The 144,179-nt window shown below is 38.5% G+C and overlaps 1 pseudogene; it reads right to left on the bottom strand.

Moving 5' to 3' along the window:
- Positions 1 to 81,106: 81,106 nt before the first annotated feature.
- LOC103118191 (ubiquitin carboxyl-terminal hydrolase isozyme L1-like) lies at positions 81,107 to 82,347 on the bottom strand (annotated as a pseudogene).
- Positions 82,348 to 144,179: the final 61,832 nt, after the last annotated feature.

A 144,179-nucleotide genomic window follows, 5' to 3' on the forward strand; every position in this document is an offset into this window, starting at 1 on the left:
GTAAGATTCTTTCCCCAGATAGAAGGAAAATTGGATAAATTTACCTTCTTAAAGGAAATTAAAGTAAAAAACAGTTCTATAAAGTAGGAGATAACAAAAAAGATGGCAAAGAAATAAAATAGAATGAAAGGGAAGTTGGAATGAAAGAAATTAAGGGTGTGATGACACTGATGATCTTAAAATTGCATTGGAAGCAGAAAAGAGAGCAGCAATGTAAGAATGTCTAAACGGAGGAAAATTTAAGAATAACACATAATTCAAAGGCTCTGATTGAATAGATTATAATAAAATTACCCATAATAATGGAAATTCTCCATGCAGATAGTAGTCCTACTTTTCTATAAAAGAGAAAACAAATGCAATAGCTCAAAAAATAACAAGTTAAATAAAACTACTACAGAATTGACTGAGTACCTTAAACTATCAATTCATAAATTGGACTATTTAAAGAAAAAAATGACCACCAACTAATACTCAAAGCTATTTTAGTGAATTTACTGACCTCTAAGAATAAGGAGAGGCTCATTCAAATATCTATATGAAGAGGTCACAGATGAATGAAAACACTAGTCTGAGTTTACATTGCCAATAAAAGAAGCTATTAGATAGAAATGAAACAATGTTTATGTAACATCATACACAAGGCCTCCATACAGTTCTGTCAGTGTAAAGAAAACAGGGAGAATATCAAATATGTAAATTTAGGAGTAGATCATTTATATATAGCATATATAAATTTATATACAATATATAAAATAAGGAATAGATACTTAACTATCAGTCTACCTAGGTAAATAGTGCTATGAAAAGTAACATCAACATACCAAACATACCCATCCAAAAAGATATTTGTATACCTGTGTTCATAGCAGCACAATTTGTGATAGTCAAAACCTGGAAGCAACCCAGGTGTCCAACAACAGATGGATGGCTGAGCAAGCTGGGGACTATATACACAACGGAATACTACTCAGCTCTTAAAAATAGCTATTTCACCTCTTTCACCCCACCCTGGATAAAATTTGAAGAAATCATGTTAAGTGAGATAAGTCAGAAACAAGAAGAATGAATATGAGATGATCTCACTCATTGACAGAAGTGTAAAAACAAGATCAGAAGGGAAAACACTAAGCAGATCTTGGACTAGAGTTGGTGTATTGCACCAAAAAGACGCTGGGGTGGGTGGGAGGGTTCAGGTCCTAGAACGTGACGGCAGAGGAGGACATAGTGGGGGTTGTATTGTTATATGGAAATCTGGGAAATGTGGGAGACCAAGTGGTAGCATAGCAGATTAAGTGCACATGGCACAAAGCACAAGGATGGGTGTAAGGATCCCGGTTCGAGACCCTGGCTCCCTACCTGCAAGGGGGTTGCTTCACAAGCAGTGAAGCAGTGATGCAGGTCTGCGGGTGTCTATCTTTCTCTCTCCCTCTCTGTCTTCCCTTCCTCTCTCTATTTCTCTCTGTCCTATCCAACAACAACAACAGCAATGGCAATAATAACAGGGGCAACAAAATGGAAAAAAATGTTCTCCAAGAGCAGCGGATTCGTAGCGAAGGCACTGAGCCCCAGAAATAACCCTGGAGGCAATAAAATAAATAAAATAAAAAAGAAACCTGGGAAATGCTATTCATGTACAAACTATTGTATTTACTGTTGACTGTAAACCATTAATCCCTCAATAAACAAATAAATAGATAATGTCAACATAAGCTTCATGAAAGTTAAGCTTCCTATATATTTGAATAGAGAATTAAAAGTAAGTAGCTATGGGAATTATAAGCTATATACAGATAACAAAGTATATATAATATATATATAATATATATATTATATATACTTTATTAGGAAGAAAAGCTTCATATGATAAAATAGTATAAAGGTATGAAGGTTATGTTTTGGAAATGTTTGATTAACAGAATTTCCTGTTGCAGAGCTTCCGTATTCTTGTATTTATTATTTACCACTGGGCAACAAGTCAATACATATTCAGCAACTGAAAAACTACACCTTTATTATCTCATACTTCCAGCAGGTAACAGCTATATCCTTTACTCAGCACCTTAACAGCACTACTAAAGTGTCTCAGGCTGCACACTAATCCTAAAGGCTGATGGGAAAGAATATTCTTCCATGTTCACTTGAGTTGTTCACAGGATTTTTTCCTTTGCAATATTTCAGCTGAGACCAGATACCCAGAAATGTCTACAGACAACCTGAAGTTCTTTGTCAAAAGGATTTCCTAACTTATCCACTCACTTCTTTAAACCATTAGGAAGATATTTCAGAAGTTTATTGCAGATGTTAGCAAGGGATAGTCTTCCATAATAAATCCCATATAATATAGCATACCATGGGCAGGAAGTCTATCATTATAGCTAAGTCTGCCCGTTTGAAGACTATCACAAGCCCCATCAACACTGATAGAGGAGACACAATGGCATCAACCTTAGGAAGCAAAGATCCAATAAGACTGTTCAGAATTTGTAATCTTACCATCTGCTTAGATTTCAAGATGTCTACAAAAGACCTTCCCAAGATGTGTTACAGTGGGAGAGGGATTATTTCAAAGTAAATTGAATGAAGAACTGTAGGTTCAAGAAAAACTTTTACCATTCCCTTAACTACCTGAGAAGATGAAAATTGAAATAACCGCAGTTTGGAGTTGTTTCCACAAATGACCTTACTAGCAGAGAAATCTATTTGGCAAGTCAAACATTTAATTATGTCATGGCAAGTGAGACCTTACTCACCCAATCTCCTTGAAGCCCCAAGACCTAATTCTACTACTTAGCTCCGGATAAAAGGCCCAGTTTTGGGGTCCTAGTCAGGGAGTCCTGGGATTCCCACACAGACATGACAGGCCTAGGCCTCTAAAAGATCTCTCCACTGCCACTGATCATCTCCATCAGGAACAACATACTGGACTCTTTTGTGGGCCCCTATTGCACCTTGCCTTCAATGTGGATCAACAGTAGGGACTGCCCCATTCTCCAGAGGAAGGCTGGGCAACATACTCTACCACTCAAGGAAGATGAGTCCTGAAATGAGTGCAGCCTAGAATGTTCCTAGCCATGACCACAGAATATGAGCTCAGATCTACAGGGAATCAGAGGTTACACAGGCTTCTGTGCTGAATATGGGCTCCAACTCAGATTGATGGGGTTTACAGTTAATGGCATTTATATACTTCCCCATATTTGGGAGCTATTCTCTTCCATGATCCAGCTTGCTATTCCTTTTCCCAACTCTGACACAATTTCCCCAGACAATACCTTTAGTCCACCTTTATGTTAGCAGTCAGGCTCAGGCAAAGACTAGTAAAGTCATGGGCCCCTTGGAACATACCTAAAGTAGACCTATTAGCTTTTTCCAAAATGGAGAACCCAAATATCATCTGTTATATTCTTGCCTTTAGGTTCCTAATTATTTAACAATTCGTTCTTCTCTGTTAGTGTTTTCTCAGCCACCAAGTTGCAGATGATACCGTGACGCCAACCTGACTTCCCTGGACAGATGACCTCACCAATGTGACCTAGAGCCCTGCCCCACTAGGAAGGTGAGACAGGCTAAGAGGATGAATTGACCTGCCAATTCCCATGTCAAGTGGAGAAGAAATTACAGAAGCCAGACCTTCCACCTTCTGCACCCCATAATGATCCTGAGCCCATGCTCCCAGAGGGACAAAGAATAGGAATGCTTTCAAGGAAGGGGATGGGATACAGAGTTCTGGTGGTAGGAATTGTGTGGAATTGGACCCCTTCTATCCTATGGTTTTGTCAACACTTCCATTTTATAATTTTTTTTAAAAGCCCTGGTTTTGCTCCTATTCATGTCATCCAACTCACATACATTATTACAGCAGTTATGCAGCAGAAAATTCTGTTAATCAAATATTTCCATATCTATAATAATTAGTTTTGTTCTTTTTTCCCCCCAGCTAATCTGTATGATGTTAATTTGATTGCTCAGTCAGTCTGAGAAAAACCCAGAGAGATTTGGGGGAATTTTCTTATTGCTCCAGTCGTGATATTATGTATGGGTTCTTGTCAATGAAGTAAATAAATGTAACACACATTAAATCCCACATTTTTTTTTACTAAAAATATTAAAACCCCTGAAAATACACTTAGGAAAATGCTGGCTAAGTCATAGAGGAGATAAAATAAACACCTTATGTATTTGAATTCCTGGGTGGTTTCAACAGACTTCCTAGTTTCTTCCATAATGAAGACCTCAAATTTCATCTGTTATACTCTCACCTTTAGGTTCCTGATTATTAAACAACTTGCTCTGCTTTATATCTTAATGCTTTTCAGCCACTAAATTTCAGATGCTACCATGACACCAACTTAACTTCCCTGGGCAGACAACTTCACCAATGTGTCTTGGAACCCCACTTCCCAGAGCCCTGCCCAACTAGGGAAAGATAGAAACAGTCTGGGGTATGGATCAATCTGCCAATGCCCATGTCCATAGGAGAAGTAATTACAGAAGCTAGACCTCCCACCTTCTGCACCCCATAAAGACCTTTGGTCCATACTCCCAGAGGGATAAAGAATAGTGAAGCTTCTAAGTGTGGTGTGTGGGTGTGGTGGGGGGGGATATGGAACTCTGGTGGTGGTGGGAATTTTATCCCTCCTATCTCACAATCTTGTCAGTCATTATTAAATCACTAATAGGAAAAAAAAAAGAAAAAAATTCCTCTAATCACACAGAAACTTTATTTATATTACTTTATTAAAGACCAATTTATACAAGTCCAGTGTACAATAAGCATTTTGTATTTTGTTTCTCCAGATGCTCTGTGGAATCATTACATCACACCACCTTTCACTGAGTTATTTCCAGCCCTTTTATGCTATAATTACATTAGGAATAAAAAAAAATATCTGAGTTTCATTCGTTTCACCATTGTGTCATACATTTTCATGAAGAAAATTTCATTATGAATTAGTGACCCTCGTATATTAAGAAATATCCCTTTTTCCTAGAGCTTCTGCTCACAGTTTTCCTTGGACATCCTAAGCCAGAAGAGGAAGCAGGGATAACACTATTCTCTACTTTCGTAGAAACTTTGATTCCTGTCTTACCTCTTCTCTAAAGAATCATGCACAGAAATAGAGGCCACTAGTTCTCCTTAAATTTTTTTTATTATCTTTATTTATTTATTGGATAGAGATGGCCAGAAATCAAGAGGAAAGGGGATGACAGAGAAGGAGAGAGACAAAGAGATACCTGTAGCACTACTTTACCAATCACAAACCTTTCCCCTTGCAGGTAAGGGGTTGGGGGCTCAAACATGGGTTCTTGTACCTTATAACAAGTGCATTCAGTCAGGTACACCACCACCTGGCCCTACCTCTAGTTCTCTGACTCAACCTATTAAACAGACCCATTCAGAGAATTTAAATATTATTTTGGTCTCAGCTAACTCTCTGCAAACCCCCCCACCCACCCCATTTCTCCATTCTGTCACTTTTGACACATTCAGCAATATTTTTAATGATTTATTTATTCATTGTTGAGGAAGTTTTCTGGTGCCAAATCTCCTGATATTTGTTATTAGAAATCCTACTGATTGGTACCTTTGCCTCTTTGCTTGCTAAATATATGTTTGTTGTTTGTCTGCTGGGTACAATCCTTTGGACTAAAAATACCATGAGGCCTTTCAGGCTCTGTCCCATTATTATAAAACTCTACACTAGGGCAAAGTCTAGATGTGCCAGAGACTTTACTAGCCCACAGGCAGTATAGCGGCTATGCACACATGCAGTTACCCATAACTCTGATGTCTGGTTGCTGCCCTGACGGCCTGGAGATTGTGTATGGGATAATCGGAATATACGCAATATCTTATGGAATCGAAGGAATGTACCTGACATAATGACATGCAGACAATAGCAATTTTAAACACTGCTACCTATATATCTGATGTTTTTCTCCCCCATTAAGGAAATGTGTTCTGACCTTTTGATACTGACATTTAACCACCTGTTATTTGTGCTTTGACATTTACCCCTGATGTGTTTTACTTAAAAAACAACTTTGATCTTCCTTGTTCCTTTGTGATGTAATACATCAATGTGTCAATAAACACTCTAGAAGAAGCTTGGGACAACAGCAGCTAACACTTGGCACTTACCCAGCTCAGATGTGTCCCTCCAGATTTCTTCAGATCATTGGAGTATGACTTAAGTGACTTTCTCTCAGTCCTGAGATGTGTCTATTCTCAGGGTTCTGGCAACTGGAAAAGGCTTTCCTCCCACGTATTAGCCATATCTGGTGCCCATTAATATGAAAAAGGAGAAAAAAAGAGGCTCTGAGCATGATTTTGACACATAAGTTGCCAGAGATTGAACAAAGGGGTCTGTTATATATGTTCCTGATGGAGATGATTAGTGACAATGGAGAGAGGGATCTTTTAGAGGTCTAGGCCCATCATGTCTGTGTGGGATTCCCAGGATTCTTTGACTTGGGCTCTGGATGATGGGGTGACCTGGTAGTGACCAGAAAAGCTAGCAGGAACATAGGTTGGTCTCTTCCCCTTATCCAGCTTTTGTAGTACTTACTTTGTCTGACAAGGTTAGCGTTGGAGTAATTGAGGGAAGTAAAATAGGAAATAGGTAAGGAAAGTATCTACATGTAAGTAGAAACTTTTTGCTTAAGTACTTCATGTTGTCTTTCCTTATTCTTTATCCCTCTGGGAATGTGGACCAAAGATCTCTAAGGGGTGCAGAAGGTGGTAGGTCTGGCTTCTTTAACTACTTCTCCATTGGAAAAGGATGTTGGCAGGTCAGTAAATACCTCCAGCCTGTTTCTATAGCCTATTACATTTATGAAACTAAAAACCCTCTAACATTTATTGAGATAAAACATATAAGGCTTATCTCTGTATAAAGATATAGACATCTATCCCTTTCCATTATGATTTAATTTTATTTAAAAAAATGTTTCAATTCTTATAGAATTTTAGTATTTCTTCAGTATTCTTAAAGAGTAACTGAAATAGCTTACTTGGATATTGTGCTATGTTTCCATATGTATGATCCAGGTTCATGTTTAGCCCAAACAGCATAGGAGGAAGCTGATGTGCTATTCTCTCTCTCTCCCTCTCTCTCTCTCTCTCTCTCTCTTTCTTTCTTGCATGCATGTGTGCTCTTGCTCTCACTCTTGCTCTCTACTTACCTCTGCCTTTATTTTTAAAGGAAAAAAGAATGATAAATGCCTCATGGTTTGGATTCTATGAATCACTAGGAGTTTTGAGACATGCTGGCTCTGAGATTGTACTGCATGTTGAACATTTGAATGATCAGAGAGCTATATCACCTCTTAGGGTGACTGCCTTGACAGACATGCAGCCCTGGTACTGTCTACAGCATACCACATAGGAATGTCATAGCCCTGGGGGAGCTTTGGTGCTGAGGTGTCTCTCTTTGGTCTTTCTTTCTCTGTCTCTCTAAAAATGTCCAATGCTGTGAAATCATATAGGAACAAAAAGGAAGAAAAGGGAATTAGTAGGAGCTGGGGCTATGGAGCAGCAGCAGCTGGGTTTCTCTCCTCTTCTCTCCCGGGCAGCTAGGATTACCAAAGGAGACCACCTGGAACTGCAATAGGACGGGACTAGAACAACTTCAGGAACCCACCAAATCACCAGTGAGTGCAAACATGTGTAGCTCATGGACAGAGAGGAACCTAGGGAGAAACTAAGTGGCTGGTAACAGTCTGGCAGTTTAACAGTTGAGACACCACTTCCAGTCTGTTTCACCAACAAGGGGACTGCTGAAGGGAGGAGAGGACTCCCCTGAAATTCACCAAATGCAACTTTGAGTCTCCATTGCTACTGCCCTCAGAATCTGGAGCAGCGGCAGAGAGGCCCTGTGCTGACACTAGGGGACAGAGAACTAATGAGGAAACTCAGGAGAAAATCTATAAGAAATAACATCTCTACTTTAAAAAAGTCTTCCAGAAGATTTAAGACACTGGAATACTCCCTACCAGCTTCTATGAAGCCAACATCACTTTGATACCCAAAGCAGACAGGGACACAACCAAAAAAGAAAACTACAGACCAATATCTCTGATGAACATATATGCTAAAATATTGAACAAAATTCTAGCCAACCGGATACAGCAGTATATTAAAAAGATTGTCCTTCATGACCAAGTGGGGTTTATCCGAGGAATGCAAGGTTTGTCTAATATATGTAAATCAATCAACGTGATCCATCACATCAACAAAAGCAAGACCAAAACCCACATGTCATAACAATAGATGCAGAGAAAGCCTTTGACAAAATCCAACATTCCTTTATGATCAAAACACTACAGAAAATGGGAATAAATGGAAAATTCCTGAAGATAGTAGAGTCTATATATAGCAAATTTACAGCCAACATCATACTCAACTGGAAGCATTTCCCCTCAAATCAGGTACTAGGCAGGGCTTCCCACTATCACATTACTATTCAACATTGTTGTTGCGGCGGTCTGGTGTCGGGCTGCACCGCGGAGAAGAGAGCGGACGTCCAGAGCAAAGGGGTACACAAATCTTTATAATAGGATGGGGGGGGAGGTTCGGTTCAGACCACGTGGAGCCAGCTGGCAATGGCCGACCACGGGGGGGGGGGGGGGGGGAGCAGGGAGCGAGACCTCAGAGAGGGAGAGCCGAGAGCCCAGAGAGAGAGAGGGGAGGGGTGAGGGGGCTTTTTATTGGGCGACAACCAGGGGTGACGTGTAGGGCCAGGATTGGTTGAAAGGGGGCACTCTAGGATTTAGCGGGGCATAGAAAAACCTGGGGGCGGAGCCAGGATTGGTTGAAAGGGGGCACTCTAGGATTTAGCGGGGCATAGAAAAACCTGGGGGTGGAGACTGCATCAGAATAAGTCCTCAGCAACAAACATAGTGTTGGAAGTTACTGCCATAGCAATTAGGCAAGTGCAAGGAATTAAAGGGATACAGATTGGAAGAGAAGAGGTCAAAATCTCCCTATTTGTAGTTGACATGATATTATACATAGAAAAACCTCAGGAATCCAGCAAGAAGCTTTTGGAAATCATCAGGCAATACAGTAATGTGTCAGCCTACAAAATTAACATTCAAAAGTCAGTGGCATTCCTCTATGCAAACACTGTTAGAAGAAGTTGAAATTCAGAAATCAATTTCTTTTACTATAGCAACAAAAACAGTAAAACATATAGGAATCAACCTAACCAAAGAATTGAAAGACTGGTATACTGAAAATTATGAGTCACTACTCAAGGAAATTGAAAACGACACAAAGAAGTGTAAAGATGCCAGGCTAGAGTGGGGGTGCCTCTTCCCCGGGTGTGTGCTCTCTAGGTTGGAGAGAACTCTACCGGAGCCAGCCTGGGTTGCTACTCACTCAGCTATGCAAGAGAGAGTCTTGAACTCGTGGCAGAGTGGTAATGCAATGTCTTTATTGATCAGAGACACAACACTTTTCTAGGATAGAACCAGAAGTGGCAAGTCGGAAGCGGAAATGGATAGGAAAGGGGGGTGGAGAAAGGCAAAAGCAGACTGGGAAGGTAGAAAATTCCTTAGAAACTGTTGCAAGGGTTTTAACTGGTGGGATTAATGTTACCCTGCAGGCAGGGAGGGTCTCAAGGTAGAAAGAAGATAGATCAAAGGATTGGAATAGGTGGAGATCTTTCAGGCAAAATAATAATTATGTAAATAGAACATAGTCTCAGGAATGCAGGGTGGAGCAGGGGAAGCTGGCTTAATGCCCGTCAGAAAGATATTCCATGTTCATGGGTTGGAAGAATTAACATCATCAAAATGAATATACTACCCAGAGCCATATACAAATTTAATGCTATCCCCATCGAGATCCCAAACACATTTTTTAGGAGAATAGAACAAATGCTACGAATGTTTATCTGCAACCAGAAAAGACCTAGAGTTGCCAAAACAATGTTGAGAAGAAAGAACAGAACTGGAGGCATCACACTCCCAGATCTCAAATTGTATTACAGAACCATTGTCATCAAAACTGCTTGGTATTGGAACATGAATAGACACACTGACCAGTGGAATAGAATTGAGATCCCAGAAGTAAGCTCCCACACCTATGGACATCTAATCTTTGACAAAGGTTCCCAGACTATTAAATGGGGAAAGCAGAGTCTCTTCAACAAATGGTGTTGGAAAAAATGGGTTGAAACATGCAGAAGAATGAAACTGAACCACTGTATTTCACCAAATACAAAAGTAAATTCCAAATGGATCAAGGGCTTGAATGTTAGACCAGAAACTACCGGATACTTAGAAGAATATATTGGCAAAACTCTTTTCCACATAAATTTTAAAGACATCTTCAATTCTTCTTCTAGTGTTTGCCCTTCTTCCATAGCCAGTCAACAGCGTCAGGTTGAGCCTGATGTAAAGTTTCGAGACCTCCTTTGAATCTGGAGAGGTGGCAGTCGTTGACTATGTGGGTCATAGTCTGTCTGTAGCCGCAGGGGCAGTTTGGGTTGTCTCTGGCTCCCCAGCGATGGAACATAGCGGCGCACCGGCCATGGCCTGTTCGATAGCGATTGAGGAGGGCCCAATGAAATGAATCCAATTACAAAGAAAACTAAGGCAAGCATAAACCTGTGGGACTACATCAAATTAAAAAGCTTCTGCACAGCAAAAGAAACCACTATCCAAACAAAGAGACCCCTCACAGAGCGGGAGAAGATCTTTACATGCCATACATCAGATAAGAGGCTAATAACCACAATATATAAAGAGCTTGCCAAACTCAACAACAAGAAAACAACCCCATCCAAAAATGGGGGGAGGCCATGGACAGAATATTCACCACAGAAGAGATCCAAAAGGCCAAGAAACACATGAAAAAATTCTCCAGTCTTTGATCATCAGAGAAATGCAAATAAAGATAACAATGAGATACACTTCACTCCTGTGAGAATGTCATACATCAGAAAATGTAACAGCAACAAATTCTGGAGAGGTTGTGGGGTCAAAGGAACCCTCCTGCACTGCTGGTGGGAATGTCCATTGGTCCAACCTCTGTGGAGAACTCTCAGAAGGCTAGAAATGGACCTATCCTATGATCCTGCAATTCCTCTCTTGGGGATATAGCCTAAGGAACTCAACACATCCATCTAAAAAGATCTGTGTACACATGTGTTCTTATCAGCACAATTTGTAATAGCCAAAACCTGGAAGCAGCCAGGTGTCCAACAACAGAAGAGTGGCTGAGCAAGTTGTGGTATATATACAAAATAGAATACTACTCAGCTATAAAAAATGTTTTCACCATTTTCAGCCGATCTTAGATGGACCTTGAAAAATTCATGTTAAATGAAATGTTCAGAAACAGAAGGATGAATATGGGATGATCTCACTCTCAGGCAGAAGTTTAAAAACAAGATCAGAAGAGAAAACACAAGTAGAACCTGAACTGGAATTGGCATATTGCACAAAAGTAAAAGACTCTGGGTAGGGGGAGGGGGAAAATACAGGTCCAAGAAGGATGACAGGGGACCTAGTGGGGGTTGTATTGTTATATGTAAAACTGAGAAATGTTATGCATGTACAAACTATTGTATTTATTGTTGAATGTAAAACATCAATTCCCCAATAAAGAAAATTAAAAAAAAGAAAAGGGAATTATTCAAAATATTCATCTAGTCTTATTAATCTTCTCAAGATTTGGGAAATGCAGGCAGGAAACTAATTTGAGCCTCTAGATTCACACAGACGTGCAGCACGTGGCTCAGTCTATTCAGAGGTTGCATTAATATTTTGAATTAATGGTTTATTATTTTTTCCCAAGGAAATTTTTTTTTTCTATCTTGATTTTGTCATAGAAACACATTGACATTCAAGTCACAACTGAATAACAGCAGAGCATCTGGGCATGGTTTTCAGGAGTTGTATCATTGAGCGAGATTGAGTTGTAATCATGATGGATATGTGAATTATCAATTTAAGGTTTGTAATATTTATAACAAAATACTGAAGATAGACATTGCAACAGTAATTAACCTTTGGACAATTTTCAGGTAAGTTTAGCATGCTTCTGTATCAGAGTCTAAAATGTTTTTTTAATATTTTTAATTTATCTTTATTAATTGAATAGAGACAGTCAGAAATCAAGAAGGTAGGGAGCTCTAAAGAGGGAGAGAGACAGAGAAACACCTGCTTCACCACTCATACAGCTTTCCCCCTTCAGGTGGGGGCCTGAGACTGGGGACCTGGGTCCTTACTCATGATAACATGTGCCATTAGCCATGTGCAACAACACCTGACCCCTTAATTTTTTTTTAATTGAATCTGGTGTAAAATAAAAAACTGACATCCATATCCAGGGGAGAATCAATTACAGAAGCCAGACCCTCCCACCTTCTGCACCCCATAAAGATCTTTGGTCCACACTCCCAGAGAGACATAGAATAGAGAATCTTCCAATGGAGAGGATGGGACATGGAACTCTGATTATGTGAACTGTATTGAATTGTAACTCTACTACCTTACAATCTTGTTAATAATTGTTAAATCACGAATAAAATAAATTACTGAAATAAAACTGAAATATTTACTTTCAATTTCTCCTAATGTCAAAAGTTTTTTTTTTAATGTTTTTCCTTATTGGGGGAATTAATATTTTATAGTCAACAGTAACATACAGTAGTTTGTACATGTATAACATTTCTCAGTTTTCCACATAACAATTTAACTCCCTCTAGGTCCTTCTCTGTCTTCATGAACCTCTCCTCCCTCCTCCCCCAATAATCTTACTTTGGTGCAATACATCATACCCAGGACAAGTTCTGCTTTGTGTTTTCTTATTGTTCAACTTCTTCATTTTTATTATTAGTGATTACATAATGATTGAAAAGACTGTGGGATAAAAGGGTACAATTCCACCTCAAGGATATCTTTGATGAATCAAACCCAATTGCAAGGAAGACCAAAGCAGAAACAAACCAATGGGACTACATCAAATTGAAAAGCTTCTGCACATCCAAAGAAACTATTAAACAAACAGAGAGACCCCTCACAGAATGGGAGAAGATCTTCACATGCCAGACATCAGACAAGAAACTAATCACCAAAATATATAAAGAGCTCAGCAAACTTAGCCGCAAAAAAGCAAATGACCCCATCCAAAAATGGGCAGAGGAAATGAACAAAACATTCACCACAGAGGAGATCCAAAAGGCTAACAAACATATGAAAAACTGCTCTAGGTCACTGATTGTCAGAGAAATGCAAATTAAGACAACACTAAGATACCACCTCACTCCTGTAAGAATGGCATACATCAAAAAGGACAGCAGCAACAAATGCTGGAGAGGATGTGGGGACAGAGGAACCCTTTTACATTGCTGGTGGGAATGTAAATTGGTACAGCCTCTGTGGAGAGCAGTCTGGAAAACTCTCAGAAGGCTAGACATGGACCTTCCATATGACCCAATAATTCCTCTCCTGGGGTTATACCCCAAGGACTCCATAACACCCAACCAAAAAGAGGTGTGTACTCCTATGTTCATAGCAGCACAATTCATAATAGCTAAAACCTGGAAGCAACCCAGGTGCCCAACAACAGATGAATGGCTGAGAAAGCTGTGGTATATATACACAATGGAATACTATGCAGCTATCAAGAACAATGAACTCACCTTCTCTGACCCATCTTGGACAGAGCTAGAAGGAATTATGTTAAGTGGACTAAGTCAGAAAGTTAAAGATGAGTATGGGATGATCCCACTCATCAACAGAAGCTGACTTAGAAGATCTGAAAGGGAAACTAAAAGCAGGACCTGATCAAATTGTAAGTAGGGCACCAAAGTAAAAACCCAGTGGTGAGGGGTAGACATGTAGCTTCCTGGGCCAGTGGGGGGTGGGAATGGGCGGGAGGGATGGGTCACGGTCCTTTGGTGATGGGAATGGTGTTTATGTACACTCCTAGCAAAATGTAGACATATAAATCAGTAGTTAATTAATATGAGAGGGGGAAATCAATTGTATGTCTCAAAGGTTCTCAAAAGACAAACTGAATCTTTTTAATAGATAGGCAACGTATTTGATATGCGGACTCTCTCAAAAGCCTAGACCAAGTAGATTAGAAGCTTCCAATAGCACAGCTATATACAAGATACTGGGTACTGTACAGCAAACCATAACAAAAGGACTTTTCAAAGTTAACCCAATTAACAAATGATGTGATGATAATATTAGCTATTGATTGTCTTTTTGAAGCCTGGGACAGCAGGAACCTCACATCTTCACTATGGAGCCCCTACTTCCCCCAGTCCTGGCACCCATGGATAGGGCTCACTTTCCCGTATGCTTCTCCCAATCCATACCAAATAATATTGCATCCGCCGATCACAACCTAACCAAAGCAACGATTGCCATCTCAACATGCTTCACCTCAGAGTGTATCCAGAGACTTCACGTGTGGAATGACAACCCTTCAGCTTCATTACTCGGGTGAGACCTTTCCTTTTATAGTACACTCTAATTTCATCTCAGGTAGTTCACTTTCTAACAAAGTCCCATAACCTAGACATACACCAGTTTCTGTGAGAAAGAGCGTATGCGCACACGTATCCATAAACTACTGCAAAATATATACCTGAAAGCAGGATTACACTAGAGTTTGCAGTGAGTACCTCCCCAACACTTCCTCTCCACTATTCCAATCTTGGGATCCATGTTTGCTCAACAAATTGTTTGGCTTTGTATGTTAACTCTCTTTTCAATCACCAGGTTCCAGATGCCACCAGGATGCTGGCTAGGCTTCCCTGGATTGAAGACCCCACCAATGTGTCCTGGAGCTCAGCTTCCCCAGAGACACACCTTACTAGGGAAAGAGAGAGGCAGACTGGGAGTATGGACCGACCAGTCAACGCCCATGTTCAGCGGGGAAGCAATTGCGGAAGCCAGACCCTCTACCTTCTGCAACCCTCAATGACCCTGGGTCCATGCTCCCAGAGGGCTAGAGAATGGGAAGGCTATCATGGGAGAGGGTGGGTTATGGGGATTGGGTGGTGGGAATTGTGTGGAGTTGTACCCCTCCTACCTTATGCTTTTGTTCACTAATCCTTTCTTAAATTAAAAATTTAAATAAAAAAAAAAAAAGGGTACAATTCATCCCCTCCATTGGAAGCTTCCCTATGTGTTATCCGTCTACGAGTATGGACCAAAATATGTATGGGGTGCAGAAAGTGGGAGGTGTGTCTTCTGTAATTTCTTCTCCACTGGACATGGACACTGATAGACTGATCCACACCCCCAGCCTGTTTCTATCTTCCCTTAGTGAGACAGATTTCTGAGAAGGTGGGGTTCCAGGACACATTGGTAAGTAAGGTTGCCTGCCCAGAGAAGTCAGGATGGCATCATGTTAGCACCTGCAACTTGGTGGACAAAAGGCTGTAAGACTGAAGCAGGTGAGTACCAATTATACCCAAGGTAGTTTTTTATTATTTATTTATTTTTATATTACAGAATTATATGTGAACATGGGCTTGATTCCATATCACTCCCACCACCAGAGTTCTGAATCTTCAGTCTCACCACTGTAATCCACCACAGTTTCCCTAAGGTTGTAGACATGGGCCAACCATCATCTCTTACAACTATTTGACCACATTTATACATAACTGCTCCTTTTGTTCTGATTCAATCCACTCTTCCCCTCCAAAGCCCTCATGACAACATAACTACCTCCATATGTCGCTTTCCTTTTCCTTCTCTCTGGATGCTTATGGAGCTGGAGTTCAGAGCCCTCTTATCTTTATCCTATCACTTCTCCGCCACTGGGAGTATGGATCAGGGTAGTTTTTGGAGAGCAGAGGTAGGTTTTGAGACATGATTTTGTTATCTCTCAAGTTATGCTAACAACCTCACCAGCCCTTTCCTCTTGATTAATTGATCCTTTGAGTGGCAAGCACTAAAGTTTATTTCAGTAATATTGTTTTAAATTGTCTAAGTATATTCTATCTATTGTTCTTTTAGTCTTTCCTTTTTTTCACCACTCTTGTCACCAAAGGTCTACCTATATAGGCAACCACTATTTCTCCCACAGTTTTGGAAATAGGTTGACATTTTGTTTTTTACACATTCATATACTCAATTGTCTATATTCCACATAAAACTGAGACCATCCTATAGTTGTCCTTCACCTCCTTACTCGCTTCACTGAGCATAATCTTCTCCATTTCCATCTACTTTATCCCAGAGGATGCCACATAATCTTTTTGTTTTTCTGCATAATACTATGTTGAGTATATGCTCTTTAACTTTTTAATCCAGTCATCTTTCAAAGAGCAAGTTTTTGCTGTTGTGAATAAATCTGCTATAAACATGGGGGTACATATGTCCCTTCGAGTCAGTGTTAATATATGTTTTATTTATGTGACCTGCATTTTTTAAAAACATATTTTAATTTTCTTTATTGGATAAAGATAGCCAGAAATTGAAAGGAAAGGGGAGGTAGAGGGGAAGAGAGACAGAGAAACAACTGCAGCACTGCTTCACCACTTTTGAAGATTTCTCCCTGCAAGTAGGGACTGGGGACTTGAACCCAGGTCCTTGTGCACTGTAACATGTGCACACAACCTTTTGTGACACCACTTGGCACACCAGAGTCTATGCCTAGTAATGGAATTGCTGGGTCATATGGTATTTCCATTTGCATTTGCTTAAGGATTCTCCATACTGCTCTCCATAGGGGTTGTACCAGTTGAGTATATTCTATATAGTGTTATGATACAAGGTTATGGAAACAGGCAACCTAGGTTCTGGTCGATTGCCTATCTTTTCCTATCTTCTATTATTTATTTTTGTTTATGTTTACCATTTATTTATTTACTTCAGACACAGAAACAGAGAGAGAAAGAGAGAGAGAGGGGGAGAGAACAAAATAGAACACAGCTTCAAAGCTTTTTTCAGTGCCATCAAGGCCAGGCTCAAATCACATATGGCAAGCAGCACACTGTCCAAGTGAACTATTTTAGCTTGCATTCTCTCTTAATGTAGTCTAAAACATGTTATTTAACTGCTTTACTTGATCTTCTCCTCAAATATAAACTAAGAGCATGAAATCACGTAAGATAATTTAGCAAGATTAATACATTTTTTAGTAGAGGGGAAGTACTGTCAGCATTTATTATTTAGTCTGTAATTATGCAAATTTCACAGATACATTCCACAATGATAATCATAGTTCATTTTAATATTATTTGACACGATCCTTTAAACTTGGCAAAATAAAAATCCTTGGCAAAATAAATCATCTGTACTTATTGCACACTTTTAAAATACGTTCATATTTTCTTTTCTGCCTGCTGTGTTAAATGTACTTACTATTGTCACTTGACAATTACATCATTGGGAGGGTGGGGGCATAGAACTTTGGTAGTAAATGCAGTGTAGAATTATACCTAGGAATATTATAATATTGTGAGTTATTATTAAACCACTAATTAAAAAAGAAATACCAAAGCAACTGCCTAGTTACTCTATAGAGACATACCATTCAGAGCTGAATAACTTAAATTCAATTCTATTCTTGAGAAACAAAATTTTAATAATTATTGAAATTTTTCATGAACTTTATTAATTTGCTGATATAAGTGTAATTTCACTGAGAAAAGGAAAAGTTGGTGTGGTGTATTGACATCATTCATGGGGACATGTAAAATTATACACAAGTAACAATACCAGTCTTATAAAATAAGGAAAAGCCATATTGGCATAAAATTAGTTTGTATTACAATTGTACTTCAGATAACACAGTTATTTATCTAATAATGAAAAAGGAGAGGGTAGAGAAAAGCAAAGCATCTCTCTGTCAAATGCAATACTACTGATTAAACACACCAGCTCACAATTAAGAGTTCAATGCATTATCCACTAAACCACTTCATAGGCTGCCATACTTCAATTTTTATTATTTTTTTTTCTGGAGAGATAATGTCAACATCTGGACACACAATTTGGTACAGAACACCCTAGCCCTAACCCTAATCCTAAACCCAACTCCAACCCCAATCCTAACCCTAATCCTAAACCTAACGCATTTGTCTTGGGATAGTAGGCATTACATGTTCTATTCTTTTTGGCCACATTGATGGACTCTGGAGGAGATACTCAGCATAAGGTTAGCAATTATTTTTTGTTTGTTTGTTTTTAAGAAGACACTATCTAGCACCATAACACCTTGAATTTAGCCGATCTTGTCTGAGATCAGAATCTATTACTTATATGGACATGAGAAAAACTAGAAACTTTGAGTAAATGGACTCATACACCAGCCTTGTTTCACCATGATATGCCAATATCAGAGTCCTAGAGAGAAAGCCTAAATTCCCTCTTTTCAATATACCTTTAAGTATATATGAGCTTGATGATGATTGCTATGTGTTTTCCCACATTTGTCTATCACTAATATGTCGAGGTTATAGTAGGTAATCACTCAGCATTAGGTCATTTAATCTCCTTAATAGTCTCATGAGGCCTGTGTTTAATATACATGAGGAAACCGATTTAGTGAGAAAAAAAATAATGTCATTAGCAAGTAAACAATGAAAACAGTGCAAAGCCACAGCCTACTTCTTTAACAATAGACTGATACAGCCTTTTTCCACAAATGCTTATTTAAATGGGCTTTAAGTGGCACTTAAGAGAATGGGAAGACACAACTGAATGCTTGTGCATATTTTCAGAAGTTCTGAATTCTCACCAAAAATCATCCATTTTAAAGAATTTTTCATGTAGATAATTAAAAGCAGGTTTGCAGGTGTCTCTCCCCCCTCTGTTTTCCCCTCCTCTCTCGATTTCTCTGTCCTAGCCAACAACAATGGCAGCAATAACAACAATAATAATAACCACAACAATGACGGACAACAAAAGGAAAAAAAATTAGCCTCCAGGAGCAGTGGATTTGTAGTGCAGGCACTGGGCCTAAGCAATAAAAAAAATAAAAATAAGCAAAAAAATAAGCAAAAATAAGCAAAAAAATAAGCAAAAAAAAAATAAATAAAAAAAGAAAGAAAATACATTCCTTACCTATACTTTTATTTTTCTATCATTTGTTTATAAGCCTGAAAAACTTAAGGGAGTAGATTTTATTTAATATATTCATACTTTATACTCAGAGATATTATACCAAATAATAACCATGAAATAAATACGATAAATCTGAAGATAAAGTTTAGATGAATGAAGGATATTTAGACAGACATATACAAAAATACCCTTCATGAAGGAGTACATTGAAAATTGCAGCAACACATCTGAAGCTGAAAAATAACCAAAAAAGTGCTATCTTGTAAGACATGATAGTCCATATGCTAACTACAGTTTGAATAGCTTGCATGAGTTATTTAAAAATACATGCAATTAGCTACAAAGTTAATGCATCTCTTAAGGCCAGTAGAAAGCTAAAATTAAAGCGTAGAGCTGTTTCTTTAGCACACTGGAACTTGACTACAAAGAACTCAAGAGAAAACAATACCCTTTAGCTTTTGGTCATTGACATCACATAACTTTTAGAAAAAAACTACTTATGATAGATGCAAATGATATCTAGTCAGTGGGATACTATTTGTAGGTACATATGCATCATTCCAACTTCAAGTATTATTCCTAATAATTGATCCATTTAGACAAGAAAATTATAAGCTTCCCTGAATAGTATTATAAGGTAAGAGAAGAAGAAAATTAAGGGTCTTAATGTATTTTCTCATCCAGCAGTAGACAAGCAATTAGAAAACTGAAAAAACAAGTCAAGAGACAGTTACATATTTATCTATCAGAGTCCTTTCAATGTTGCATACACGTTATGCATCTAGTTTAAAAAAGAATTAAATTGAGAGTCAGGTGGTAGCGCAGTGGGTTAAGCACATGTGGCGCGAAGCACAAGGACCCCCATAAGGATCCCGGTTTGAGCCCCCAGCTCCCCACCAGTACAATAGTTGCTTCACAGGTGGTGAAGCAGGTCTGCAGGTGTCTTTCTCTCCCTCTCTCTGTCTTCCCCTCCTCTCTCCATTTCTTTCTGTCCTACCTAACAATGACAACATCAATAACAACAACAATAACTACAACAATAATAAAAAATAACAAGGGCAGCAAAAAGGGAAATAAACACAAAAAATAAAATTAAAATATAAGATAAATTTAACAAAATCCAGCTACACTTATTTTAATAAGAAAAGCCTATCACACAATTATAATTTTTTAATTGATGATATTCTTTTTCTTAATTACTTTTATTTATTGGATAGAGACAGCCTGAAATTGAGAAGGCAGAGAAAGATAAAGAGGAAGAGAGAAGAAAGAGAGGCACCTGTAGACACATGCTTTACCATTCGCTAAGCTTTCCCCTTGCAGATAGGGCCGGGAGGCATGAGCCTGGGTCCTTGAGAATTGGAACATGTGTACTCAACCAGGTACACCACCACTCAGCTCCTACATACACAACTTTTATATCTAAACTTCAAGGCACAATAATGAGATTACTCTATCCTACTGGGAAAGAAATCACTATACAGTTATTACAATCTTAGTTAATCACATTGGACTCTTGAAAAAAAACACATGAAACTACTTCATTTACCTCAAGATTACTGGCTCAATATTCTAAATACACAAGAACTCAAATATTCAATATTTTATGCTGATCATTCTTCTTTACTTGCGGTCTATTTAGTGTATAAGTAAACAACTGTTGTTTCTAAACTTTAAAGAAAAAACCACTGAAATAGAAAAATAATTGAACAATAAATAATAATATGCCCTCAGTTAGTACGTTTGTTGGTTGTAGAAAGAAATGATAGATCAGCAAAAGCCATTCTTTACATTTTCCTCTCTTGCATCATGTCTGGCTTAAGTTAACTGATTTATTATCAAAATTAAGCAAAGAAGTATAGTCAAAAGATTCTCAGTACAGATAAAATCTTTTAGTATTGCATTAACACAATTCAAAACAGTAAAGAAAAATCCTTTATTTAAAAGGAAAAAACACACAAAACTAATAAACTATATCATAATAGCCTAGTTAAAGTACTAATGGATTCAGTGGAGAGATTAAAAATAAATTATGGGGGAGGGCAGTATGTGGTGCAACCGATCAAATGTACAGAGTACTAAGTGCAAGGATCCGCTCAAGGAACAGAGTCAAACCTTGCCCTATCACCTCCCCATCCCACCTACAGTGGGGGAGGAGAACTCTTCACAAGTGGTGAAGCAGATCTGCAGTTGTCTCTCTTTCTCTCTACCTTTTTCTCACTCAATTTCTCTGTCATATACAATAAAATGGAAAAAATGGACACCAGGAGCAGTGTATTTGTAGTGCTGGCACTCAGCCTTAGTGATAAACTTGAAGGCAAAAAATTAAATTAATAAAACTAAATTTAAAAAAGAACAAAATTTGCATTCCTCCCTTTCTCTACATCCTAGAGTTAAGTTATTATATAGCATGAGTGATTTTGTAGTCCAGTGGTTCTCAGAAAGGAGCTGGTAAGGGCTCTAGGGAATATTAACACTGGTAGTATAACTCAAAATCCTGTATAGTTAGGGTTGTATGTTAACAAATTGGTTGAAACTTACTAAATACACATATGACTTAATGATGAAGAATCCTATCCATTTTGAATCATCTTACCCAGTTTTCAGAGAACCCTTCTTAATAGACACTGGAGGGATGTTAATTACCTGCCCCACTTAAATAGTCTATTGTTTTTATTTTAATTTATTAGTGATTTAATATTGATTTATGAAATTATAAGATAATAGGGATATAATTCTGTACAATATCCATCACCAGAGTTCTGTGTGTCAATTACCTCTATTGGAGTTCTGTCAAGGTCACAGATATGGGTTAACTATTATTTCAGATACGGGTTAACTATTATATTTAACTATTATTATAAGTGGTATGTGTGTGAATAAATATGCCATTTTTTCTTTTTTACACTTTAAGTTAAAACATTTTTATTTATTTATTGGATACAAACAGCTAGAAATTGAGAGGGTAGAGGGAGAGAGAGAAAGAGAGATACCTGTAGCCCTGCTTCACCACTTGCAAAGCTTTTCCCCTGCAGGTGGGGACCAGGGACTTGAATCAGGTCCTTGAATATTGTAACATATGTGCTCAACCAGGTGAGCCACCCACCCAACTCCCAATTTTTATATGTTCCCTTCTTCTCTTCTTTTCTAAGTTACAACTAAACATATTACCACCTTTCAATGTCCTTCTTTTGTTCTTCTCTCTTTCTAGTTCTTGATGGAGTTGGAGGTTAAAGCCCTCTCTGGTCATCTTCCTATAACATTTCTCCCCCTCTGAAAATATGAACCAAAAATTTTATGGGGTGCAGAAGATGGGAGTTCTGGCTTCTGTAATTGCTTCTCTACTGGACATGGACATTGGCATGCGGATTCATACCCCCAGCCTGTTTCTATCTTTCCCTAGTGGGCTAGGGTTCTGGAGAGACGTGTGGTTCCAGGATACATTGGTGAGGCTTAAAGTCTGCTATTTATGGCCCAAGATGATAATACTGTTTGGATAATAAGTTTTATGTTTGCTTTCTTTAATTTTATTAAGCCAGAGCCTAAACTAGTCCATATACAGTAGGCAGTGCCTAATAGAAGCTTGCTAGGAACTCTATGTTGAAAAAAAAGTGTAGGGAGAGAAGTCAACTTTACATTCAGATCAGCCTCAGAGTAATCATCTTGATTAGTAAAGACTGGATCAATTCTATTTTGCTCAGATTTTTCAAAAGTTAGTGACTTGTCCTATCAGTTCCTTAGAAAAAGTAAAATTTGTAAGACTAAGTCACATGAAGTGGCCTGAGGAGAGTGCATAATGGTCATGCAAAAGGCTTTTAAGTCTGAGGCTCCATGGTCTCTTCTGGTTCAGTTTCCGGCACCAACATAAACCAGAACTGAGCAATGCTCTGATCTGTCTCTCTTCATCTATATCTTTTTCTTTGTACTTTTCGTTCAAGATAAAGTAATAAATGAATAAATAAATATAGTACAAAAACTACATCACAGAAAAAAAAAACTCAGAAAACTAACTCTCTCTGCCTTTACATGAGTCCCAAATGAGAGCACGACAAGTAGCACTACCATGTAGGGATCTGCAGGTTGTGTGTGGAACTACTTGGACAACAGAGCAAATGATACCCTTAGAGTTACGTAGTCCAATTATAAGTAGCATCTCCATAACACTGCTTACTTAATTAATGTTCTTCAGAAAACAAATTGCCATTAAGTTGCTCATCAACCTCTGCAATTTTTTGTTACTTATCAACAGAAACCATTAGATTTCTTCTTTCCAATATATTTTGCGAGTCTAATAATAATTCCCCTCCCCTAGACACCAGTAAGAATGATATTTATCATCTACTAGGTAAAAGGGATTAATCTATGAGCATTATCATAACTAACTCTATCTTTGTGGTAGTTATGATTATCATTTAGTCAATAAGAACATGGAGGCACATATTCAATTTAGGGGAATGAGAAAGGTACATGGTACATGTTGGCAGTAAGTAAGGAGATAACTATGATAGTCTAGAGTGAACTGAACATTTTATATTGATTCAATACTGGCACTACTTTAAAGGGTGACCAATTGTTACTTCAGTCTTTTTCACAAGCTGCAATTTAAACTCATTAAGTAGTTCCTCATTTTAAGTGCATTGATCCCAGCCAAACTTGGAGAATTATTAAACTTAAGAAAAAGATGATTGGGGGTTGGGCAGTAGCACATCAAGTTAAGTGCATGTGGCACAAAGCGCAAGGACCCCGCATAAGGATCCTGGTGCGAGCCCCAGGTCCCCACCTGCTGGCGAGTCGCTTCACAGGTGATGGAGCAAGTCTGCAGATGTATATCTTTCTCTCCCCCTCTCTGCCTTCCCCTCCTCTCTTGACTTCTCTCTGTCCTATCCAACGACGAATGACATCAACATCAACAGCAACAATAATAACCACAACAAGGCTATAGCAACAAGGGAAACAAAAGGGGGGAAAAAAGGCCTCTAGAAGCAGTGGATTCATGGTGCAGACACTGAGCCCCAGCAATAACCCTGGAGGCAAAAAAAAAAAAAGAAAAGAAAAGAAAAGAAAAGGATGATTAATATCTATGGCATTGACAAATAATGCCAAAAAGAACAAATAGATTTTTAAATCAAAATGACATGTCCATTGGCTAAGGGAAACAACATTACTTGTTGAATCATCATAAATAGGAAATGAAGAGTGTAACTATTACAAAGTGTTCTTTGGCAGAAAGTAATACATCATTGTTCGCTTCACTTTTTTCTTGATTACAAATGTGATTGATTATATATATATTTATTTATATGTGTATATATATATATATATGTAAGCCAAAAAAAAAGGAAAAAGCTGTTTGATCTATCCTCACACTTGACAATAATGTGTACCCAGACTTTCAAAAGATAAACATTTCATTTGACAATTGATATTTTCTTCTCACACACTGGCTACTTTCTTGACCACAAATTTTTTTTTAAGTTTAATTATCTTTATTTATAGAGACAGTCAGAAATTGAAAGGGAAGTGGGTTATAGAGAGGGAGAGAGACAGAAAAACACCTGCCATACTGTGAAGCTTCTCCCTGTAGGTGGAGAGCAGGGGCTGAAACCTGGGTTCTTGTGTACTGTAACATGTGCACTCAACCAGGTGCACCACCATCTGGCCCCACCACATATGTCTTGACTTTTAAAGAGGACACAAACATATAGGGAAAAGAACAGCATTAAAAATACTGAGAGCCAGGGAGATACCTTAGCATATTAGTTCACACTTGCATGTTTGAGGCCCTTTCAAACCCTGAGCAGAATAGCTTGGAGATGGTTCAACACATAGAACATGCAACTTAAAAGTGTGAAGTTCTTAGTTCAATCCCCAGCACCTCATATACCTGAGTAATGCTCTAACTTCCCCTTCTCTTTATCTGATGTGATCTCTCAGTCTCTCTCCCTCTCTCTCTCTCTCTCTCTCCCTCTTCCTCTCCCTCTCCTTCTCCCTCTCCCTCTTCCACTCCTTCTCCCTCTGCTTCTCCCTCTCTTTCTCTGCCTCTCTCTCTCTGTCTCTCATCTCTCTCTCTAATGTAGTAAGTAAAAGAAGTATTTCACAAAATAGCCTTACTTAGCAGTACTCTGTTATATCTCCCTCTTTACCTACACTCATTTCTTAAAATAAGCTTTAAAAACAGAAAAATATTGAAATGGCAAAAGTGTTATTGAAAGATAACTATCAATGGATATTTTCTGGATACACAAGATACAGGAGATAATAAAAAGAAAACATCAGCAGAGTAAAACATTTCCTAGAAAAAAACTTAAAAGTTCTCTTTGTGAAAAGAAAAAATAGTTACACTGAATAAACCATGGAAGACATATTTTAAAACTCATTAGAGTTGCTTGCCTTAGGGAAGTTTCCATGTACAAATCAAATTGGATGTCAAGATGGGTACTATAATTAAAATTATAGAATCCTTGCAGACACCTATTAGGGGAGATGAGAGATTGTATCTATGTGTCAACAACTGTATTGTAAAACATTTATCCTCTAACACAGTTGAAAAAAAAAATACATGGTTTTTACTTTGGTGCCCTACTTACAATGTGGTGAGGGGTAGACATGCAGCTGCCTGGGACAGTGGGGAGTGGGAGTGGGTGGGAGGGATGGGTCACAGTCTTTTGGTGGTGGGAATGGTGTTTATGTACACTCCTAGCAAAATGTAGACATATAAATCACTAGTTAATTAATATGAGAGGGGGAAAATCAATTGTATGTCTCAAAGTTTTTCAAAACACAAACTGAATCTTTTTAATATATAGGCTGTGTATTTGATACGCGGACTCTCTCAAAAGCCTAGACCAAGTAGATTAGAAGCATCCAATAGCATAGCTATATACAAGATACTGGATACTGTACAGCAAACCATAACAAAAGGACTTTTCAAAGTTAACCCAATTACCAAATAATGTGATGATAACATTAACTATCGATTGTCTTTTTGAACCCTAAGACAGCAGGAACCTCACATCTCCACTATAGAGCCCCTACTTCCCCCAGTCCTCGAACCCTTGGATAGGGCCCACTTTCCCGTATGCATCTCCCAATCTATACCAAATAATATTGCATCTGCCGATCACAACCTAACCAACGCAACGATTGTCACCTCAACATGCTTCACCTCAGACTGTGTCCAGAGACTTCACATGTGGAATGACAACCCTTCAGCTTCATTACTTGGGTGAGACCTTTCCTTTCATAGTACACTCTAATTTCATCTCAGGTGGTTCACTTTCTAACAAAGTCCCATAACCTAGATATACACCAGTTTCTGTGAGAGAGAGCATATCTTCACACGTATCCATAAACTACTGCAAAATATATACCTGAAAGCAGAACTACACTAGAGTTTGCAGTGAGTACCTCCCTAACACTTCCTCTCCACTATTCCAAGCTTTGGGTCCATGATTGCTCAACAATTTGTTTGGCTTTGTATGTTAACTCTTTTTTCAATCACCAGGTTCCAGATGCCACCAGGATGCTGGCTAGGCTTCCCTGGATTGAAGACCCCACCAATGTGTCCTGGAGCTCAGCTTCCCCAGAGACACACCTTACTAGGGAAAGAGAGAGGCAGACTGGGAGTATGGACCGACCAGTCAACGCCCACGTTCAGCGGGGAAGCAATTACAGAAGCCAGACCTTCTACCTTCTGCACCCCTCAATGACCCTGGGTCCATGCTCCCAGAGAGATAGAGAATGGAAAAGCTATCAGGGGAGGGGGTGGGTTATGGAAATTGGGTGGTGGGAATTGTGTGGAGTTGTACCCCTCCTACCCTATGGTTTTGTTAATTAATCCTTTCTTAAATAAAAATAAATAAATAAATAAAATACATAAGTTCAGGAAACATAGCTATGTAAGTAAGGTTTTGGCATATACTCCTTGGAATTCAGCCTTAATTCATATAAAAATTGAGATCATTAGGAGGTCTGTAGTCTCTGAAGAACATATGAAAGTGCATCATACACTCTACATTTACTATAATAAGCAAAAATGTACAACTCAACAATCAAGTCCTAACATTAAATTTGCTACTCTAAATGTAGCATGAAATTAGAAAATTTGGAATAAAGTATGATCTTTACCCTTGAAGAGTTCAAAACCTGAGGGTAAAATAAAGACACAGAATGTTATTTAACCCTGTTGGCTCTACAAGTTTGACAGCATTTGAGCATCTCATCCAAACTAAGCTATTTCAGTGTCTAGTTCCACACTGTACCCATCACTAGATTTCTGGGCCCCTCACATTCCTAAAAATAACCAACATAATCCTCACAGAGTCTTAGAAACAGTTTTCAGTTTAATTATTTTCTTTATTAGGGCACTAGTGGATTACAGTAGGGTACACTTTATCATCTTCCTGTGATAGGTGTCTGCAAAACACTCTCATCCTCAACTTTGGTCTTTTCAACCACCATCCCCCACAAGCCTCCCCAGCCTTCTCCTTTCCCTGACTTCCCCAGAGTCCTTTAGCACAATACATCAAACCCACTCCACACTTTACTTTGTGTTTTCCACTTCTGTTTTTTAAGTTCCAGCTCTGAGTGAGACCATTTAATACTCATCCATCTCTTTCAGGCTAATCTCACTTAACCATAATTCCTTCAAATCCCATCTAATTACTTTTTTAAATTCATGAGTTACAACCCTCTATATTCCATGATGTACAAAGTATTCTAGTCCCCACACATGATAAAGGTTAAAGATTCAGAGATCATGACTTTCCAGACACCTGAGGTCTGTGCTAGTTCCTGTTATATTCTTTTCCAACAATTCTCCATGGATTAGATAAGACTAGTTTCCATCATCTCACCTTTATCCATTCAGTCTAGAGACTATGACTTGTAATGCAGCAACTGAGTCTGTACTTTGCCTGTAGTGAAGGCTCTTCTCCCAAGACTTTCTGGAAACACAGTTTAAAGAAACTTCTTTGTAAAAATCAAATTAGAAGCCAAGCCATGCACCTGGAAGAATGCAATTACGCTCACACATCAGGCAAGCTATCTATAGGATTCAATAAACTGCGTCATAATTTTGATGTAAAAAGCTGTAGATGATGAGGAACATGAACCTGCACCATCTGGTGTCGACTTTTCTTCCAGCCATATGAAAACTCTTCTCTGATACCCAGGAACTACAAGTGCTATGTCTAATGCTATTTTCAGCCACCTGGCGTCCAGGATTAAAAGGGGGGAAATACTTTACAATTCTCAATTGACCACTGACACTTGTAAAATCAAGGTTAGGAGATTGGGAGAAGCTCTTTAGTTTAAATTATATCAATTATAGCTAAAGGTTTGCTGAAAGGAAACCTGACTAAGGGGTCAAAAGACCTAGAATCTGACTGTGAATACAGACTGACTAGTTGTGCAGTCAGTGTTCTGATATGTGAATGGAAGTGCATTCTCAATAGAGAGAAAGCAAAAGAGGCCAATGAGGCCAAGTAGAAGAAAAGAGACATGCAATGCTTGTTTGTTCATTAGTAGTATGTTGAATAATCACAACTACCCAGGACTCTGGTGATATTTAGTACCAGGATGCATTTGCTTCTGAAACCCACCATGATAAACTTTCCTAAAATATGGTCATTCGGTTAAAAACTCTAGCAACATTCTGAAATTTTCCTCCTTTTGTCACTGAAATGGCTTTTGTCACCTGTCACCAAAGGTACATAAAATAATGCATTGAAGAGATGAAGGAGAATAGAGAAAGGTTTGATTGTAAGATGTAAACTCAGTGGCAATAAAGAGCTTTCAGGAAACATAATTCAGCACTAACTTCAGTGGAAAATTTAAAAAAGAAAAGGCAAAAAATTCAATGGATGAGAAAGGAAAACACATTGATGAATAAGGCTCTCTCCATTAGCCAATATCTTTAATGCAATGCTGAATATAATCAATTAGAGTTTGTTCTCTAGGGTTGCATTGTCCCATATTTCAGCTACTAGCCACATAGAGATATTTACATTTAAACTTATGAAATAAAATTGGAGGTTTTCAAATCTGGTTGAGTACACATGCTACAATGCATAAGGACCCAGGTTCAGGCCTCCAATCCCCATCTGCAGGGGGAAAGTGCCACAAGTGGTGAAGTAGTACTGCAGTTGTCTCTCTGTCTCTGTCCCTCTCTATCTCCCCTACTTTCTCAATTTCTTTTTGTCTGTACCCAAATAGATAAATGAAGAAAATATTTTATTTAAAAAAATCGAAATTGAGCTTCTCTGTTGCTCTAGTCACATTTCAATGACTTAATAGTGATAAGTGGCCACAGGCTTTAGTTCTGTACGATACAGAGAACATTTTTATGATCATAGAAATCTCTGCTGGGCGGTTCTTTTCTAGGAGATACAAAATTATGAATGCTTTGAGGCTGTTTCTTACTTTAATTATATAAGTGATAACATTAGTTTACAGAATTATAAAATAACAGAGTTATAATTCCTCCACCATTCCCCGTTCCCTGTTCCTAACACCAGAGTTCTGTATCCCTATTTCCTCCACTGGAAGCTATAGTAGTTCTCCCAAGGTCACAGATATGATTTGACTATTATTTCTATAACTATCTGTCTACATTTATATATGTTTTCCATTTTTTATGGTCCCATCTCTTCCTCCCCTGGTCATACCTATACCTATTAGTATTTCCAAATATCCTTGTTTTTTTCCCGCTTCTCTCTCTGGGTGCTGATGGAATTGGAGTTCAGAGCCCTCTAGTCATCTTCCCACTATCATTTCTCCCCTGCTGGGAGTATGGACCAACATTCTTTTATTCCCCTAGAGTTATTACTGGGGTTCAGTATCTGCACTACAAATCCACTGCTCCTACAGTCATTTTTTATAGGACAGATAGAAATCAAGAGAGGAAGGGAAAACAGAGGGAGAGAGAAAGATAGACACCTGCAGATCTGCTTCAACGCTTGTGAAGCAAGCCCCCTGCAGGTGGGGAGCCAGGAGCTCAAATCAGGTTCCTTGTACAGGTCCCTATGCTTCATGTTATATACACTTAACCCTGTGTACCATCTCCCGGCCTCCAAAGACCAAAATTCTTTATGGGGTGCAGAAGGTGGGAGTTCCAGCTTCTGTAATTACTTCTTAGGTGGACCATAGCAGTTCAATGGATACACCCAAGGATTTTTTTTTTAAGTAGGAAAATAAGACTAACATATATAAAGAGAGACATCAGTGCAGATTAGTGGACTATATTCCCAAATTCAGAAAGTAATTCGAGTTCAAAGAAAGAAGCAGAGTTATCCATGAGACAAAATCAGAAAGGATTAAAACTAACTTACACTCTATGATCCACTGGCAATAGTGGATAGGTCTTTGACCCAAGAAAAGAGCAATACCCACCCACTGTGAAGTGGGCTTGTGATACCCCATTGGAAAAAATATATATATATATCTTAGTTTAACATTTAATAGGGTCAGAGAGATAGGGAATATGTTTTGGCATGCGTTCAGCTCATATTCCTGCCTCAGCTCTACATGGGAGTAGCTTTAGTGCTTGAAGAACAAACAGTGCCATGGTTCATTTTGTTTTGTTTTGTTTTTCTTCTTCTCTGAATCTCCATCTCTTTGAGTAAAAATACAGTCTGGTGAAATTTTACATGTACCAGGCTCTGAGCCCCCTCCAAAGAAATTAGTAACAAGTTTTTTAAAGAAAATAAGCAGTAAAAACTGCAGAAGCATGTCCTATGTTCTGTTAATATATCAAGATAGATTATTCTCTTTGCAGCTTCACAAATACATCTGTATTTCTTTAACTATTTCAGTACATGATGACAATAATCCTGGCATATGACTCCTCTTGGCCTCAGGCTTTTGACAGTGTTGCTCACAAGAAAAATTAATTTGTGCCTGGGAAGTGCACACCAGATTGAGAACATAAGTTACTATGTACAAGAACTTGGATTTAAGACCCCAGTTCTCACTTGCAGGAGAGAAGTTCGTGTGTGTGTGTTTGTGTGTGTATGCATGTATTGCATTTAATTCAGCATATATCTATATAAAAACAAAAATTAAACAAGTTTTTCTAACTCTCATGAATTCAGTGTCTTGCATTTGAAGAGTTCATTTTTCCCTTGGGACTTCATGCAGGACTCTAAAGGCTTAGTCTATCATCTGTTACTTCACTGCTAATTCCAGGGCTTTAAATTTTTAGATGAAATAATTTAGACCTGGGTAAGAATTGCTGGTATAACATCTTGAGATGTTAAGGGCTCAAGGGTCATTAAACATTAACACTTTGGATTTGTTTCTGCTTTGGTATTTAGTGATATTAAATAGCCCATGTAGAGATCGTTGCCTAATCTAGTCTATACAAAGCCAGTTTATCCCATAAATAAAAAGCCAAACTTAATTGTGAGCAATTTTATTTATAAATTTAGAACAAATGTGAGTGCCTGAAGATAACTGACTTTAGGATTATTTCCTGAGACAATTTTAGCACCTGGTGGTTCTGACTCTTTGACCTTGGACAAGTTTACCTTCTAAGTAGCTTGCTGAGTTAATGTCAGACTGCCAAGTAGGACTGTTAATGGAGTGTGTAATCTGGTGCATTTATAGTTTTAGCCCACCTGCACGTTAGCTATCAGGCTCAGACAAAATTTACTGAAGACATGGGCTCCTTAGAACACACCAAAAATAGACTTCCTAGCTTCTTCCCATACAAAGACCCCTAATTTCATATGCTTTATTACTACCTTTGGGTTTCTATTTATTAAACAATTTGTCCTGCTTTATATCTTACCACCTTTCAGCCACCAAGTTGCAGGTGCTACCATGATTCCATCCTGACCTCCCTGGGAAGACAGCCTCACAAATGTGTTCTAAAACCTCACCTCTCCAGAGCCCTACCCTACTAGGGAAAGAAAGAAACAGGCTAGAGGTATGGATCCATCTGCCAACCTCCCTGTCCAGTGGAGAAGCAGTTACAGAAGCCAGAACTCCACCTTCTGCACCCCATAAGGGATTTTGGTCCATACTCCCAGAGGGATAAAGAGTAGGGAAGCTTCCAATGGAGGGGATGGGACATGGAAATCTGGCGGTGGGAACTGCATAGAATTATACTCCTGTTATCTTACAATTTTATTAATCATTATTAAGTTAATAATAAAAATCCTTTAAAAGATGAATCTATATTCTTACCTGGAAGACACAGAAATATCACTAACTATCATGATGGAGAGAAATATGTTGTTTACATAATGAAAATTCATGGTTATAAATTGTTATGTGAATCCCCTAATAAGCCTATAATAGTTAAATGCATAAATTTTCCATACATAAGCATCAAACTAAAGTAGAATGCAAAGTGGGATAAGGCAGTGGATAGTATTGCTTTAAAACGTATTGTGTTCTAAGCACTTTCCTATGACAAAGTTATACATATTCTTGTCTTCCTCAAAATCTCCCTAGGGATCATCCAAGACTGATATCACTTAAGGGTGAGGCAAGGGAGGACCAATAAAGATGTATAACTTGCCCTATCTGAGAAGTATGAAGGCAGGCAATGAGAATAACTGAATACAGATTTAGCAGACTCTAAAGATTAATCAGTATATAACATTCCAGACTAGGAAATAGACTCAAGGATCATGGAAGAGATGGTCCAGTAATAAGGAACAATTATACTTAACATGAACTAAGGTGTTTCTTCTAGTTTTTGCATAGTGACTCCCTTATTCTAGATTATTACTTTCCATTTCCTCATACCAGATTAACAAAAGCTATTTCTCCTCATCTTTGTTATTGTTTTAAAATTATTTCAAACCATCTCTATCTCATGCAACCTCCACTCCAGTTTGGATAAAATGAGTACCTTCCTTGCCACCTCTGACATGTGCGAACACCTGTCTTGACACTTACTGTAGAGAATTGCAGTTCAGTTATTTTTCTAAGTTCCAGCCTTCTTCAACAGATACAGAAAACCTGAGTGTAAGAGCACAAGGAGAGGGGAGTTCAATCCTCCAGTCCCCACCTGCAGGGTGGCAGCTTTGTAAATGGTGAAGCAGTGCTGCAGATCTGTCTGTCTGTCTGTCTGTCTCCCACTTCCTCTCGATTTCTGGCTGTCTCTATCCAATAAATAAATAAATAAAGATAATTAAAAAATTAAAGAAGAAAATGTCAATATATCCCTCAAACTAACTTAGTACAATGCACAAAATAAATACTTGACATGAATTGACTTGAACCAATTCAGTAATCTGACCTTGCGTTTGTTTTTTAAAAAATATTTATTTATTTATGCTCTTTTGTTGCCCTTGCTTTTTTTTTGTAGTTATTATTGTTGTCGTCATTGTTGGATAAGACAGAGAGAAATAGCGGAGGGGAAGACGGTGGGGAGGGGTAAGAGAAAGATAGACACCTGCAGACCTGCTTCACCACTTGTGAAGCAACTCCCCTGCTGGTAGGGAGGCGGGGGTTCAGCTGGGTCCTTAAGCTGGTCCTTGCGCTTTGTGCCACCTGCGCTTAACCCACTGTGCTACCGCCCAACTCTCTGACATTGCATTTCCTTACTTTATAGTTTACATTAAAGGCATGTTATAGTTATAAAGTAGAAAGTGCTATTATTAATTTAAAGAAATAAAAATTGACATAATACTCTAGTTTTCTGACTAGATGAACTTGTTAGGGTTAAATACTACTGAATTTGACTGCTGGTTAATTATTTAGGACTATATTGTAATTACCAATCAAGAGAACAGAAACACTATTTTAAATGATTGATTAAGAATTACATATATATATATTTGGAATTACATATATATGGAGTCAGGCCATAGCACAGTGTGTTAAGCACACGTGGCGCAAAGCAGAAGGACCCGCCTAAGGATCTGGGTTTGAGGTCCCTGCTCACCACCTGCAGGGGAGTCACTTCATAAGCGGTGAAGCAGGTCTGTAGGTGTCTATCTTTCTTTTTCCCTCTCTGTCTTCCCCTCCTCTCTCTATTTCTCTCTGTCCTAGCCAACAACATCAATAGCACCAACAATAATAACTACAACAACAATAAAAAGACAGGGGCAACAAAAGGGAAAATAAATATATTAAAAATATTTAAAAGAATTATACGTTTTTCATATTTGCAAATTACCAAATATATTATCAAGATGTTTTACTTTTCAGGGAAAAGCATCCTACAAGAATCTACTCATCTGAGAATTTCATTTGTGGGATTAAATGAATTTTAAATTACATAGTGAGTAATAAAGTCATGTACATAATAACACCAGCTCAGATCTGAACATCATTTTCATGCACTTAAGAAAAAAGCTTTCTCTGTAACTGTAGCTTCTTTAAAACAATTTATTTATAATTTTACAACAAAGTGTAACTTTAACTTTAGTATTTTAAAAATACAGTATAATTAATATAAAAATTACAGAGTACATTAGTATGTCTTTTGAGAAGGAGGCAAGATATATGGAGATATAAACCCTATTGTATTCCTTCTCCTTCTAGAGTTTGCCCTTCTTCCATAGCCAGTTAACAGCGTCAGGTTGAGCCTGATGTAAAGTTTCGAGACCTCCTTTGAATCTGAAGAGGTGGCAGTTGTTGACTATGTGGGTCATAGTCTGTCTTGATGGAAGAAAACTAAAAAAAAATACCCTTACCTACAGGCAGGCAATTCAAAGTATAGAACATGAAATTTTATGGGGACAGGTACACCTGGTTGAGAGCACATGTTACAATGTGCACAAGGAACCAGGTTCAAGCCCTTGGTCCCAAGTTGCAGGGGAAAATCTTTACACGTGGTGAGGCAGGTCAGCAGGTGTTTCTCTGTCTCTCTCCCTCTCTATCTCACCCTACCCTCTCAATTTCTGGCTATCTTCATCCAATGAATAAAGATAATAATAATTAAAAAAAACGGATCATAAAAAATATAGCCACAGGCCCTTTGGAATATAACTAAAATATGCCTACTAGCTATCTACAAAATGGAGTACCCCCCAATTCTTCATCTGCACTATTCCAGCCTTTAAGTTCATGATGGATCAACAATCTGTTTGGCTTTGTATGTTCACTCTCTTTTCAGCCACCAGGTTCCAGATGCTAGCATGATGCTGACCAGACTTCCCTGGATAAACAACCCCACCAATGTGTCCTGGAGTTTCACTTCCCCAGAGTCCCACCCTACTAGGGAAAGAGAGAGGCAGGCTGGGAGTATGGATTGACCTGTCAATGCCCATGTTCAGTGGGGAAGCAATTACAGAAGCCAGACCTTGCACCTTCTGCATCACACAATGACCTTGGGTCCATACTCCCAGAGGGATAAAGAATAGGAAAATATCAGGGGAGGGGATGGGATACAGAATTCTGGTGGTGGGAGTTGTATGGAGTACTCCTCTTATCCTATGGTTTGGTCAATGTTTCCTTTTTATAAATAAATAAAAAAATATAACATGAAACCTTTACAAAGTAAGCAGTCAAATGTATTTCCTGGCTGGCTAAAATTTAAATATAAAAATAGCCAAATATGTCAGAATTAAAATATAAATAGTAATCATAGATTTAGCCTTCACCTGTTTGGGAGCATTTATCTATTCTTGTTGATATTAGTATTTTAGCAGACTCTTTAAACTTTATCTTACATAGATATTCATAAAATGTGATCTTTGAACTCCAGTGTTTAGACTGGATGTTTATAAGATGATAATGGCTATGTATTTAATTTCTAATACTAGTCACTTTTCTGCTGTCACTATTTAATGAAGGTCCACTGCCCAGCTGTTGGTATGCTTCTAATTCTGCTTCTAAAAACCCCTTCTGTTTCATTGGTTTAATCTCCCCTGCTTAACACTGTATTCTATTTACATAACCACTGTTAACGCAGCACTGCCCTGCCTACAGAGCATTGGTTTAATCCCCACTGGTTCATGATGTCTTTTTGCTCCACCCCCTCTCATAGTACACCCTGATTTGCACCAGTCACTTTTCACTCCACCCTCTCTACATCACATCCTGTTTACACCCTACTTGGCAAGTATATATATAAGGACAGGATTGTGATTATAGTTGAGGTTAGTTTAGCTTAGCTTGGCTTAGATTGTGCTGCGTTCTGCATGAATAAAGAGATACTGCGTATAGCTCAGCCATGAGTGCCTGGTTGTCTGTCTACCGCTCGTGAAGCTAGCCTGGCACCCAGCTACCAACCTTCTGCTACATATAAGAGTATGAACAAAGACATTAAAAAAAAAACAGCTGATTAACAAAAATTAGCAGCAGTCAGCACTCTGCCCTATAGGAAAACAGAACTCAAATCAAAATTTATATTGACTTGTATGATCAATTAGATGAAAGTGTATGTGAGTTTAATTCTGTACTTGCTCCAAAATTTAGTATTTAATTGCTTCTATCAGCTAGAAAAACACTAATCAGATGTCTGGGAGGCATGGCCATGAAATAACAGAGATCAAATTGTCTCTCCTCCCAAAACACCAAATAAATACAACAAGAGACACAACTGAAGTCATAATCTCCAGTTTAGGGTTCTTTAGCCTCAGGTGAGTGCCCATGTGCAGTTGGGGCAAAAAGGGGTGTGGGTTGAGGAACAGTGAAGTCAAGTCAGAGCTCCAGGCAGCACCATGCTGAGTTGTGCCATTTTGGTGATTTCACTTTAAGCCCAGCAAGCAATGAAGGCTGTTCCAAGTGTGGAAATAAAAAGAATGGGGCATGAAACCTCTCAATCTTTAACTTGGGGGTATTTAGCCTTCTGAATTTAATGCAAGGACACAACATAAAACAAGAGTATTTGTGACCACAAGCTAGCACAAAGCAACCACCCCTGCCACCCCACCCATCTGCCAGGGATCATACAAACAAGAGAAGCCTAGAGCTCACAATAACACCACCTGTTGGCCATCAATAACCAGCACACAGTAGCAGCATCTGTGTCTCTCTACTCTCCCAGACATAAGTCAATCCAGGCAAGTGTGATTAGTGGATTGAATGGTACTGAGAGAGGGAACTCTTAACATACCATATATATAATGGTTAAAATAAGAAGAAACACTGGAGAAATGGACGAGGACAAATGCCCAGATTAAAAAAAACCAAAGGGGAGGGGTCAGGCAGTAAGGCAGAGGGTTAAATGTGCATGGACTAAAGCACAGGGACCAGTGAAAGGATCCCTGTTTGAGCATGGGCTCCCCACCTGCATGGGAGTTGCTTCACAGGCAGTGAAGCAGGTCTGCAGGTGTCTCTCTTTCTCCCTCTCTGTCTTTCCCTCCTCTCTCCATTTCTCTCTGTCCTATCCAACAATGACAACATCAACAACAATTATAACTACAACAATAAAACAACAAGGGCAACCAAAGAGAAAAGAACAAGATTTTGAGAACAAGATCCAAACACTAATTGAGCTATTTTTCATGGGAGTGAGGAAAGAGTTTGAAAATAATATCATCAGAAATGGGGAAACAGCAAATGAGATTCCAAAATAAAACTATCTTGAGGTAATTAGAGAGCTGATTATTAACATCTATGCACCCAAACATCTACTGAATGGTCTATAGCAATAAATTAGCAGCAATCCAGTAATAGTAGGGGATTTCAACACCCCTTGGATGTTAGAGCAGAAACTTTCAAATATCAGAGGAAAATATTGGCAGAACTCTTTTCCATGTAAAGTTTAAAGGCACCTTCAATGAAACAAATCCAATTAAAAAAAAAGGTGAACAAAAACCACAAAGCAGAACATGGACTGGATCTGACACCAAAGTAAAGGACTCTAGGATAGGAGGGTAGGCAGAAGTTGAAAAACAAGTAAAGAAGGGAAATCTCTAAGCAGAACTTGGACTGGAGTTGGTGTATTGCACCAAAGTAAAAGACTCTGGGGTGCGGGGAGAGGGTTCAGGTCCTGGAACATGATGGCAGAGGAAGACCTAGTGAGGGTTGTATTGTTGTGTGGAAATGTTATGCATGTACAAACTATTGTATTTTACTGTTGACTGTGAACATTAACCCCCCCCAATAAATAAACTAAAAAAAAGGAAAGCTCTAACCACATAGATGAGTTCATGTGTGTCTTTGTACATGCAATATACATCATATTTGAACAATACACAAAATAAATACCATATATAATCTTATCTTCAGGATCTCTAGCTAACCTCCAAAATTCTTAGGGAATATCTTTCAGATGTCTAGTCCATATTTTCCTCTCTTCAACTATAGGAATTTATCCTATTTTTAAGAAATATATTTTCTTATTTTACAGCTCCCAAATATGGGAAAGGCATATAAATATTGTTGGCTGTAGACCCCATCGATTTGATCTGATCCAGGACCCATATTCAGCTTAGGAGCTTAAATGTGACCTTTGCATCCCTGTAGATCTGAGCTCACATTCTTTGGTCATGAGTAGAAATGTTCCAAACTACCCCAATATCAGGACCCATCTTTTTCAGGTGGAACATAGAGTATGTTGTCCAGTCTCCCTTCTGAGGACGGAACCGTTGTTGATCCATGTTGAGGGCACAGTCCTATGGGGGCCCACAAAGGGATCTATTGTGTTGTTCCTGATAAAGATGACCGGAAACAATGGAGAGAGGGATTTATTTGAAGTCTTCGCCCATCATATCTGTTTGGGGATCTCAGGACTCCCCGAGTAGGGCCCCAGCTGATGGGGTGGCCTGATAGTGATTACAGGGTCATTGTTAAAGTACAGCAGTCTCTTGCCCTTATTCAGCTTTTGTAGTCCTTACTTTGATAGGGTTAGCTTTGGAGTGAGTGAAGGGAAGTGTAATAGGAAGTAAGTGAGGAAGGTATCTAAGTCTAAGTAGACACTATTGCATTAGTTACTTTATGGTGCCTTTTTAGGTCTTTCTACTTGCTTGCTGCATATATTGACTCACTGCAGACTACTGTGCACTTTTGCTTTCAGGTATATTTTGCCCTAATTTATGGATACATATGAACATATGCCCTATCTCATGGGACCTGGCCTATATCTAGGACTACTAACTATCTACAAAATGGAGGCCCCCCAACTCTTCATATGAGCTTTTCTACCCTTTAGGTTCATGATTAGTCAACAATTTGCTTGACTTTATATGTTAAATCCTTTTTCAGCCACCAGGTTTCAGATGCTAACATGATGCCAACTGGACTTCCCTGGGCAGACAACCCCACCAATGTGTACTGAAGCCCTGCTTCCCCAGAACCCCACCCCATTGGGGAATGAGAGAGACAGACTGGGAGTATGGATCAACCTGTCAATGCCTATGTTCAGTGGGGAAGCAATTACAGAAGCCAGACCTTCCACCTTCTGCACCCCATAATGACCCAGGGTTCATACTCCCAGAGGGTAAAGAATAGGAAAGCTATCAGGGGAGGGGATGGGATATGGACTTCTGGTGGTAGGAAGTATGTAGAGTTGTATCCCTCTTATCTTATGGTTTTTGTCAGTTTTTCATTTTTATAAAAAATTTAAAAAATATATATATAATAAGTTTATGAAACTGACAAGTCAGCCAGAGTGCCTGCAGCTTAGTGCACAAGGAGGAACATAGCCTACATCAAGGTTAAAGAGGTAAGTCAGGGACAGTTAATATCTTTAATGTCATCAATTTAGTCCAATACAAGTGAGGCCCAGGCCTAAGACAAGTTCAGATTCCTAAGACTGATAGAGTACTGTACTCTAGCTTGCACTCAGTGTTCTTGGATGCAGGATAAGACTTAATATGTTTCTAATAGTGGAACAGAATTGTTCATTTTACTATACATATCAAATATCTATTATGCCCTCTCTAAAATCAATTTATTTTAAATTTTTTATTATCTTTATTCATTTATTGGATAGAGACAGTCAAAAACTGAGAAGGAAGGGGGAGATAGATAATTTTTATTAGATAGGACAGAGAGAAATTGAGAGAGGATGGGGAGATAGACAGAGGGAGAGAACAACAGACACCTGCAGATAATAAAAAATAAATAAATATGAAAAATATGAAAAAACAAAAGAGAAAACACTAAGCAGAACTTGGACTGGAGGTGGTGTATTGCACCAAAGTCAAAGAACATGATGACAGAGGAGGACCTAATAGGGATTGTATTGTTATGTGGAAAGCTGGTAAATGTTACATGCATGTACAAACTATTGCATTTTACTGTCGATTGTCAACCATTAATCCAATAAAGAAACTTTATTAAAAAAGTGTGTCTCATCTCAGTTAGATATTGTTCATAATTGTTAATTTTAATCAAGGCTTGATTGTAACAAAGCTTTCACTCTTGATGAGGAAATAGCAAATATATCTCAGGGATCTTTTTCTTAAGTAAACATGTAGCTGGCTGAATTGAGTTATACTCAACCTGCTGATACCTTTATGCAAAACTTGCAGCAAAGCATCATAATCTAATTTGATTTTTTTTAATTTTAAGGATGTAATCAATCCCTTCAGTCTGATATATGCCAAGATGTCATTTTGAGTAGTGTGATTTTAGCTACTCCTAGCCTGCTTAATTCTTAGAAAGGGATGGCCAGAATATATCTTTAGTGAGGAAATCTGACAGAAGTCATAAGGCTGTCATAGCTAAGGCAGCTTTATTTAAAGGAGAGCCTATCACCTTCTGACAACATTTTAATTTTATTATTTCAGTGCCCTGCCAGGCCAGGTTTCTGGAAAATTTGGTAGATAAGCAGTGGGTTTTTAGCAGAATGAAATATATATATATTAATAAAAATAAGAAAACATGCCAGAAAACCTGATTTTGAAGACAGGCTCTGTTTATTTCAGATTGTGCACATGGGAACCAAATATTATGTTAGTTTCAAAATTTAAGGCCTCAAACCTGGAGGGACTAATAATACTTCACATCTTAATAAGCTACAGAAACTTCATAATTCCCCAAAAGGTAAATTTGAACACAAAGATTAATGTATAATTTTCTGGGAAATCTTGAATTTATAAAAAAGTAGCTCAAGGAGCTATTAACAGAATATTTAAATAGACTGATTCTCACAGATAACAGATTTTTAGACATGATCCCCAACCACATATCAAAGGACTCAGGCTTAACAGAGAATATTTACCAAATTAACAATGAGTCAATAAATTGTGATATTATTTAGATTGCTTCAAAGATAGTAAAAGATGAAAAAGTTTCAAAATATTTTTGTAAGGTAACAATAAAATTAATTCCATATATGTTTAAGGTTAAAACAAGAGCAGGATCTCACTAAATCACTTATGTGTACCAATAAATAAAACCCAAGTATAATACAAAGAAGCAAAAGCACATTAAAAGAATAACATATCTTGAAAGAGATTCATCCTATGAATGTTTAGAATGGTTCATTATTGAGCCATTTATTAATCATGGAGATGATAGAGAGCAAAGTTTTTGTATATCCAATAGCCATTAAAAGTAATTGAATCCTATTCAAATTACTAACTCTTCTTTAAATGGTATTTATCAAAATCAAAAGACAAACTTCTTATGGAAAATATTAACTCTACTAAAGTGACTAATAGAACAAATGTATCTACCATTAACACTATTATTGAGCATTGTTCTGTATGTACCTAGGAATAAACTTTGACAAGAAAAAGAAACACTACAGGTAAGAAATTGATAAAGAGGAAAGTACAAGCAGAGATACAAATATGTTCATCATTTTAGTTTAAACTGGAGCTGGAAACTCTTCCCACAACAAATCTTTATGTCTTTATTCTATTATAGAAAATTCATGTCAGGCTGGGGAGATAGTATAATGGTTATGCAATGAAAGTCTCATGCCTGAGGCTCCAAAGTCCCAGGTTCAATTCCCTGCATAAACCAGAGCTTAGTAGTGTAATAATAATAATAATAATAATAATAATAATAATTTTATTCCTATTATTGGATAATAACTAAACATTTTAGAAAATTTAGGATGGCTATTATTTTTTCCAAGTTTCTTAAAGACCATCTCTTAGCTTCTATTCTTCTGATGAAAAATTAGTCATGTGGGAATTATCCCTTTTCTGTAGGAAAAATATCTACTTGTTATACCTATTTCATCACTCTTACACCAGCTCTCAATATCTCTTTCTTTTACCTTGATGTTTTACAGCTAGAATATATCTCATATGCATTTTCTTTCAACATTGTGCTTAATAAGTCTGCTCATTTGTCTTAAATCTGAACAATGGGATTTTTCATTGATTCAGGAAAATTCTAATTCACTAATTTCAGTATGATCTTTATACTCTTCCTGAAGAAAAATTAAATACATTCTAGCCATTCTTTCATTTTATTTCTAGACATATTTACCATACTTTGAATTGTGTGTAGTTTTCCTGTATTTCAAGTCATTTCCTTGGGTTTGCTTTTAGTTCATTAGTTTAGTCTTCGTCTCAGAACAATTTGGTAGGCAGCTCCCCCATTGGGTTTTAAGGATAGGTTATTACGTTTCCTTTCTAGATTATTATGTTTGTGTAGTTTTGTGGGGAAAAGTAATTGTTTTTATGTTCTAAACTGGTAATTATTTTTATGTTCTGTATTGGTAATTTCAATATATATGCCTGCACTTGGTGAAATCAGTTGTTGTTGTTGTTTTTAATGGGGCATCAAATTCCTTCGATCAATGTTATTTTTATTTAGTTTAATTTTATAGGTTTAGGGTGCCGTCTCTCAGAAAAGACTTATATTTGTTTTTACCAGTTAGCTGGAATCAACTTTAAACTACTAACCTATGATAGTTTTTTTTTTTAATTTATTCACTTCAGACTGTGTCCAGAGACTTCAGATGTGGAATGACAACCCTTCAGCTTCATTACTCGGGTGAGACCTTTCCTTTCATAGTATACTCTAATTTCATCTCAGGTGGTTCACTTTCTAACAAAGTCCCAAAACCTAGATATACACCAGTTTCTGTGAGAGAGAGCATATGTTCACACGTATCCATAAACTACTGCAAAATATATACCTGAAAGCAGAAATACACTAGAGTTTGCAGTGGGTACCTCCCTAACACTTCCTCTCCACTATTCCAAGCTTTGGGTCCATGATTGCTCAACAATTTGTTTGGCTTCATATGTTAACTCTCTTTCCAGTCACCAGGTTCCAGATGCCATCAGGATGCTGGACAGGCTTCCCTGAATTGAAGACCCCACCAATGTGTCCTGGAGCTCAGCTTCCCCAGAGACACACCCTACTAGGGAAAGAGAGAGGCAGACTGGGAGTATGGACCGACCAGTCAACGCCCATGTTCAGCGGGGAAGCAATTACAGAAGCCAGACCTTCTACCTTCTGCAACCCACAATGACCCTGGGTCCATGCTCCCAGAGGGATGGAGAATAGGAAACTATCAGGGGAGGGGGTGGGATATGGAGATTGGGTGGTGGGAATTGTGTGGAGTTGTACCCCTCCTACCCTTCTTCTTCTTCTAGCATTTTCCCTTCTTCCGTAGCCAGTCAACAGCATCAGGTTGAAAGCTGTCAGGAGCTGCTTGTTGCTGGCTTTGAAAGTGACTGGGATCCATGTGGATTCAGTCGGCTAGGAAGGATGGTCAGTTTCCCAAATGAATGGGTACTCATGGGATGCACCACGAGAAGGTCGATCCAATGCATCCCCTCCTACCCTATGGTTTTGTTAATTAATCCTTTCTTAAATAAAAAATTTAAAAAAATCTTTATTTATTTATTGGATAGAGACAGCCAAAGATTGAGACGGAGGGGGAGAGATAGAGACACCTGAAGCCCTGCTTCACCACATACAAAGCTTCTTCCCCCTTGCAGGTGGGGACTGGAGGTTTGAACCCGTGTCCTTGTGCATTGTAACATGCACACTCAACCAGATGAGCAAGCCACCAGCTGGCTCTACCTAAGACAATTTTCAGAGTACAGATGTGTACCCATCTTATTTATCCTCTTTCCAAATTAAAAATGGAACACCAAGTAGTTTTATTGCCTTGTGTTTTCTTCTGGTTCTATTGGGGGCGTTTTGATTTTCTATAAGACTCCCTTATCTGACTTCTAAAAATGATAATGAGAACAAAATTTTGTCTTTCCTCCCTGTGGGGCAGGATTTAATTAAATCTAGGTGTTGAGTAACCACAAATCCCCAAGTGCTACCAGGAGAATAGTAACTGCAGCCATCCCTTCCTTCCCTGTATTTGAGTGCTCTCATCCATTCTAAACTCCTGGGAACATGTGTTTATTTTCTGCCAAGTTGCTGATTAAACATTTTTTAAACATTTTAAACATTTTTTTAAAACATTTTTTTTTTTTTACCAGAGTACTGATCAGCTCTGGTTTACGGTGGTGCAGGGGATTGAACCTGGGACTTCGAAGCCTCAGGCATGACAGTCTGTTTGCATAACCAATATACTATCTACCCCTGCCTACTTTAAAACATTTTAATGCATTTTATCCCCAAGCTTTAGCTTTTGATTCCAGAAATTCTTCCCTTTGACCTTATAGTTGCCCAAAGAATGGTTATGTGTATTGCTAAAATATAAACTCAGAGACATTTTAAAATCTAAGAGCTTTATTTATTTAATTAATTTTTTTTAGAATTTTTCCATTATAGTTGGGAGGCCAAACTCAAAAATGGCTAGAAGTACTTTGACAAAATAAATAAGTAAATAAGTAATGCAAATGGGAGAGACTACAGCACTGAAGCATCCTCTCATGCAATGGAGGCTAGGCTCAAACCTGAGTTGTACACATGGCAAAATAGATTACTAACGCTTACCCTTCTTTAAAGGACTTTCTTCTGTGAGGTTGGGTAGTGGCATGCCCAGTTGAGTGCACATGCTGTGTGTACAAAGAACTAGGTTCAAGCCATCTGTAGGAAGGAAGATTCATGAGTAGTGTAGTGCTGAAGGTGTCTATTTTTCTCTGTGTGTCTGTCTATCTCTTTTTCTTTAATCTTTATTTATTATTGAATGGATAGAGACAGAGAAATTGAGAGGAAAGGGAGATAGAGAGGAAAAGAGACAGAGAGATACCTGCACACCTGCTTTACCTCTCATGAAGCTTTCCCCCTGCTGGTAGGGACCAGATGCTTGAACCCCGGTCCTTGAGCACTGTAATGTGTGTGCTTAACCAGGTATGCCACTGCCTGGCTTAGTATCTTTATTTCTCTATCTCCCCTTCCTTCTCATTTTCTGTCTCTATGCAATAAGTAAATGAATACATTAAAAAAAGAAAGAGAAGAATCAAATGAGGAAAAACCTATAACATACAGAAACAAGGGGCTATGTGGTAGCATATCTGGTTGAACTCACATGTTAAAATGTGCAAAGACCTGGGTTTGAGCTCCCAGTCCCCTCCTGCAGGGGGAAAGCTTCAAAAGTGGTGAGGCAGTGCTGTAGGTGTCTCTCTTTCTCTCTCCCTCTGTATCTCCCATCCTCTGGATTTCTTGCTGCCCCTATCTAATAAATAAAGATAATAAAAATACTTTAAAAATAAAATACAGAATCAAAGGATGGAATCTATTTCATTGACTATTGCTCAAAACCTAATTTGCTAAGTTTTATGATTTGTTGTCTTCTTATTCCTGGTTTAATATGCTTACAGGATATAAAGACCTAGATTTTGGTTTGTTTCCATAGCCTCCCATTGCTTTAGAGGCACCTCATTCTAATGACCTCCTTATTTGACTTATTTGTGTGTGAATTCATGTATTAGTTTACTCTTCCCTTCTATCACAAAACATTGATTCAGAAGATATTATGAGATGATTACTTTTTAATGTGCTACATATGCTACATATACATACATATTTATGCACATGCATATGTGTCTGTATAGATGGTACAGATGCCTACTGAGTTGACTGAGTCATATGTGAGATATAAAAGGAGAAAAAATAAAGTCACCATGGTTATGCAAAGGATTTTTCTGCCCGAGGAGCCAAAGTCCCAGGTTCAAACTGAGAAATAATAGCAATACAGGAGAGCTTGACAAGGGTATTAATCCAGAACTTTTGAGTCAGTTATGAAAGAATTCCAAAAACAAACAAACAAAAAAACTAATGTCTGATATAGGAACATTCCAGAAAGAGCAAGTATCTTTCTGGAGAATAAAGCATGAGAGAGAAAAAAGTTTTCATGTAATTGATATACTTTTTCTGGTATAGGATGGTAGAAAAGGACTTAAGTTTGAAGTGAGACTGATTTGCAGACACCTATCATGGGAAGATGAGAAACTGTAGCCATATGTCAACACCTGGGCTTAAAACCATTAACAACCCCCATACAATTACAACAAGAAAAATTAATATCCTTTAAAACTTTATTTTCTATTTTTCAACTTTCCTTCATTTTACCCAAAAAAAATGCCTCTTCACAATTCTGAATGATCACCCTTGTGAGAAGTTTCTATGTAGATTTTTCCTTGAGAATGACAGGAATGGAAGAATAACTAAGAAAGGGTGAAGTCATCCCCCTCTTCCTATTTATTCAATAATGCCATGTGAGTTCATGTGTCCTATTTTCTGTAGGACCACTTTGCTGATGTTTATCATGTTCATACTGCCCTCTGGAGGAAGAATTTTTGCATTGAGAAGTATGAAAGAAATTTTTGAGACATTACAATAATAACTGACATAATTAGTATTGCTATTTTTATACAGCTGAGATGCTTCTAAGACTCTGGGATGTGGTTATCCTTCAGAGGGAGGAGAACTAAAGAGGTGGGTGCAATGTGGAATTGTACCTCCATAAACTTATCATCTTGTAAATATATTAAATCACTAGCAAAAGAGAAAAATAAATAAAATTGAGCAGCTATCAAGTATGAAAGGACACAAGAAACCTTAAATGAATATTACTGCACAAAAGAAAATCTAAAAAGATTACATACTGAACAATTACAATTACATGATATTCTAGAAAAGACAAAATGATGCAGATGGAGAGTGCTAGAACACGATTTTTTAGACAGTGAAAATACTCTAGATGGCACTACAATGATTATATATGTATATATAAATAATTTTTTTCCAAACAGAATATACAACATCAAGAGTTGTAAGAATTGAAAAAGTGAATATTAAAATGATAGTCTTCTCAAAAGAATCTATAGATTCAATGTAATCCCTAACAAAATCCAACTGACATATTTCAAGGAAATTGAACAACTCCAAAAATTCATGTGGAACATTTAAAACACACACACACACACACATAACCACAATATTTCTGAGGGAATAGAAAGGAAAATGAAGGGGTTTGGCTATAGCACAGTGGGTTAAAAGCACGTGGCGCAAAGCTCAAGGACTGGTGTAAGGATGCTGGTTCGAGCCCCAGGCTCCCCACCTGCAGGGGGGTCGATTCACAAGCAGTGAAGCAGGTCTGCAGGTGTCTGTCTTTCTCTCCCCCTCTATGTCTTCCCCTCCCCTCTCCGTTTCTCTCTGTCCTATCCAACAACAATAATAATAACCACCACAACAACAAACAACAAGGGCAACAAAAGGGGGGGGGGAAGCTTCCAGGAGCAGTAGGTTCATATTGTAGGCTCCAAACCTGGAGGCAAAAAAAAAAAAAGAAAGAAAGGAAAATGAAAGTTGTGCTTCCTGACTTCATTTCATATTAAAAAGCAATATTGATTAAAACAATGTGATGGTGGAATGAAAATGGACACTTAAGTAAGTGGACAGGATAGAGAGCCCAGAAATAAAGCCACACGTGTACAGCTATGCAGTATATGACCAAGTGGCCAAAACCATTCTATGCGAAACTAGACCACTACTTAACCAGCATACACTGAGATAAACTAAAATTGGATCAAAGACTTGGAAATTAGACCTGAAAGTATAAAATTTATGGAAGAACATATTGATAAAACACTTCAGGATCTTATCTCAAGGATGTATTTGGAGACACAACCCCATGAGCTAGTGAAACTATCAATAAAAAAAAAAAACTACATAAATGGGGTTAGATAAAATTAAAAGAGCTTCTATACATGTAAAGCAAACTCCACAAGGATATACAAGTGACTCAGCAACTGGAAGAACATATTTTCACATCGTGTATTTTTGATAAACATCTATAAAGAAAAGAACTCATACAGCTCAATAAAAGAAAAGGGGTATCCCAATAAAAAAAGAGAGGTGGTAAATATATAAAACTTCACTGAGGAAGAAATCCAGATGGTCAACAGATACATGAGAAAGTGCTCACTACAAATAAGGGAACAATGCACATAAAGATAACAATGAGATTGACACTTTACACTTGTGAGAATGTCTTACATCAGAAAAGACACAGCAAGTATTGGAGAAGATATGGGGGAAAAAAAGAGAGACTTCTGCACTGCTGGTGGTAGTGTAAATTGATCCAGTCTTTATGAAAAACAGTCTGGTGGTCCAGGAGATGGCACAGTAGATAAAGCATTGGACCCTCAAGCATGAGGTCCTGAGTTCAAACCCTCAAAGCACATGTATCAGAGTGACATTTGGTTCTGTCTCTCCTCCTGTATTTTTCATTAATAAATAAATAAAATCTTTTAAAAAATAGTCTGGAGATTTCTCAGAACACTAGAAATGAACCTAACCTATGACCTAGCAATCTTTCCTGGAGATTTATCCAAAGGTAACAAAAGCACCTATCAGGAGAGATGTGTGTATACCTATGTTCATTGCAGCACAGTTTGTAATAACTAAAACCTAGAAGCAACCCAATGACAGATGAATGGATAAAAAATGGGGTATATTTACATGATGGAATATTACTCAGCTGTTAAAAGTAATGAGATTATCTCCTTTGCATCCTTTTGGATGGAACTTGAGGACATTATGTTAAGTGAGGTAAGCCAAAAAAAAGAGCAGGACAAATACCAAATGATCTCACTCATAGGTGGGACTTAACAAACAGGGACAAGGAGGGGAAAGAGAACTGGGCATGGTGTATTGTGCCAAAGTAAAGGACTCTCAGGAATGACAGGAAAACAAAAATCTCTGGGGGTGGGGGCTGATGCATAATGAAATTGTACATGTATCAATGACTGCATTGTAAAGCACTAATCCCCTCAATTAAAAAAAAAGATGGGAGTCAGGCAGTAGCACAATGGGTTAAACACAGGTGTCATAAAGCGCAAGGATCTGGGTAACAACCTATTGGAGCTCCTGTCTCCCCACCTGCAGGGAGTAGCTTCACAAGCGGTGAAGCAGGTCTGCAGGTGTCTGTCTTTCTCCCCCACTCTGTCTTCCCCCCTCTCCATTTCTCTCTGTCCTATCCAACAATGACATCAATCACTACAACAATAAAACAACAAGGGTAACAAAAGGAAATAAATACATATTTAAGAAGAAAAAAAAGATTTGGCTAAAATGTAACTTGAATTTTTTTGTGGGGGCTGGGGAGAGAGAATTTCAAGGTGGAGCCAAGATGGCAGCTTGAAGACAGTACCTGCATATGTTCTGCAAGGAGGTTGCATTAAAACTGGGAATTTTAGGTGAGGGCAGGATTTCCAGGCTAGTGGTGGAGGGAGAAATAATATGAGAAGTATCTCTTAGATACAGTGAAAACTATGGTGGTTAACTTAGGGGTGGAGGGATCAAGAAGAGAGGATTTTTTTGGTGGAATGACATGGATTTGGGTAGTTAGTGTGGTGAGTCTTGTATCTATTTATTTATTCAATTTGATAAGACAGAGATATTGAGAGGGAATGAGTGTTACCCTGTTCTGATTCTGTTTTACCTTGTTCGGCTAGTTGTGTTCTTAGTTCAGCTATTTCAGCTTTCAGCTCTCTAATAACCTTGAGATAATTAGTGTTTTCTTCCAGAGTCTCATTTGTTGCTTATGCATTTCTGATAACAATTCTTTCAAACTCTTTACTCACTCCTGTGATTATTTCCTTAACTAGTGTTTGGATGTGATCTCATTACTTTGTGCTTCAACCTTTGGGGGCTTTCAGCTGGACTCTTGTCCTGCTTCATTTCTCCAATATTTCTTCTTATTGGTTTAACTATTTTATATAGTATGTTATGAGGTCCCTCTCTCAGTACTTTTCAAATTACTGGTCACTCTTGCCTTTATTGACTTGTGTATAAGTAGGGTACTTTAAGGGTTCACAGTTGTGAAAATTGACAATTGTTTCAATATTATTTTAATCCCTGATTTGGAGCTCAGTGGTTTAATAGCCTCTTTTGTTCTTTTTCTTCCCTGTGGGCTATGGGAGGCTGAGGGCTTTTAAACTATACATAGGTTTTTTTTAGCTTAATCACTCACTCCTGACCAAGAGATAAAGCAGGGTGGAGGAGAGATAATACAGTGGTTATGTAAAGACACTCTCACACCCCAAGGATTCAGATCTCCAGGCTCAATTCAGCTTCGCTGCCAAGCCAGGCATCACTTCTGGGCCTTGTGAGTTTCTAAACAAGTCCCGTTTATAGTCTGTAGGTTCTGAGGCAACTTTTCACTATGTTCTCATCAAGAGAACAACATGGAAAGGCTCCCACCATACAGCCCCACTGCAGGCCACTGAGGTATAGATTTTCTCTCGAGTTTCCCGTTTAGTTCTCTGTCCCCTGGTGTCAGCAAAGGGCCTCCCTCCTGCTTCTACAGCCTCTGAGAGCAGTAGCAATAGAGACTCACAGTTGCATTTGGTGAGTCTAAGATAATTTAATTTTTTTTTAAATGCAAAATAGCTGGGCCTGGGATAGCATAATGTTTATGCAAAAAGACTCTTATGCCTACAGCTCTGAATTCCCAGGTTCAGTCCCCTTTCCTACTATAAGCCACAGCTGATCAGTCATCTAGTAAATAATAATAATCATAATTTTATCAAAGTAACTATATACTATGAAAGCATGAATTATTTTTAAGAAGTATATTCAATTATTTCTTTTGGATAAAGATAGAAAAAAACTGAGAAATTGAGAGCTGAAGAGAAGATGAGACAGATAGAGAGACACCTGCAGATATGCTTCACAGCTCATGAAACTTCACAGCTCATGAAACTTCCTGCTGCTGGTGGAGACCAGGGGCTTGAACCCAGATCCTTGTGCACTGTAACATGTGCGCTCAACCAGGAGCACCACCCAGCCCCTAAAAGCATGAATTATTTTCTCTCACATCCAGGAGGCAGCAAGATGGACAATGAAATGTAGGAAGATAAGTTCATCTGACCAGCTTTTTTCTAGGCTGATGTAACACATATGAGGTCATCCTCAGACATCATGAATCTGCTACCTTCAGTTTCAATTATAAAAGCAGTTTGATATAACAAGGAGTCAGCTATTGCTCAAGGAAAAAGCACTGGTTTTTAAATCACTCAAAATAATTGAATTGTCATGTTTGCTATTTACTCACTGGATGACTTTGAAAAATTCACTTAAATTATTCAAGAGTTTAATCTTTTATAAAAGAAAAAGGCTTACGTAATTCCTATTCTAAAAATTGTTCAGGCCATTAATAGAATATATGTATGTAGAAAACCACTGGCATATAATCAATACATTGCCTGCTAATAATGAAATGGAGCCTGAATCTATGACCATCAACTTCTCGTATGCGTCATATGCAAGGTGATCACTTACTATCTTTTGTACAACTGCTACTGAGTGGAGTCAACTTTAAGCAGTGGAATTTCTCTGGAGAAAGTGCTTACTGAGTAGATCTGACATATCCTGATGTTTTACCACAGACCAGATTATATTTTGGTGATATAATTCATAATCATAAAGTAGTTCACTGACCACAAGATACAGTTTCCATTTATCTTTTGTGTCCACTTTAACCATACACAAGAACCAGGCCAGTGCTGATAAATATATTTTTATGCCCTGGTGAGCAAGTATACTTGCTTCTTTTTTCAAACTATACCCCCAAACCCCAATTTAGGAGTCAATGATAAGTCTAGAAACAAAAAACAGGAAATAACTTTCAAGTTGACTTTGAATTTATAGTTTCATTTATTATTTAAATAGGGTTCTTGATGGTTTCCAAGAAATAAGCTCAGCCTTGGCTATTGTATTTATATTTCTAGTGCAATCTTGTAAATACTTGAAATTAGTCTTGATCTATTAAGAATGATTAGAATTCTCATAAACTTTCATTAAAAAGTTATTTATATTCTTCCTTGGTAATATACCCTTAGGAAAAAATGCATATTTATATCTTATACTCATTTAGTAAATATTTCCCTCATCTCGTTTTGTATTTCTTATGATCCAAAGATTTGCAAAATGCGTATCATTTATAAAATACTTACATGTTCTCACTTGTTGCAATGATTGTGAAAAAAATAAGGGACAATGGGATTTGTTGGTTAATTTGAGCTCTTTCAGTTTGTTCAAAGTATCTATATTATTAACACTTAAAAGAATAGTATTGCATAAATCATATCTGTATTGTTTTTTTCTTTTTCATGGAAAAAGGTTATGAAAAACAGAGAAATCAAATACCTTAAAAGTTTCTCACCACATGTGGCACAAAGCCCAAGGACCAGCGTAAGAATCCTGATTCGAGCCCAACTTCCATCAGGAGAGTTGCTTCACAGGTGGTGAAGCATGTCTGCAGGTGTCTATCTTTCTCTCCCCCTCTCTGTCTTCCTCTCCTCTCTCCATGTCTCTCTGTCCTATCTAACAATGATGATATAAACAACAACAACAACAATAAAAAAACAAGGGTATCAAAAGGGAAAAATAAATAAATTTTAAAAATTAAAAAAAAGTTTCTGACCAATGCTTTACATAGGAGATAAACTCAGTTAAAATTAAGTTATTATACACAGAAATAAATGAATCAGAAAGTTTAAACCTATGTCACCTTTCTGAAAAGTTTATTTCTATTGATATAAATTTCAAAAATAATGAAAATTCAGAATAATCAGAAATGTGTTTCACTAAAATGAATTATCACACAAATAAAACTATAAGCATTCCCATTATACAACTTATCACATCCAACCCCAAACTTCATGTGCCATCACATCAAGTGGAACTCATCAGATCCCCTAAACACCTCTGAAACCTATCATAGTTTACAAAGTGACAACTACCATAGTTTACATAGTTACAACTTGTTAAGTGTTTGTCTTCATTATCTATATTCTACAAATTAGTATAATAATCTGATAGCTGTTTCACATCTTTATTTGTTTTACTTAGCATAATCACATGCCAGTTCCCTCTAGGGAATGTAATAATTTCTTACTGGATGACTAGTATTCCAATAAGCATATATCTCATAACTTCTTTATCATCTGTGGGTGGACATTTGGATAGATTTCATATTTTCACTACTGTGAATAGTACAGCTATGAACATAAGATTGAATATAAACTTTAAAACTGGCATTTTCAGTATAAAGACCAGCATAAGGATCCCGGTTCGAGCTCCCGGCTCCCCACCTACAGGGGAATCACTTCACAGGTGGTGAAGCAGGTCTGCAGGTGTCTATCTTTCTCTCCCCCTCTTTGTCTTCCCCTCCTCTCTCCATTTCTCTCTGTCCTATCCAACAATGATGACATCAATAACAACAATAGTAATAATAATAACTACCACAACAATAAAAAAAACTGGCATTTTCATGTTCTTTGAATGTATGCTTAGGAATGGTATTGCATTCCTAAAGGAATTTCATTGTTTATTTGTTTGATAAGTTAGAAAGCCCTATGCACTCCTCCACTGGGTTTGAAAAGTCCTATCAACAATCCATTGGGATTGACAGTACTACCAATAGTGCCACAATTTCTTTCTCTGCAAAGCTTGACCAGTAAGTATTGCCTTCACACTTTCTAGGGAAAGTGTGTGTTGATGTCCCATAGTAGTTTTAATTTTAATTTTCTTAATATAATATTTTACTCGTTTATTTTTATTACTGAATAGAGACAGAGGGAAATTGAAAGGGAGGGGAAAGACAGAGAGAGGGAAAGAGATTGCAAGACATTTGCATACCTGCTTCACCACTAGTAAAGCTTTCTTCCTGTATTTGGGGACCAGGGGCTTGAACCCGGGTCCTTGCACACTGTAATGTGTGTGCTTAACAAGGTGCACTGTTGCCTGGCTCCTGCATTTTCTAATAAGTGACGTAGAGTATTACTTTACATGTCTGTGAGTCATCTTTGTATTTTCAGTTTATTCTTGCAGTTTATTCTGCATTTCTGTATTGAGAGGGTTCCTAATTTTACTCCTTCTGATCGATCTTATAAATTCTTTCTCTGATAATTCCTGCAACTTTGTATAGATTTCTTCTATGGTCTCATTTTCTTTAGAGAATTCCATGTTTTTTAATATAAATTTTCCACAGTTAATATTATATAAGTATGGGAGGAGGGTAGATAGGATAATGGTTATGTAAACAGACTCTCATGCCTGAGACTCCAAAGTCTCAGGTTCAATACCCCACACCACCATAAGCCAGAGCTGAACAGTGCTCTGGTAAAAATATATAAAGCTTAAGGTGATTCTGAGATTGTAGTGATGGAATTCTCCTTTGTTTATAAGTTGCGATGGGGAAGAAGAAAATAATGAAGACATAAATTGCAATGAGAAATGGTGGCTGAGGTAAAGAAAGGTTTGAGGGAGTGCACTTAATCAGACTGACTCTATTGGGCTTAGTTGCTAATTTTAGATGGTTACATTTTCTGCCACAGTGTTGAGTCCTTGTGAACAGTTTGGTATCTTTTGCCCTTTGGGAGGCTCTTTGAGGTCAGGGCCTAAGAACATGCCATCCCTACTGTGTCCCTGAGCAGAACTTGCTGCTGGCATTGCTAGTAACAGCAGTGGCTGCTGAATGCTATGCACCTTGTTCCTCTAGGTCTAAGGTGTCCAGCCATTCTACCCTCCACCAACTCTTCTCTATGTATTCACTCACTTCAGTTTATGAGGTGTCAACAAGGTCAGCCTCACTGTACTCTGGGGAGATTCACCTGTGTGCCATTGCTCTTAAAATAGTTTTAGGAGAGAGTTGTTTACCAATGATTAATCTACCACAAGCTTACCTCCAAAAGTGCACAATCTTTTTCAAGTAAGAATATTTGCAAAACAGGCATGCAACACACACTGTTGAAAGCAGGAATGATCACTTGGGCAACACAAAGTGAGTCCTCATGTAATATAATGATATGTTCTTAGAAGATTATATCTTGAAGTAAAAAGTATAATGAAATAGGTCCTAAAAATTCTACCTTCATCAATGTTGTCTGGGATATTTTCCCCATTAACATTACAATGGATCAAAGAACAGTGGTCCAGGACTGTATGTTATCGAATGAGGTTCTCAGCGCTATTTTTTAACAGGTGAAAGATAATCAGTATTTGAGGTTTATTGCTTTCATTTTTAGATTTATTTTTGCTTTCTTCAGTTTCAGACTGGAAATACTTTTCCGTTGCATGAAGATATCTCCCTCTAGGGGACAATTTGGAGGAGGTAAGGAGTACTTACACCTTTCCTAGGGAAATGTACTCCTGTAACAAAAAATCCTATACATTACTATTTCCTCAATTGAGAAAGATTTTTTTCCCAAAAGATAGCTAACTCAAATGACTTCCATATGTCTTTTCATTAATGATTATTAGTTTCATTTTTTTTCATAGTCAATAAACCAGACCATTGAGGGAGTACTATGGGAAAAGTGGATAAAACCAATAAAATCCCAGATCCTTTTACTCATTTCTGAGTCCTGAACCATTGTCCAGTTGTTTGACCAGACTCACCACACTAGTTTAGTTATTGCCATAATATGCCATATAGCAGCTATTAACAAGCAAGCAAGTCTCTCTCATGGGCATTATTTATTTATTTATTTATTTAATATTTTTTATATTTATTTATTCCCTTTTGTTGCCCTTATTATTTTATTGTTGTAGTCATTGTTGGACAGGACAGAGAGAAATGGAGAGAGGAGGGGAAGACAGAGAGGGGGAGAGAAAGACACCTGCAGACCTGCTTCACTGCTTTTGAAGCAACACCCCTCAACTTGGGAGCCGGGGGCTCAAACCGAGATCCTTAAGGTGGTCCTTGTGCTTTGTGCCACGTGTGCTTTACCCACTGTGCTACTGCCAGACTCCCAGGCAACTTTTTTAAATACTGAAATCATTCCATTTAAATCAGTAACAAACCTCTCTTCTAAGTCTATCTAAATTAGATCTAACTCACATTGCACTAAAAACTATAAAACACAAATTTCTCAGATATATTACTCTAATGTGAATCAGGAGTCTCTGGATTAATTAATATAAAGTGCTCTACATGACATCCATTTGTGGGTAGGTGTGGGGGAGATACAAATTTACATAGTAATACCTCCCTGAATAGAAATGCTTGCAAACACCCCAAAATACTATTCTTTACTTCTATTTCATATGAGTAGCTAAGTATTTTGCCTGAAGTCAAATAGGTAGAAAGCAATGAAGTCAGGATAAAAAAAATTCACCCTTTCTGTCTTCAGAGACCATGCATTTTTGCTGTGTTCCACTTAGTCTCCTTATTTGAACGTAAAATATGCAACTATCTTCAAATGTAGGTGCATGTTTTGTTGACTGTTTTGACATAACTTCCCACACAAAGTGGTTTATTTCCTATTTTTCAAGTTATTTATAGCATACTTTTCTCAGAATTCCTATAACGATTTATATAAAAATGTACCTGAAGGAATTTGTAAACTATAAAGACCTGCACCTTAACAGTTGTCCCTATGGTAATAAATAAATAAATAACAACAACAACAATAATAATAATTTCTTTTTGGCACAAAAAAGGCTAAACCAAGATTAATTTCACTTTTGGAAATGCTTGGCATGCTAAGAAAGAGTAAATAATGTTGTTGCAATAGTGACATCTGCTGCTATTTTTGCAAAATTACACTAATCTGTTTGGCCTTAATTTCCTCCTTCATGACCATTTCTATCAGCTTGCTGGTAGAGTTTTTTATTTCTATGCTATAGCAGACATGGTAATGGAGCTTAAGTGCTGAGGGTACAATAAGTGAAGGTGGTGAGAGCTGATAGGCAACTAAAGTCACAAAATATATGACTCTGTCCAGAACAGAGATTTAAGCCATTTTTATAGTGACATAAATGACAATTCATGAAACATAGGATCCAAAGACTTAAAGAAAGATAAAAAAGAATGTGGAAAAAAATAAAGCCCATGTATTTGAAGGGTGAACACAATATGCAAGAGCATATAAATCAAGACAGGGATACAGGGGTTCGCAGGTTACTTACTATCTGTTCTACCTGCTAGTTTCCAGTAATCTACCCATCTAATACTTACTCAACAAATACCCACTCAGCAAAAACTACAGGGTTAGAATTTTTTCTATAAGCTAGAAACTACAGGGTTTACTGAGCAAAAACTACAGGATTAGAATTTTTTCTATAAGCTAGAAACAAGAACGTGAATAGGGCAAATCATTTCCCTAAAGGAGACACACTTCCGATTGGGGTCGGCAGGAAGAGGAGAAAATAACACATACCTTAATATTTGCCTGGTAGCTACTTGCTAGATAAAGAGAGAAGCAACTAGACAAAGGGATAGAATAATGAAAAGGCACTACTGATTTATTTATTTCCTTATTCTAAAACTTTATTAGTAACTTAATATTGATTTACAATTATAAGGTAACGGGTATAATTCCACACTGTTCCCACTAGCAGAGTTCTGTGTCCCCATTTCCTCCACTGGAAGCTACAGTCTTTGTCCCTATGTATATTCCCCCCCCTTTTTTTCTATGGTTTTGCCTTTCTCTTCCTTTCTAAGTCTCATCTAGATTAGAAAACATATACAGTTGAAGAACTGGAAGTAGAAAAGCTGGTTTTTAAGTCTTTATGAATTTTTTGATTTGGTAGAACAGAGAAAAGAGAAAAGTGAGAGAGAGAGAGAGAGAGAGAGAGAGAGAGATGCAACAATGCTTCACTGCTGACATAGCTTCCTCCTGCAGGGTGGGGATCAGGGGCTTAAATCAAGATTCTTGCACATGGTAACATGTACGCTCAACCAGGTGCACCACATCTGACCCCCTGAATCTGCGATTTTGAGTTTGGTCTCTTGAGAACTTTTAATTTCCATTTGACTGAATCTCATAGACATTGTTTTGTAGCATTTTATCTACAGTTCAGGGTGTAAGAGCTAATATGAATAAGAAGTGGCAGAAGATAGTCTAGTGGCATCTTTGCAGTAATCAAAGGATGAGAGGTAGTATCTACAGACCTGCTGGTAGTTAAATGATAACAATTGTTTATGTGAGCTTTTATTTTTATTATCTTTTAAACCTTTCATGTGTGAGACTCTGAAGCCCCAGGTTCAGTCTCTCTTTTAAAAAAATAGGTTTATAGAGAGTTGGGTGGTAGCACAGCAGGTTAAGTGCATGTGGCGCAAAGCGCAAAGACTGGCACAAGGATCCTGTTCAAGCCCATGGCTCCCCACCTGCAGGGGGCAGTCACTTCATGAGCAGTGAAGCAGGTCTGCAGGTGTCTTTCTCTCCCCCTCTCTATCTTCCCCTCTTCTCTCCATTTCTCTCTGTCCTATCCAACAATGACGACATCAATAACAACAACAATAATAACTACAACAATAAAACAACAAGGGCAACAAAAGGAAAAATAAATAAATATTAAAAATTTTTTAGAAGTAAAGAAATAGTTTTATTAATTACTGCATAGAGACAGATATAAATTGAGAGGTGGGGGGGAATAGGGAGAGTGTGAGACTGAGAGACACCTGCAGCCCTGCTTCACCACTCAGGAAGCTTTCCCCCTGCAAGTGAGAACTGGGAGCTTGAACCTGGGTTCTTACCTATTGTAATGTAAGTGCGCTTAACCAGGTGCATCAACACCTTGCCCCATTTTATATGAACTTTTAAATTTAAAAGTCATACTTATAATACATAATCGTATTTTATTGTAATTAGTCCACAAAACAGTGGTCATTTTTATACGTGAAAACTATTAATTTGCTCACATTTGCAACTAAAAAGTGGCCAACTAAGATCTGTTAGACGCAATATCAACTCTTCTATTGTTTCACTGCTATCAAGAATTCTACACAATTATTTGTGCCTTGCAAAGTGCTTAGTTATATAGATTCTATACATTAAGAGAGCTATGAATGTTAGTTTCTAAAGGACACAGTTTTATCAAAATGATAGTCACATTGTGACCGATATATATATATATATATATATATATATATATATATATATATATATATATATATATCATTAAATTCTTACACAAACCAGACTAACAGCAGATGACTTCAAACATATGTGAAAGGAAATACTATAAAAAGTGAGCCAAAGGTAATAATTCCCATCACTACATATTTCTTCATGTCAGATTGATTCACAGTAGCCTGCATTAAACAATATTTATTTAATTTAATTTAATTTATTGAAATTTAATTCCCACAAAACTTAGTACAAATGCATGTTGTCACTTTCAGAGTTTAAACAAAGTGCAGAGATGAGTAATCCTGTCCTGCCACCTTAATTTTTTAATTTTTTTAATATTTATTTATTTATTTTCCCTTTTGTTGCCCTTGTTGTTTTTTATTGTTGTTGTTATTGATGTCATCATTGTTAGATAGGACAGAGAGAAATGGAGAGAAGAGGGGAAGACAGAGAGGGGGAGAGAAAGACAGACACCTGTAGACGTGCTTCACCGCCTGTGAAGTGACTCCCTTACATGTGGGGAGCCGCCGGGGGCTTGAACCGGGATCTTTATGCCTGTCCTTGAGCTTTGTGCCAAGTGCACTTAACCCACTGTGCTACCGCCCAACTCCTGCCACCTTAATTTTGTCAAGGAGAATCAACACACTTTATTATCCAGACCTTTTAAAATTGTTAATACTGGGGACCGGGTGGTGGCACATCTGGTTGAGCACACATGTTACAGTGCACAAAGACCCAGGTTCGAGCCCCCGGTCCCCACCTGGAGAAGGAAAGCTTTGCAAGTGGTGAAGCAGGGCTGTAGGTGTCTCTCTTTCTCTCTCCCTCTCTATCTTCCCTACCCTCTCGATTTCTGACTGTTTCTATCCAATAAATAAAGATAATAATAAAAAATTTAAAAAAAAATTGTTAATACTGATCCATAGTTTTCTTTCCTAGCTCCTAAGAAAACACTATGACTTAATTTCAAGAAACTCTTATTGAATACAATATTCCAGGCAAGTGTCTAAGTACTGGAAGCATCAAGTTACAATAACCAATGGTTCCTCACCGCCTGTAAAAACAATATACAAACACATACCAGAGAAGTTTAAAGAGATTCACTCCAGACTAAAACTGTGTACAAAATATAAGAGAACATAGTGTCTTCAAGCTGTGAAGGATGACAGGTGCTCATCTTTCCCATTAAAGATGCTGTTTTTTTTTCACCACTTTATATAGTTACTTGATGTCTTGGTTTCATAAAATCCAAGCTCTAAGAAATCTCTGTATATTGAATTCTATTGAATATATATACTGATTATTCATGAAGCATTTATGCAAATTAAGATCAGCCAACTACCATCTATAAGACAGTTTCCAATAAACAGCATCCTATAGGAACTGAACTTTGAGACGTTAATGATTTTACAACTCAGTGTAAGGTAAAGCCCATTGAAAATACTGGGATAGATAGCATAATGGTTATGCAAAGTGGCTCTCAGGCCTGAGGTTATACAAAGTGACTCCCCTGAGGTTATGCAAAGTGACTCTCATGCCTGAGGCTCTGAAGTCCCAGGTTCAATCCCCCCACACCATCATAAAGCAGAGCTGAACAGTGCTCCAGTAAAAAATAAATAAATAAATAAATAAATAAATAAATAAATAAGAAAATACTGGTGACATCTCCTTTGCATCATCTTGGATGGAACTTAACATCATGTTAAGTGAGATAAGCCAAAAATAGAATGAAGGACAAATACTGAAAGATCTCACTTTGACTTCTTTTCTCCAAGACCATCATTCTAAAAACTACTTATCAAAAAAGTTTTTGTGAATAGTTAAGTATAATTTGATTTTGTATAATAATTCTCAGGTCTTGAAATATTTTTTTTCTACTTCATTCTTTAAACAGACAGCACCACCTGGTGGATAAATACAATCATTGCCATTTAATAGCTCCTTAAAAATGAAAAAAGTAGTTTCAACAGCAAAAAAAAAAAATCCAACTATTTTTACTAAACTGGGGTTGGCCACTGTAAACAAATTTACAGAATTTATTATTTTAATTACTATTTTTAAAAGTCATACACCTAAACCAAGACAGATTTTATTTGTTGCTAAGTACACTCGTTCCTCCATCCCATACCAATATTAATTAGGAAACAAATTAACAGGTTTTTTACTCTCACAAGCACATTTCCACATTCTCCTCAAGACAGCTATCAGTACACTTCAGCCTCAACTAAACCATCCTCTTGCTTCATATTAAGAACTTTGGTTTCCAGCCTCCCCCTTCATGAACCTCCCTTTGCTCTTCTGAGTCCCTGAATCTGCTATCACAGACTAAGGTCCACTGAAGATTCACTCTGCATCATTCTTTGTTTTGTTTCTTGGATTCCACCTATGAGTGAGATCATCCTGTATTTGTCGTCCTCCTTCTAATTAATCTTGCTCAACATGGTATACTTCCTTTTTTAGTATTCTGCTATATTACTGAAAAGATACATTTATAAATGTTCATTTTCAATCAGGATTATTGTTAGGGATCCAATGTCAAAATTATGAATCCACTGTCCTGGTGGCCTTTTAAAAATTATTGTTTGTTTCCTTTCTTTTTATTATCTAGGACAGGGAAACTGAGAAGGGAAGGATAGACAGGGAGAAAGAAAGATGTAATCTTATAATCCTGCTTCACCACTAGCAAAGCCTCCCTCCCCCTGCAGGTGGGGAGCAGGGCCTTGAACATAGTCCCTTGTGCATGGTATTGAATGCTCACCTAGGTGTGCCACCACCCAGGCCCCTATACTCACAGACTGGTAATGATGTGATCTTGGAAAAAATTATCTTTAAACACATTTTGAGAAATTCTCATTCATGGATCATTTAAATTCACTGAAATGATTTTATTGCACTTTTCTTGAAATCATTGTCATCTGCAATGAACCTTAGTGACAGAAACTTTGAAAATAACTTTAGTCAAGAAAGGACATGAGAATTCACAAGGTCCATTTAGAGAAAGACATGTAAATGTTACAGTGTAATTATGGCTTTAGATCTAGTAACATGCTCCAAGAAGCATTTAATTAAAATGTAATGCTGCTGCCCTCTAGTGGTTGAAAGAATGCATTCACTCAGAAATAAAACTACAGCAAGAAAAGATGTCTTTGATATTGAGGAAAACGACTATGAGCTATTTTCACATGTAGCCAATGAAATATAATAATTTTTTTACCACAATTAGAAGATAGTTTTACTAATATGTGTAGTAGAGATAACTGAATCACATAAATTTGAAAAAAAGTAATCAAATGGCAAACTGTCTCTAAGACTGTGAGGACTATGATTGTGGGGGGGTAAGGGGGCAGGGTGAGAGGGGCAGAACTTTGGTGGTGCAGGGTGGAACTATGTCGCTGTAATCTTACAATCTTGTGAGCTACTATTAAGTCACCAACAATTTTTTTAATATTCGTTTATTTCCTTTTTGTTGCCCTTATTTTTATTGTTCTATAGGACAGAGAGAAATGGAGAGAGGAGGGAAAGACAGAGAGGGGGAGACAAAGATAGACACCTGCAGACCTGCTTCACCGCTTGTGAAGTGACTCCCCTGCAGGTGGGGAGCCTGGGGCTCAATTGGGATCCTTATGCTGGTCCTTGTGCTTTGCTCCATGTGAGCTTAACCTGCACTTTGCGCCACCTGCCACCTGCACTTATCCCACTGTGCTACTGCCCAACCCCCCAGTAACAAAAATTTTAACTGCCTATGAACTCATATATCTGAGAATTGAAATAGCCTCACAACTTCACTGTATTGATAGTTCATAAAAAACTAAATAAGTACTATGCAGCTATCAAGAACAATGAACCCACCTTCTCTGACCCATCTTGGACAGAGCTAGAAGGAATTATGTTAAGTGACCTAAGCCAGAAAGATAAAGATGAGTATGGGATGATCCCACTCATCAACAGAAGCTGACTAAGAAGATCTGAAAGGGAAACTAAAAGTAGGACCTGATCAAATTGTAAGTAGGGCACCAAAGTAAAAACCCAGTGGTGAGGGGTAGACATGCAGCTTCCTGGGCCAGTGGGGGGTGGGAGTGGGCGGGAGGGATGGGTCACAGTCCTTTGGTGGTGGGAATGGTGTTTATGTACACTCCTAGCAAAATGTAGACATATAAATCAGTAGTTCATTAATATGAGAGGGGGAAATCAATTGTATGTCTCAAAGTTTCTCAAAAGACAAACTGAATCTTTTAAATATATAGGCTATGTATTTGATATGCTGACTCTCTCAAAAGCCTAGACCAAGTAGATTAGAAGCATCCAATAGCACAGCTATATACAAGATACTGGGTACTGTACAGCAAACCATAACAAAGGGACTTTTCAAAGTTAACCCAATTAACAAATAATGTGATGATAATATTAACTATCGATTGTCTTTTTGAACCCTAAGACAGCAGGAACCTCACATCTTCACTATAGAGCCCCTACTTCCCCCAGTCCTGGAACCCTTGGATAGGGCCCACTTTCCCGTATGCATCTCCCAATCCAAACCAAATAATATTGTATCCGCCGATCACAACCTAACCAAAGCAACGATTGCCACCTCAACATGCTTCACCTCAGACTGTATCCAGAGACTTCACGTGTGGAATGACAACCCTTCAACTTCATTACTCGGGTGAGACCTTTCCTTTTATAGTACACTCTAATTTCATCTCAGGTGGTTCACTTTCTAACAAAGTCCCATAATCTAGATATACACCAGTTTCTGTGAGAGAGAGCTTATGTGCATACGTATCCATAAACTACTGCAAAATATATACCTGAAAGCAGAAGTACACTAGAGTTTGCAGTGAGTACCTCCCTAACACTTCCTCTTCACTATTCCAAGCTTGGGATCCATGATTGCTCAACAAATTGTTTGGCTTCATATGTTAACTCTCTTTTCAATCACCAGGTTCCAGATGCCACCAGGATGCTGGCTAGGCTCCCCTGGATTGAAGACCCCACCAATGTGTCCTGGAGCTCAGCTTCCCCAGAGACACACCTTACTAGGGAAAGAGAGAGGCAGACTGGAAGTATGGACCGACCAGTCAACGCCCATGTTCAGCGGGGAAGCAATTACAGAAGCCAGACCTTCTACCTTCTGCAACCCTCAACGACCCTGGGTCCATGCTCCCAGAGGGCTAGAGAATGGGAAAGCTACCATGGGAGGGGGTGGGTTATGGGGATTGGGTGGTGGGAATTGTGTGGAGTTGTACCCCTCCTACCTTATGTTTTTGTTCACTAATCCTTTCTTAAATAAAAAATTTTTAAAAAAAAGTAAATAAGTATATTCTCATTCATGACATTAGAAACAAAACCCCTTCCCATTTAACTTTAAGCATTTTTCATTAGTTTTATTGAAATTCATTTTGGGGCTGGAGGAAACATCTCACCAGGTAGCACAGACTTTAGCATACAAGAGGACCCAAAATTAAAGCTCAAGTCAAGATAATGGAGCATCAGTGAAGTAGTTTTGTCCTGTCTCCCTTTTCTCCTTTTATCTGGAAAAAGAAAATAAAAGAATAAAGTTTTTGGACATTTCCACAGGTGTGGCTATAGAGTAGCAGGAGACTTACTTTGTTCTCTCTAGAAAACTAGGTGATGCAATGAAAGTCACCTAAAAGCTCAACAAAATATGACCAGGATTTCTTCAGAAACTCACCAAGCTACACATGAGTACAGACAGATGTGGCCTGTGGACAGAAAAGGGCTGAGGGAGAGAATCCTAGAACTAAAAAGTGGTGTTTAGGAATGGCTGGCACCCAATTAGGAAGTTGGAGGCTGAGGTACACCACTTATGGATTCAAGTTTAAGCAACAAAAAAGTGTTAAAAAGAAAAAAACTATCACCTTAAAAACTTACCAATTTACAACTGAGTGTTAAATACTGTTGTCCCAAAGAGGCTGGAACAGCAGAAGGATACCCTATATTGACATCAGGAACACTGAAATGGTCTGGTAACTCAGGGTAAAATATCCCCTCCCCAACTAAGAATATATATATATATATATATATATATATATATATATATATATATATATATATGTAGAAATCAAACACCTTAGCCACTTCATATCTTGCTGGTAGAACAACAAAACCAGAATAAATGAAGAAATTGAGAAATACACAGACAGCAATGACGGAAACCCCCAAAAGACCCATCAGAAGTAGAGTTCAGAAAACTCATTATGAAATCAGTTCAAGAAATTAAAGTTAAGATTCAAGAAAGCAGTGACGGTTTTATCAAAGAATTATAAAGTACAGAAGAAAAAACATCCAAACAGAATTTCAGGGCCTAAAGGAAACTTTGAATGCAGTTCAGATTGATGTAAGAAGCATCAGATGTAGACTTAATCTGGTGCAAAAGAGAATATCTGCACTAGAAGATATATCTACCACACTCTGTTATTTAAAACTCTTGGAGAGGAAACACTTAGGAAAAATGAAGTGCTTCTCTATGAAAATGAAATGAAATAGCAGACTCCATCAGAAAGATGAACATCAGGATTATTGGGGTCCCTGAGGAAAAATAGAGAGAGAGAGAAAGGAGTTGACAGTATATTCAAGAAAATTATAGCAGAAAATTTTCCATACCTGAACTCTGTTCAAAATACAGAAATCCAAGAAGGTGAATACATACCTAAATTTGTGAATCCAAAATGACACACATGAATATGCATCATTGTAAAACTATCCAAGACCAGGGACAAGAAAAAAATATTACTGGCTTCCAGAAAAAGGGAGAAAGTCACATACAAAGGCAGAACAATCAAGCTTTCATCAGATTTCTCATCCTAAACCTTAGAGGCAAGGAGGGAGTGGGATGGCATATACAAAGTATTAAAAGAAAAGAATTGTCAGCCAGTAAATCTATAACCTAAACATTGTCCTTCAAATATGAGGGAGAAATAATGATCTCTTCAAACATTCAGAAAGTGAAGGAATTAGACACTAATAACCCTGCTTCTTTGGAATTATTGAACCAAGTTTAACATGAAAAGAAGAAGCAAAAGAATTCCAACTTTTAGTGAGATGATCAGTATTAGAACAGAACCAGGAATACAACAACAACAGAGAAAACCAGACAAAGGAAAGAGGAGAGCAAAATAATCAGAATGGCATGGTCCAATGTTGGTGAACCAAGGCCAAATTTGAAAAAGACTCTTGTAGATACTGTTAGACACACTATTCATGATAACCACAAAACACACTGTAACACAAAGACAAATAGGAAACATATAAACAGTAGGCAAGACATTCACATAAGGTAACAAACAGAAATAAACTGGGAAAGAATGAACAAAAATTACCTCAAAATAAAAACCACTTTTATCAATAATCACCCTAAATGTGAATGGCTTTAATTTACCAGTCAAAAGATTTAGAGTGACTGAATGGATTCAAAACAAGACCCATATTTTTCCAGTAAACACACAACCAAAAAAAAAAAAAAAAACAGAGGCTCTGGATAATGGGCTGGAACAAGGTATTCCAAACCAATAATGCCAACAAAACCATAGGAACAGTTATTCTAATTTCATATAAAATGGACTTTGCAAAGAAGGTGAAAAGCAATGGACGTATACACTACATATTGTTTAGAGGATCAATCCAACAAGGAGACATAACCATCACTGATACATATGCTTCCAATATGTGTGCACCCAAATATATTAAAAAATGTACTAACTGACCATACGGAAGATATTGACAGCAGTGCAGTATTAGTTGGAGACGTCAACACACCACTCACAGCAAAAGACAGAACATCAAGACAAAAAATCAACAAGGAAATAGAGGCCTTAATTAAAGTCATAGATGAGGTAAACTTAACAGATATATTCAGAGATTTTATCCTCCTCATAAAAGAATATATATTCTTTCAAGTGTATATGGAGTATTCTCAAGGATCAACCATGTGTTGAGACAGAAAGACAACCTTACTAAATATATGAATACAAAGAATTTAATAATAAACATGTGAATATTTAAATCATAAAAAGTATCTTTTCTGATCATGAGGCAGTGAGATTAGAAATCAACCACAAATAGAAACAAGGAAATACATCCAAATTATGGAAGCTGAACAATATACTTTTGAATAGTACCTGTATCACCAAAGAAGTCAAAATAGAAATTAACAATTACTTGGAGAACAATGAAAATGAAGAGAACAACTACTAGATTGTGTGGAATGCAGCAAAAGATAAAATTATAGCTGAAGATGAGAAGATATGAAGGATCATACATGAATATTAACATCTCTATGAAAATAAATTGACAGCCTAGATGAAATGGATGTATTTCTAGAATCATACCACATGCCAAGCCAAACTTGAGGAGTTTGGCCTAAACCAACAACTAGTTTAGAAATTAAATTAGTAATCAACAATCTTCCCAAGTGTAAAAGCAAAGGCCCAGATGGCTTTACTAACGAGGTTTATAAGATTTTCAAAGAAGAAATAACACCTATTCTTTTCAAACTATTTCAGTAAACTGAAGAAGGACAAAACTACCTAACACATTCTATGAGGCAAACATCACTTTGATCCCCAAAGCAGGAAGAGACTCTAACAGAAAGGAAAACTATAGACCTATAGACCTATATCCCTGATGAACATTGATGCAAAGATCCTGAAGAGGATCTTGGAAAGTCGAATCCAACAACATATCAAGGGAATAATTCACCAAGACCAAGTGGAATTCATCCTTGGGAAACAGGAATGGTTCAACATCCACAAATCAATCAACCTAATTAATCACATCAACAAAAACAATGGTAAAAATCAATGGTCATATCAGTTGATGCTAAAAAGGAATTTGACAAGATCCAACAACCAATTAAGATAAAACTCCTCCAGAAACTGGGAATAGAAGGACAGTTCCTCAACATAATAAAGACCATTTACAACATACCCACAGTTAACATCATTCTCAATGGGGAAAAGCTGAAAGCTTTCCACCCTAAAATTGGGAACCAGATAAGGATTTCTACTTATCTCCACTGTTATTTTGGCAATCAAGGAAGACAGACATGAAGATATATCAAAGATATAGATATAGAGGTTGGAAAAGAAGAAATAAAACTATCACTATTTGCTGATGACATGATATTATGGCTATAGAATTCCATACACTCCACAAAATAACTACTGGAAATAATCAATCTAGTAGGGTAACAGGATAGAAAATCAATATACATAAATCTGTAGCATTTCTGAATACAAACAAGGAGTCAGAGGAAAGGAAAATAAAAAACTCAATCCCATTTAAAATGGAACCCAAAAAGATAAAGTGCCTTGGGGTGCATCTCATGAAGGAGGCGACCTTTACAATGAAAACTATAGGACATTGCTAAAATAAAAAGGACACACAGAACTAGAAGAAAACTCATTATTCCTGGACTGGAAGAATAAACATTATTAAAATGACCATTCTATGAAAAACAAGCTATAATTTCAATGCAATCCCTATGAAAAAAACCAAAGGCATTTTTCAAGGAAATTGAAGTTGTCCAAAAATTTGTGTGGAGCCACAAAAGGTCATAAATTACCAAAATACTTCTGCGAAAAAATTTTAAAACTATGTATGTATTAGACTCCCCAACTTCAGTTTATACTACAAAGCAATAGTAATCAAGACAGCATGTTACTAGAATAAAAATGGAAATTTGGATCAATGGACCTGAACTGAAAGCCCAGAAATAAGCCCACACATAATAACCATCTAATATATTTCAAAGGACCAAAGCCATTCAATGGGGGAAAGAAGTTCTCTTTAACAGATGGTGCTGGGAGAACTGAACAGCCGCATGTAGAAAAGTTAAACTAGATCACCATCTATGGCCATACCACCCTGAGCATGCCTGATCTTGTCTGAAGCTGGACCACCACCTAACATGATACAACAAAGTTAAGTCAGAAACTCTAAAATTTATAGAAGAAAATGTCAGTGAAATTTTGTAGGACCTTCACATCAAAGATGTGTTTGGAAACTCAACTCCCTGGATATGAGAAATAAAAACAAGAGTAAATACACGAGATTACATGAAACTAAAAATCATCTATACATCAAAAGCAAACTACACAAGGATAACTAAGCAACTGAGTAAATGGGAGAAGATATTTGTTTATTATTAATATTATTGTTATTATTTGCCTCCAGAGTTAATCGCTGAGGCTTGGAGCTAGCAATACAAATCCACTGCTCCTGTGGCCATTTTTTTCCCAGACAGAGAGAAATTGAGAGGGGAGGGAAACAAAGAGAGGAGAGAAAGAGGTAGACACCTGCAGACCTGCTTCACCACTTGTGCAGTGACCCACACCCAGCAGATGGGGAACAGGGGCTCAAACCAGGATCCTTATGCAAGTCCTTGTACTACTATGTGTGTTTAACTCAGTGAGCCACTGCTTGGCCCCCAGAGAAATATTTGCACATCACACATTAGACAAGCAGCTGATATCAGACATGTATACAGAATTGGTATAGATCTATAGAAGCAAAAAAAATAGCCCAATAAAAAAGTGGGACAAAGAACTAAACAGTTTTTTAAAGAAGATATATATATGACTTACAAACACATGAATAAATGTTCAGCTTCACTTATCACTAGAGAAATGCAAATTAAAACTACACTGAGGTACCATCTCACACTTGAGAGAATGGCTTCCATCAGCAAACCAGGAAATGACAGGTGTTGGAGAGGTTGTGGAGAAAAGAGAAGTGTGTCAACTCTTCACCCTCATTACTCGGTGAGACCTTTCCTTTCATAGGATTCTCTAATTCCATTCCAGGAGGTTCACTTCCTAACAAAGTCTCAAAACCTAGATATAGACGAGGCCCTGTAAGATATAGCATATGTTCACATGTATCCATAAATTGGGTCAAAATATATACCTGAAAGCAAAAATACACAATAGTCTGTAGTGAGTCAATATCAAGTTCATAATGAAATAGTGTCTACTTAGACTTAAGATACCCTCCTCACCTACTTCCTATTACAGTTCGCTTACTCACTCCAAAGCTAAACTCATCAAAGCAAGGACTGTAAAAGCTGAAAAAGGGTAAGAGACTGACATACTTTAACAATGACTCTTTAGTCACTATCAGGGCATCCTATAAGCTGGGGACCTAATAGGGGAGTCCTAAGATTCCCACAGTCATGATGGGCCTAGACCTCGAATAAATCCCTCTCTCCATTGTTACTGGAGACAACAATGTTTGTGGGCCCCATAGGACCTTTGTGGGCCCCCATAGGACTTTGCCCTCAACTTGGATCAACAATGGTAGAAAATGTTCCATCCTCTGAAGGGAGGCTGGACAATATACTCTATGCTACACCTGAGGAAGATGGGTCTTGATATTGGGGCAGCTTGGAATGTTCCTATTTATGACCACAGAATGTGAGCTCAGATCTACAGGGATGCAGAGGTCACATAAGCTCCTAAGCTGAATATGGGACCCAGATCACATCAAATTGATGGGGTTTATAATCAACATTATTTATACACCTTTCCCATATTTGGGAGCTACTCTCTTCCCTGATTTAGCTTTCTGGTCCTTCTGCCAGCCATACCATAATCTCCCCAGACAATAATAAGAATCCACCTGCATATCAGATTTCAGACTCAGACAAAAAAAGAAAGAAAAAAAAAACTAGTATAGCCACAGGCCCCTTGGAATATAACTGAAATATGCCTACTAGCTATCTACAAAAAGAAGACCCCCCCAACTCTTCATCTGAACTATTCCAGCCTTTAGTTCCATGATTGTTCAACAGTTTGGCTTTGTATGTTAAATCTCTTTTCAGCTACCAGGTTCCAGATGCTAGCATGATGCTGACCAGACTTCCCTGGACAGACAACCCCACCAATGTGTTCTGGAGCTCTGCTTCTCCATAGCCCTTCCCCACTAGGGCAAGAGAGAGACAGGCTGGGAGTATGGATCAACCTGTCAATGCCCATATTCAGCGGGAAAGCAATTACAGAAGCCAGACCTTCCACCTTCTGCATCCCACAGTGACCTTGGGTCCATACTCCCAGAGGGTTAAAGAATAGGAAAGCTATCGGGGAGGGGAGGGAATACGGAGATCTGGTCGTGGGAATTGTGTGAAGTTGTACCCCTCTTAGCCTATGGTTTAGTCAATGTTTCCTTTTTTATATGTCAAAAATAAAGAAAGAAAACAGAAGTCTGCTACATTGCTGCTGGAAATTAAACTGGTACAACACTTTTGGAAGACTGCATGGACATTTCTTAAACAAATAAAGATGGAATAACCTTGTGACCCAGAAATACCACCTTTAGGCATTTATCCAAAGGAGATTCAAATACTAATTAGAAGGGATATGCACCCATATGTCCATAGATGCATTATTCACAATAGCCAAAGAGTGGAAGCAGCCGATATGTCCATAAATAGATGACCAGCTGGCTAAAGAAGTTGTGGGATATATATTCTGTGGAATACTACTCGACAATGAAAAAGATGACATTGCATCCTTTGGAACTGGAGGTGATTATGTTTAGTGAAATAAGTAAAGAGATGAAAGAAGTACCAGATGGTTTTACTCACATGAAATCTAAAGATCTTATTTACATTAACTTGACAAAAAAAAAAAAACAACCCAAAATCCTAGCATAACAGAAGCAAGCAAACTGTAAGACTTGTGAGAACTCTGGTGGTTATCTTTGGGAAGTGGGAGGAGAGGGTTACAGACCTTTGATGGAGGGTATGGTATGGAACTATACATTATAATCTTACAATCTTATAACAAACTATTAGTAACAGAGAAAAATTTATTAAAAAAATAAAAACATTTTTTCCTAAATATTCCATGCAACCGACACTCTGGAACTAAAATTACAAATTAGCATAATGAATTTATTTCCTATTTTCTGAATGTTAAGTCAAACTACTTTAAGAATCACTCTTTCATTTTGCGGCTGTTTTATTTCTGGGATGAGTTCAGGAACATTTTCCAAGGTTTGGGATGTGCATTTCCCATGCTGAACCATTTGGGGCCCCTGTAATTGTGATACTGAATAGGAAACAAGCTTAATATGCACCTTCCAAGTGGAGGAGCCAAGCTTTTCCTCCTCACAGTGGCTTTACTGTTTTGCTAGGAGAAATGAAAGGCACTTTCATTTCAGATTTCTCCATCTGGACTGAATGAATTCTCTGAGAGCCCTGTCTGTGTTTACATATCTCACCTCAGATTGAGAGTGTTATTGTGCTAAAGCAAAACAAGACAGAAACAAAGGGATGATTCTGTCTTGGCCTTAAACCTCAGGCGCTGAAGGATAAGAGTTTATCTTCATTTTCCAAATCTACAACATCCTTTGAATGCCTGTTTTCTAAAATTTCCTTCAGTATGCTCTCATTTAGAAAATGGGGTTGTGGTACTATTGAGAAGCAATGGAAATAAAACATTTTCCATTTATTTGCTTGCTTCTGGATAAAGCAATACTTCTATGGTTTAAAAAAAATAGATTTCAGAAGATTATGTGTTTTAGAGACAAAATGTACAGGCAGAACTTGAGGTGATTAAACTTAATGAAATAAGGAAATTGAAGACAACTACCAAATGGTTTTGATTTATATGAAACATGGAGAATTTACCAGGTAAGAGTAGACAGCGTAATTGTTATGCAAAGAGATTCTCATACTTGAGGCTTCAAAGTTTCGTGTTCAGTCCCCTGCACCACCATAAGCCAGAGCTGAGCAGTGCTTTGGTTAAAACAAAAAACAAAAAACAAAAAAAAAAAATGGTGGGGGTGGGGAAAAGAATGTACCCACATGAACTTGAGGAAGAAAGAGAGAAAGGAAGGTAGGTCAACCTGTGTTTAATACTTTGTGAGTTTATGAGAACTGTGGTGATTATCCTTGAAGGAAGTAACTTTGGTAGTTGATGTGGTGTGGAACTATATCACTTTAATCCTGTAAATCATTTATTATTATTTTTTTTAATGAATTTCTCCCTTTCAACACCTTACCTAACTAGCCACATTTTCATGATGTGCTACGATTGCTCTCTGTTGGATGTAGCCTTTTAATTCACCTAGTGGTTTGTTTTGTAGATGTTCTTACATAATTCTTTCCAGAATTGTCTATAATTTACCTACAGTGTCATATATGGTCTTGCCTGGAGGAAGAATCTTGGGTAGGAATACAGAAAGAGGGACAGTGTGACTTTCAATGTTTAGGATTCTTCCCCAGTCTAATCTTGATCATGGGTGTGGAGGGATGGTTCAAATTTTAACAGACTTAGAATCTTATCTAAATTTGACAGATCTTAACCATGTACAGAAATTATTTCTAGGGAGTCAGGTGGTAGTGCAGCAAGTTCGGCGCACGTGTTGCAAAGCATAAGGACCGGCATAAGGATCCTGGTTCAAGCCCCCTGCTCCCCACCTGCAGGGGAGTCACTTCACAAGCATTGAAGCAGGTCTTCAGCTGTCTATCTTTCTCTCCCCCTCTCTGTCTTCCCCTCCTCTCTCCATTTCTCTCTGTCCTACCCAACAATGACAACATCAGCAACAACAACAACAATAATAATAACTACAATTTAAAAAAAAGAAAGAAATTATTTCTACAGTGTCCTCTGTTCCTTGGTGCCCAACCTGATAAAGACACCCATTTTGTTCTAAGGACATCTGTGTAGCACTATTCTTGAGTCTGGGAAGTAGGACTTAGTGATGGAGAAGCAGAGAATGCTGAGCAGCTCACAAGTCAACACATTCCTGCAGGGCAGCTACTTCCTGCTCAGCAGTGAACCTTGTGAGCCCATTGGTTTAGCAGACTCACTCAGATCCTTTTCTACCCATTTCCCCAAAGAACTTTTCTAAACCTTAAATGAGATGAGGAAGCAGGTAAGTTCTGTTTACCTTCTTCTAGGGAATGTTCATTTTACTCTACCATTGCTCTTACCTCTTGACAGACAGTACTGTGTTGCTACTCAGTTTGGAGAGGGGAAGGCTATAGTCTGAGAATGACTCTTAGGGGAATAACTAAGATCATGGTAAATAGTAATTTCAGAAACTTACAGTAAGGAAACACCAGTGTCTACTGTATAATTTTACTTTCAATTCACATGCGTATTTTGTATATGCTTTTATAGGCATGTGAAATAGCTCCACATTTTTTTTAAATGTGTAGTAAAATATTAATGAGCATGATACTGAAAGAAATAAGAAACAAAAGAGGGCATACTTTCACCAATTTAAATTTATTTTTAATTTTTTTATTTTTATGTATTTATTATTGATAGAGACAGGGAAAATCTGAAAGGGGAGGTGGAGATAGAGAACAGAGAGACACCTGCAGCTCTGCTTCACCACTCATGAAGCTTTCCCCTTGCAGGTAGGGACCAGGGGCTTGAACCTGGGTCCTTGTGCTCTATAATGTGTGCACTTAACCAGGTGTGTCACTGCCTGGCCCTGGCATGATTTTATTTTTACATTAATTTTTTAAAACAGAGAAACCTAATTTACAATGTTAAAAATTAAAGAAGTATTAAAAAAATTTAAAAGGTGGGGAGTGGGGCAGTAGCACAACAGATTAAGTGCACCTGGAGCAAAGCACAAGGACCGGCATAAGGATCCTGGATCAAGCCTCCAGCTCCCCACTTGCAGAGGAGTCGCTTCACAGGCAGTGAGGCAAGTCTGCAGATGGCTTATCTTTCTCCTCCCCTCTCTGTCTTCCCCTCCTCTCTCCATTTCTCTCTGTCCTAACAAGGACATCAATAACAACAAAAATAATAACTACAACAACAATAAAAAACAAGATTAGAAAAGAAAACACAAGTCGAACCTGAAATGGAATTGGAGTATTACACCAAAGTAAAAGACTCTGGGGTGGGTGGGTGGGTGGGGAGAATACAGGTCCATGAAAAATGATGAATGAAATAGTGGGGGTTGTATTGTTAAATGGGAATCTGGGGAATGTTATGCATGTAAAAAAAAAAAAAAGAAGTAGAAACGCAAAGCAGAAATTGACTGAGTTTGGAGTATGGCACCAAAGTAAGAAAGCAGAAGTACACTAGAGTTTGCAGTGAGTACCTCCCTAATACTTCCTCTCCACTTTTCCAAGCTTTGGGTCCATGATTGCTCAACGGTTTGTTTGGCTTTGTATGTTGACTCTCTTTTCCGTCACCGGGTTCCGGGTGTCATCAGGATGCCGGCCAGACTTCCCTGGATTGGGGACCCCACCGGTGTGTCCTGGAGCTCGGCTTCCCCGGGGACCCGCCCTGCTGGGGAGGGGGAGGGGCAGACTGGGAGTGTGGACCGACCGGTCGACGCCCATGTTCAGCGGCGAGGCAGCTGCCAGGCCGGGCCTTCTGCCTTCTGCGGCCCACGGTGGCTCTGGGTCCGTGCTCCCAGAGGGATGGAGAGTGGGGGGGCTATCGGGGGAGGGGGTGGGATGTGGGGGTTGGGTGGTGGGAGTTGTGTGGAGTTGTGCCCCTCCTACCCTGTGGTTTTGTTGGTTGATCCTTTCTTAAATAAAAAATAATAAAAATAATAATAAAAAAAAAACAAGGGCAACAAAAGGAAAAATAAATAGATATAAAAACTTTTTTTATTAGAGAAGTAGTTATATGTATATATTTTTTGTTTCCTTTTTTAAAAATTTATTTCTTTATTGGGGAATTTTTTGTTTCCTTTTTGAAAAAAAAATAGAAAGAGAAGGATATCACAGCGCTGAATCTCCCTTCATAGGCTGGGCTCAAACCTTGGGTCCTGATATACCCATGGTATGCTTTTGAATTTCTTTTTTTATCTTCTTTATTGGGGAGGGTTAATGGTTTACAGTAAACAGTAAAATACAGTAGTTTGTACATGTGTGCTGTGACCCCCAACAGGAGTTTGGGACTATTAGCACACAAATGATGTCACCCTGAGGAGGTGCTTCAGAGAAGGGAATGTATAAAAGAACAGGACTTTGAGCAGGTCTCTCTCTTCGGCTGCTGCTGCTTCTTCTGGTCAGAAGCATCTTGACAGAGATGCGCCAGTTTCCACCACAGCTACTTCTCCTGGGAACTGAGTAAGTGTAACTCTCTTAGCCGGAAAACTTTTAGACCCCTCTACAGCCATGAGCAACCTTTGCGAGAGCTGATAATTTTTTATCTTATGGGACTAAACTTTTGATAACTATACTCAGACTTTATGGACCTAGTATAGTCTTAACCCTTGATGATAAGTTCTTATTTTGCCTTTTACCTGTTTCACCCTAATAAATCTTGTATTGTTTAGACCAGTTCCCAGCTCCCTGCTGTGAATCCTTTTATGTGCCTCAGCTGCCCACAACCAACCCCTTTTTAAGTTAAATTACGACACATGTGTAGCATTTCTCAGTTTTCTACTAACAATTCAGCCCCCTTTAGGTCCTCCTCTGTCATCATGTTCCAGGACCTGAAACTTCTCCCCACCCCAGAGTCTTTTACTTTGGAGCAATACACCAACTCCAGCTCAAGTTCTGCTTTGTATTTTCTTATTTTTCAGCTTCTTTTTTTTTTAATAAGTAGTGATTTAATAACAGTCGACAAGATTATAGGATACAGTTCCCACCACCAGAGTGCCATATCCCATTCCCTCCATTGGAAGTTTCCCTATTCTTTACCCCTCTGGGAGTATGGACCAAAGATCTCTATGAGGTGCAAAAGGTGGAAAGTCCGGCTTCTGTAATTGCTTTTTTATGATACAAGTCAATTAGGATGCACTCAAAAGGATGAATGAACAAATGATGAAGTGAAGCAGGAGTCTAAAATTCTATAGCCCAGGAATCTGGAAAGCTGGTGAAATTTTTAGGAAGAAAAGTTCTTAAGGGAATTACCCTAAAGAACAAAAAAACATTCCACAAATGAGTAATTTTATTGCAGTGCTACTCAATATAAAATAGTAATTAAAACCACCTAGAAAGACCAGCACTGGGAATACAGTTTAATACATTATGCTATATTTACTAGCTGGAATGTTATACAGGCTTTTAAAAATTGTAATTATGAAAAGTCAGCAGTCTATGGAAAAAAGTGTTTATGATTTTCTAAATGCAAAAAGGCTATAAAATTCCTCTACATCAATGGCTAGAGCCATATAAGAATGTGATTGCTTCTGGACACAAAGTGATATTGAATGCATAAAAATGAAAATCTTTATACTGGAATTTGGAAGTGTTATGCTTATTGTAAAAAGAATGACTTGATGTTGCTTTATGTTAGCTTTCCATTTTTTAAAAGGTAGTTTAAAAAAATTCACAAAGCATTCCCTGAAGTGGCTATCTAGCAGAGAGCTCTAAACATGGATGTTTGAGAATGGCATCTGTCAAACTCGCATCCACAGGAGGACAGAGCCTCTGACCACAGGAAGCAATGGACTCTGGTTACAGGTCTGAAGCTTAGGGGTCTGAACCGCCATATACAAAATCAGAAGCTTGACTTAGAGGGAACAATAATTATCAAAACGCTGTGTTTACAAAAATAAAACCCAGGAAAAAAGCATGATATGTTAAATGCCTGATCAATATGATTTTTTTTCAGTACATTGCAATTGATCACCATCCACTACCCCTTACTAGTTTTGAAATGTGTGGGATGTGTGAGTGTGTGTGTGTGTGTGTGTGTGTGTGTGTGTGTGTGTGTGTGTGTATAAAAAGGTTCACAGAGAGAGAACAGAGGGGTTTTTTTTTTGCTTGTTTGTTTTTTAATTTGGTTCTGGCCCTTTCCACAATATTTTGCTACCTTTAACATTTTATATATTGGAGTAGGACAGCCAAGTGTCTCCTAGAAAACAAGAGAGCTGCCAATGAGTTACCTTGGGAAATAGCCCTCCATCCAGCTTGTTTCCTTATGGGAACAAGTCCACTGACAGACCAGAAATGAACTGTCAGGGTCACTGCTGAGGGGAGTGGCAGCAGTAATGATCCTGAACTTGCAGCTACCCAGGCTAGAAAAGGAGTCTGAATTCCCTAGAAGTAATTTGTTGTTGTTGTTCACAAAAGCAATAGACGAGAGTGAGGAAAAGGAAGTAACATTTAGAAATCACTTGCCATATCTAGGTGACATGAAAGCCATACCAAAACTTGACCAGTCATGTAAACTTGTATAATAAAGTTAAATAAAATAAAAGAGGCTAGGTGGTGGTGCACCTGGTTAAGCATACACATTACAGTGTGCAAGGAACCAGGTTCAAGACCCTGGTCCCCACCTGCAGGGCAAAAGCTTCACTAGTAGTGAAACAAGAATGCAGGTGTCTCTCTGTCTCTGTCTTTCTATAGCCCCCCTCCCTGCTCAATTGCTGTCTGTCTTTATCTAATAATAAATAAATAAAGATTAAAAAATAAAATAGGACATGGGGTAGATAGCATAATTGTTATGCAATCAGACTCTCATGCCTGAGGCGCCATAGTCCCAAACTCTGCACCACCATAAACCAGAGCTGAGCAGTGCTCCAGAAAAATAAAATAAAATAAAATATAAAATAAAACCCAACCCATCCTTAAGAACTTGGGAGAACTATGGTAGTTATTTAGAGAAGGGGGAAAGGGTAGACAGAACTTTGGCGGTGGGAGTGGTGTGAAACTACACCCTTTCTAGCTTATAATCTTATATATTGATAATTTAAAAAAATTGCACCAGTCAAGTTTTTATTATTATTATTTTCATTAGTGAATTAATAATGATTGATAATATTGTGGGATAAGAGAGGTACAATTCCACACAATTCCTATCACCAGGGCTCTATATACCATCCCCTCCACTGGAAGCTTCTTTATACTTTATCTCTCCAGGAGTTTGGATCAAAGATCTTTATGGGGTGCAGAAGATGGAAGGTCTGGTTTCTATAATTGCTTCTCCACTGCACATGAGCATTGACAGGTCAATCCACACCTCTAGCCTGTTTCTATCTTTCCCTAGTGGGGTAGGGCTCTGGGGAGGTGAGGTTCCAGGACACATTGGTGAGGTTGTCTGCCCAGGACAGTCAGGATGAAATCATGGCAGTATTTGCAATTTGGTGGCTGAAAGGCATTAAGGTGTAAAGCAGAGCAAATTGTTTAATAATCAGGAACCTAAAGATAAAAATAGATCTTAATTTTTTTTTCCTAATGACTAATGATACTGAGCATCTTTTCATATACACTTTGGCTCTCTGTACATTTTTTCATTACTTATAATTTAAAGTCTTAGTAAATTTCAAATAAGCTATACAATAACATTAACTACTGTTAGTATGTTGTATATCCTATACTCAGGACTTATTCATCCTATAACTTAGTATCTGTAGACTTTCACTAGCATTTCCCTTTTTAAATTTTTTTTAATATTTATTTATTCCCTTTTGTTGCACTTGTTTTACTGTTGTAGTTATTATTGTTGTTATTGTTGTCGTTGTTGGATAGGACAGAGAGAAATGGAGAGAGGAGGGGAAGACAGAGAGAAGGAGAGAAAGATAGACATCTGCAGACCTGCTTCACAACTTGGGGAGTGACCCCCCCCCACACAAGTGGGGAGCTGGGGATTCAAACCAGGATCCTTATGCCGTTCCTCATGCTTTGCACCACCTGCGCTTAACCTGCTGCACTTCCGCCTGACTCCCAGCATTTCCCTTTTTAAATTATTTAATTTATTATAGTATGTATTTTACTTGATAGGACATAGAAATGTTGAGAGGGGGCGGAGAGAGAATGACATCTGGATCACTGCCTCACTCCTCATGAAGTTTTCTCCATGAAGGTGGGGACAGGGGACATCTTCCTTTTTCTGCCCTCTCCCAGCCATTAGCAATTATAATTCTACTCTAAGTCTTTTAGAGTCTATATGAGAGGTCATACAGTATTTGCTTTTCTGCTTCTAGTTTATTTTACTCAGCAAAATATCCTTCGTGTCTGTACATATTGTCTCAAATGGCAAGGTTGTCTTTCTGAAGTCTGAATAATGCTCTAGTTCCTGTAATAGTTTCATTATCCATGCATCTGTTCATGGAGTCTTTGGTTGTTTCTATATTGTGTTTAATTATCAATATAGCTGCATCATATTGGCTACATTATTCCTGTGGAAAGCTCTTTAAGATACTCATTTTCTTTTCTTTGATTATAGACTCTCTAATGGGGTTGCTTGTTCATACAGGTGTTTGTTTTATAATTTTTTCCACTCTGGGTTGAAAAGAGATGGGAGGTGGACGCCATGGAGTAAGGGCAGACAGAACAGACTTTCCCCCCAAACAATAAATATCTACAACTACTGAACTTAAGAAACCTCAACAACTACAACTGAGACATTCTCAGAAGCACTGTGGCCTCAGGTATGTGCTCTCATGTTCAGCTGGAGCAAGAAGGGGTATGGAGTAGGATTGAGACCAAACACGCAGAGACTAAGAGCTCCAACAGAGTAGGGCAATTTTCACTCTGGGGTGCTGGCAGAGAGAGAGGAAGAGAGAGAGAGAGAGAGAGAGGAGAGAGAGAGTATGTGAGAGAGAGAGAGACCTGTGAGCATTAAATCCATGATCTCAGGGGTGTTAGACTACTGAACGAGGACACAGGACATTTCTGATGTAAAGCACTCTATTCTATCGCCAATCTAAGGCAGACATACATAAAGGAAACTTGCAGCAGCTGATGTCTAAATGGTAAATTGAGAATTGCTTTATCCCAACACAACAGCCACAGAACAGCGGACTCCTGAGGCTTGGTTTCAGACTGAAGTCATACAAGATGTTATATATACACACCAAACTCTGTTACTTTCTTTTTTTCTTTTTCTTTTTTTCCTAGCAGAAAAGTTTATTTCTTTTTTAAAGACAAACAAATCACATCCCAGTCCTTAACTGACAAACACAAACCAAAGAAGACACTTAAAGCATTAGAAAGTGAGGTACAAGACATACAATGAGCACCTTGAAGGGATAAGGGTAAAGAGGAGCTAGCTCCCTCAAGTAGGACATTAGGCAGCCTTGCAGAGGGCCACAGCAGAAAATCAGACTTCTCCTTGCTCACGTTCAGTGAATTCTTTGCATGCCTGAGCAGCATCCTGCATCATTGAGTGCTCGGAACTGGTGCTATGATTCACAGGGAAAGGCATTTGTCCATAGAATTCACAGAGGTAGTCATGCACGTTGTTAAACAGAATGAAATAAAAGTTCACTTTAGGGAGTCCGGTCGTTTCGCAGCAGGTTGAGCGCATGTGGCACAAAGCGCAAGGACCAGCTTAAGGATCCCGGTTCAAGCCCCTGGGTCCCCACCTGCAGGGGGAGTCGCTTCACAGGCAGTGAAGCAGGTCTGCAGGTGTCTTTCTCTCTCCCTCTGTCTTCCCCTCCATTTCTTTCTGTTCTATCTAACAATGATGACAGCAACAATAACTACAACAATAAAACAACAAGGGCAACAAAAGGGAATAAATAAATAAATAAATAAATAAATAAATAAATAAATAAATAAATAATTTAAAAAGTTCACTTTATCATCTACCCACCATTGGCCTTCCTGTGCCATAGCATCATGGGCTCCCTGAATGGCCTCATTCTTTTCAAAGCATTTTATCCTGTCTTCAGTGTAAAACACCTTCTTTGTTTCAGAAGGAAACTGTTGCAGGACTGACCCATCCTCAAATTCCAGCTTGTCCTGATTACTGGCCACTGCATGTTTCAGTCCTGTAGTTCCACAGGAGCTGCCAATCGTCTGCTTCATGAAATAGACTTTAGGGAAAGAGAGAAGCTGGCTGGGAGTAAGGATCGACCAGTCAACATCCATGTTCAGCGGGGAAGCAATTACAGAAGCCAGACCTTCCACCTTCTGCATCCCACAATGACTTTGGACCCATATTCCCAGAGGGATAAAGAAAGCTATCAGGGGAGGGGAATGGGATACAGAGATTTGGTGGTGGGAACTGTGTGGAGTTGTACCCCTCTTATCCTATGGTTTTGTCAGTGTTTCCTTTTTTAAAGAAAAAAAAATAGACTTTAGGACTGACTTCTTGTCCCTTCCATTCTTCAATCTGTTTTTCCTGAAGTTCTCATGCTGGGCGGTGATGGGAAGCAACAGCAGCAGCACACAGGCAGGCACCAGTACAGAGCCCAGAGACCTGTGCTCCAGCCCCAGCACATCCACAAAGCACCATTGGCTGAAGACTCCTAGCCAGGCCAGCACTTTGTTCAGCATCTCGGGGTTGATCTCCATTGGCTTGAGCTGCACCTTCCTAAGTGAGAAGAGAGAGCAGACACCACCAAGGAAAGAGGAGAAACAGCACTCTACTTTCTAAGGACAGTATCACTGGGCTTATCATTAATGCTCTAGGTATTTAGGGAAAAACTTGACAGACTATGTCTGAAAATAAGCAGCACACATCTTGTTTCCCTTTATTAGGCCAATGTCAGAACAGGGTATGTGTGCCTAGGGGAATCTGTCTATAATTAACTCTAGATTTATTACAAGCTTGAGAATTCTTTTCTCACTTCCTTTTCATTTGTCTTCTAGAAGATTATTTTCTCCTTCAGAGCAGAGCAAAAGCATAATAGTTCTGCAAAAGACTTTCATGCCTGAGGCTCCAAGGTCCCAGGTTCAATCTCCAGCATCACCATAAGCCAGAGCTGAGCAGTGAACTGGTCTTTCTCTCTGTCTCTGCTTCTCTCTTTAAAATAAATCAAACATTTTCAAAAGGATTTCATCTTATATTCCAAAAATCTACTTTCAGATTGGTGGGTATTACATGAAACTCAGAGAAGTATGCCTTTGTACAATATATTAATGTTTTTGTTTTATTTTGCCACCAGGGTTATTGCTGGGCTCTGTACCTGTGCAAGGAATCCATTGCTTCCTGCAGATTTTTTTTCCTTTTATGATTTTTTTTAAGTGATAGAACAGAAAGAAACTGAGGGGGAGGATGAGTTAGAGAAGGAGGGAAAAAGACAGACACCTGCAACACTGCTTGGCCACTCCTGAAGCTTCCCCCTGCAGGTAAGGACTGAGGGCTTGAACTCCAGTCTTCCACACTCAGCAATGTGTGTGATCAACCAAATGTGCCACCACCTAATGCCAAAAGATTACTTTTTAAAATGTTTAAAATGTTTATTCATATATTCATTCATTCACACGTTGGCACTCAAATTCAGTGTCTTATATGCAAGGCACATGCTTTAGCATTGAATTACATCCTGGTAAGGTTTTATTTATGATGGAGTGTAGATAAAAGGCCAGGGGACAGAAAGTAGAATTGAAAAAAGAAATGATAAAAAAGCAAGTAACCATTTCCTCTCACTTACAACATGATGCATGTGGCTCGTGATGTCTTCTTGACTCCATCAGTACTTCACCCCTGCCCAGCACAGGCAGAGTATTTGCTGCCTGGTTGACACGCTAGGTTAGGCACTGACTTTATAACTCAGTGATTATTTTTTCCTGCTGTAGCTCAAGGGCTCAGAGATCAAAGAGTAAGCCTCCTTCATTTGATACCAGCTCTACACGGGTTCAACTCAGCTAAGTTGCTTTTAAATTCTGTGCTGCTTTCATTGTCCCTGAACTGCAAATCCTCCCTGGGGACCAGGTGCAGGTGCGGGGCAAGCTGACCTAAGCTCTCCCTGAGCTGGTCCCCAGAGTGGGCGCTGAGCTCACCCCTTCACCCTGACTGCCTATACAGTCACTCAGCACTCTCCCAGGGAGCAAAAGGAACAGCAAAATTAGATTTTTCATTTAAAATTTGGCACTGCCTAAAGTCATTCCCATCCCTTCCAATGACTGTTGCCATTATATTAAAAAGAGTAAATTTGCTGCTGCATTACTGACTGCCCAGAAAATCCAGCTGAAACCCGCTACTGCCAAATCTGCAGTTTCAATGCAAGGCCAGAGCCTTTAAATAGCTCTTGCTAGGGAGGATTTTCTGCTATCTAGAAAAAAAAATTATAAAGCTTCAGTTTGAAGGATTGGACATGGACCATTAAAAATAGAAAATAGTTGTCCTTGTCTCTCTCCATTTCTGACTGACCCATTTGCGTAATTCTTAAAGGTAAAACCTCTTCAAAGTAGCACTGTGAGTTATCTTTGATCTAAGGAAGGATCTGGGATTTTCTTTGATTTACACTTTACCAATGTTTCTCAAGACCTTCCACCGAGTTCTATTCCTCATACCTAAAATGCTTGTTTACAGACTCACAAAGTCATCTTAAGGAAGAAAAAAAAAAGTAGAAATAGAGCAGTAAAAGAATGAATATTCTTACTCAGAAGATCCTCAGATAGGGTCATAGTGTCTCTTTACTGAGGTTTAGTTTGATTTTTGTTTACCTTGTTCATAGCCTTGTAAACAACAAAGCAGTAAGACACAGAAGCGGCTTTTTAAGCACTTAACCTTTTTATGTTTCCAACTTCACATCATTTTGTGTCTAATCCTTTTCAGAACATTGAACACAGGATATAGTTTGCGACAAGGAGAATAAGAATTTCACAGGAGTGTATTAATTGTCACAATCTGGAAACAGCCCATGTGTCCAGTGATGGATGAGTGAAATTCTACTGAGCTGTAAGAAAAAGTGAGATTGTGTGGTCTGGGAGGTGGCACAGTGAATAAAGTGCTGAGCCCTGGAGCATGAGGTTCTGACTTTGATCCCCGTCTGCACATGTATCAGAATGATGTCTGGTTCTTTCTCTCTTTACTCCTACCTATCTCATTAATAAATATAATATATTAAAAAAGAAGAAGAAGAAGAAGAAGAAGAAGAAGAAGAAGAAGAAGGAGAAAAAGAGGAGGAGGAGGAGAAGGAGGAGGAGGAAGAAGGATTATCTAAAGGGATATTCAATGTCACCCCTGTGAAAATTCAAATGAAACTTTTCACAGAAATAAAACCATCAATCTTAAGATATATATGGAACCATAATGATCCCCAAATAGACAAAGCAAGTGAGAAAGAAAAAAAAATGGTTTCTTCATCATTGTTCCTTGTAAACTATAGTATAAAGCTGTAATGAGGCAGTCTGTTATTAGCATAAAAATTAGCACAGTGGTCAATGGGACAGATTAGAACCCAGAAATAAACCTATGTGCATACTGTCAATTAGTTTTTGACGAAGGAGTCAGAATACATGATGGGAAAAATAATAGAATATGCAATAAATAGTGCTGGAGAAATTGGGTAGCAAAAGAAGGGACAAGGATATATAAAATATATACAGATTCATTCAACTCAATTCATACATTAGTCAATTAACAATGGGAAAAAAACTGGATAGATGCCTTTCTTGAAAAAAAAAAGATGACAAATGCCAAACAGGTACATGAAAAGATGTTTAATACCAAAAACTCTTAGCAAGCCCAAAATCACAACGTAATGCTATCTCACATCTCTTAAGATAGGTATTGTCAAAAAGAGAAGAGGTTGCTTTCTAGTGCTATTTCTAGCTCTGACACTGTCTCCCCAGACAATATCTTTAGCCCACCTGCATATTAGCTGTTAGGCTCAGGCAAAAATTAGGAGTCATGGGCCCATGACTTTATATTAAATGCAAGAGATACATAGCTCAGTGATTATTAATCCTTTGGTAGTTCAAGGGCTCACAGATCAAAAAGTAAACATACATTTCACTGTTGACTATAAACTATTAATCCCCCAATAAAGAAACAATAATATAATAAAGAAACAGGCTGGGGGTATGGATTGACCTATCAATGCCCGTATCCAGCTAAGAAGCAATTACAGAAACCAGACCTCCTATCTTCTGCATCCCATAAAGATCTTTGGCCCATACTTCCAGAGGGATAGAGACTAGGGAAACTTCCAATGGAGGGGAGCTGATACGGAACTCTGGTGGTGGGAATTGAATGAAGTGTACCCCCTCTTCAGCACAATCTTGTCAATCATTATTAAATCACTAATAAAAATATTTTAAAAAGAGGTAAACATACAATACATGTGTTCTATCACTGACTACCTATCCAATTATTCTTTGCAGCATTATTCATAATAGCCCAGTAAGTATTTTTTCCTGTCCTGATGGAAACTTTTTCATGCTTCCTCCAGGCCCAGGGCCCTGGCTGCCAGGGGGAGACACTTATGGACCAAAGGCCTGGAAGAGTGGGTAGTGCTGGTAAATCAACCCCATAGCAGCACTCTTGCCTCCCTGGTGCTAGGTCTCCCAGTCTAAACAGGCCAGGAAGTCTCTTCCCTGTCCCGCTATGAGTTTTTTCATACTGCCTCCAGGCCCAGGGCCCTGCTGATGAGCAAATAACATTTGTTGGCCAAATCCTGGCAGAATGGGAGGGGCAGCAAATGAGCCTCTTGGCAGCAAAATCACCTCTCACGTGCCAGGACCTGGGTTTGAATCTCCCCAGGAATTATTTTCTCTTGGTTTCAGTGTGAGGTTGTTCATGCTGCCTCCAGGCCCATGGCCTTGGCTGCCAGGGGGAGAGACTTGTGGGCCAATTCCTGGCAGGGTGGGAGGGGAGATAATTCAGCCTCTTGGCAGCACTCTCATCTCCCACCCTCCAAGACTTAGGTTTGAATCCTCCCAGGAATTCTTTTCTCCTTATTTTAGTGAGAGGTTTTTCAGGTTGCTCCAGGCCCAAGGCCCTGCTGACCAGTGAATAACATTTATGGGCCAAATCCTGGCAGGGTGTAATGGGTGGGTGATTCATTCTCTTAGCAGTGCTCTCACCTCCCAGGAGCCAGGTCCCAGGGTCAAATCCCCCAGGAAGTATTTTTTTTCCTGTCCCCATGTGAGCTTGTTCACACTGCATCCAGGTCCAGGGCCCTGCTCATTGGTGAATAACACGTGGGCCAAATCCTGGCAGGGTGCAAGAGGTGGATGCATCAGCCCCATGACAGTATTGTCACTTCCCACGTGCCAGGACTCAGGTTTGAATCTCCCCAGGAATTTTTTTTTCCCCTGATTTCCTTGTGAGTTTGTTCATATTACTCATGGCCTTACTGATTGGTGAATAATACTTCACATGTAGGCCAAAGACCTGGCAGGGTGGCAAGGTGGGTGAATTATCCTCTTGCTAGCCCTCTCTCCTCCCACATGCCAGGACCTGGGATCATATATTTATGAAGTGTTTTCTCAGTGGAAGATTTTTTTTTAATTTTTATTTATAAAAGGGAAACACCGACAAGACCATAGGATAAGAGGAATAAAAGTCCACACAATTCCCACCATCTGAATTCCATATCTAATCCCCTCCCCTGACAACTTTCCTATTCTTTAACCCCATGGGAGTATGGACCCAGGGTCATTATGGGGTGAAGAAGGTGGAAGGTCTGGCTTTTGTAATTGCTTCCCTGATAAACATTTGTGTTGGAAGATTGATACATACTCCCAGCCTGTCTCTCTCTTTCCCTAGTGGGGCAGGGCTCTGGGAAAGTGGGTCTCCAGGACACATTGGTAGGGCTGTCTGCCCAGGGAAGGCCAATTGGCATCATGGTAACATCTGGAACCTGGTGAATTAATATATAAAGCCAAATAAATTGTTTACTAATAATGAGCCTGAAGGCTGGAATATTGCAGACTAAGATTTGGGGTCTCTATTTTGGAAATAGCCAGTAGGTCTATTTTAGGTATATTCCAAAAGGCTCATGACTATACTAATCTTTTCCTGAGCCTGACATCTGATATGCAGGTGGACCCAAGTTATTGTCTGGGGAGATGATGTCAGGACTGGAAAAAGGGCTAGAAGGCTGTATCAGGGAAGAGAGTAGCTCCCAAATGTGGGAAAGGTATATAAATATTGTTTACTTTAAACCCCATTGACTTGATTTGGCACCCACATTCAGCATAGGAGCCTATGTAACCTCTGCATCCCTGTAGGTCCAAGCTCACATTCTGTGGTCATGAGTAGGAATGTTCTAAGCTGCCCCAATTATAGGACCTATCTTCTTTAGGTGATAAGAGAATGTTATCCAACCTCCCTTCAGAGGATGGGACATTCTCTACCATTGTTGATCCATGTTGAGGGCAAGGTCCTATAGGGGCCTCTAGAGGGGCCCATTATTTTCTTCTTGATGGAGATGACTAGAGACAATGGAGAGAAGGATCTAGGTCTAGGCTCATCATGTTTGTATGGGAATCCCAGGACTCCCTGACTACGACCCCAGATGATGAGGAGGCCTGATGGTGATAGTCATCATTAAAGTATGCCAGTCTCTTGCCTTCATTTAGCTTTTGTAGTCTTTACTTTGATAAGGTTAGCTTTGGAGTGACTGAGGGAAATGTAATTGGAAGTTGGTGAGGAGGGTATCTTGGTCTAAGTAGAAACTATTTCATTAGGAACTTTACAGTGTCTTTTTAGGTCTTTCAACTAGCTTGCTTCATTTATTGACTCACTGCAGACTATTGTGCACTTTTGCTTTCAGGTATATATTTTACCCTAATTTTTGGATACATGTGAACATATGCTCTATCTCATGGGACATAGTCTATATCTAGCTTTTGGGGCTTTGTTAGGAAGTGAACCACCAAAAATGGATTAAGGAGTCCTATGAGAAAGGAAAGGTCTCACCTGAGTAATGAGGCTGAAGAGTTGACATTCCATGCCTGATGTCTCTGGACACATTTCAAAGTGAAGCATGTGGAGACGCTATGTTTTGTTACAGTATCAGTTGGTATGAATTAAGAGAAGCAGCAGGAAAGTTAAGTCCCACTCTAAAGGCTCTAGGACTGGGGGAAATATAGGCTCTATAGAGGAAGCAGGAGGTTCCTGCTGTCTTAGGGTTTAAGAAGGCAATAGATAATTATTGCTATAATCAAATTATTTGGCAATTGGATTAACTTTAAGAATCACATTGTTAGGATTTGCTTTATCACTCACGACCTCACCATAATTTATGTCGTTTGATGTTATTTATATATAGCTGTGTCTTATAAAGTAATGCCACGGGTTGCTTCTGTAATGGAAGATATTTTTATGCATTTTTTGAGACTTAGGCCTGTGCTGCCTTTAGGATAGACATGAAGGCAAAAGTCTGCATAGGGAGAAAAAGAGGTCTAATAACCTTGTAACTGGGAACATGTCTCTCAGGTCCCATGTCCCTGGCTCTGTCCTCCCCAGGAATTCTGCTGAGAGTGTGAAGCATTTTGAGTCTTAGATCCTCACAGTCTGGAGAGAAAATTCTACTCAAAAGGCCCCAGAAAGCCAGGGGGGTGGCAACAGCCTTGTGGCAGTGCTGCCACTCCACCTAGTTCCCCATTTCCTCTCCCTTTTTCTCCCCTAGAAGTCTGCCCACATGTGAGTGAGATTTTTCATGCCTCATAGCACTTTTGATGACACTGTGAAGCATTTTATTCTTGTAAGAGCAGCTTACTCTCATTAGCTCTTGTTAAAGACAGAGTGGAGGTGAGGATATGGGTCCTTAAAACTTGTTGTAGGAGCACGATGGGGTACACCTGGTTGAAAGCACATGTTACATTGTGGAAGGATGCAGGTTCAAGCCCCTGGTCCCCACATTTAGGGGTAAGGCTTCAAAAGTGAGGCAGTGCTGCAGGTGTCTTTGTCTCTCTCTCTTCCCTTTGCCTCTTGATATCTGTCTATATCCAAATAAATCAGGAAAATAGAAAAAAAAACTGGTTCAACAAGTTAAGAGAGGAAGATGATGTAAAGTCTAGGGGAAATTGTCACAAATTATAACCAATCTCCAGTTCCCCAGAGATTCTGTGGGGCCAATCTTCAGCTTTTGAGCAGGAAGTGCAAGTGTCTGCTGGGTGTCTTCTCAGCTCTGCTCCACCCTGGCCATCACCCAGATTGCTGCAAGTGACCGTGAAGGGAAATAAGACTCAAAGACACATCAGAAGTCAGAGAGGAGAATAGACAGTGAAAGAATTCCTTGTTCTATTGCTCCATGAGTTAGTTCTCAGAAGTAAATCTGCCATGAACATAACCATAGTTCTGTCTTAATGTTCAGACCTAGGGGCAGAAGGATTGGTGGAACAGAGTAAGAAAGTGCAGCCCAGAATGAAGTTCACCTCTGTCCCTGGCCCTGCAGGAAGGGGGCTCAAAACCTGCTTGCTGAACTACTACTAGCGTTTGCCCTTCTTCCGTAGCCAGTCAACAGCATCAGGTTGAGCCTGATGTAAAGTTTCAAGACCTCCTTTGAATCTGGAGAGGTGGCAGTTGTTGACTATGTGGGTCATAGTCTATCTGTAGCCGCAGGGGCAGTTCGGGTAGTCTCTGGCTCCCCAGCGATGGAACATAGAGGCGCACCGGCCATGGCCTGTTCGATAGCGATTGAGGAGGGCCCAATCATAACGTGCTAGGTCAAAGCCGGGTTGACGCTCGCAGGGGTCTGTGATGAGGTGTTTGCCTCAGCTGACTGCCAACTCTGTTTCCAAGAGTCTGGAACAAAGAAGTTCAGTGTAGGTGTAGGGGACCAGATTGGATGACGAGATGTCAAGCGTTGGACAGGCTGGGCAAAGATATCCGCGTATATTGGCAGGTCCGGTCGAGCGTAGACGTGGGAAATGAACTTAGATGATGCCGCATCCCGTCGAATATCTGGCGGGGCGATGTTGCTAAGAATTGGCAGCCATGGAACCGGGGTGGAACAGATGGTTCCAGAAATTATCCTCATGGAGGAATATAATTTGGAATCGACCAAGTGGACATGGGGGCTACAGAACCATACTGGGGCACAGTATTCTGCAGTGGAATAGCATAATGCCAGAGATGATGATCGTAGTGTGGAAGCACTCGCACCCCATGAGGAGCTGGCCAGTCTTGCAATGATGTTATTCCTCGCGCCCACCTTTGCTGCAGTTTTTATGAGATGTTCGTGAAATGACAGGGTGCGATCGAGAGTAATGCCAAGATAGACTGTCTGGGCTTCATGCCGGATTCTCGTATCGTCAAGCTGCACATTAAGCTCACTCGAGGCCGAGGCATGGTGTAGATGGAAAACAGATGATACCGTTTTTGCAGTGCTAGGGATTAGTCGCCATTTTTTACAGTAATCAGGTATCAGAGACATGTCTTTCGTGAGTGTTTCCTCGAGGATGTCAAACTTGGATGCCTGAGTTGCACAGCAGATGTCATCGGCGTAGATGAACTTCCTTGAAGAAGTTTCTGGGAGATCATTGATGTAAATATTAAATAGTGTAGGAGCCAGAACAGAGCCCTGGGGGAGGCCACTTGAGACAAGTCTCCATCTGCTAGACTTGTCACCCAGATGCACCCGGAATCTTCTGTTTTGGAGAAGAAACGATATAGTGTTGGCCACCCATGGAGGCAGGCATCTTGAGATCTTGACTAGGAGACCACGGTACCAGACCGTGTCATAGGCTGCTGTGAGATCAACAAAGACAGCACCCGTCTTTAAATTCTTCTGGAATCCATTTTCAATGTAAGTTGAGAGGGCCAGGACTTGTTCACAGGTAGATCTTCCTGGGCGGAAACCAGCTTGGGTGGGTGATAGGAAGTTCTCTGTAAGAGGAGCAATACGTGACAGAAGCAGCCTCTCAAGGAGTTTGTAACACACGGAGAGGAGAGAAATTGGTCTATAGCTGGCGGCCAGTGTTGGGTCTTTCTTTGGTTTCAAAACTGCTATTATCTTCGCACGACGCCAAATTTTGGGCATAGATTCGGATTCCAAGATGTGGGACAGGAATGTAGTGAGCCACTTCTTTGCCACGGGGCCCAAGTTAAGAATGAGTTCTGGGGTGATGTTATCATAGCCAGCAGCCGTTCCCGGTTTAACCCTCTTCAAAGCAAGACGTCTTCCAGTTCAGACAGTGTAAAGGGAGAGAGTTTTGGAGATGGACAAGATAAACGGAAGTGGGATGACCACTCATGGGAAATTTCTCTTTTCCAGACTGGGTCGATCTTAGCAAGTCCAACTTGAGTTAGGTGACTGGCCACTGAGTTTGGAGATACAGGAGGATGGGAGATGGAAGGGGGTTGGCTACAGGCACCCAGACTGTGAAGAAGCTTCCAGGCCTTCCTACTTGAGTGGGTGAAGTTCAGACTTTCCGTGAGTTATTGCCAGCGGGCTTGGCGTGCTGCATCCAGGGAGGCAATGAGATGGTCAGCCACATCTGGGTCGCCCAACTCATCATACTGCTTTAGTAGTTGCTTGCTGAATAGACTAGCAGATAGCTGACACCTGAGTCCTGAGCACAGGGTGAGAAATGGAGCTCAGCATTTTTCTGAGAGGAGCAAATCTGAAGGAGGATTCAGGAGCATTCCACAAGGGGTCAAGAGGAAAGATTATTATTGTCCTGAGGACCCAGAGGACTCTCCAGTTTTCTGGGTGAGGAAGGAAGAACTGGAGGCACTGGGTTGCCCAGTGGAAAATCTAGGCAATGGTGAGAGTGAGGGTGGACCTTCCAAAGCACAGGGCAATGTCATCATCTCGGCTTTATTACAAAAGATTCCCAAGGCACTGAAAGAACTATTACATGGAACACAAAACTGCATCTTAAAGTCAAGTGCGGAAGATTCTGTTTCTTCTTCCTGAACCCTGTTCCTCTGCCTGTCAGAAACCACCTCTAGTCAGGAGATGGGAGTCATCACCTCACAGTTATACTGGCAGATGCTTGTGCTCATATACTATACCTTGCCTTACATGTTGTATTCACCTGTCAACAACAGACACTTCAATCCTACACATCTCCATTCCCTACTTGCTTTTCCTGCTGGTGTCTTTGGGGTTTGCCCATATTGAGTGGTACAGCACAAGGTAACTTATTGTGACCCCTGCCCTTACCTTTCTATCCCCAACCATGTACAAGAGCATCCATCTGAGGCTTCAGTGCTTCTGTGGATGTCTCAGGTATAGCTTTTTGAGTTTTGTTAAGTTCAATAGTCATTGATATTTGTTGTTTGGGGTGAGAGTCTGTTCTGTTCACTGTAACTTCATAGCTATGCCTCCTTCGAATCTCTGCCCACCCCCCACCCCCCATTGCTTATAGCTGCATTATTCACAACAGCCCAAGAGTGAAAACAGCCTAAATTCCCACTGATAAATTATGGGGTCAAAAAGTCATGGGTATATAGTCCATGGAATACTACTCTGCAATAAAAAAAATATGATATTCTGTCCTAAGACAAGATGGATGGAACTGGAGGTAATTATGCTTGGCAAAATAAGCAAACAGATGAAAGACAACTACCAGATGGTTTTATTAATATGTAGAATCTAAAGAATTAATACATACAAATTTTCAAAACAAACAAAACAAAAGCAAACAAACTTTCTAAGACATTGTGAGACCTATGGTGGTTATCTTTGGGAGGCGGGAGAGTGGTTGCTGAGATATGAAACTATACATTGTAAATTTACAACCTTGTAACTTACTATTAATCACAAATAAAACATGAAAAAGTCACATCACATACTATAAATTTAATGTCATATGGCAATTATTTCTCAATAAAATTGAAGAGAAAAAGAATACTGAACTTTAGATAGGGAAATCTATAGTTATGAAGGTACCTGTCAGACTTGTGATTGAAGGTAACAGGAAGTCTATCTGAGTGACACAATACCTGACCAATCAGGCTCTTGGTCTTGCCTGGGCCACCAGGTTCCAGATGCTACCATGATGACAACCAGACTTCCCTGGACAAATGACCCACCAATTTGTCCCAAGCTCCGCTTCCTCAAAGCCCTGCCCCACTAGGAGAGAGACACACTGGGAGTATGGATCAACCTGTCAATGCCTATGTTCAGCAAGGAAGCAGTTACAGAAGCCAGACCTTCCACCTTCTTCACCCCATAATGACCCTGGGTCCATACTCCCATGGGGTTAAAGAATAGGAAAGCTATCACGGGAGGGGATGGGATACAGAGCTCTGATGGTGGGAATTGTACCCTTCTTATTCTATGGTCTTGCCAGTGTTCCCATTTTATAAATAAATACATTAAAATAAAAAAGAATATATTGCAGATTTCATAATTCAAAATCTTTCACACATGCAGACAGAGCAGGTAAAATATAGCAACACTTATTTTTGCTTTATCATAAATTTAGAGGTTATATATTTATGTGGTTAACCAATAAAATGCACCAAAACACTTGCAATAAAATCTTCTCCCTATCCCTAGTGCCTAGGTAGCCAGTTTCCTTCAAGAAAGATCTTCAAACTGCCAATCATGCAGTATTCTAAAGATAAGCTATGCATATAAAAGAAAAATGGTTATATACTAAAAGTATAAATAGAATACATAATGTATTTGATATGATTCCTTGTGACTTTTCATATAGCTTACTTTAGACATAGATTCATGATAAATAAAGTGTCTTCATTTCTTAATATTATATAGCTGTAAATGATATTATCTAGTCTGGTCTAAAGCCATACCACCCTAAACATGCCCGATGTCGTCTGATATTATCTAATCTGTCCCCTAATGAATGACATTCTAAGTAATTCAGAGTTTTAGCTGATATAAATTGTGCTACAGTTAATTTTGGGATCAGAGGATATGTACCTTTGAAACATGATAGAGTCAACAAAAATTTCCTCCAAAAAAAGTTGCAAAGCTGACCTTCCTAACCAACAATCTATGAATTATTCTCTTCCCACATCCTGATGCACTCCTTCACAATAAATGTTCTTTTGGATGTATAGCTCAACTCAAAATATAATTAGTAAAGTAAAGAGGAAATATGACATCAGCACAAGTAACTATGTAGTGAAACAGTGATTATTATGAAAGAGAAATTCAAGACGCTGTACTCTAGGGGTTTAAGTTTTACCTTCATCAAATAATAAGAGTTCCAAAATTAGTAAAGTCATGGGCCCCTTGGAATATACCTAAAATAGACATCCTAGCTTTCTCTAAAATGGAGACCCCCAAATCTCATCTGCTATAGTCTTACCTTTAGATTTCTGATTACTAAGCAATTTGTTCTGCTTTATACCTTAATGCTTTTTCAGCCACCAAGTTGTAGATGCTACCATGACACAAATCTGATTTCACTGGATGGATGACTTCACCAGTGTGCCCTGGAAACCCACATCCCCAGACTCCTGCCCCACTAGGGAAAGACAGAAACAGGCTGGGAGTATGGATCGACCTGCCAACACCCATGTTCAGTGGAGAAGCAATTACAGAGGCCCGACCCTTCCATCTTTTGCACCCCATGATGATCCTGGGTTCATGCACCCAGAGGGATAAAGAACAAGAGAGCATCCAATGGAGAGGATGGGATATGGAACTCTGGTGGTGGGAATTGTGTGGAATTGTACCCCTCTTATCCTAAGGTCTTGCTGATCATTATTAAATCAATAATAAAGAATTCCACCCCTTGATGACATGCTTCTTTGAAAGGGAGTTCTGGAAATAATATGCAAGCTGGAAAAGGTCAAGGTCAATATAGATATCCTGTTTTGGTGGAGACTGGAGGAGGCAAATTATTTACTTACAGGTTGAAACTGGAAATTACACTATCTGGATGTTCTAGTAACTCCCAGAGCAGAAGTAGGTCACATATATACATGCCTTAGAGGGTAAGCGTTCTCTCTGACCCTACATTTAGGGATTTTTTTTTTTTTGTTAAGATCCTTTTTTTATGAGGGAAAGTGAAAGAGACCAGAACACTGCTAAACTCTGGTATATGATGATAGGGTTGATCCTGGGATCTCTGGGGTCTCAGATATCTATATCCTGCCCCCTACCACTATAGCACCTTCCCACCCACTTGGCTTTGGTATTTGTTTAGGAAATAATGTATACAGCCTATTCCTACAGATTTAGATAAAGTAGAGAAAAGGTACTTTAAGGCAAACAGTTTCACATAAGAACATAAGATAAAATCATATCCCTCTGTAGATAGTATAAAATGGGCTACCTGCTTACTCTGGTTCCAAATCTACATCCCCACTTTTTAATATGTATTTATTTATTTTTCTTTCCTTTTTATGAACTACAAGGAGATCTTTGGTTTGGGGCTAGAATTTTTGCCTGGAAAGAAGAGGAAAACTGATGGGACCAGGTGGTGACATGTTGAACACATGTTACAATGTGTAAGGAGACCTGGGTTCAAGTGCCCAGACCCCACCTGCAGGAGGAAAGCTTTGTGAGTGGTGAAGCAGGGCTGCAGGTGTCTGCCTCTATTTCTATCTCCCCCTTCCTCTCAATTTCTGGCTGTCTCTATTCAATAAATAAATAGATATTTTTTTAAAGAAACGGAAAAATTGCATACTTCCTTGTTTTATTTTGTTTGCTTAATTTCATTTGGTTTTGTTACTACATAGGGTTGGAGGTATATTAGAGTTAAGTGGGTAAGTCAGTTATGGTGAAGAGTGGGCTGACTAGGTAACAACTTTTATTAATTCTGTACATTATTTAGCCATTATCACATTGAGTTACTGTGACCTTTTCAAATCAGTCAAGCACAAACAAATGAAATTTGGAAGCAAGAGACAAGAGCAGAGAAGGGAGCCTGGCAAAAGCTGGACATACTTAACAGGCATGTTTGTTGACCTTGAGATACTTAATGCTTGCCTGCCATGTCATTGAACTCACATCTCATTCCTAGACATTTCCTTGGAAGAAAGTCCTTCCTTTGGCCATTTTTTTTTAAAAAAATTTTTATGTACAACAAACTCTTTTAATACTCAGCAATCATACAAAGTACAGGTGCTTTATTAAATCTTCAAAGCACTATGTTGAGGCAATTCCAACTTAAAGGACTGTTGCAGTCAATGAGGGTGGTTTCATATTTTCCCCAAGGTGTTGTCAGTACACCTCACCTACAACTATCTTGATTAGTCCCTACACAATAAAGCAATATGCCTCCAGCCCACTTTCACTCCCTTCTCCCACTCCCCACCATTTCAGTTCTTGGATCTGCTAAAATTATTATTATTATTAGTTTTTCCCTTATATTTTCCCTTGTATTGTTCCCATATATTTTCCCTTGTATTGTTCCCTAGTATTGGGGGTAGGGGTAATGGTTTACAGTAGTTATTTGGTGCATAGGTAAAACTTCTCACCTCCCATGACAGATGTCTACAAGACACTCTCTCCCCAACCTGTACCTTTCCCATCATTATGCCCTAGGGCCCTGATGCCCCTCTCCCATCTCTTTGCCTCCTTCCTCAGAGTCCTTTGCTTCGATATAATACACCATACCCAAGGCAAATTTCACCTTGTTTTGTTTTTTAAGTAGCCCCTATGAGTGAGATTATGTGTAATTCTTCATTTTCCTTCTGGCTTATTTCCCTTAGCATAACTCTGTTTCTATGCATATTATTACAAAAGAGAAGACCTCATATTTTCTTACAGTTATCTTTTTTTAAGTGTGTGTGAGGTGATGAGAGAGGGAGAGAGAGAGAGAGAGAGCGAGAGCACAGAACATTGTTGCACCATATATATAGTGTCAGGGATAGAACACAGAACATCACACAATCAAAGCTTGAGTTTTACTAGATTCACCAGAGATCCATTTATGCATCTTTTTATCATTTTTTAACATACCATAAAACACAAGTAAACAATGCCATTATTTAAGTTTACTAGTGTGAACCAGTACAAAAAAGACTGTAACACATTTAAAAATTTAACATCTGGATTTTGAGTTCTGTTTCTGCTGTTTAGTAGAATTATAATCCTGTTTATTTTTCTCTGCAGATTCTAGTTTCCTCACTTAGATAAGACTGTAATTTAAAAACTGTTTTATTTATGAAAAGGAAACACTGACAATAACCATAGGATAAGATGGGTACAACTCCACACAATTCCCACCACCAGAACTCCATATCCCATCCCCTCCCCTGATAGCTTTCCTATTGTTTATCCCTCTGGGAGTATGGACCTAAAGTCATTATGGGATGCAGAAGGTGGAAGGTCTGGCTTCTGTAATTGATTCCCCACTGAGCAGGAGTGTTAACAGGTCAATCCATACTCCCAGCCTCTCTCTCTTTTCCTAGTGGGGCAGGGCTCTGGGAAAGCGGGGCTCCAGGATGGACACAGGGTCATTATGGGGTACAGAAAGTGGAAGGTCTGGCTTCTGTAATTGTTATAATTTTATTTGCTTGAATTAATTTTTGAAAGAGAGGACTATTTTACACAGAAAGGACATGGAGCATATTTTAACCTAAAACTGATCACCAAAATGTAAATCATTATTTAAAATTACTAATAAAACTATGAAAATACTACTTTGGTATTTTTTAAGGTAGATTATTTATTTATTAGCATAAGAGAAGGGGTGAGGAGAAAATCAAGGTGTCATCATAGCATATGCAATGCTTAGGATCAAATTCTGTAACTAATGCTTCCAAGTCTAAGGTTCTAGCCACTGTGCAACCTCTCAGTCCACCTAACCGAAAATTTTGAGACAAATGTTTGTTCCTGATGACTTGTTAATACATTTATTTATTTGTTTATTTTGAATAGATTCAGAGAAATTGATAGAGAAATGGAAGATATAGCGGGAGTGCACATGCTACAGTGTGGAAGGACCCAGGTTCAAGCCCCTGGTCCTTACCTGCAGGGGGAAAGCTTCATGAGTGGTGAAACAGGGTTGCAGGAGTCTCTCTGTTTCTTTCTCTCTATATCTCCCCCTCCACTCTCAATTTCTCACAGTCTCTATCCAATAATAACTAAATAAAATATTTAAAGGGAAGAGAGAGAGAGAGAGAGAGGAGAGAGAGAGAGAGAGAGAGAGGACCTGTTTCACTCTTTTACCATTCGTGAAGTTTCCTCCCATGCAGGTGGGGGCCAGGGGTTTGAACCTAAGTCCTTGAGCATGGTACTATTTGTGTTCAACCAGGTGTGCCACTGCCTGTGCCTATAATGCCATTCTTACATACTTCTTTTAGATGGATGAACAAAAGCTAATATATAAAGCATGCACACACAAACACACATTTGTCATTATTGGAGTTTCACTAGGTTCAGGCTGACTTTTTCAGATAATAAGGCAGAGAAAGAAAGAAAGACATCATAGTACCAAAATTTCCTTCAGTGTTAGGGGCAGGGGTCAAACATGAATCATGCCTGTGGCAAAGAAAGTACACTAAGTGAGTTATCTTGCCAGCCCACTAATAATAATACAGGAAGTAAACTTGCCATACTAGATATTAAAATATACTTTATAGCTGATTTTGATAGGATATAGAGACATCAACTAAGCAAAGCAATATAACACAAAATGTTAATATGGACAAATTTGTTATATGGTAAAAGAAGAATCACAGAAAAATTGAGAAGAAATGTATTATTTGATAAATGATATTAGCACAGTTAGCTAAATATTTAATGAAGCCTAGCTAGATTTTCACATGAAATAGATACTATGTTAAAGTCTAGATGGCAAATATAAAACGATCATAAAATGTTAGAGCAGTTAAGTAACTTGCTCAGGATCTCACAGTTAATGAGTGGTATGGTTGGAAATTAAACCCATATATTTATTATAAAAGCTACATTGCATAGCATAAAACTGTATGAAGGATATTAACAATTACTTAAAGGATATTAAATAAACATGTATCTTTATCTACATATACATGTACACATATATTTGTTTTAAATATATGTATGTTTATACATATACTTTTTCAAATAGTTTTATTTATTATTGCATAGAGAGAGAGAAATTGAGAGGGGAGGGAGGAGACAGAGAGGGAGAGAGGCATCTGCAGCCCTGCTTCACCACCTGTAATGCTTTTCCCCTTCAGGTGAAGACCAGGGGCTTGAACCTGGGACCTTGCGCACTGTAATGTGTGCAATCAAGTGTGCCACTGCCTGGCCCCATATATATACTTTTTAAAGACAAAGATACTAAAGAAAACTGTTGTGATAATAGATAATAATTTTTCTTGATGGTTGAAACTACATTTTTTCTTGATATAAATAGTCTGTTTTCTTCAAAAGGCATTTATCATGTTTATAGTCAGAAAATAAATACTCATGAAAATCTAACTGTTCCTTTATTAAAAAATTAAAAGTTGTCTCTTCTATGCATTCATTCATATATTTTCTCAAAACTGATCTTCAGAGGTCAGAGAAAAAGTCATATGTCAACTCATATAACAGTTGGTGAAGCACAGTTCAAGGCTTAAAAAGGAAAAGCATACTTGCTTTCTAGAACAGAGAGGGGAAACACAAAGTCAAAATTGAAATAGGCTTAGTGTATGACACCAAAGCAGACTGGGGGAGGAGGTTTTGGAGAGGGCTGGAAGGGACTTTGGAGTCCTGATGGTGGAAAAGGGCCTAAGTTAGGGGGTGAGAATGTTCTGCAGACACCTATCTTAGTGAGATGAGAAATTGTACCCATGTGTCAACAACTTTTCTGTAAAATATTAACATCCCCCCCAGTGGGATAATCCAGATGGAGAAAGACAAATAGCATTAACAAAAATAATAATAATATGACAGTGAGTGGGATCCCAAAACAGCCCCTGCTCTGCTTTGTTAGAGATTCTGAATTCAAGACCATTAGTGGAGTACCACCAGTGGCATCAGGGGAGCTCCATGAGTGAGGAAGATAGTCACATCATCTCCCTTCTCCTTCTCCTCCTTCTCCTCCTCCTCCTCCTTTTTCCTCCTCCTCCTCCTCCTCCTCTTCTTCTTCTTCTTCTTCTTCTTCTTCTTCTTCTTCTTCTTCTTCTTCTTCTTCTCCTTCTCCTTCTCCTTCTCCTTCTCCTCCTCCTCCTCCTCCTCCTCCTTCTCCTCCTCCTTCTTCTTCTTCTCATCTCTCTCTCTCTCTCTCTCTCTCTCTCTCTCTCTCTCTCAAATAAAGAATTAGAGTGGGGCAGGGGTAGATATCATAATGGTTATGCAAAGAGACTCTCATGCCTGAGGATACAAAGTCCCAGGTTCAATCCCCTGTACCACCATAAGCCAGAGCTGGGAAGTGCCTGGTCTCTCTCTCTCTCTCTCTCTCTCTCTCTCTCTCTCTGCATCTATCTCAAAAATAAAATAATATTTAGAAAAAAATAGAGTGGAAAAGAAGCTAAGTTGGGCTAGAGTGTCCTGCAGACACAGGTAGATGAGAGAATTTACTCATGTGTCAACAATTATACTGTAATCCACTAACTCGACTAACAAATATATTTCAGAAATAAAGAATATGGTCTTCTCCTACCCCCTACTTCACTGCCCTCAGTCACTTTAAACCAAGGACTAGGACTACAAAAGCTGAATATGAGCAAGAGACTTATACACTTTAATGATGACCTTTTAGTCATGACTAGGCCACCCCATCACCCAGGGCCTCAGTCAGGGAATACTTGGATTCCCACATAGATGTGATGGACCTAGACCTCTACAGATCCTTCTCTCCACCATCACTGGTCACTCCCATCAGGAACTTCCATCATCAAAAGTGCTCTTGTGAGCCTCTATAGGACCTTGCCCTCACTTTAAAGCACTCTCTGAAGGGAGGCTGGGTCAACCTATTCTGCCACTCCAGAATGGTCCTGCAATGAGATAAGTCTAGCTGTGACCATGGACTGACAGGGAGTCAGAGGTTACACAGGCTCCTGTGCTAAATATGAATAAATATGTCCCTAGGTCATATGGATAGGGGTTAACAAATAGTGGTATTTATATACTTTCCTCATATTTTGGAGCTGCTCTCGGCCCTAATCCAGTTTTCTACTCCTATTCTCAACTCTGACATCACCTTCCCAGACAATACGTTTAGCCCACTGTATGTGAGCTTTTGGGCTCAGGCAAAATTTACTGAAGTCATAGGCCACTTTGAACATACCTAAAATAGACTTCCTGGGTTCTTCCCATCTGAAGACCCCCTAACTTCACCTGCTCCATTCGTAGCTTTGGGTTTCTAATTATTGAACATTTTGTCTTGCTTTGTATCTTAACTGCTTTTCAGCCACCAAGCTGCAGATGCTATCCTGATGCCAACTGGACTTCTCTGGGCAGATGACCTCACCAATGTGTCCTGGAACCTCAGTTCCCCAGAGCCCTACTCCATTAGGGAAAGCTGGAAACAGGCTAGGGGTATGGATCCACCTGGCAATGTCTATGTCCAGCAGAGAAGTAATTACAGAAACTAGACCTTCCACCTCTTGCACCATATAAAGAATGTTGGTCCTTACTCCCAGAGGGATAAAGAATGGGGAAGCTTCCAGTGGAAGGGAAGGGACAGGCATCTGGATCTGGTGGTGGGAATTGTATGGAATTGTATCCCTGTTATCTTATAATCTTGTTAATCATTATTAAATCACTAATAAACTTAAAAAATAAGAAAGAAGGAATAGAAATGTTAACCTGAGTAGCCACATGAACATAAGATCCTGATTTTATGCTATAGAAATGCATTTTAAATAAATAAATAATGAATTAAACAACACAAAAGAAATGCAAACTCTCAGATAATAAGAAAAACGAGGGCCGCCTAGAATGAGGAGGGTAGATAAAGAAGGTAAATTGGGTGAGAGGGGTCAATTGTATAGTAAGGAGGGAAAGTAGACTATTGGTGACAAGGATAACAAAGTAAATAAAGATGCTGATACACACAGACACATATGAAACCTATGTAATGTTAATGACTGATGTTGCTTCAATAGCAAAAAAATTAAAGTAACATTTGAAAATGAAATAAAAAATGGATTTTTAAGGAATCATGAAAGCTGAACTTATTTCTTAGCAAAAGTGGGAGAGAAAAGCATAAAGAAAGAGGAACTGTGGAGGGAGCTGGGTGGTGGTGCACATACTACAATGCAAAAGGACTTTGATTCAAGTCCCTGGCCCCCACCTGCAGGGGGAAATCTTTGTGAGTGGTGAAGCAGGGCTACAGTGTCTTTCTCCTCCTCTATCACTCCTTCCCTCAGTTTCTGGCTGTCTCTATACAATAATTTTTTTTTAAAAGAGAGGGGATGTCTGATCAGATATAAGGCATAATAAGTAGATGTTACAATAACAGAATGACAGATCATATAACTATTAAAATAGGAACAGTGTCACAGTAGTGATTTCAGCATGCTACCCAGGAGGGTGGCATTTTTGTCTCCAAATCAAAGATTACTCCATGACATGTGAAGACAGGACCAATTTGTAAACAGGAATACAATAAGAGAGCAATCGACAAAGAAATGTAGTGACCAACCTTTTCACTGATCTTAAACCACACAGTGACCCATTTTCTGACCTAGAATATGTTCTTCTTAATAAGGGCATAGAACTACTAACTACTTTTTGAATAATTAACAGGGCTGACACTTAAGATCTCAATAAATAGTCTTCTGGGTTTTTATGTTAAATGTTAATTACCACAGCACAGTCCCTACTAGTTAATTGAATTAGTAGTCAAGAGAATTTAGTTTGCCTTTTACCACATGCTGTGTTGGATAAAGAAGAATCAACTCCCTGGGGATGGATTTACAAAGCCAGCACTTTTTGTTGTTGTTGTTAGTAGAAGTGAAAGCAGTGCATCATGCAAACATACCAGCATCCTGATGAAATTGAACAGTTGTATAACTAGCCATGCTTTTTATGTGACAGTCACAGAGCTGCCTCTTAAAACTTCACTCAAAAATCCATCATTATCCACTTAGAATCAAATGAAAAAAATTTAATTGTCTTATTATTTTCTAAAACTGTTTTATAGCTGTTAGGTCACAATTTTAATGTTTTTATTTATTATTGCCTAGAGACAGAAAGAAATTGGGAGAGGAGAAGGGAAGAGAGGGAGAGAGGAAACAGAGAGAAATCTGTAGCCTTGCTTCATCACTTGTGAAGCTTTCGCTCTATAGGTGGGATTAAGTCACAATTTATAGAAGGAGGGAAAAAGAAAACGTTTTAAAGGAATTCCTTTTAGGAGTCTGGAACAACGGGTTAAGCACACATGGTGCAAAGTGCAAGGACCTGCGTAAGGATCCCGGTTCGAGCCCTAGCTCCCTACCTGCAGGGGAGTCACTTCACAGGCAGTGAAGCAGGTCTGCAGGTGTCTGTCTTTCTCGCCCCCTCTCTGTCTTCCCCTCCTCTCTCCATTTCTCTCTGTCCTATCCAACAATGACAACATCAATAACAACATCAATAATAACTACAACAATAAAACAAGGGCAACAAAAGGAATAAATAAATATTTTTCAAAAAAAGAAACTCCTTTCTATAAACCCCTGCCCCCTAAAAATATGACTGTGTGTGGAGGAGGACTGTGTGTGGATCTAGTTGTCTGTTTGCTTTTTAATAGGCAATTGTTTATATCCTCAATATGTGGTTTATTTTTCCCCAAGAGCCTCAAAACCAATAACTTGGATTTCCTCATGGACTTGTAAAAAATTTGAAGCTACAGTAAAAGCCCAGTTTTCAAATGTCTTCTTCATACAGATACAACTCCAGATGAAGGTTCAGAAATAACTAATGTGTCTAAACTTTCTGTTAAGTTTTAGGGGTTTTTCAGGTAATCTTAACAACCTGACAAGATGGTAACTATTACTGTTCTTGTTTCTAGAGCAAACAAGCAGAGGCACGGGAATATAAATAAGTGACAGAGCTAAGATTAGAATAAAACTAGTTCCTTCATACTTGTCCTTAGTCTATATGCATAACAAGGACAAGGACATCCCACTAAAGGGAGAGTGTATGCTGAAATCTGGAAGGAAGAAACAGATGATATGTTTTAGGTGTCAGATAATGTAGCCAGAATGATAGAAGCAAAGTGGCGGTGTTCATTCAGGTAAGAATGGAATGGTAGAGCGCAGTGGCGAATGCCAACTCAAGGCTTTAAAGATTATGGTTAAGAAATTTGAATGTCAGTCTAAGAACAGTAGGAAGTCAGCAATTATTTTTTAAAAAATATTTATTTATTTATTCCCTTTTGTTGCCCTTATTTTATTGTTGTAGTTATTGTTGCTGTTATTGATGTCATTGTTGTTAGATAGGACAGAGAGAAATGGAGAGAGGAGGGGAAGATAGAGAGGGGGAGAGAAAGAGAGACACCTGCAGACCTGCTTCAACGCCTGTGAAGCAACTCCCCTGCAGGTGGGGAGCCGGGAGCTCAAACCGGACAATTATTAATTTTTAAAGAACACTTAACAGTAATATGGAAAATGAACTGGCAGCTTCCTCTAGTAGAAAAGCTTTTCCTGATACAGTCAGGTCATTTGTTTTTGTTTGTTTGTTTTAAACTTTATTTATTTAATTCTATAAAACAGAGAGAAATTGAGAAGGAGGCCAGATGGATGAGACAGAGAGATACCTGCAGCCCTGCTTCACCATTTGTGAAGCTTTCCCCTACAGGTGGGGATCGGGGACTTGAACTTGGATCTTTGTGTACTGTACTGTGTGCACTTAACCAGGTGTTCCACCACCTAGCCCCTAGTCATATAAATTGTCTACATACCATCTATAGCTGCTTTCATGTCCTAACAATACAGGCAAGTGATAGCAAAAGAGAAAGTATGCAAGTTGAAAAGACTGAAGGAGAATGGAGCAAATAGTTGTGTTAAGAGTGAGGGGCATGGATATCATCTGATGGTATTTCAAACCTAGACAATCAAAGAGATGAAGAATCAGTTTAGAGAGACAACATAAGGTGAATTCAGATGAATCCTCCATGAATTAGCAACCAGATTGTAGGGAGGGATATATGCCCTGCTTCAGACAATCAATATTGCTCTTCTAGAAGCAATGACTGAAATGTTCTCCATGGATGGTCTCCTGGGCTCCAACTTTTCTTCCTGTGGATTTCAGGATAACCATATGAACAGGTATGTCCTCACTTAAAAGAATATTTCAATAAATACTTCATTGTTTGCTCTACTGACTGATAAGAACCGGGTTGGAAAATCTTTTCTCAGAGCCAAGTAGTGGTTCACTTGGTTAAGCACATACATTACAGTATACAAGGACCCAGGTTCAAGTCCGTGGTCCTCACCTGCAGGGGAAAAGTTTCACAAGCGTTGAATCAGGGCTGCAGGTGTCTCCCTGTCTATTTCCCTCTCTATCTCCACCTCCCCTCTCAATTTCTGTCTCTATCCAATAAATAAATAAATTTGAGACAGACAGACAGAGAGAGAGAGAGAGAGAGAAATGCATCAAACAAAAGTCTTTTCTGAAAATTGTGTAAGATGGGGGTGGGGCAGTGGCACGATGAGTTAAGTACACATAATGAGAAACACATGGTCTAGCTTAAGGATCCTAGTTCGAGCCCCTGGATCCCCACCTAAGGGGGGTTGCTTCACAAGCAGTGAAGCTTGTCTGCAGGTGTCTATCTTTCTCTCCCTGTCTCTGTCTCCCCCTCCTCTCTCAATTTCTCTCTGTCCTATCCAAAAGCAACAGCAACAATAACAATGGAAAAAAGATGGCCTCCAGGAGCAGTGGATTCTCAGTGTAGGCACTGAGCTCCAGTGATAACCATGGAGGAAAAAAAAGAAAAAAAAAGTATAAGACAGATCACAGAAGCAGACCAGTGGCTGATAGAGAGAATTACTACTTAACCCCTTTGTGGATCAGTGACCTTATACTGAACACAATTCTATGTGGTAGTGCTGGTGTGAAACTTGGTGTTCACTGATATTATTTACCAAGGCAAATGCAATGAACATTTTCAGAATATATTGATCTCAGAGAATATAATGAGAATAACTCATTGTAGCCACAAAACCAATGATTCTTTGTTAGATTATCCCTAAATTATTTACTTCTTTGGCTTCTACGAATGAACCGTAATTTTTGTTGCCTTTTTTTAATAACATGAAGGGACTTGAGGAGAGGATCATGCTAAGTGAAATAACTCAGGAAAAGAAGACAAGTACAGAACCATTTTCCTTTTTTAAAAAAAATTATTAGGGAATTAATGTTTTACATTCCACAGTAAATACAATAGTTTGTACATGCATAACATTTCCAAGTTTTCCATATAACAATACAGCTCCCACTAGGTCCTCTGTCATTCTTTTTGGACCTGTTTTCTGCCCCCCACCACACACACACACACACTCCAGACTCTTTTACTTTGGTACAATATTCCAACTTCAGTTCTGGTTCTACTTACGTTTCCTCTTCTGATGCTGTTTTCTTGTTTTTCAACTTCTGCCTGAGAATGAGATAATCTCAGAATCATCCTTCTCTTTCTGACTTATTTCAGTTAATACAATTTTTCAAGCTCCATCCAAGATTGGCTGAAAGCAGTGAAGTCACCATTGTTAATAGCTGAGTAGTATTCCATTGTGTATATAGACCACAACTTGATCAGACACTCATCTGTTGTTGAACATCTGGGTTGCTTTCAGGTTTAGGCTATTACAAATTGTGCTGCTAAGAGCCCCTGCTCCCACCTGTAAGAAGGATGTTTCATGAACGGTGTCTCTCTCTCTCTCTCTCTCTCTCTCTCTCTCTCTCTCCGTATCTCCTCTTCCCTCTCAATTTATCTCTGTCCTGTCAAATAAAAAAGTATAGTATAAAGAAAAAACAAAAGTAGTATTTATGCATTTTTCTTTTCACACACACACACACACACACACACGCACACACACACAAAAGCAAAAAACATCAGAACTATTATTTGCTGTTGCAATGCCAGGCCTGGTGGCATTGCTCTATCCTGAAGACAAAAGTGAATTCTTCCAAGTGAGCTTGCTTCCTATGTTATAGTTTCAACCACAATCCCTTTTATATTTATGCTCTCTAGATTTAAAGAATTTTTCACATTCAAATTATGTGAGCTACATATCACGAAAATTGGTAATTAGTTTTAAAGATATCCTTCAATTCGAGTACAAAAATTTTGTCAAGGATGTCCTTGACATTTTTAAGGCAGGCAAACTGTTTAGGCTACTGACCTTTTATTCTTTATTTTGTTTATATCTTGATTCTGCATTTGGCCAGCTTGCTAAATCTTCTACCAATAGTAAGTACTAATAACTTGTCAATTGGTTTTATGGACTTAGTATTATATCAACTGTAAACAGTCACACTTTTCCCATTTATAATGTATATATATTAATGGTGTACACTACTGTGTGCCCCCAAACATATATTATATATATTTGTGATTTAGATCAAGTTTTGAAACATTAAGAAGTACTTCAGGCTCACCATATGCTCTGATTATTAGGTACAGAAAGTAATACATAAACAAGTGGAAATAATTTGTTATTCAGATAATTCAAATATTTGGAAAGTATAAACTTAGTGTAATTATAAATGAAATCAAATATTGAGCAGATGCAGTTAGGTGGTTAGCAAAATTTTCTAGAACTTTATATAAAATGAAACACAAAAGCTTTTATTCTGCTTATTTATTATTATATTTTTTGTGAAATAATGTTTTACAAGACTATTGTCATATAGGTAGAATTTGATATCTCCCCATGAAAGGTGTCTGCACATCATGCCCAGCAAGTTAAATCCTCCTCCCCTATCATGGAGTGGGTTTGCAATGCCTTCTCAACCCCCTCTCAGTCCATCCCCACTTCCATAGTCCTTGGCTTTGCTGCCACAGACCACACCCAGTCTAAGTCACAACCTGTGCTCTCTTCCTCTTTCTTTTTTCTTTTTTTAAAAAATATATAACTTATTAATATAAATCAAGATCATGAATGAAAGCAATAACTACAGCAGCTTCACTGATCATATCATTTTATTTGGGAACTAATGGGTTACAAGAGGGTTGTTGACAAATGGATACAGCCTCTCATCTCCTTGAGGTAGGTGTCTGAACAGCTTTTCTACCAGACAGTCAAATCTTTCCCCACCATCATTTACTGGGTCTCTGACGCCCTCTTCCCATCTGTTCCTCCCACAGTGTCCTCTGCTTTGGTGCCATACACCAAACCCAGTCCCAGTTTCACCTTGTATTCCCCCATCCTTTTCTTGTTTCTTAGTTTCTACCTATGTGTGAGATCATATGGTATCCGTTCCTTCAAGTGCCATCCAAATTGAGACAAAGGAGATGATTTCATCATTTTTAAAAGCTGGGCTGTTTTCTTTTGTGCATGTATACCATAACTTAACTAGTCCCTCATGTCATTAGTCACCTAGCTTGTTTCCAATTTGAGCTGTTACCAATTGTGCTACATAGGTGGACAACATCTCTTTCAATAGGTGTTTTTCTGTGTTCTTTAGGTAGATGTTTAGGAGAAAGATTGCCTATCTTTAGTATTCTGAGATTGTCTATCTTTAGTATACTGAGAAAACTTCAGAGTGTTTTTCACAGAGGCTGGGCCAGTATAAACATTCCTACCAATAGTATAAAAGGGTTCCTTTCCCACCATACCCTCACCAGCACTTGTTTCTGTCCTCTCTAAAATATGTCATTTCTATAGCTGTGAAGCAGTATCTTATTATTATATTGATTTGCATTTCTCAGATAAACAGTAACTGAGTATTTTCTTCACATATTGTCCATATATGCCTTTTCTCTATATCCCCTCTTTTATGAAGGCTCTGTCCATATCCTCTCCCTAATTTTTAGTGGGCTTGTTCTTTCGTTGCTGAGTTTGTGAGTTCTTTGTGTATTAGCCCATTGTTGGTATATGACTTGTAAAGATCTCCCATTCAGCAGAGTGTCTTTGTATGAGGAATGATTCTACCAATGCAGAAACTTTGTAGTTTGATGTAGGGCCATTACTTTATTTTCCTTTTTATTTTCCTTGATGCTGAACATGATTCTTCCAAAGCAAATATCGTGGAGTGTTCTGTTAATGTTGTCTTCTATGTATTTGATATTTTCTGGTTTAATGGCCATGCTTTAGGTCCAAGTGGAGTTGGGTTTATTTTTTTGTGTGTGGTAATACATAGTAATTTTGTTTCATTCTTCTGCATAGGCCAACTTAAAAAAAGACTGTTGTAGGTATTGAAACACACAACCAAAAGAAAGAGAGATGTTCTGGGTGACAGGCTGAAATATGGTATTCCAAGTCAATCATACAAAAAAAAGGGCAAGAACAGATACTCTAATATCAAATAAAATAGACTTTCAGACAAAGAACATGAAAAGAGACAGATATGGATATTACATATTTGTCAGAGGATCAGTGCAATAGGAAGAGATAACCATCAATATATATACTCCCAACATGTGTGCACCCATATACAAATAAGGAAATCATATGAAAAGAAATTTGTAAGTCCAAATCATTCACAAGATATATGCTAAACTCCTTTAAAAAATGTTGTGAAATCACCCCCAATACTGTATTAAAGGAGCAAGTACTGTTTATGTTGAGAATTCAAAATATTAAGACATAGAACATCTATTAGTGTAATTTACTATATTAAAATTAAAGTGGAAAATTGTATTATTACTTCAATAAATAATGGAAAACTCACCTGTGAAAAAATGAAATTCCATTAATCTTTTTTTACACAAATATCTAAAAATCTGAAAGGCAAATTTGTACATTTGTTAAAGGACATCACCAATCAATATAAAAAAGTAATAAAAAACATGATACATCTTTTCTTAATTTTTTTCCTTTATTGGGGGATTTATGGTTTATAGTAGACAGTAAAATACAGTAGTTGGTAAATGTGTAATATTTCTGTTTTCCACATAATATTCTATTATTATTATTTTATTTATAAAATGGAAACATTGACAAACCATAGGATAAGAGGGCTACATTTACACACACTGCACACCCCCAGAGCTCCATCTAATCCCCTTCCTTGATAGTCTCCCTATTCTTTAGCCCTCTGTGAGTATGAACCCAGGATCATTGTAGAAGGTGGAAGGTCTAGCTTCTGTAATTACTTCCCTACTGAACATGGATGTTGTCAGGTTGATCCATACTCCCAGCTCCACATAATCTTCTAAACCCCAAACTAGGTCCTCCTCCACCATCATACTCCAGGACCTGAACACTCCCTGTCACTGCATAGTCCTTTACTTTGAGGCAATATGCCAATTCTAGTCCAACTTCTGCTTTGTGTTTTCCCTTCTGTCATTATTTCTCAACTCTATGCAAGAGTAGATATGGATTCATCCTTCTCTTTGGGGCTCATTACACATGACTCCTTCAAGCTCCATCCAAGATGAGGTAAGGAAGGTTAAATCATTATTTTTATTTATTTATTTTTAATTTTTTAAAAATTTTTTATTTAAGAAAGGATTAATGAACAAAAACATAAGGTAGGAGGGGTACAACTCCACACAATTCCCACCACCCAATTTCCATAACCCACCCCCTCCCATGATAGCTTTCCCATTCTCTAGCCCTCTGGGAGCATGGACCCAGGGTCCTTGAGGGTTGCAGAAGGTAGAAGGTCTGGCTTCTGTAATTGGTTCCCCGCTGAACATGGGCGTTGACTGGTCGGTCCATACTCCCAGTCTGCCTCTCTCTTTCCCTAGTAAGGTGTGTCTCTGGGGAAGCTGAGCTCCAGGACACATTGGTGGGGTCTTCAATCCAGGGAAGCCTGGCCAGCATCCTGGTGGTATCTGGAACCTGGTGATTGAAAAGAGAGTTAACATATGAAGCCAAACAATTTGTTGAGCAATCATAGATCCCAAGCTTGGAATAGTGGAGAGGAAGTGTTGGGGGGTGGGTACTCACTGCAAACTCTAGTGTACTTCTGCTTTCAGGTATATATTTTGCAGTAGTTTATGGATACGTGTGCACATAAGCTCTCTCTCACAGAAACTGGTATATATCTAGGTTATGGGACTTTGTTAGAAAGTGAACCACCTGAGATGAAATTAGAGTGTACTATAAAAGGAAAGGTCTCACCCGAGTAATGAAGTTGAAGGGTTGTCATTCCGCACGTGAAGTCTCTGGATACAGTCTGAGGTGAAGCATGTTGAGGTGGTAATCGTTGGCGTTGCTTAGGTTGTGATTGGCGGATGCAATATTATTTGGTTTGGATTGGGAGATGCATACGGGAAAGTGGGCCCTATCCAAGGGTTCCAGGACTGGGGGAAGTAGGGGCTCTATAGTGGAGATGTGAGGTTCCTGCTGTCTTAGGGTTCAAAAAGACAATCGATAGTTAATATTATCATCACATTATTTGTTAATTGGGTTAACTTTGAAAAGTCCCTTTGTTATGGTTTGCTGTACAGTATCCAGTATCTTGTATATAGTTGTGCTATTGGATGCTTCTAACCTACTTGGTCTAGGCTTTTGAGAGAGTCCGCATTTTAGTAGCTGAGTAGTAGTCCATTGTATATAGACCACAACTTACTCAGCCTCTCATTTGCTGTTGGATACTTGTGTTGCTTCCAGATTTGGACTACTACAAATTGTGCTGCAATGAATATAGGTGTACAAAGATCTATTTGGATGGGTAAGTTTGTCCATAGGATATATCCCCAGGAGAGGAATTGCAGGGTCATAGGGTAGGTGCACTTCTAGCCTTGTGAAAGTTCTCCAAACTGCTCTCCATGAGGGGTTGGACCAATTGATATTCCCACCAGCAGTGCAGGAGGGTTTCTTTGTCGCCACAACCTCTCCAGCTTGTTGCTGCTATCTTTTCTGATGTGTGTCATTGTCACATCGGTGAACTGGTATCTCATTGTTGTCTTTATTTGATTACTCTGACAATCAATGACTTGGAGCATTCTTTCATATGTTTGTTGGCCTTTTGGATCTCTTCTTTGGTGGATATTATGTTCATATTCTCTCCCTATTTTTTGGATGGGGTCATTTGTTTTCTTGTTGCTAAATTCGGTGAGTTCTTTATATATATTAGTTATTAGCCTCCTGTCTGGTGTATGACATGTAAAGATCTTCTCCCATTCTGTAAGGGGGTCTCTTTGTTTGGGTGGTGGGTTTTTTGTTTGTTTGTTTGTTTGTTTTTATTGTGCAGAAGTCCCATTGGTTTATTTTTGTTCTAACCTTCCTTGGGACTGGATTTGTATCATTGAAAATGCCTATAAAATTTAGATGGAAAAGAGTCCTGCCAGTAATTTCCTCTAAGTATGTGATAGTTTCTTGTCTAACATCCAAGTCCTTGATCCATTTGAAATTTACTTTTGTGTTTGGTGAGATGTAGTGGTTTGGTTTCAATCTTCTGCCTGTTTCATGGTACACCTTGTAAAGCACTAAAATGTTCTCCATAAGATAAGTAAAGACTAAATATCACCTCTACCTGAAATTTTTATTGAAATCTATGGCTGGCACTATACATACATACATATATATATATATATATATATATATATATATATATATATATATATATGTATATATATATATATATAACTTATAACCATGTGGAAGGACCCAGGTTCGAGACCTGTTCCAAAACAGGGCGCTTCATGAGTGTGAAGCAGATTTGAAGGTGCCTTTCTGTCTCTCAATTTCTCTATGTACCCATTCTCTCTCAATTTCTCTCTGTCCTGTCAAAAACAGAAAGAACAAAAATGGTAAAAATGGCCACTGGGAGTGGTGAATTCATAATGCTGGCACCAAGCTCCAAAGATAACTCTAGTGGCAAAAAATAAAGTAAAATAAAGTAAAAAAAAAATAGATGTCTAAAACATTATTCTAATATGCCCAAATGGCTAAAGCACTATGGCTATATAAAATCTTAAAGTATACAAATTTCCTGATCAAAACTTTTGTACACTATAGTCTTAAAATATCTTTTGACTAGGAGCTAGATAAAACTACTTGTCAACTAAAATGCCCCGATGATAAATGTAGGGGAAAAAAAAATCTAAAGATCACAATCCAAGCCAGGAAGGCTAGTTTAATGGCTTAATATTTTCTAATGGGTTCAAATTCTTTCCATTTTTTAAAAATTATAATATACTTGCCCTATTCTCAAGCCAGCTTCCCTCATTACTTAGAGATCAGAAGCTCTACATGTCAGTACAGACACAAGGAGATTCAAAAAGTGCACTGAGGATTTTTCTGGGGTCTTCTCAAAAGTTAAGCCACTTTTTCCTGGAATACCACCACAGACTTTTCCTTACATTCCTTATACCAGAAGGCATGGTTCATATTCATCCCTTGACCAAATATGGTGAGGTGAACTGGATTACTATAACTATATTTATATTACTATAAATTAGGGATTACAACTAAATTTATTTCTCAGAGTTCAGTTAGTGAGAAGGAAGAAATATGATACAATGTCATATAGTAAACAATCAACATATTTTGAAATTTAGATTTTAATATCCTCCCTTTACTCCTTTAGTAATGTGTTCTTTCTTCATTCATGATGGAAAGTTATCTGTAAAGCAGATTAATTTTTTTGAAGATGCCAATGCAGAACGATTAACAGGAACCTTCTCGGATTGAAGGGTAAGCTTCCAGTTTCATTCTTGGACCTTACCAGGATATCCACTAAGCAAAAACTTTTTTTTTTTTTTTTTTTTTCGGGTGGGAGGACACCTGAACTTCAGTACTCCAAGGCCAGCATTTTCAGAGAAAAAGAAAAAGAAATAAAGACAGGGAAAGCATCACTGTTTCCCCAGGTATAGTAGGAGTCAGTTTTGAACCTGAGTTGTGCACATGACAAAGAAGGCACCCTCTTAGGCAAGCTATATTGCTAATTAAAATAATTAAAATGAGAACCTTATTACTCAGGAATTCTATTACTGTCATGATAGATATTTCTCCTGAGAAAAACCTCTGTTAATATAGAATGCTAGTGCATACGACCAGTGGCCTAAAAACTGAGGCTTTCACTTATTAGAATCTTTTAGAATTTTGTCTTATTATTTTTATGATTTAGTTATTTATGAGATAGAGAAAGAGAGAGAGAGGGAGGGAGGGAGAGGGAGAGAGAGAGAAAGAGAGAGAGAGGGAGGGAGGGAGTGAGGGAAGGAGAGGGAGAGAGAGAGAGAGAGAGAGAGAGAGAGAGAGAGAGAGAGAATCACTCTGGCAATCTCAGGGATAGAATTCAGGAATGAGCTTAATTATTTCATTTTGTGACCTTATGTTATCAAACAAACTGAGCGAGAATATATTGTGCTGAATAAGTCTCCCAGTTTGGTCTCCCAGGAGAAAAAGGAAATGGGAAGACCATATACTGTTCGACACAATAGCTAAAGGGGACCAGATGGTGAGGTGGCCCACCTGGTTAAGTGCACATAGTACTAAGCCCAAGGACCTGAGCAAGGATCTGGGTTCGAACCTCCGCTCCCCACCCGCAGGGAGGACACTTCATAAGCAGCAAAGCAGATCTGCAGGTGTCTTTCTCTCTCCCTCTCTATTCTCCCCATCTCTCTCAATTTCTCTCTGTCTTATCCAATAAAATGGAAAAAATGTGACCTCCAGGAGTAGTGAATTTGTACTGCCAGCACCGAGCCCCAGTGATAACCCTGGAGGCAAAAAAAAAAAACAAAAACGAAAGGAAGGAAAAGAAAAAAAAAGAAAAAGCTATAATAGCAAATACATTTAAAATCCCAGTGACTCATCATGAGACATTTCTGTTTATCACCCTGATGCATAATTATGATGGTCACATGGTTTCTGCTCCATGTCATCATTCTTCACACACTATAGCTCACTACCTAGAACAGAGGTTAACAAAATTTGTGGGTCAAACTTGACCTTTATATCTTTTTATATGGCTAATGAGCTAAGAATACTTGTAAAATTATTTGGAGGGGTTAATGTTATTTTTTTAAAAAAGGAGAGAGAAACAAAGAGAACAGAGGCTGGTAAAATAACTGAACTGGATAGTGTACCTGATATGTTATGTGCGCAATTCAGGTTGGGCCCATCCTCCACAGCACAAAATCACCTATTTCAAGAGATTTATGTACACCTAAGTTCATCTCAGCACTATTTGTATTAGCCCAATTTTGGAAACAACATAAATACCCAATAACAAATGAATAGAATAAATACAAATGTTAAAAATAAAAAAAGAAAGAAAAGGTGAGAGTTAATCTAATTATGGTATATTGCAGCAGAACCAAGAATTCTAAAGGGGAGAGTCGGGAGGGGGTTGAGAGGACCCAAGGTCCAGTGCACTATGATGGGGAAGATAGCAGTTGGCAGTGTGAGTCAGGAATAGAAGGTAATCACACAGGGTGATAAGAAACTGTACAAATATGACAATAACTGTATTATAAATTATTATTTCCCTCAATAGTGATAAAAACTGCAGAGAAAGCAAGACAGAGAGCATAACATTTCTTTAAGTATTGATATATATATGTATATATATATATTTGTGTGTGTGTTTCCCTTTTGTTGCCCTTCTTTTTTTATTGTTGTAGTTATTGTTATTGTTGATGATGTCGTCATTGTTGGGTAGGACAGAGAGAAATGGAGAGAGGAGGGGAAGACAAAGAGGGGGAAAGAAAGATAGACACCTGCAGACCTGCTTCACTGCCTGTGAAGTGACTCCTCTGCAGGTGGGGAGCCGGGAGCTTGAACCAGAAATCTTCCACCATTCCTTGCACTTTGCGCCATTTGAGCTTAGACTACTGCACTACTGCCTGACCCCTGTATGTGTGTGTTCTAGGGATATTATATATGAGCTTAATCAAAGTAGCAGTATTAGTAGCAATTAAGAATCAATGAATTCTTAACTATACACCAGAGAAATTGTGTTTTATAGACTCATAAGCCCTTCTCTGGAAATATATTGCAAATGTCCTCAATGCCACAAAAAATACAACAGAAATATGAGACTTGACACTTATATGTAAAACTTCAATAGAGGGATAGAAATTTTAGAGTTAGGAGGAAAAATTTTTTCAAAGACTCTAAAACACCATCTAAAGATGGGAAATAAATATTAATGACAAGATTACTATATAGTTAAGAAAAAGCTCATACCAAAACATAGAAAAGGAAAAATCCTATGCTAATTGTTTACAAAAAGCTTCAAAACCAAATTTCCCTACCATTCACAATCTTCATTTTGCTTTCTTTATATTTAATGACCAGTATATATAGTATATTTTATATTACATATAAGTATATTTTATATTATAAATAAAATATATTTTACGTTACAAATGGAGATATCTTGATTCATATAATAAGCTATATGAATCAAAAGTAAAAGAACTCCAGTCAAACATATTTAGGATTTTTTTCCATAGACCACCTTCTAGGCCAAGTCTAAGTTCACTTTAATTCCTTTGAATGTGAGTGTTATTATTGTTAATCCTCTTAGTAAGAGTATGGAAAAATCTTTAAAGTATCAATCTTCACTCAGCAAGATATAATGAGATCCTTCTCTATGTTTTAGTTATAAGATCTATATGCCTTATAAAGGAATAACTCATTTATTAGAAATCTACTGGAAAATCCTTTGTCTATCACTGGGCATAACCAGAATCTTATATGTACAGGAAACAGAAAGAACATTAAAATTCCTGGATCCAAAATGACCTATAGGCAGACATAGTGTCATAAAATTATTGAGGAAAACAAACAAGGTACTAGAAAAAAAGATGATAGTGAGATACAAAAGCTGGACAATTAGGTACTTACTTATTAAGCATCTTAGCTGAAAGTCTGTAACAATATATTTGATGTGGGAAAAGACAAGAATTTCTTTCATTTATTTACTTATTTATTTACAAAAAGGATACATTGATCAAACCATACAATAAGAGGGGTATAACTCCACACAATTCCCACCACCAGAAATCCGTATCCCATCCCCTCCTGTGATGGCTTTCCTATTCTTTAACCTCTGGGAGTATGGACCCAAGGTCATTGTTGGATGCAGAAGGTAGAAGGTCTGCTTTTTGTAATTGCTTCCCCGCTGAATATGGGCATTCACAGATCTATCTATACTCCCAGCCTGTCTCTCTTTCCCTAGTAGGGTGGGGCTCTGTGGAAGTGGAGCTCCAGGACAGATTGGTGGGGTAAAAAGACAAGAATTTCTAGGTACAAATACAAGACAAAAAATGTACCAGTCAAAGTAGTCTATTTCAAGTAATTTCATTGACAGACTTTGACTGTTAATGTTGTTTTTATTAGTGGTTGCAGACATGAAGAACCAAATGCTACTGAATATAAGCTTGGGACCTTAGATTTAGGAAAACTGGAAGTTTATTTATTTAATGTAGTTTTGAAAATAGAAATGCCTTCTGTGGAACTTAGGCCATATTAACTTGAGGAACTTCTTTGACAATTTTTTTTCTTATCAGTGCTAGAGAAGATTTTCTAAGCACACTGAGAGCACAAAAATCATTTCAAGGAAAAATTTAGACTGAAAGAAAGCAAAGGCTTGTTGACATCCCTTCAGAAGCACATAATATTATTTATTTACAAGTATTGACAACTTGTAGTTGAGACAAAGCAATTCAAGATCTTTTATACAATTGAAAAAAACTAGAGAGGCTAGACTAAAAGTAGGGTTGCTATATGTTCTGTTTTTACCTCAAATAATCCTTTATCAGAACTGGTCTCCAGGGAATTAATAATATCCTATTTTCTAAAAATATTGTTTATTTATTTGACAGAGACAAAGATATTGAGAGGGAAAGGAGACAGAGTGGGAAAGACAAAGAGAGACATCTACTCTACTGTTGTGCCACTTGCAAAGCTTTCTCCCTGCAGGCTGTGACCAGGGGCTTGAATCCACATCCTTGCATATGAAAATATATGTACTATTACCAGGTGTGCCAACTCCGAATTCCCAAGACACTGTCTTATACTGTCAAAAGTTTCCTAGTTTGTATAATGGATATTATCAACAGTTGCCTAAAAGAAATATTAGACACTATTCATTATGAAACTCTATTTTTATGGATTAAAAATATTATAGGTACACACATAGCATCCTTTCATTCAATGTTGTTTGATTATAGATGAGAAAAAACCCTCAACCAACAATGCAATGCAAGATATTATTTGATAATCTTTTTAAAAGGTTTATTTTATTAAGTTCTGTTGACAAAGTGAAAAAATGAAAGAATAAGAAGACATCAGAACACTGCTTAGTCCTTGCATAAGATGATTCCAAGGACTAGAACCTATGGCCTCTGAGGCCTCAGGTATGCAGATTTGTGTTCTAACTCCCCATCCCTGGCAGAGTCTATATATAGGGTCTTCCTTAATGTAAAAATTTACAAGGGTCACAGGACCATGCCTTCACTGTAGAGCAGCAATGGCAGGGACTGCCCCACTCTCCAAATGAAGGCTGGGCCAATATACTCTGCCACTCAAGGAAGACTGGTCCTGAAATGAGAGCAGACTAGAATGTTCCCAGATGTGACCCTGAATTATGAGTTCAGATTGGCAGGGACTCAGAGGTCACACAGGCTCCTGTGCTAAATAGGAATATATATGGTCCCAGGTCAGATCACTGAGGTTAACAAATAAGGTATTTATATACTTTCCCCATATTTGGGAGCTGCTCTCTGCCTTAACCCTGCTTTCTAAGCCTTTTCTCAACTCTGACACCATCTTCCCAGACAACACTTTTAGCCCACCTGCACATTAACTATCAGGCTTAGGCAAAAATTACTGAAGTTATAGACTCCTTGGAACATACCTAAAAGAGACTTCCTAGGTTCTTCCCACATGAAAACCCCTAGTTTCATCTGCTCTATCCTTACCTTAGGGTTCCTGCTTATTGAACATTTTGTCCTGATTTGTATCTTAACTGCTTTTTAGCCAAAAACTGCAGCTGCTACCATGACACCATTCTGACTTCCCTGGGCAGATGACCTCACCAGTGTGTCCTGAAACCTTACCTCTCCAGAGCCCTGCCCCACTAGGGAAAGATAGAAACAGGCTGATGGTATGGATTCACCTGCCAATGTCTATGTCCAGAGGAGAAGCAATTATAGAAGCCAGACCTTTCACCTTCTGCACTCCATAAAATTTTTGGCTCATATTCAGCTTAGGTGCCTATGTGACCTCTGCATCCCTATAGATCTGAGCTCACATTCTGTGTTTATCAGTAGGACTGTTCCAAGCTGCCCCAATACTGGGACCCATCTTCCTCAGGTGTAGCATAGAGTATGTTGTCCAGCCTCCCTTTGGAAGATGGAACATTCTCTACCATTGTTGATCCAAGTTGAGGGTAAGGTCCTATGGGGGGCCGCAATGGGGTCTGTTTTGTTGTTCCTGATAGAGATGACTGGTCACAATAGAGGGATTTATTTGAGGTCTGCATATCAGATTTCAGGCTCAGGGATAAAATACTGATTCATTGATTAATTTTTTAACATTTTTTGTTTTATTTATGAAAGAAGAGGGAGAAAGAGTAAGGCATTTTTCTGCCACTCATACTATTGTCTGTGTTGTCCCTCTTTTTTAAAAAAAATTATAAAAAGGAAACACCCACAAAACCAGATGGATAAGAGGGGTACAAGTCCACACAACTTCCACTGCCAGAGCTCCGTATTCCATCCTCTCCCCTGATAGCTTTCCTATTCTTTATTCCTCTGGGAGTATGGACCAAGGAACATTATGGGGTGCAGAAGGTCGAAGGTCTGCTGTAACTGCTTGCCCACTGAACATGGACATTGACAGGCTGATCTATACTCCCCATCTGTCTCTCTATTTCTCTAGTGGGACCGGACTCTGGGGAAGCAGAGCTCCAGGACACATTGGTGTCAAACCTGGTGGCTGAAAAAGAGTTAACATGTAAAGCCATAAAATTTAAGATGAAGATTTGTGGCCTCCATTTTGAAGATAGCTAGCAGGCCTATTTTAGTTATATTCCAAAGGGCCCATGATTATACTAGTTTTTTCCTGATCCTGACATCTGATACGCAGGTAGACCCAAATTACTGTCTGGGGAGATGATGTCATGGCTGGAAAAAGAACTAGAAAGCTGGATCAGAGAATAGAGTAGCTCCCAAATACGGAAAGGGTTTATAAATATTGTTGACTGCAAACCCCATCAATTTGATCTGTAGCCCATAATCAGCTTAGGAGCCTCTGTAACTAATCTCTGCATCCCTACAGGTCTGAGCTCTCATTCTGTGGTTATGAGTAGAAAAAGTGGTGTTAGAGAATCAAACCCCAGGGTCTCACATGCTTTGGGTCTTGGGACCCAAAAGCTCAGACTAATTTTTAACATTAGCTTCTTAATAGCCATGTCTTCTGAACTGAGTTTCCTGTGTCATGCCCAGAACTTTGGAATTCTACAAGTTAGGGTGCCCGCCCTTACAGAAATTCTCAGATTACTCCATAGGCTAGATTATTCACTTCTAAATAATACCAACCAGTCCATATTGAGCAACTCTTGGGTACTCAAGTTTCCCTCATCTGATTCAGTATTTTGTTATCTACCTCCTATAAAATCATGATGGGAACAGAAGTTATCCTTCACAGAGAATGCCTGCAGTGTCCCAGAGTTCAGATTTTGCTAGCTGTGACATTTGTGAGTAAAATGAGATTGTAGACAGCATATCTGGCAACCATCTGTAATAAACTAATTGAATTGTGTCAAGACACTTGGTGCCACATTCAGATGGATTTGCAGCTTAAGTGCTTCCAAGCTAGATCTGACCTAGCTGCTTCTCTTAAATTTGAAGGAAAAATATGAGTAATGTGTACACCCAGTTTAATAGTTACCCTTTCCATCTAAACTTTCTTTTAAAAAATGGTACTCTAAATATCACATTTGTTTAGTTACAAAAGATTTTTTACTGTTAAGGGATCAAAATAACCTTACAGAGAGGGGCATCTAATTGAGCACACGTTATAGTGCATAAGGACCCAGGCTCAAGCCCCCGATCTCCACTTCACAAGCAGTGAAGTAGGCTTGCAGGTGTCTCTCTCTGTCTCTCTGTCTCTCTATCATCCCCTTCCCTTTTGATTTCTGACCTCTATCCAATAAATAAATATAATTAAAAAATTAAAACATTTTGCCTGGGGCCAGATGGTGGTGCACCTGGTTGAGTCCACATGTTACAGATATTGTTCATAATTCCTTTTCTATCTCTACCTCTTTCCTTATCAGAGAGGATAGTAGCTCTCTTGGCACTTAGACAAAATAGACAACTTTAATTCTTATCTGTAGAACAATCCAACGCAGTGAAAAAGTTGCTAAGGTAGCTTTTTATTTTGCCCAATTAAGATTTTTCTTTTTCTGGGAGTCAGGTGGTAGTGTAGTGGGTTAAGCGCAGGAGGTGCAAAGCACAAGGACCAGCAAAAGGATCTCAGTTTGAGCCCCTGGCTCCCCACCTACAGGGGAGTTGCTTCACAGGTGGTGAAGCAGGTCTGCAGGTGTTTATCTTTCTCTCCCCCTCTGTCTTTCCCTCTTCTCTCCATTTCTCTCTGTCCTATCCAACAATGACAACATCAACAACAACAATAAGAACTACAATAATAAAACAAAAAGGGCAACAAAAGGGAATGAATGAATGAATAAATAAATAAATAAATATTTAAAAATGTTAAAAAAAAAGAATTTTTCTAAATTAACAGGACATTTTCTTTCTTTTAAAAAAATAATACAAAGTTTGAAAATGTGCCTCCCTCTCTCTTGGATATTTTTCTCTTTCTCCCTCCTCTTATGTCATATTCTATATATTTTCAAACAAGCCTTTGTCAATGTTTGAACAAAATCTCACTTGTATTTTAACTCAGTATTGACCCACTTATTTGTACCTGCAATTCTCTAGTCAGTTAAAACAGTGTTTTTCAACTGTAGGATGGTGATCTATAAATGGGCCATGAAATCAATTTAGTAAGTCATGACTAGTATTCTGGAAATAAAATAGAATTGCTTAGAATAGAATCAAATAGAAAATGTCAGAGTTCATCTAACAATCAAGGTAACAACTATACTATAAACCTCCCTTTTCATTGTGAGAAAGAAACTGTGTACAGGGTCTTAAGGTGAAATATATATTTTTTCTTACTACTGGTCATAATAAAAGCACTTGAAAAAAAGACTGAGTTTAAATTTGGAGGCTAGAATGTCATTTCCTTTACACTCCACAGAGGGGCTAGTTATTGAGCTTTTATGCACATACTTCTTCAAAACTGGTAAAATTCTTTCATAAAAAAATACACAGTGGGGTTGGGTGGTGGCACACTTGGTTGAGTGCAAGTGTTACAATGCACAAGGGCCAGAGTTCAATCCACCAACCCCAACCTGTGGGATAGAAGCTTCACAAAGGGTGGAGCAGGGTGGCAGGTGTCTCTATCTAGCCCCCTTCTCTCTTGATTTCTGGGTGTCTCTATACAATAAATAACAATAATAAAACTGAAAAACATATTTAATAAAAATACACAAAAGCTTAAGTTCAAAAAGTTAGTATTGTTTAGAGGACTGCTACCCTCAAAATTATCTTATAGTTATTTGAAATTTGTTTCAATTTCCTTTCATCCCACTCCTCCTATTTGAATTTGTACATGCAACAGTTTTTCATGTTTCTGCTACTACCACAAATGATAATAGTTTAATTTAAACCATAATTTGATATAAAATACCCCTTAAATTCTGATTTGAAATAGTATATCCCAATTGTCTCCTTCCCTGTGTTAACCAACAACAAATTACCTACTAGTCCAAAGTATTATACTTTATTTAGTTCATCTTTTTTCTCCTCTCCTCTGTATAGCACATATGTTTGAAATTACATGGCTTTTGTCTGGCTCAGTCTGACGTACTTCATTTAGCATGAAAATATCTATTGTTACATGTAGAAGAATTTCACCTATGAATACTAGTCATAGCTGGATAGCACTCAAATGTGCACATATTAGTACAACTTTCTTTATATTTTATTATTATTACTTTTATATATTATTATTTTTTATTTTGCCTCCAGAGTTATTGCTGGAGCTCAATACCGGCACAATGAATCCACTTCTCCTGGCAGCCATTTTTTTTCTACTTTTTTTGGATAGGACAGAGAGAAATTGAGAGAGGAGGGGGAGACAAAAAGGGATAGAGAGAGACACCTGCAGCCTTGCTTCACCTCTTGTAAAGCATCCCCCACCCTTGCAGGTGGGAGCAAGGGCTCAATCCTGGGTTCTTAACACTTACTACTATGTGCCTTTAACCTGGTACACCACTGCCCAACCCCCAGTAAGCCTTTCTATATCTGTTGACATGTCTTTTCTCCCTCCCATCATCCTAACTACTTTCTCGCAATTCCTTCCAAAGTAAAATTTCAATTTCAAGTCATTCTTTTGGGCCCTTGTGCAACTAACTTCACTTTCTAATACTCTCTTTCTTAGTAAATTATTATTAATGTTATTATTAATAATTTACTTTTTTATCAGAGTACTGCTTAGCTCTAGCTTATTATAGTGTGGGAGATTGAACTTGAGACCTCAGAGCCTCAGGTATGAAAATACATTTGCACAGCCATTATGCTATTTCTCCCACTTCAATATTCTATTTTTTTAAAATATTTATTTGTTTATTTATTCCCTTTTGTTGCCCTTGTTGTTGTTATGATGTCGTTGTTGTTGGATAGGACAGAGAGAAATGGAGAGAGGACAGGAAGACCGAGAGGGGGAGAGAAAGACAGACACCTGCAGACCTGCTTCACCGCCTGGGAAGCGACTCCCCTGCAGGTGGGAAGCCGGGGGCTCGAACCGGGATCCTTACGTCGGTCCTTGTGCTTTGCACCACGTGTGCTTAACCCACTGCACTACCACTGAACTCCCACTCTATTTATTTTTTTATATTCTTATTGAGAGAGTTAATGCTTTACAGTACAATCATTGATATATGCATAAAATATCATTATGTAACAGGCCCCCAAGGTTTTCTTCCTCTTTTCTGTCTACATCCCTCCCCAGAGTCTTTTGCTTTGGTGCAATACACCATGTCCAATCCATGTTTCACTTTGTGCTCTCCCTCCCCATCCTTACTTCATCAAGTCCTACTAATAGATGACATCATTTGATATATTTGTCCTTTGTTGTTGTTGTTGTTTATTTCACTCACTCCAATACTCTAAGAATAACACACTTTCAGGTGTGGATGAGATCTCTATAGAGAGGAGAATTTCTCATCTTGTCCCCTTGCTTTTCTTCTCTTTGTCTTGAATTGGAATATGTGTATATTTAAACTGAAGCCTGATATGTAAGGGACAACTTTCTATGCACTGGGTATGCTCTGTAAATATTGTTTCTTTAAAGTATAGTTGTTAATTCTTTGAAATCAGTCATCCAATAATGTAGACATGCATTATTATAGACTGGACACACAGAAATTTCCTGACATTTGACAAAAATGAAAACAGGTTGCACTTACTCCCCAACTCCTAGCAATGGTTAAATTCTTCGTGTCCCTGCAAACATAAATTACAAATGGAATTATGGTAACTGATTACCTCCCCCAAATGCACACAAATCATTTGTAATCCTGCCCTGGAGTGCTATCGAGTTGGTTCATTGCTTATGCTCACAGCATTTGTCACTCTATTCAATCACTGCTTCTTCCCATGGCAAAATGTGCAGGGGCATTTAGAAAACCAGTATGTCTCCATTTCCCTAAACCTACTATGAGGGTATAGAATCGACAGCACAGAGCACAGCTGCTTCACAATAGGAATAATCCTGAGTGTGTATCTTCATTTTATTTTCTGTTTGACAGAATTTCATGCTGCTGGAAGATGTTACATTGACAGCCGAGAGATAATTTCCGTTTTTAATCCAGAGAACAAGAGCCACTTGGGAAGTGACTATAACTGTCCTCTGGGTGTCCCAGAGATATGCCTCATCCCTGTGCTGCAAGGAACACACCTCTGAGAAAGAAACAACTTTGATCAGTAAGTCTCCCTGGAAAAACATTAAGAGAAACAGATTTCAGTGATTCCCCAATGAGTCATGGGGTCTGAGATAAAGTAAGCCCTTCCATTTCCAAATCAGCTTTCAAACGACAGCAACTCTGTCATTACTCCCAGGCAATAGTTTTCAGTGAAGAACTGAGAAGAGAGGAATATTCCCAAAGATGTCTCTGTTTTCTTGCACTGTAGTCAGGTAAACTGTGTGTGAAATAAGGCCTTTCTAATGATGGCAACATCATGGTGAGCCTTCTCAACCCTGGCCCTAGCCTCAGCCAGGCATCATATCTCCTGAAAGATGGCAGTATAACTATCTGATACTTCATTCTTTAAAACTGTACTTACTGTTCTTTGGTCAAGCCCCAACCTTCCTGCTTGGCATACGGACAGAAGCTTTCTCCTATAATTCTCCACATTCCCTGACATTTGGGAAAATGTTTCATTAATAGTACAGGCCATCTGCCTGCTCTGCTGAATCTTTGAAGGATAGGTTCTTTTTCTATGAGGCAAATCACTTTTTATTCTCTCTTTTTGTCAGTTGGTGACTTGCCACCTAAGCTAATATGTTGCATATATTATCTCTCTGTGCAAACACACATACATATACATAACAATATATTGGGGTTTTGTTTGTTTTATTATATCTATTTAATTTGATTTGTTTGTTTGTTTTGCCACCAGGGCTATCTCTGGGGATTAGTGCCTGCACTACAAATCCACCACTCGAGTGGGGGGTGATGGGGGAGGCGATGCACCTGGTTGAGTACACACCCTACCAAGGGCAACAATTAGAGTTCAAGCACCTGGTCCCCACCTGCAGTGGAGAGATTTCAAGAGTAGTGAAGCAGGCTGCAGGTGTCTCTCCCCCTTCCCTCTCTATCTCCCCTCTCAGTTTATCTCTATGTTATCAAATGAAAGAGAGAAAAAAGAAAGAAAGATTAATGAAAAAGAGGGGACAGGGAAGAAATAAAGAAAGGAAGAAGTAAAAAGAAGAAAGGAAGGAAGGATGAACAAAAGAGGAAAATATGGTCTCTAGGAGTAGTGGATTTGTGATTCAGGCACCAAACCCAGGGATAGGCTAGGTGGCAATAAAAATAAAAATTTTTTAAAAATTGAACTTGATATAGGGGGAAGTGGGGAAAGACTAAAGAGAGAGAGACTAAGCAATTTTATCTTTAGAAAAATATTATAGTAAAATAATATAGTATAAAAATGAAATAAGAAATATCAGTTCAAAAGCTTTTATAGCAATCTAAGTAAAAGGTCTTGTGCTTCCCAGGGCCCTAGTCAGGGAATCCTTGGATTCCCACACAGACATAATGGGGCTAGACCTTTTTACACTGTCACTGGTCATCTCCATGAAGAACAACATAATGGACCCTTTTGCGGGCCCCTACAGGTCCATGCCCTCATGGTGGATCAACAATGGTAGGGATTGCTCTATTCTCAGAAAGGAGATTAGGCCAAAATCATCTACCACTCAAGGAAGATGGATCCTGAAATGAGTGCAGCCTGGAATGTTCCTAGCTATGACCACAGAATATGAGCTCAGACCTGTAGGGATACAGAGGTTACACAGGTTCCTGCATTGAATACAGGGCCCAGATCAAATCAATGGAGTTTACAGTTAAAGGTATTTGTATACTACTTTTTCCCATATTTGGGAGCTACTCTCTTCCCTGATCCAGTCTTCTAGTCCTATTTTCAATTCTGGCACCATCTCCCCAAATAATGCCTTTGGCCCACCTGCGTGTTAGCTATCAGGCTCAGGCAAAAATTAATAGTTATAGGCCCCTTGGAATATACCTAAAATAGACATACTTTTTCCAAAATGGAGACCTCAAATGTCACCTGCTATTTGTGTCTTTAGGTTCCAGTTTATTAAATAATTTTTTTCTTCTTTATATCTTAATGCTTTTTCAGACACCAAGTTACAGATGCTACCATGACATCAACCTGAATTCCCTGGGCAGATGACCTCAACAATGTATCCTGGGACCCCATCTCTCCAGAGCCCTGCCCCACTAGGGAAAGATAGAAACAGTCTGGGAGGGAGTCGGGCTGTAGCGCAGCGGGTTAAGCGCAGGTGGCGCAAAGCGCAAGGACCGGCATAAGGATCCCGGTTCGAACCCCGGCTCCCCACCTGCAGGGGAGGCTTCACAGGTGGTGAAGCAGTCTGCAGGTGTCTATCTTTCTCTCCTCCTCTCTGTCTTCCCCTCCCTCTCTCCATTTCTCTCTGTCCTATCCAACAACAACAACAATAATAACTACAACAATAAAACAACAAGGGCAATAAAAGGGAATAAATAAATAAAATAAATATAAAAAATTTTAAAAAAATAAAAAAAATAAAAAAGAAACAGTCTGGGAGTATATATCAACCTGCCAATGCCCATATTCAGCAGAGAAGCAATTACAGAAGCCAAGCCTTCTACTTTTTGCACCACATAATAATTCTGGGTCCATACTCCCAGAGAGACAAAGAATAGGAAAGCTTCTAGTGGAAGGGATGGGATATGGATCTCTGGTGGTGGGAAATGTGTGAAATTTTAGCCCTTTTGTCCTATGGTTTTGTCAATATTTTCCATTTTTTATTTTATAAACAATTTTTTAAAAGGTGCTTGTGCTATAAATTAGTAGGCCCTTAAATAAAGACAAGAAAATACATGAAAGACATTGCAGAAAGAATAAGTGACATGATTAACTGATTAACTTCTGGCATGATTACAGACTTTAATTTCTAGCAGTAATTCCAGAGGCAGCCTCTGTTTTGAACTTTTCAGGTTACTGATGCATTCTTTGTTTTTCACTCTGTCAAGGAATTTATTAAAATGCTCAAGAATGAATGGGTAGGATCAGAAAAATAGCTCACTTGATAGTGTGCTATTTCAATATGTGTGTTATCCAGGCTCAAAAATGGCCCCCACCACACTGAAGGAAAATTTGGTGCTGTGGTTCTTTCCCTCCTCTCTCTTAAAGCCTGTCTCTTTGTCTTGAAAATATTAAGTGAGGAAACATATATATATGGGCAGCAGGAGAATGAGAGACTGAGAGAACACCAAACTGAACCTAGTTTGTGCTTAAGGTGACTGGTAGGTGGTGTTGACAACACTAAGATGTAGAATACAGTAAAAAATAATAATAAAATAATAAAATTTGGGGGCAGAGTCATATTTGCCATAATGAAGTGTGTTTTTCTTAACATTTGAATTGTTCACAAGCAAATCCCTCTATTTAAAAATATTTTTAAAAAAACCTCCTTTCCATCTAACCTCTCTTAATCACCCTGCTCTGTCACTTGTGCCCTGCTGTGCCTCTCCTGAATAGATCTTCTATTTATTGAATAAATCTCAAGTTAGACACCATTTTTTTTTTTAATTTTTTCCCCTTTTGTTGCCCTTGTTGTTTTATTGTTGTAGTTATTATTGTTGTCATCATTGTTGGATAGGACAGAGAGAAATGGAAAGAGATGGGGGAAGACAGAGAGGGGGACAGAAAGATAGACACCTGCAGACCTGCTTTACTGCTTGTGAAGTGACTCCCCTGCAGGTGCAGAGCCAGGGCTCCAACCGGGATTCTTACGCTGGTCCTTGTGCTTTGCGCCACTTGCTCTTAACCAGCTGCACTATAGCCTGACTCCCTAGACACCATTTTCTTTCCCACAGTCCTCAAGATTGGATAAGGTTCTTTCTCCTGTGATTCTAGGAGGCTACAAAAAAAGGTGTCATTTACTGTCATGTGCTAAATTCACTTGCATACTTATTATTCTACACTTCTCTACTCAGAGTTAATGCAACGCAGGGGCTGTCCCTTAAAACTGAATCCCCAGTGCCCATCACAATGCTTGTGTCAGAGAAAAAAAATAATAAAATAAGAAAACCTCAGAATTAGAATGTGATCAAGATATGTGAATTGTGGGTGCTTTTGAAGGAAGCAATATTGAAACCAATAACATTTGCTTTCAAACTGTTTCAGTTTGAGATTTGCAGCTTGCAGCTAGCACAGATGGCCTGGAGATTTCAATACTTTTCATATTTCCTCTTTATCTTCCTTCTCGCTCTCTCCCCACTCCCCCTAACCCCCCACCAGGAATGGTCATGAATCACAAATGACTATACTCTTCCCTTAAGCATCTGTCTCTGATCACAGTATGAGTCCTCCATTCTCCTAATAGACTCCACAAGTGTTTTCCCTGGGTTAAAAAAAAAAAAACTCATCAAAATTAATACTACATGGCAAATGGGAAAGTTCACAGAGAGGCAGCTGTCATATACAAAGTGGAACATGGTGGTAGCCTGGGAAATAGAGCTCTGAATTTTTTCCTTATTCTCCGAGAAGACAAAGAAATACCCTTCCAGGGGCTATGTGGTGGTGCACTTGGTTAAGCACACACATTACAGTGTTCAAGGACCCAGGTTCGAGCCGCCAGTCCCCACCTGCAGAGAGTAAGCTTCACAAGTAGTGAAGCAGGGATGCAGGTATCTGTTTCTTTTCCTATCTCCTCCTCCCCTCTTATTTCTCTGTCTCTATCCAATAGTAAATAAATATTAAAAAAAAAAGCACCATTCCATCTTCATCTACCAAATATAGTCAAGTAATAAAAAAAAAAAAACTGGATGGGGTAGAAATTAAGGAAAGAACAATGAGTTCAGTAAATGGGGTTTGGATAAGGCACTCTGAAACCAGGACTAGAAGAAGGAATCAAACTGAGGAAAAATACATAAGGCAGTTCAAGCAATGCAGCTTTCAGCCTACGTATGACCTTTGCTTCTCTGGCATTGGCATCACCTGGGTGCTTGTTAGACAAGCAGACTCAGGCTGGCAAGGAGACTCACCTGGGAGGTACATAAGACAAAGGTTTGAGTGCACCCCCACAACACTGGGAATAACTCAATGTCTCTGGCTCTTTTTTTAGTTGAAAGAGCCAGTCTGGAGTAGTGAAGCCCAACTGAGGATGATAGAGAGAGAAAGAGAGAGAGAGAGAGAGAAGAGAGGAATGCAGACTCTTAGGCCATTTTTAGCTTGTTATAGTCAAGATCCTCAGTTTATTTGCCATTAAAACTTGAAGGCTTGGGATGATACATAAATAAATAAATAAATAAATAAATAAATAAATAAATAAATAACTCACTCACTCACTCACTCACTCACTCACTCTTGGGAGATAGCATAATGGTTATGCAAAAATCTTTTATACTTGAGCCTTAACTCCTAGGCTCAATACCCAGCAACCAACATAAACCAGAGGTGAACAGTATGCTGGTAATAATAAAAACTTGAGAGACTTCTGCTCTTGAGATTATAACCTTACAGTGACTCCAGAACACTGACCTTTAGTATCTCCTAACAGTTTGTCATGAAGATTAGAATATTTTTTGAGAATTAAAAGGGGAGGTTAAATGAGATACACTGTATATGTTTGAAATATAGAGTTGTTAAAATACAAAAAAAAATGAGTCTTTAAAAAATGAAATTTATTTAAGATTTTTAATATATGTATATGTGTGACAAAGAGACAGAGACTGGAGCCAGGTGGTGCAGTACTGGGTACAAGATACAATGCACAAGAACCTGATGCAAATCCCTGGTCTCCACATACAGGGAGAAAGCTTAGCAAGTGGTAAAGCAGGGTTTCAGGTCCCTCCCTCCCTTTCTCTCTGACCACACTCTCTTGATTTCTGGCTGTCCAATAAATAAAGATAATAAATTAAAAAGAAAGACAGAGACAGAAATAGATCGAGACAGTGGAGCACTATTATGTGTGATTTTTATACTTATTTATTCATTTTTTTCTCTTTCTTTCTTTCTTTCTTTCTTTCTTTTTTTTGCCTCCCGCTGGGGCTTGGTGCCTGCACTATGAATCCACTGCTCCTGGAGGCCATTTTCCCCATTTTGTTGTCATTGTTGTTGTGCTTGTTGCAAGTGTTGTTTTTGATTTCACAGCTGTTGTTGTTAGATTGGACAGAGAGTAATTGAGAGAGGAGGGGAAGACAATGAGAAGGAGAAAAATACAGACACCTGCAGACCTGCTTCACCGCTTGCGAAGTGACCCCCATGCAGGTAGGTAGCTGGGAGCTCAAACCAGGAACCTTAACACCAGCCCTTGAACTTTGCGCCATGTACGTTTAAGCCACTGCACTACCGCCCAGGGCCCTATTAATTTATTTCTGATAGAGATGCAGGAAGGCAGAGGGAGAGTGAAAGGCATCACAGCAGGGGCCAGAAGGCTGTGTATGTGGTGGTACAGTGCACACATTGCCATGCATATGGACCCAGATTCATGGACAAGGACAAGGTAGCCCTCACCTACAGAAGAAAAAAACTTTATGAATGGTGAAACAGTGCTATAAGTGTGTTTCTTTTTCTCTCCCTCTCCCCCCACCTAAATTTCTAAAAATCAAGGAAGGAAAGGTCACCAGGAGCAATGGATTTGTTGTACAGTAACCCTGGTGGAAATAAATATGAGAGAGAGAGAGACAGACAGAGAGAGAGACAGAGAGACAGAGAGAGCAGTACCAACACTTTCTTCAATGAATGTGGGATCCAGGCTTAAACCTGGGTCACACACATGACAAACTATCACATTATCCAAGTGAGATATTTCACCAGTCATATATGCTGTATTATTGAGCTATATCCCTGGCTTCATAAATTCTTATTCTAAGCATAATCATTTTTTTTTTGCCTCCAGGGTTATTGTTGGGGCTCGATGCCTGCACCATGAACTCACTGCTCCTGGAGGCCATCCCCCCTTTTGTTGTCCTTGTTATTGTTGATGTCATTCATTGTTGGATAGAACAGAGTGAAATGTAGAGAAGAGGGGGAGAGAAAGACACCTACAGACCTGCTTCACCACCTGTGAAGCGACTCCCCTGCAGGTGGGGAGCGGGGGCTGGAACTGGGATTCTTATGCCTCCTTGCACTTTGCGCTACCCCCCGACACCAGCATAATCTTTTTTTTTTTTTTTTTAATTAAAGCAGTGGCAGATCCAGTTAAGTGCAGGATCCAGATTCAAGCCCCGCTCTCTACTTATAGGGGGAACGCTTCACAAGTGGTGAAGCAGGGCTGCAGATGTCTCACTTCCTCTCTCCCTATCTCCCCCTTCCTTCTCGATTTCTATCTGTCCTATCAAATAATAATTTTTTAAAAGTTAAAATCGCCACCAGGAGTGGTGAATTTGTTGTATAGGCACTGAGCCCCATTGATAACTCTGGTGGCAATGAAGGGGGGAAGATCATTTCTAAATGCAGATATAAAACTTACCAATCTTCTGTAAAAAAATATGCATACTCACATGAATGTTAACAATATAAACATTAGGGGGAGTCCGGCGGTAGCGCAGCGAGTTAAGCACACGTGATGCTAAGTGTAAGGACCCTCAAAAGGATTTGGTTCCAACCCCCTCTCCCCATCTGCAGGGTAGTCATTTCACAAGTGGTGAAGCAGGTCTGTGGTGTCTTTCTCTCCCCTCTCTGTCTTCCCCTCCTCTCTCCATTTCTCTCTGTCCTAACAACGATGACACCAACAACAACAATAATAACCACAACAATAAAAAAGGCAACAAAAGGGAAAATAAATAAATAAATAATATGTAACATTAGTAGGTTAGAATTCAATAGATTAAAGTAAAATGTATGTTTATTTGAAATTATTATATAATAATGAAGTATTATTTCTGTGCCCCCACCCTCTCACCTCTCAAAGATAAGCACCCCACCATAGTTTTCACAAGTTTTAGAAATAGTTTTCATGCCTATGTTTTTTTACAAGTTTTTATGTATCAGTTCTCTAGACTCCACATATGAATGAAACAATAAACAAACAAACAAAAATGTAACTTTTAAATACTGTTTTCCAGTGAGAGGAAATGGAGGCAGTTGAGGTGCTGAGGAAAATACAAAATGAATGTAGTAGGAATGGGCGATAAAATTAGGCATTATGTGGATTACTTGGTAGAACCAGACAGAAAAGAATTTGGTCAGAGAAAGATGAATGAGAGAGAAAATATGGAAGCATCAAAAGTTTATAATATCCTGCCCCAAATTGCATCTAATGGTCACATTTACAAAATTTGAACACATGACAACATTAAATTATAAAACAGAAAATAAATAGCCATGAGTTCATACTGATAGGAAAAAGAAATGAATACAGAGAGGCCAATGGTGTAAGTATTCACTGAAAAGGGAATTTCAATAATAAATATAGCAAGAAAGAAAAAAAAGTTAGAAGTTAGTTAACATTTCCTGCCAGTAAAATACACTACTAAATGTTAAAATTAGTGGGTAAAACTTCAGAGAAACAGAATTTTTGCATAGTTTCAAAATACTGTGCAACAAATATTCATAAAGTGATTTTTTTTTTAAACACAGGTGCACAAATTTGTTAATCCTCTCTTAGGACATGCAGTTAAAATTTCCGTCTCTGAATTCTAATGACCCTACAATTTAGTAACTCACTTCTAATAAAAGAGAAATGTAGAAAACACAAAATGGTCATTTTACAGCAGAGACGCTAACAGATATCACATGAATTAGATGGTCTATGGTCATCACCAATGACAAATTATATTCAGGTTATGGGAAACTTGATAAGATGCAGTGAGAAGCACTGTAGCTTTCTACCATCACTCTTATCCTTCCTAACTTCAAGGCAATCCAAAGACAACACCAGACAAATTCAAACTGTGAAAAATCTGTCAGACTGTTTGATGAGCACTCTTGTAAGCTCAAGTAGTATAAAGTGAAGAAGCAGTTAGCACTGATTTTACATAAAAACTTCTGAATTTTCCTAAACCCTCAAAATACAGCCAGTTAAGTTATTGCCCCATAACAACAATAGTGAACTGTAAGGTATCACTAACTTATAGGGTAAGCAGGAATGATTTTATAAACATGAAGCTGATCTAAAGTAGAAATAATACTTATACAGAATAGTTCCACTTACCAAAAATGGAGAAGATAGTGTGTGCCCTGGAATACTGGACTTGTTAGGTTAAGTCATGAGAGGTTAGGGTAGCTGGAAATACTATCCGTGACTAGGGAGAGACAGAAGGGTGGGGGAGGGGGGAGGAGAAAGGCTATCTATTGATCTCATTAAGCTTCCACCAATAGCAGACAGGTCAATGATGTCAGCACTTTTCTTCTAAATCTACCCCCCTCCTCAGAGTCCACCCTGGAGGTTTGCCTTTTGTTGTAGCTAATTTAGCTATATTGGGAGGCTCAAATACCACAGTATGCTCAACTAGTCTCACAGTTTTTCTGTCAGAAAACTCTTTATAGGCATTTACATCATCCTGCAAACTTGCGGTAAACCTAAAATATGGCTTTACAATGTTAAAGTCACACATTTTTGCTATCATTGCGGGACTATCAACCTAAGCGAAAAATATCTCACACAAGTGCTTCACATTAAGTTCTGGATGACTTCACATGTGAATCATTGGTTGTTTGCTTCCTGTGTTTGCTTAGACTTGTCCCTTTTTCTCTTGCAATTGCTTCAGCTTGTTGGTCAGTACTTGGTCAAGGGAGGCCAAGATCTCTTTAATACCATCTGTGTCAAATTCGACTTGATATCAAGATACTGAGTGAAGCTTCCAAGAAGAAACTTGACAAGGTCACTTCTTTCTGTTCCAGGTGCACACTGTTTCTTAGAGTTTGCTGAAAAAGAACACTGAAACACTCATTTCATGTTTTGCCTTCTTGCTGAAAGAGTAAACAACCTCTTTCAGTTTCTTTTGGTTAGTGAAAGCAAGCATGTAATGCCTGTCTTTTGTAAAAGCAAAGTGTCCTGGGCTGGCAAGATATCTCACCTGAATGGTGTGACCCAAGCTACAGTGCAGCACCTACTGTCCTTGTTTCTCTGTCTCTATCTTAAAATCAAAACAAAACACACGCAAAAAAGAAAAAAAAAGTGATTTAACACAAATTTTTGAAATGTGGTATATACTGACCTTCCATTTTTCTCTATTTTCACTGAGTTGTGCATATATTGCAACTCACATTGCTTGGAGGATTACCTTTAGTTTCCACTGAAGGGATTTAAGTGCCTTCATTTGACAAATCAATTTGAAAGAAAAAAGTATCAAATAATTTATTTGGGATAGTAGAAAATTATAGGCTTTCTAATATCAGTCCACTGCAATAGGAAATCTAAGTTTTTCCAAATAAGAACAGGAGCTTGAGGGGCCACGTTAAATGCACACCTGTTCAAATGCACACATTACACTGCTCAAGGACCTACCTAGGTTCAAGCCCCGGGTCCCCACCTGCAGGGGGAAAGTTTTAAGAGTGATGAAGCAGGTGTCTCTGTCTCCCTCTCCTGTCTCAATTTCTCTCTATCTCTATCTATCCAATAATAAATAAGTTTTTAAAAAAAGGAGATAGTCCTGAAATTCAGTCAAAAGAAGGTCATCCCTCTTAACATAGGAAATGAACACTGGCAATTAGAGACTCCTCATCATTCTCCACCCCTAGGAATATGTTTTACTTATCTTACTCTTCTAGAAACAGCTCAAGGACAAATCCTTAAGATTCAGTGTCATCTAAAACCACTTGGAAAGTGTATGTGATTAAACTTTCCTAAAGTCTCTACAGAGACTGTGGAAGTCTGTGGAATAGATGATGAAAAAAAAAAAAAGAAAGAAAGAAAGAAAGAAAGAAAAGAAAAGAAAAGAAAATCTGCTTGCCTTAGAAGTATCTGAAACAAGTCTCTATGTAAGTCCCCTTATACTAAAAATGCCTTCTATGAACTTGTGGTGACCTTTTCTTTAATCTTTCTTTGTTTCTTTGTAGTCTTAAGGGTTGAGTTTCAAATTTTTCATTGATTATAACTAGACAGAGCTCCAGGAAAAGAGCATTTGCCCAAATTGAGGGGGGGGAATGGAACTATAGAATTTTAATGAATTTAAAACTCACCCAGACTAGACTGATACCCACCAAGGTGAAGGAAGCTTCACTGCTGTGGTATATATTTTTCCTCTTTGATTTTCCTTTTTCTATTTGAAAAGTTGATTCTGAGGAGTGAAGCTCAAGTGGCCATGATAAAAATAAACTAAAAATTAACAAATTTAGATTCTCTGTTTTACTTATAGCGACAAATTTTACTTCTTTTGGTTTGTTTCTTTGAAAACCTTTGGTAGCTCATTATGTGATTATATTAAACATTTCTAAATGTGTTTTTGTTGTTTTCAGTCAGGACTGTACCTGAGTGACCAGGGTTGATTTTTTTTTTTCATTTTCTTTTTTTTTTTTTCTTTTCAGGAATTTTAAACTTTATTCAAGAAAATTGAGAACATGCCATGTTAGGCAAAGAGAAAGACAAATAGAGGAGGCCCCTCTACTCCCATCTTGGCAATGGGGGCTCATGTGGGCAGAGAGGGGACACCACACATCTATCTTATGACACCCAAGCCCTGCCTTCACCTTTCCAAGCCATACCTGTCACCACTCCCATTTTCTGGGCAGGTGTGCCTGAGCAACATGGGTTCCTGCATAGTGCAGCAGTGCCTGTGTCATTCCCACTACCCCTAGCCAGGTACTTCCTGTTATCTCTGACCTCAAAATTTCCCCCTCTAGGTGTATGGACTCAACATTCTTTTTGGAGTGTAGAAGGATGGAGCTTCATGCTTTTATATATGTATAACTTCTTCTTACTGAGACATGGGCTAGCCTGGTTGATTCATACTCCCAGAGGGACCTTTTCTGTCCCTTATTTTTTCTGAGTAGGGCAGGGCTCCAGAGAGATGAGGTTTTTAGAAACTTCACCATGTAGTCATTTTCAGGGAGGGCAGGATAGGGTAGTGGAAGCATCTGGGACTTGATGGTTGAAAAGTGGCAAGGTATGCAAATGCTTAATAACCAAAGGGCCAAAGAAAAGGATTAGAGTCAATGAGAATAAGAAACTCAGGATGTTGAACCAGCCTTGCATTCCTGGGATGAATCCCACTTGGTCATGATGAACAATCTTTTTGATATGTTCATCAGAGATATTGGTCTGTAGTTTTCCTTTTTTTGTTCTGTCCCTATCAGCTTTTGGTATCAGGGTGATGTTGGCTTCATAGAAGGTGGAAGGGAGTATTCCTGTTTCTTCAATCTTATGGAAAAGCTTAAGAAGTATGGGTACTAACTGTTTCCTGAAAGTTTTGTAGAATTCATTTGTGAAGCCATCTGGTCCAGGACTTTTGTTGTTGGGGAGATTCTTAATAATGGTTTCAATTTCTTTGTCTGTGATTGGTGCATTTAGATTTTGTAGTTCTTCTTGGTTCGGTTTTGGAAGGGCATATGCTTCTAGAAATTATTCCATTTCTTCCAGATTCTCTAGCTTGGTGGCGTATAGTTCTTCATAGATGTTTCACAGGATTCTCTGGATTTCTGTGGTGTCAGTTGTCATATCTTCTCCATCGTTTACAATTCTATTAATTTAAGTCTTCTCTCTTTTTTGTTTGGTGAGTCTGCATAGGGGTTTGTCAATTTTATTTAATCTTTCAAAGAACCAACATTTGGCTTCATTGATCTTTTGTATGGTTCTTTTATTTTCGATGTTGTTTATTTCTGCTCTAACTTTAGTGATTTCTGTCCTTCTGGTTGCTTTAGGGTTCCTTTCTTCCTCTTCCTCTAAGTCCTTGAGGTGTGCAGTAAGGTCGTTCATTTGAGCTTCTTCTTGGTGTTTAATATGTGATTGTATGGCTATAAGTTTCCCTCTCAGTAAACAGTCTTTTGGTGGTGGGAATGGTGTTTATGTACACTCCTAGCAAAATGTAGACATATAAATCACTAGTTAATTAATATGAGAGGGGGAAAATCAATTGTATATCTCAAAGTTTTTCAAAACACAAACTGAATCTTTTTAATATATAGGCTGTGTATTTGATATGCAGACTCTCTCAAAAGCCTAGACCAAGTAGATCAGAAGCATCCAATAGCACAGCTATATACAAGATACTGGGTACTGTACAGCAAACCCTAACAAAAGGACTTTTCAAAGTTAACCCAATTACCAAATAATGTGATGATAACATTAACTATCAATTGTCTTTTGGAACCCTAAGACAGCAGGAACCTCACATCTCCACTATAGAGCCTCTACTTGCCCCAGTCCTAGAACCATTGGATAGGGCCCACTTTCCCGTATGCCTCTCCCAATCCATATCAAATAATATTGCATCCGCCGATCACAACCTAATCAACACAACGATTGCCACCTCAACATGCTTCACTTCAGACTGTGTCCAGAGACTTCACATGTGGAATGACAACCCTTCAGCTTATTACTCGGGTGAGACCTTTCCTTTCATAGTATACTCTAATTTCATCTCAGATGGTTCACTTTCTAACAAAGAACCAAAACCTAAATATACACCAGTTTCTGTGAGAGAGAGCATATCTTCACACGTATCTATAAACTACTGCAAAATATATACCTGAAAGCAGAAGTACACTAGAGCTTGCAGTGAGTACCTCCCTAACACTTCCTCTCCACTATTCCAAGCTTTGGGTCCATGATTGCTCAACAATTTGTTTGGCTTCATATGTTAACTCTCTTTTCAGTCACCAAGTTCCAGATGTGATCAGGATGCTGGCCAGGCTTCCCTGGATTGAAGACCCCACCAATGTGTCCTGGAGCTCAGCTTCCCCAGAGACGCACCCTACTAGGGAAAGAGAGAGGCAGACTGGGAGTATGGACTGACCAGTCAACGCCCATGTTCAGTGGGGAAGCAATTACAGAAGCCAGACCTTCTACCTTCTGCAACCCACAATGACCCTGGGTCCATGCTCCCAGAGGGATGGAGAATGGGAAAGCTATCAGGGGAGGGGGTGGGTTATGGAGATTGGGTGGTGGGAATTGTGTGGAGTTGTACCCCTCCTACCCTATGGTTTTGTTAATTAATCCTTTCTTAAATAAAAAAAATAATAAAAAATAAAAAGAATGCTAAAGAAAAAAAAAAAGAAACTCAGGATGAGGGGAAGATATGATGCCCTTTTAGGTATAAATCTTCCTAGGAGACCTTTGAGCTATTACCATAAGGCAGGCTTGAGACACATCTGAGAGGACAGCATTAAAGTAGAATGTGGGACTTGAGAGCTGGATTAGGTCAGAAGGAGTGGCTCCCATATTAGAATAAAATAAAAATATATGCATCTATAACTAACTGTACCACATCAATTTGACCTGGGGCCAGTGTCTATTAATATTTAACAAGAAACCTGTATGACCTCCAGGTCCCTGTCAGTTTAAGCTCACAGAGAAGAAAGAGACCACAATACCACTCCCTGATCCATAGGGCTTCTCTGGTACCATCCCTTTTGTGTCCATATGGTATTGAGGTTCAAACCCAGGACCTCAGATATGTGGGATACATGTGTTAAACCAGATGGATTATTTCTCATTCCCTCCAAATTATTTTAAAATGAATGGAAACAAAATTTAAAGGACTTGGTTAAAAAAAAATGCCAGTATAAGTTATGCATTGGTTTAAAAGTTATTTCATCTCTTTCTGGTTTATCTCACTCAACATTACATCTTCAAGTTTCATCCAAGAGGATGCAAAGGAGACAACTTCATCCCTTTTAACAGCTGGGTAGTATTCCATCCTGTATATATCCACAATTTTCTTTAGTCATTCATCTGATGTTGGACATCTGGATTGCACAAATATCAAATGATCTCATTTATTAGCAGTACTTAATAAATTAGGATGGGAAGGGAGAGCACAAAGTGAAACATGGACTAGACATTGTGTATTGTACTAAAGCAAAGGACTTTGGGGAGGGAAGTGGAGGGAGAAGAGGGAGAAAACTTTGGGGGGGGATTGTTACATAGTGACATTTTATGTGTATGTCAATAATTGTACTATAAAGCACTATCCCCCTCAATAAAAAAATAAAAATAAAAAAATTTTAAAGAGTTATTTCATCAAATTAAAATTTTAAGTTTTCTAAATTCTGATTGTTAATGTAAAAGTGCTGTCTTTTACATTAAGCATGAGCTGTAACAGACAATTGTGTTCAGTTACTCTTTCCATCTGTGAATTTATACATGTCTATTTAGTATATTTGAAACGAAAGTATATCTAAGTAAAATCAAATGATTAACATTACTTTCAATTTAAATTAAGAATATTATTTTCAATCTGCAAATGAAGGCATTTCAATAGAACGTTGTAACTTATTCTGAAAAAAATAAGTTATATGTGTGTTATACCAATTCTAATAGTGAAATGAATTTGGATCAGCCATTTGGCCCAAATGACTAATAGTACTTGCCTCTCCAGCTGCAAATAATCCTCAAGCCCAATCAGTGAAATGATGACTAAATTTGAGATAGTCACTGAAAATCGAGAAGATTTATAAGATTTGATTTTGTGAAGCTAATTACATGTTTATATCTTCCTTAGTAAATGGCAGAGGTAAAAAGATAATTTGTGGAGATCATACAGTTGTTATCTAACTTTCTTGGGGAATATAAACTTCAGTTTTTAAACTTTATTAGCAGTCATATTTCATTTTGGACTTCTTATGACTGGACTCTTGCAACATAAAAACACATTGACACACACAATCAGTAGCTATTTTATATAAATATCATGCAGGTAACTATTTTATACTTGTAGCATGCAGTGCATGGTGGAACCAGAGTAATCACAGCAGACTATTGTCTACTTGGGGCTTTTACAATGAGAAAAACACCTTTTTAAAATATTTATTTATTTATTCCCTTTTGTTGCCCTTGTTGCTTTATTATTGTTATTTATTATTATTATTGCCCTTGATGTAGTTATTATTGTTGTTGTTGTTATTGATATTGTTAGATAGGACAGAAACAGAAAGAGGAGGGGAAGACAAGAGAGGAGGAAAGATAGACACCTGCAGACCTGCTTCACTGCCTGTGAAGCGACTCCCCTGCAGGTGGGGAGCCAGGGGCTCGAACCAGGATCCTTATGCTGGTCCTTGTGCTTTTTTTTAACCCGCTGTGCTACCACCCAACTCCCAAGAAAGCCTTCTAATTTCAGCATATTCCACACTATCGTCAGTAGTTTCTCACATTTTCATAGACCTCATCCCTTAGCAAGGCTTTGTGCATCTTCATGCTCAGGGCACAAACCTAGTAATTAAGAGGAGAAAATATATCTCCAATAACCACCAAGAAATAGAAATTCAATTGTTACCAGTTACTTTTGCTATGGTGTGCTTCATCACGGGATATTTTGCATATTCTTGAAAAGAAGCTATTAGTTATATTACATCTTTTTTTTTAATATTTTTTTTGTTTTTATATTTATTTTATTAATTTTTTTCCCTTTTGTTGCCCTTATTGTTTTATTGTTGTAGTTATTATTGTTGTTGTCATTGTTGGATAGGACAGAGAGAAATGGGGAGAGGGAGGGGAAGACAGAGAGGAGGAGAGAAAGATAGACACCTGCAGACCTGCTTCACCGCCTGTGAAGCGACTCCCCTGCAGGTGGGGAGCCGGGGTTCAAACCGGGATCCTTAGGCCGGTCTTTGTGCTTTGCGCCACCTGCGCTTAACCCACTGTGCTACAGCCCGACTCCCAGTTATATTACATCTTTAAAGAACCAATGCAGTGGCTGGGTGTTGGCGCACCTGGTTGAGTGCACATGTTACAATGTGCAAGGACCCAGGTTTGAGTCCCTGGTCCCCACTTGCAGGGGTTAAAGCTTCATGAATGGTGAAGCAGTGCTGCAGGTGTCTCTCTGTCTCTCTTACTCTCTATCCCTCCCTTCCTTCTTGATTTATGGCTGTATCTATACAATAAACAAAGATAATTAAAAAATTTAAAAAAGTGGGGAGAAAACAAGAAACCTCTGGTATCATTTCAGCTTGAACTATGCCTTAAAGTTTAGACATGTTCCTTACTGCTAGGATTCTAGTGATGTAAGAAGCTAGAAACGCATGCCAGCAGTTGTAGGAATCTATTTGAACACATTATGATGTCCTATGGAAATAACTTATAAACAGAGAAATGTGTCCAATACTTGGCTTCACAGATTTTGTCACTTGAGCTCACTCAACTGCTGTAAGCCTCAGTTTACTCACTGGTAAGAGAATAACAATGGTACCAGTATGGTGTGATTTGTACTGTTTATAACATGCTATATCACATTCCTCTAATCCCTCAATTAAGTTGAATCTGCTCCAAGCCTCTATGTTCACCAGACTGGAAGGAAATTCGATCTGAGAGTTTTTAAATTATTATTATTTTGGGCATTCCCTATAAACTCCAGGATTAGGAAATTGATAAAAGACTATGACTATACATAACACATGAGAGGGCCAGTCTCATTTTTGGTCAGACTTAAATGCAGAGAACATGTCAATGCTTCTTTTCCAACTCTTTATATAAATTGAGGAAGATACATTTATTGCTTTATGCTAGGAAAGAGAAGGAGCCATTGAAGGGGGCTAAACTGTCAAATCTGCTAAGAGAAAGAGAAAACCAAGTGGAAGAATTTGCTTTGACAAATATTGAGAACAGTTCTTCAGAGCAGCAGCAGGAGGTATATGTGCCCAGTTTTGTCTGTGACTCTCGGTTACTCTCTAGTTAATGCTTTTGTCTTTCTTTTCTCTTTCCTTTTAAGATTTTATTTTGTGGTTTTTAGGTTGACCTCTTCCATTATTCCTTGTTTATCTAAATCACCCTTTTCTCTGTTATCAAATTCTGATTTTTAACTAGTCATGAAATAGAGTATATATTTTGTGTTTGTTATAGTTAGTGACACTGTATGTCCTTACTTTTAATTGAAAAGAATTTGGGTTATTTCATATTTATTTAAAAATACAACACTGTATGTTACTGACTTGTTATTTGTCTTGAGAACAAATGAACTCAAAAGAGAATAAAAAAGAAAATTATGGACCTCGTGAATTTTATACATTTACACTATATGAAACAAAGTTATGCCATATGTAGGACATGGAATTAGTTATCAAAGAAATATAAGCAAGTGGGAGTCGGGCTGTAGCACAGCGGGTTAAGCGCAGGTGGCACAAAGCACAAGGACTGGCATAAGGATCCCGGTTCCAACCCCGGCTCCCCACCTGCAGGGGAGTCGCTTCACAGGCGGTGAAGCAGGTCTGCAGGTGTCTATCTTTCTCTCCTCCTCTCTGTCTTCCCCTCCTCTCTCCATTTCTCTCTGTCCTATCCAACAACGATGACAACAACAATAATAACTACAACAATAAAACAACAAGGGCAACAAAAGGGAATAAATAAATAAAATAAAATATTAAAAAAAAGAAATATAAGCAAGCAAAAGGCTGTGACAGTCTTCTTTAAAAATAAAGATAGAATTGTTTGAAATTAATGTATTATATGTATGCAAAGATGAGGCTGCTCAGGTTCTTGAAAACAGTTTATTTTGTTTCAATACTATATATTTGATTAATATAGTGAGTAAACTCTTTTTGCAAGATAGTGCTAATATAGATTTTTACCCCGACTTTGTCTGCTTTTTTGTGATCCTCTAAATGAGTATGGTTTCCAAAGTTCCTTTGGCTGCAGACTTATCATCAAAATCATTCTGCTTCATAAC

This window comes from Erinaceus europaeus, chromosome 1, assembly GCF_950295315.1.
Source record: "Erinaceus europaeus chromosome 1, mEriEur2.1, whole genome shotgun sequence".
In the NCBI taxonomy this organism is placed as follows: domain Eukaryota; kingdom Metazoa; phylum Chordata; class Mammalia; order Eulipotyphla; family Erinaceidae; genus Erinaceus; species Erinaceus europaeus.